General features: G+C 43.6%; 4 protein-coding genes across 5 annotated transcripts; 1 reads left to right on the forward strand and 3 right to left on the reverse strand.

Moving 5' to 3' along the window:
• Window positions 1-11,463: 11,463 nt before the first annotated feature.
• GDF6 (growth differentiation factor 6) lies at window positions 11,464-20,925 on the reverse strand. The gene is made up of 2 exons (XM_090137822.1): window positions 20,530-20,925; window positions 11,464-13,915 (listed from the first exon to the last, which is right to left on the reverse strand). The coding sequence occupies exons 1-2, from the start codon at window positions 20,855-20,857 to the stop codon at window positions 13,047-13,049; spliced, it is 1,197 nt and encodes a 398-aa protein (XP_089993948.1). The 5' UTR covers window positions 20,858-20,925; the 3' UTR covers window positions 11,464-13,046.
• Window positions 20,926-49,726: 28,801 nt separating this feature from the next.
• UQCRB (ubiquinol-cytochrome c reductase binding protein) lies at window positions 49,727-53,890 on the reverse strand. The gene is made up of 4 exons (XM_031591032.2): window positions 53,754-53,890; window positions 52,952-53,023; window positions 51,167-51,333; window positions 49,727-49,962 (listed from the first exon to the last, which is right to left on the reverse strand). The coding sequence occupies exons 1-4, from the start codon at window positions 53,875-53,877 to the stop codon at window positions 49,885-49,887; spliced, it is 441 nt and encodes a 146-aa protein (XP_031446892.2). The 5' UTR covers window positions 53,878-53,890; the 3' UTR covers window positions 49,727-49,884.
• Window positions 53,891-55,567: 1,677 nt separating this feature from the next.
• MTERF3 (mitochondrial transcription termination factor 3) lies at window positions 55,568-71,303 on the reverse strand. Its single transcript, XM_031591036.2, has 7 exons — window positions 70,849-71,303; window positions 68,082-68,234; window positions 66,870-67,059; window positions 61,230-61,377; window positions 59,923-59,994; window positions 56,946-57,107; window positions 55,568-55,817 (listed from the first exon to the last, which is right to left on the reverse strand). Exons 1-7 carry the CDS (start codon window positions 71,147-71,149, stop codon window positions 55,623-55,625), a joined length of 1,221 nt encoding a protein of 406 aa, XP_031446896.1. The 5' UTR covers window positions 71,150-71,303; the 3' UTR covers window positions 55,568-55,622.
• Window positions 71,304-71,400: 97 nt separating this feature from the next.
• Window positions 71,401-101,412, forward strand: PTDSS1 (phosphatidylserine synthase 1). 2 transcript variants are annotated; one of them, XM_031591034.2, is made up of 13 exons: window positions 71,401-71,727; window positions 76,869-76,960; window positions 78,428-78,472; window positions 80,797-80,921; window positions 83,374-83,532; window positions 87,034-87,185; window positions 88,654-88,795; window positions 89,653-89,765; window positions 91,249-91,314; window positions 95,050-95,149; window positions 96,237-96,305; window positions 96,825-96,894; window positions 98,149-101,412. In XM_031591034.2, the coding sequence occupies exons 1-13, from the start codon at window positions 71,549-71,551 to the stop codon at window positions 98,259-98,261; spliced, it is 1,425 nt and encodes a 474-aa protein (XP_031446894.1). In that variant the 5' UTR covers window positions 71,401-71,548; the 3' UTR covers window positions 98,262-101,412. The 2 variants fall into 2 exon arrangements, with proteins under 2 accessions (XP_031446894.1, XP_031446895.1); XM_031591035.2 differs by having other exon boundaries at window positions 98,152-101,412.
• The last annotated feature ends 42,125 nt before the right edge of the window (window positions 101,413-143,537 follow it).

The following is a 143,537-nucleotide window of genomic DNA, read 5'->3' on the forward strand; positions in this document are numbered from 1 at the left end:
AGGAAACTTTGTTTTGCTGATAAAATACTATTTAGTACCAGGAGGAGCAGGCAAGATGTATTTTATGGTGCTGGACAGAGCATGATGAATGAAGCTCATTGCCTTTGGGGGATCAAGTCACGGACTGCAGCACAGAAGGGAGAGGGAGGCAGAGGGCTCCATTCTGCAGGATGATACTCTGAAATTGTGGATTTTTGTATGTTTTTCTGCCTGTGCAAGCAGAATTTAGAAAGAATGAAAGCGTCCTTGGAGGTATTCAAGAACTGTGGAGATGCAGCACTGAGGGACTGGTGGGCATGGTGAGGGTGGATCAGTGGTTAGACTAGATGATCTTAGTGATCTCATCCAACCTTTATGATTCTATGATCTCCATTTAGGGACAGAAATTACTATCCTTCAAGCCAGCTGTCCCATCTAGACCCCAAAGAGGTCCACGCCCAAGCCAGAGCATTGTGACTGCACACTTATGTAGGGTTTTCCAGTGAAAGAGATCTGAATGCTGGAATTAAGGACATTTACTTTCCTATAATCCAAAAGGAGGCAGCTTACCCACACATAGTTGAGCACAGAAGGAATCCATCTCTCAGGATTCAGGAGGAAAAAAGAATGGACAATTAGACGGCTACATCCTACACCTGTTATCAGTGAAAGAACTGTGGTGTATGGCAGATAGGACACATGAGGGATATTAATAAGACTAAGGAAACTTAAGTGGATGTGTACCATTGTCAGGCTGTGTGCAAAAGTCACCTGTGGGACACTGCTATCCAGCCTCCAGGGCAGGACATGGGCTTGGAGCAGCAGGTCTGGGGACATGGAGACAGAAGGAAGGGAATCCCTGGGGAATGCTTGCTGCTACCAGGAGCTGCTGCTTGGACAGAGGATGAGTGGTGGCTTGGAGGGTCTGTGGGGCTATTTGCAAGGGGCAGGAGGGAAAAGACTCTGGGAGTGCAGTGCAGAGCCTGGAAGAAGCCCAGTGGCTATTGAGCTGAGGCCTTCCTGACCTACTGAGTGTGGATCGCTTTTGTGCTATGGGCCAGAGTCAGGGGTTAGCAGAATGCTTACATCCATGTTTTAAATCTCACTGCCATTTGCTGTCCGTTGGCTTTTAGAGGACGCCTATCTGCACAGACACATACCAAGCAGTTTGACCATGGCTTACGCGGGAAGAAAACTGCTTGGAAACAGATCCTCAGCTGCAGTAAGTCAAGCAGCCATGGATTCCAGCCAACAGAGACCATGCATGAGACCTCCCAGTTTCTCCTCTCAAATTGTTACACTAAGCTAAACATTAGCTTCAGTAGCTCCCTTGTTTTTGCACTTGCGATATTTTGCCTGAATCCATGTGCTGGGGTAAATACAAGGAGCACGGTCACACCGGAACTGCACACAAATTGGCAGTGACTCACTACCCAGATGACCATCTCTGTAAGGAAAAATGAGCTTAGTTTTCATTTCTCACTGGTTTAGGAAAGTAGAAGTGTAACCCATGTGCTCTTTCTTGCAAAGACACCCTACCTGGAAGAAGATCTTTGTAATTCTAGAGAACAAAAGAAGGTAGGCTGTTACCATCCACACAGAGATACTTGCTGTGTGCAGCCCAACAGACAAACAGATGAGCAGTGGCATCTGAAGGTAACCAGCAGCCTGCTGCTCCATGGCATAGGGGGAGCACATCTGGGCCAAGCTGTTACATTTGTGTGATCCCTTATAATCGGTGGAACTTTTTGTGAAATACACAGGCAGCCAAATATTTAGGTCTGCCGAGTTTCTGTGGGTCATTAAGTATTATTTACTTCTCACAAACACATGGCTCAAGAGACAAAGAGCTGTCCAAAGTTTGAACTGTGTGCCAGCTTTCACATTAAAGTACTTTCTCTATTGTTAAAGATGAATGCTGTTTTTCAAAGAATCATAGAATGGTTTGGGTTGAAAGGGACCTAACAATCCAGTCCCAACCCCCTGCCATGTTCAGAGCTGCCACCCACTAGCTCAGACTACCCAAGGCCTCATCCAACCTGGCTTTGAGTGCCTCCAGGGATGGGATATCCATCGTTTCTCTGGGCAAGCCTTTTCACCAAGAGCATAATCAGAGTCAATTTTTGGTGGGAATGCATATCCCAGTCAGTCATCTGGAGGCGTTGGTCAAGGCTTCCCTGTGTTCAGGATCCTCCTGTGACAGGAGGACCTACATGCCCTAACTCTAGGTACTCCTTCACCTACAGAAGCAGATCTGTTCCTTGTCAACACTACTGCACACTATTCTGCTGCAAGGATTGAGTAAGTCGAAGCATGTGTTTCTTCACAAGTTTAATAACAGTGTTTACTTTCCCAACTAGAGCAGGGGACATGAACCCTGCAACTGTCATCAGCTGAGCCTTGTATAAACCAACATACAAGACTTGTGTTGGCCCTCACCACAACCCTGTATTTCACCTCCTCCAGGTGAGAGGTTTCATACTTTGTGCTGAAAGGTTAAAACGGCTGAAGATATCATCAGCCCCAGTGATTAAATCCAATGACAGTTGTTACTGATTGGTTTGAGGAGCTCTAATTTGAGAGGCTTTGAGGGAGAATATTCGCAGCATCAAAGCTGCTAAGAATCCAGAACATGTGAAAAATAGTTTCAAGCTAGGGACACAGAAGCTGAAGTTCCTAAAACCACAGGTATTCCCAGACTTAGCTGCTCGAGCCTGTGCAGAGCTGCCAGCATAAGTTCACCCTTGGCTGTGCAGGAACCCATGGGCATCTCCATTTTATTCCCAGGGTCGCATCACAGGCACACAGGGGAAGATGCATGCAGCATGCTTTCCAGCAGGCATCATTCTTCCTCTTTAGCTTCTTTCATCTAAGTTGGAAAAGACCTTCAAGATCACCAAGTCCAACCATCAACCCAACCTAATGAGTTGCATCAATAAATCTTGTCCATGCCCACACTCTTCTTAAGTATTCCAGGGATGGGGAAACCAACATTCCTTGAGCAGTCCATCCCAATGCTTCACCATCCTCTCCATGCAGAAATTCAGTCTAATGTTCTGTCTAAGCCTCTCAGGCAGACACTGTTTTCAGAGCTCAACAATGAAGCTGTGCCACTGAGCTACAACTGGACCCAGACATGACACAGTATTGTCTCTCCTCCTAGCACAGTTTAAAGCAAATTCAAAGCCTGAGAATTCTGCAATTTATTTCTACTTTTATATACCTATATATTTAAATTTACATTTAGTTTTGTTAAGAATAAAAATAGCATTTTAAAATCTAATAGTCTTTTTTGCCTGTGGAACACCAACTTTTCAATACCTGATCTGGGTAGTGCTTGTGTTACAGTTTTCAGCCCTTACTGCAGCATGAAAACCTTTAGGAAATATTCAGCACAATTATAGTGTTTGCTACATTGAGACACGATGCAGGCTATCTGTATCAGCAAAATACCAAGCCCTGTGGTCACATACATACTTCTCCCCTTTCTGCTGCCTTCCAGGAGGAATCCCTTTGAATTCATGAGGACAAGGGATGAGCTGCTCTGTGCAAGTTGGGTCAGGTTGGGTCAAGGAGGAGCCAGCAGGGTGCTCAGGAAAGGCATCATGGCCATCCTCCATGGTAGTGGCATAAAGCAGGCTCTGTCCCTGCTTTGTTGCTGGGCAGGATAGCCTCAGGTTTTGCAAAAATAAATAAAATAAAAACAGACTGAGGTGTAGGGAGATCCGTAAGCAGTTTGGGTGTTGATGACACAACATTCACCTTCTTTATTAAAAAAAAAAATGTAAAGCATCAAGCTTTAGGACTTTATCTTCTCTTATTTTGCTTGGTATTAAAATGATGGAGAAGGAAGAGATGGAGTCACAGAAGGTGGGATTCCACCACCATCCTTGCACAAGCTTATTAATATCAATAGTGGACATTTCTCGGTGATGTTTTTCCCAAATCAAAATCCCTCTTTTAATTCTTATAAATCTCTCTCTGCCAGTGGAAGATTTTCATCAACAAATGGCCCTTTTTATGTAAAAATTAGAAAGCAGAAAAAGCACTGGGGAAACAGGTCTTTATGCACCAGAGCCACTCCATCTTTGCTTCTGTCCTTTTCCCATTTTATTGCTTGGATTGATCTGAGCTATTGGAACTTCAAGAACCCTGTGCTACCGAACAAAATACTCTTCTGCTGCTATGAGTGCGATGAGAGCACTGGGAGGTGGAGCAGTGGGACTGACATGGAAAAAGCCCCTGCAGGATTAGGAGAGGCAGGAAAATGAGCAGATGGCATTACCCCAGGGGAATAAGGGATTGTTTCTTAAGAAACACTAATGAAGAGGCTGGGTAGGAGCTGTGCAAGGGCTGGAGACAAGCGCAGAAGGAATGCAGCCTGCTAAAGACATAGCAGAGGAAAAGGTGTGAAGGGAAGGTTAAAGGATGGGATGGTTGTTTCCTGGCTGTGATGCAGCAGAGCAGTGTTAGAGCCTGGCCAGGTGCAAAGGAGTGGAGCAGAGCAGTGAGCAGGGAACGGCGGTGCTGAAAGGGATGGATCACTGTGGGGCAGTGGTTTACACTTACTTCATTATTTCAAAGTAGGCTGCGGCAGGTAATTACTCATGAGCCTGACCACGAGGTATTTAGCAGCTGAACCACAGGAGGAACTGCACGCACGGCCTGGCAGGAGGCAGGAGCTGATGATTAATACTGCTGAAGCCACTTCACAGCTCACCTCTCAGTAAGCTGTGTTCCTTCAGGAGTGGGTCTGCTGTGCACAGACCAGATCCCGTCAGCCCAGGGATGCTGTGAAGACTGCTGGTACCTCACAGTGTCACAGGGAGCCAGGCAGAGCTGCAGGCTTAGCAGCTGGGGACAACAGGGACAAGGCATGGCAATGCCAGCCCCACATCCCAGCCTTGATAGGCAGCCCAACCTCATGTGTGTTCATGTGTGTTGACTTCTGAACCTGTACTTGAGGCATGGAGCTCAACAACAGCTCTGTTCCATTTTACTTTGCCCATTGTGACAACAGGAGGCTTCTTTCTGAAATGCGCTATGGAGCAGTGAGATAGATGTAGGTGCTGGCTGACTCCCCATCCCAGGGCTGACCTGTCTTATGCGTCCTCTCACTGCTCTGGTAGGAGCCTACCAGAATGCAGGACACATGTTTTCCAACTCAATAGCAGCTATCCAGCTGGAAAAATGTGTTTCTCTGAATTATGGCCATATGCTGTGTATCCCACTTCAACATATCGTATCATGTTCCATTGACACAGAATTTGACACTGCATAAAACAATCTGCTTTGAGTTTGAATGCGTATGCTTCCTCACACAACACAAAACCCTCCCATTGGAATGGCTGCAAGTCCAAATGCCACTGAGCTCCTGGTGGGAGCTGTGCCACAGGCAGAAAGGATCAGAATCGAGAAGGTGTGGAGGAGAAGGCACATTCCTACTGGCCCCAGGGTGATCCCATCTGACTCCATCCAGAATTCAGTCTCCTAAAGAGACCTATTCCTCACTAGGAAGAAAGTCAGAAATATTTGAGAAGTCATTAAATGGAATGCTTCTTTATCTCTTCTTTCTTTCTCACTCCCTTCAGCCAAACTTAGTGAATCTGCTTCATGTTTAATGGCTCTGTCACCTGTTTTGTCAGTGGTGAATTCGTTTCCCTTGTCTCCTAGAAGAGCAGCCTTTGGCAGAGATACATCCTGGGCTGAACAGTCTTGTAGGACCCTCAAAGAACTAAAAGAAACAGAAACTGAACAACAGTCAAAGGGTTGGCACAACCTCAACACAAATAATGAAAAGGCTTGGTGCTAAGTATTGGTGATAAGGTACAGGAATATGTTTTACAGCATTCTAGTTCCAGTAGGTATTTATTTCACACCAACAGAACAAAGCAAAGAAGACTGGGAAGCTGGTGGCATCCTGGATGCTGATCTTCAGTGGTGGAAGGTAGATGTGAGCAGGTGGATCAGCAGGCAATTACATCCAGCTTGTGTCTGTGCCAAGGGCAGGCAGACACTTCCCAGAGCTCTGCAGCATTTCTGGTTCAAGATGGATCAGAGATTTCTGCATGCTTTTATCTGGCCAGTTCAGAGATCTTCATCTGAATGAACATGAACAGTAAATGAGAAGAGGAACAGGGATGCCAAAAGACACAAATCCAGCCTCTGAAAAGTCCTTGGCAGTCAACTGCAGCGCATGGCAGTGTTGGATTAAGCATGTCAACTGGGAGGTTGAGATGAAATTAATGACAGTATTGACATCATCAGATCTTGTCTGACAAATTCATGAAAGCCTATCAAAACTGCACACTGTTGTCATGCTTTAATGCTACTTAAAGCTTAAAGGCACTCTGCCCAAGGACAGGACTCAATTGCAGTAGGAGTGAACAAAGAGTCTCACCCTGAAGCTAGCTGTTTTAAACAGAATACCTTACATTTGTTCCACTCTGCTCAGTGCTAATGGCATCCTGTCCAGTTGAGGTGTCCCAATGGGCATCACATTAAATCCCCCTTCCACCCACTGCAAGTTGCCTGTATTGCCCAGGGGAGTAAGTTGCTGATGAGTGCATAACAGAAGTTTTGGGAGTACCATGGCTTCCATTCTCCTTGATCGCAGTTAGATAATGATGAAGAGACCTTAAAAACCATGACACTGAGTGCACTGAGCTCCCAGAGGCCATGCTGCTGCTTCTCCTGATGCCCAGGGACCAAGCAGGGCCCATCCTGGTGGTCCTTTCTGAAAATAGAGAGAATGAAGCCAAGGAACACCTGGTCTGTGGGCCAGGAGCTGCCTGCTCTCGTGTACTTGTCTGACATGCCCAGAAAGCATCACTAGGCCCTGATGTTCAGTACAAGGCCAGTAGACCATCAATGGTCCAGAAGACACCAGAAAATGATCTGCAAGATCCATAAAACTAAACACAGAATATTACCTGAGCCCTAATCTGTCCAAAGCACTATTAAGTATTTCCCAAATGTATTACTTTAGTTATCTTATCCTGGAATATCCAGGTCAACAAGATCAGTTATTATTCCACGTTCAGATCTCATTCCACTAAAAAGCCCACATTCTTTCCTGCAGGATTGTTAACCGGCAGATTTTGCTTGAGATTATTTTGCACCTAAATGTCCTACATTTCACTGTTCTTATGTCAAACCACAGCTTGAATGTAGCATGATCATTTGGAAACCCATTTTCTTAAATCCTTGAGTTTCATTTCATTCTTATCAGTGAAAAAAATTAGATTAGCTGGGTATGATTTGTTTTGGTTACATTCATGTCAGATGTTTCTATCACGTTTTCATTCTGCAGTTACGAAGTACTTGATGTTTTTCACAGTATTTTTCAGGCATTTGAAAAAGCTGAGACAGGTTGGCTGATCTGTAATACTTGGTAGCTCATAACTCTTCTGTAATCCTAAATGTAATTCTTAGCATTACAAAAATAACTGTGGTTGGTTCTTTAATTATACCAAAGGAACTGTCATCAGGGCTTCCTGAATCATGTGCACTTTATTCAGATGTTCTTTCATATTTTTTTTTCCAAGGCCAGTGTTTGCATTCCCTTGCTAGTTCTAAGTGTGCTTGGTCTCTTGTATCAGGTAAGCTCTATCTGCAAAGGTGCTTCACACTTCAGCCTCCTCTGCCACCTGTCCTTTGTTAACCATTCCCATGAAGTGATCATCCTTTTCCTTCTTTTCCTTTTACTTATTTTCTCTTCTCTTTTATATTTTTTAAACTTAAGCCTGTCCCTTCTACTAATCCTAGAGCAGTGCTTTTTTTTTCCATTTTGATCAAGTAACCAAACAAGTCCTAATATGGGCCCTTTGGTTTCATCCAGTGCCACCCTTGCCATCAGGACAGCTTGCTGCAGGGCCATCTGTATAGGGACTTTTTCCAAATGACTGTTCCCTGAAGCTTCTTTCCCCTTTCTGCTCCTCTGCGCAGGACCTTCCCTATCAGACCCCTGAACATGTGAAAATCTGACTTACAGGATCCATATGGTCTTGCTCTCCTCCTCCCAGTCCTCCACTGATGCTTGAGATCCGATTACCTCTGAGCAAGTTCCTCTTTATTACTTATATCTATCACAACCTCATTTGTCCCTGTCTCCTGCAGCTGCCTCTGCTCTTTGAAACAGAAACTCTGAGGAACAGTCTGTGTTCTACTGGGCTTTTTGGTCTATTTTCTTGCAATAGCTATCTGCTTAGATAAAGTCTTCCACTGCTGCTACCTCATCTCCTTGATACAATCCCAGAAGCTGCTCAGAAGATTGACATCGACCTCCTCCTCCTCATTAAGTGATCGTTAGTAGAGCTCTACAGTTCCTATTTTATCTCCAACAGCTCTGTCCCTCCCTGCTTTCTCCATGTGCATTCCTGACACACCAGATAATGCTCTTCCTTTTCCTCCTGCCTGTCCTTCCTACACAAGTTACACACTGCTAATATTAAAGTGCCATGATAAATTCTGCAGAGCCATTGTGATGCCAATTAAACTGCAGCCTTCGTTGCGTCCCAAGACTTCTCGTTCTTCCTGTTTATTTTCCACACTCTTAGCATTAATGTAAAGACATCTCAGATGTTTGGCAGCTTGCCCTCATGTTATCCCTTTCAGCCTTCTGTGGTCTCCTGCGATTTCCCACTTCCACTCTAGAAATGAGTTGTTAACCAGACTTCTGATTTTTTTATTCACCTGAGGTCTTTCCTGCACACCTTGATGAAAGCCAGTGTCCTTGGGTACTTCTCACTTGTTCTTCCCTAGCGATAAATTTTGGACATTCTGACAATAGTGATATTTTTGTTCATTAAGCTCTGCAGGATGGAAATTCTAAGTGTCTTCCTAAAGAATGGGGCAGAAAGTTGTTAGTGGAAAAGTGATTTTAGGAAATAAAATCTCCAGCCTGATTTCAGCCTTCTCAGCTCCAGAGAGGTCTAACAGAGAACATAATTAAAAGAAACACCATTTTTGGGGCAGACTGCAGTGGCCAAAATGCTTATCTTAGGGTCTTATCTTAGGGTCTAGGCGCAGTATCTGGATGAAAGCAGCCCCAGTGGAAACCCTGGGAGAACCCTTCCCAATTCCCAGCTGTACAGTGCACTAAATCATAGTGTATATTCACTGGGATTGGCACTTTTCAGGGCTGCAGCCATCAAGAAATTAGCGGTGATGAGCATAGAGGGAGTAAGATGCTGACTCATCCCTCACAATCACCAACAGCTGGGACATCCACAGTTTACAACCATCCTGATACTGCAAAGCAACAAGAACAAATATTTGGAAATCTGATGGCCTAGTATAGCTGGATGCAGGCAGAACCTTACTGCAGAGGAGTTTGCAGCACGTTGCTGCTGTGAAAGAGAGCAAAGAGCACACTGCTGCCGTCTGCCTCCCAGGGACTGGCAGGCACAAACCTTGGTCCTTTCCTGAGGTTTCAGGTGTGCTTCTGAAGCATCGTGAATAGAAGTTAAAGGAAGATGTTTCATCCAATGTCATCAGCTCTGTCTTTCTGCTAACATTTGGAAAACCAAATGACGCTAACGTTACATATTTCAGCAAACAGACGGGGTTATCATCTGCATGGAAGTAGTAAAGAGAGAGCTGGACTTGCTGTTCATGGAGGGTGCAGCATTTTCCCAAAATAACATTTGTAAACCTACAGCCCCACCCCCGTAATTCAATGTAAGCTTGGAGTCTAAAAAGGAGGAGCAGCCTTAGAAAGGGCTGAAGCCCAAAGCCCATTCTTTATTCATTCTAACATCCATTATTTAACCGTTTGTTGCATATCTGTATCTCAGAGAAGTATTGGTCATTCACACGTGACAGAGCAGTGCAGGCAGAGGTGGATGAGCTGCCCAATGCCTGCTCGTGTCCGTTCCCATCACCCAGCAGACCCTGCTCCCTCTTCTGGACAGCAATGTAATGAAAGGAATCATTTCCCCTCCACATGTGTGATTTTGAGCACAGGGAATCGAGAAATGGAAACGGGAATTCATATTGCTTTGGCAGGACACTGAGATCTGAGCTACACATCCACTGAATTGCCATATTTGGAGTTCTCTGTAACAAAGGACTTCGGTATTTGTGGTCAAAGCTGAAAAAATAGTGAGTGGTTTTATTTTGTTCAGCTCTTGGGGGAGGGCGGGAGAGGGGCAGAGAGGAACGACCCTCTTCAGCCTTGCTGTACCCTTTTGCTTCTCAGTTTTGTACAAAAGAATACTGCAGAACTAAAAAAGGGCATGGAAAGAGATCCCATCCTTAGCAAGAGCTCAAATGGGCTCCGATAGCATTATATTGGTTACAGCATCCAAAAGATATGCCCAGCAAGGCCAGCGTCTCCTCTCCTTCTCTAAGTCCAAATGGTTTTGCTCCAAAGGAGATGTTGTGACTCTTTGGTGATTTTGGGGTATTCTCCTGAAGGTTAGCAAGCACAGGCATTTGGGAAAAGGACTTCCCCACCATTTCTGGCAATGAAAAATGTTGACCAAAAAAAAAAAAAAAAAAGCAATTAATGATGTTGGAGAAAGGTACAAAGTACTCTACAGTGCGCATCCAGCACAGCAAAATCTTCACTGCTGCTTCCTAAGGGCTTCCTCGTCCTGCTGGGCCTTGGTCAACTCACCAAAGCCAAACCTGGGGCTGAGCAGGGTGCAGAGCCTGGTGACAGCACAGCCTGCCACGTGCGGGCTGCAATAGCAGCAGTATTAGGCATTATACTGAAAGGAAATTGCGTTCAAAGCCACAGGGTATTGTTGTAGCCAAAGGATCCGGTCGGTGAAATGAAGGGATGCTCCGTTCAGCCCTCACACGCTGCTATGGGTGAATTTTGTACAATCTCCAAGTTTTACATTGCGTCCCTTTCCAGAGAGCACACTGAAGACTGTCTGGATGTGGATCTTCTGAGTCATTTTTCATTGCTTTCCTCTGCAATGAGAGCAGGAACGTGGCACATCACTATGGCTGCTCAAGAGTGTAGCAGGTAGAACCTGGAACCTCACTTCAATGCCGCAATGCTTCTTACAGCCGCTCCTTCCAAATCTACCATCAGTCGTAAACTTGAAACACCAACACACGCCAAACAGAAATACTCCTCTGGAAGTTGTAAAACGACCAGGAATGGGGCAGGGCTCTTCCGCAGGACTCTGAGCTGCTGCAACGCAATCAGCATAACCCAATTCCACAGCCTTTGTTCAACACCCGTACGGTGAGAGCACTTTGCCAAGGGTGTGAGAGCAGATTGCGACCCGGTAACAATCCCAACATCAGATGAACCGTTTCCTGGCACTTGAGATGAAGTTTTTCTGTGTGTTTTTGCTGTACTTTTTATGGAGTTTCTTTTTGCAACAGAGACTCAGCCCCCAGGCTGCCTGCACCCTTCCTCTGCCCAACGTGACGGGGGGGTTCCCTGCCCGAAACCACCGCCCAGAGAACAGCTCCTCATTAGCTGAGACACAACCGGGAAAGGTTTAATAAATACATTACCCATCGCAACAAAAATAAATATCATTTATAAAACATCCGTTATCTTTCACTCGTCAGCATAATACAGTGCATGTACACGTGCCCAGTACAGATGAGATTTACAATCGGCCGCCCGCATCGCCCCACCCCACGCATTCCCCCACTGACAGCACCACGAATCACCACGTTGAATGGAATCAAAGCGCGGCTCCTTTGCGTTTCTCAGCCATTTGTCACAAAGCAAAGGTGAAAGCGAGAGTACAAAAAGTCCTCGCATGGGGAGAACGGCTTCAGTGCTCCGGATCTGGGGGGGAGGGAGGGGTCGGTCTGACAGCGGCTCTTCAGCTCAGCTCTGCAGCGTTCAGCCCACGTTGGGAGCTCAGAGCTGCTGAACCGAAGAACGGAACATATAAAAGCAAGCTGATTTTTTGCCACAAAAAAAAAGTTTAATAATACAGTAATAGTTGGAGTACCGTCCGGTAAAGGTGTATGGTAAAAAAAAAAAAAAAAAAAAAAAAGTTCTGAGTATGAATTCACCTCGGGTAATTTGAGCGTCGTAAATACTTGCATTATAGTGAGGTAGACAGTAAAAAAATTTCCTTTCTCCGTTATTAGCACAGAATTTAAATCTTGCAATAATATTTTAAGGAGGCGATAATGTTAGGTAAGGAGGAAATATCTGATTAATGCTTAATTCTGTACAACTCAAATATAAACTTTTCCAAATATTAGACATTATAACATTTCGAGTGCATATAATGTTTTGTACAATAACAACAAGAAATGCACGCTGTTCATCTCCACTTTGCACTTTCCAGTCCGATTAAATAAACAAATATTTACAACTTTTATATGAACAACGGTGCATCCCGAGCAAAATGTGCATTTTAAATTATTGCTCCTGGTCGAGTCTTTTTAAGTTGCATTTTTATCACTTTATATTATTATTATTCTCTTCTCTCTTTTTTTGTTAGTTTTTTTGTTTGTTTGTTTGATTGATTGATTCCCCTTCCTTCCACCCCCCTTCCCCCCACCGGTTCGCAGCTCTGCGGCCCCACAGCCGCCCACAGCGATGCCCGAAGGCACCGAGCCCGCGGTGGCAGCGCAGGGATCGGCGCGTTCCTTTGCCGGAGCCGCCACATCCGACGGCTTTTCGTCTCTTTCCCCGCTCACCCCGTCGCGCTGTCCGTCACGCCTCGCTCTTATCACAGCTTTTCGTCGCTGCCTTAAAATGTCACCCATCCGGTAATCACAATCTCGGCCATTCTCTCTCTCTGTCTCTCTCTCTCTCTTTTTTTTTTTTTTCCTTTTGATGGAGTGGGACGGGCTGTTCCAGGCCCGTCACCCCGCAGGAATGCGAAAGAGAGCGGGCAGGAACGGAGCAGCCCTTCGCTCTGCCCCTCTCCCTCCCCGCCCGTTTCTGGCCCTATCTCCCCCCGTCGGAAGGGCGGCCGGAACGCTGAGAGCCCCGGGGCGGGGTTGCGGCTCGACGGACGCCCGCCGGCCCTTCCCCGCCCGCCGCTCTCCGCCCCGGGCCGCTCCCGGTCTCCCTCCGCCGCCGGAGCGGCTCCGCCAACGCGCAGCCCCCGCCGAGGGGCGGCCGCCCGCTACCTGCAGCCGCACGACTCCACCACCATGTCCTCGTACTGCTTGTACACCACGTTGTTGCCCGCGTCGATGTAGAGGATGCTGATGGGGGTCAGCTTGGTGGGCACGCAGCAGCTGGGCGGCGTGGAGCCGGGGTCCATGGAGTTCATGAGGGTCTGGATGATGGCGTGGTTGGTGGGCTCCAGGTGGGAGCGCAGCGGGAAGTCGCACACGCCCTCGCAGTGGTAGGCTTCGTACTCCAGCGGGGCGATGATCCAGTCGTCCCAGCCCAGCTCCTTGAAGTTGACGTGCAGCGGCTTCCTGCTGCAGCGCAGCCTCGCCTTCTTGCCGTGCCTCTTGCCGTGCCGGCTGGCGAAGGCGGTGCGGCGCTGGCGCCGGGCGGGCGGGCGGCGGGCGGCGGGCGGGGGCGCGCCCAGCTCGGCCCGCAGCTCCCCGAGCAGGCTGCGCCGCCGCGCCCGTGTGAACACCACCAGCAGCGCCCGCTCCTGCGGGGCCCGCGGCCGCCGCCCGAAGCCCAGGCCCCGCAGGTCCAGCCAACGGCGGGGCGGCGGCCCGCGGGCGGCCGAGGCGCGCAGCTCCAGGCACAGCCGCTTCCAAGGCCGGCCCGCCCGCAGGCCTTGCCGCACGTCGAACACCTCCCAGCCGGCCGCCGCCGCCGCCCGCGGGTCCACGCTGCGGGAGTGCAGCGGGCGCGGGGAGAGGCACGGGAAGAGCTGCAGCAGAGGGGCGGCGGCGGCGGGCGGCGGGCGGCCGGCGGGGGGGCGGCGGAAGAGCCGCAGCTCGGCCCCCACCAGCTCCTCCTTGTCCGAGAGCGTGGAGACGTCAAAGAAGTACTTCTGCCGCCTGAGCGGAGCGGGAGAGAGATCGTCTGCGGGAGAAAGGAGAGGGGAGGTCAGTTATGCGGGAAGGGGAAAGGGGAAAGGAAGAGGAGAGGAGAGGAGAGGAGAGGAGAGGAGAGGAGAGGAGAGGAGAGGAGAGGAGAGGAGAGGAGAGGAGAGGAGAGGAGAGGAGAGGAGAGGAGAGGAGAGGGAGAGGAGAGGGAGAGGAGAGGGAGAGGAGAGGGAGGGGAGAGGGAGAGGAGAGGGAGGGGAGAGGAGAGGGAGGGGAGAGGAGAGGAGAGGAGAGGAGAGGAGAGGAGAGGAGAGGAGAGGAGAGGAGAGGAGAGGAGAGGAGAGGAGAGGAGAGGAGAGGAGAGGAGAGGAGAGGAGAGGAGAGGGAGAGGAGAGGGAGAGGAGAGGGAGAGGGAGAGAAACTGAAAAGACCCACATCATACGGGATGCTCCACACCAGAGGAAGGACATGGCAACCCAGCTCCATGCACTTCCTTGGCCCACCGGCCCTGCAAGCACTGCAGTGCATGACCAGCAATGGCTTTGTGTTTGTATGCAAACACAAATACGCATATATATACACATACACATATATATACATATATGTTCAGCTCCAAGAGAATGACCTAGACTTCTTTTTTGACACATGGGCATACAAAACACAGCTCACAAAGCCAACGACATTCTCCTGAGTTGCTTTCCAATAAAATGTTTACAGCCCAGCAAACACAGAAATTCCCCAAGCCCTCGCTCTCCCCAGAAGCCAGTAAAGCCCCTGTATATTTCAACAGTAAAAGTGTCACTGTAGCCTCTGTTGGGCCGCCCCTCTCCGGTTGTCCGTGCTCGTGTATGCTCCTGAGACAGAAGGAGACCGAAGAAATACACAGCCCACGGTATTTATTGACAGCAGAGGTCAGCGCTCCTCCTCATCAGCGTATTTCACAGCCTCAGCTCCACCTGACAGCTCCGGGGGAGCCTCCTGGGGGGGAAGGTGGGAGGAACAGCGGCACGACTGATGCACACCGAGACCTTCAGACGTGACACGGCGCTGTAGAACCTTACGCGGCGCAGCGCGCAGTGACTCAGCGCGGATTAACGCTGAGCGTTCCCAGAGCCCCCAGCGAGGACACGGGGCGAGGGGGCAGAGAGTTGTTGGGGCAGAAACCCGCCTGCATTTCCCCAGCGAGCCTCGAGGGAACCGCATCAGCCCCTAACGTGGGCACAGCCCCATCCCTACCGGGGATGGCTCCAAAGGGCGATGCTCGCCCCGCTCGGTACAGCCCTTTGGGATGCGGTGGAGGCGGGGGGCTGCTCGCCGCCCCGTGTCCCACGTTGCAAAGGCTTCAGTGTGCCGTGTCGAGACGGGGACACGGTGATAGGAGAGGTGCAGAACTCGCCCCGATCCATCAGTTCCCGGCTCCTTTCTCGGGAAGGGGCAGCGATCGCGGCTGTATCAAAGCAGCAGCCTCGAATCCCATCAGATAAACACGATTTATTCCCTCTCGTAAGCGAATAATTCCAGATGAATACATACTCCTGGCCCGCTCCCAGCGGGGCCGAGAGGGTGGGAAAAGAGCGGAGGGAGGGGACACAGTGCGGCATCACCGCCGCCCTCGATGTGGGGCGGGGGGGGGGGCGGCCCCGGGGTGGGGGTGAGCTGCGTCCCAGCGCCGCGTTCCCACCGCACGGAGCGGTGCGGAAACACCGCGGCCGCCCCTCCGCCTTTGTGCGAGCACCGCGCGCTGCTCGGGACCTTTCCTCTGCGCTCCCTTCTGAGCGAGGGGGCTGAGAGACGCGGTTTGAAAAGAGCCGCCCGCCTGGGGCTGCCCGACCCTCGCACGGCGTTTCCTTTTTGTCGTTACTCCAACGAAGGGGCCGGGCAGCTGCCGGTATCCCCCAGCTCGGAGCACCCCCGGCCACACAGCCCCTCCCCGCAGGCACCGCGGCTCCGAGGCGCGCCGGGGGTTAACGAGGGCTACGCGGAGTTTCCCTTTTCATGGCAGATCAGGTACCGGGCTCTGGGCCAACCCATCGGGGCTGCGATCTTAACTTTACATCACTGCAAATTATACCCAAACCGCATTCGAGAAGAATTTTCCCATTCCTAATTCTCTTTCAAGCCGTATTTGAATTCGCAAACCAAAAGCACGTTGGAAGTTTAAGAACCCTTCGCAGACGATAAGGTGAAAACGGGCGCATCCGTCCCGCTGGGGCTGCGGGCATTCCTCGGGCGCTGCCAATCCCTGCGGGCCGGTCGCTGTGCTCCCCAGGGGGGACTTTCCCGGCTCTCGGCCCCCCCCTCCGAACGGGCGGCATCGCCGCCGTTTTCTCTTACGGCGCCCGACGAGATTTCAATATTTCGTTCCCTTCGCTATCGAGTAACCGGGAGAGACCGCATCTTCCTCGGATCTAACGTTGCCAAAGCCCCGAGAAACGAACAGAGGGCTGCTTCTATTCTCCTTCCGCCAGCAACGTACCTCTGTTCCCCTGCTTTCCCGGCCCCTCTCCGGAACGGCCGCCTCCGTTGTGCCGCGGCCCCCCGGCCCCGCTGCCCTCCCGCCGGACTCCGGGGATGCGCCGGGGCGGAGAGCGGCTGCACGGAGGCTGCTGAGTGCCGTGGGGGGCCGTGAGAGCTGTGCCCTTCCCGTCCGCTGTTTTGCTATGAGAAATCGACGAGAAATCACTGTGCCCCCCCCCCCCCCAAATAAAAATAATAATAACTAATTGTATAGATATAGATATCTAGATATTCGAAATTCGGAATCCCTGAGCTCGGAGCTAAGAGAAGGAGCACGGGGACGATTTGAAGGAGATTTCTGAGCGGTGTACGGGAAAGCTCCGGCAAAACAAAACACACAGAGCTGCCCTCAACCAACGAGGGCTGGGACGGCCCCTTTCGCCCAGAAGCACTCAGGGGCTCTCTTCACTTGCAGCGCTGGGATCGCAGGGAAACGAGCATTTCGCCGGCAACGGCTCCTTCTTTTTTTTTTTTTTCTTTTTTTTTCTTTTTTTTCTTTTTTTTCTTTTTTTTTTTTTTTTTTTTTTTTTTTCAGTAGGGCTAAAGAGGGAGGAGGCAAATGAGAGCAGCGAGGCGCTCCGTGCCCGAGCCCGCAGCCGGGTTTGAGCTCCTCGGGCTCCGTGCAGCTGGTGGAACTGAGAAGTCCTGGAGCGAAAAGCTCTCTTTTCTCTCTCTAAAGAAAAAAACATTAACTAAAACTAAAAATAAAACCACAGCCTCCTGTCAGCCTCACCGGGGGGAATCCTGGATTTAAAATAATAATGATTTAAAAAAAAAAAAAAAAAAAAAGGAGAGAGAAATTATGAACCGAGCAAACGATCGGTGGTAGGCACGGATCGAAAGGGGACACGGGGCGGCTTTGGAACCCCTCCCCTCCCTCCCAGTCCCTTCGGGGCGAGGATCCCCGCGGAGGATTCGCAGAAGGGAACAAACGGAGGGAAAAAAAAAAAAAAAAAAGGGGGAGGAGGTAGGGGGGGGGAGAGGCGGGGGGGAAGGGGGGGAAACGGGAAAAAAAATGAGAAAGAAACCTCTTCCGAAATCAGTGTTTTTCACAAAGTTTGCTCTCGCAGCGGCTTTGGAGACGGTCTGCCGCCTCCCCAGCCCCGAGCAGTCCCTGCTCCCTTTGCTCCGATTCGGTAGAGCGGTAGCAGCACGGCCGAGCCGAGCCGAGCCGAGCCGAGCAGGACCGGGCCGGGCCGAGCCGAGCCGAGCCAAGCCGCTCTCTCCTTCCCCGGGCGCTCTGCTGTGTTTGGAAGCGGCTGCCGCAGCGCTCTCCGGCCGTCTGGTCTGCATTAGTGTTTTTATAAGGGGCTCAAACAAATCGAATACAAGGTCACCAAATAATTAACAGTTGTGAATTCCCTCCTTCCCCATTAAAATGCTTCCCCGCTTATATTTCATTTTCCTCTTGCCAACGACAACACCGCCTGGGCAAAGGCTCTGCGCAGATTGCGGTGCGCTGCAGCTCTCGGTCCACCCAGAAAGCCGCTGTTTTGCATAAACGCTCGGCACGGGGAACTGCGAGCGGGATTTGCTCTCTCCTTTCTGCCGCCGATCGCAGCTCCTGCGCGGGGCTCTCCGCTTCCTCCCGCCCCCCGACAACAGCGGTAAAACACCGCGTATCGGACCACCCCCCTCCTCCCTCCCGTCCCCATCGGCTGCACACGAAGGCGTACAAAGGAACTGGGGAGAACGAGATTTCGACCTATTCCCGTTTTCCGTTTTCCCGGCTGCGGGAGCCTTTAGGACACAGAAGGGCACGAAGGCACGAAGCCCCGCAGCCCGCCCTATGGCACCCGCTCCCCTCGGGGCACCCCCAGAACCGCGCTCCTTCGCCCGGGTTCTGTTCTCGGTTCACCCCGCGTCTTAGGGGTTCGCTGTTCGCAGCCACCGCTTCCCTTTATTTCTGCCCTGCCCGGTGCAGCCCCGCAGCCCCTAATTGTAGAGCGGAGTGGCAGTGCTGGGGGTCCCGGGGCCAGCGAGAGCACCATCTGCGTTTTAATGAGTTACTTCATGTGCCAACAGCAATTTTCCTACATTCAGAGAGGTCCTGTCTGATCTTGCGACCGTAACAAAGGGGGGTGGGGGGGCGGGGGGTGCGAGAGGGAACGGGGAAGGGGGGCAATCGCAGAGCTTTTCCCCTCTTTCTGTGCTCTTTACACTGAAAATCTCCATATAGACATACATATGTAATGCAGCGGCGCGGCTTTCCTTCCTCCCGACACAGCCTGAAAGCGATCCTGTGAGCTTCGGGAGGAAGGAAAGAAAGAAGAGGTGCGGAGGGCTCCCTCGGTGCCCCCCAGCAGCGGGGCCGACACTGCGGTGTCCCGCGGTGCCCCACTCCCGTGCAGCCCCAGCGGCTCCGTCCCCGCGCAGCGCTGCGCGGCCGCTCCGTCGGTGAAGCGCAGCCCGTCCGACTAATTGGGTCAATTTGGGCGGCTCTGCCGTCTGCAAATGAATGGAGAGAACCTTCCCCCCGCTTCCCCCGAGCAAAGGCCGTTCATCAGCAGCAGCGCTCCAATTAAGCGGGCTGGGAGCGCACGGGGAGGTGGGCAGGAACGCGGCTCCCACTTCAGAGGAACGGAAGCTCTCTTGAAGTTTTTGGTGATGTGCCATTGGCTGGTCCGCTTCATTATGGGAGACCAGACAATATTCGCTATGTTATGACATGAACACTCAATTAGATCACTGAGTTGAAATACTCCAATCAGTGGCTTGATGCTAAGCAACCCTCGGAAGGTCCAGCAGAAGGTCACAGCCCGTGACACATCAAATCAAAATCAATGAGGAAAAGTGAGGCTTTTCCTTCATCAGAGCAGGACTTCTGGTAGCGAATCGCCTCTACCGGAGCAGATTCTCCCATGCAGCGCAACGAGCTGCGGTTGTTACATTGTCTTTCTTCTGGTGAGGACGATCCCGAGCGTGGCTGAATCCCCATCAGCCCCCCGATTTCCTTCGGGAAAAGCGGCTGAGGTCGTTTTTAGGGCTGAACTTCGAGAACCTCACGCCTGGCGAGCCTCCCCCCGCGCGCACCTTTCCCACAACGACGCAAAAAAAACGCCCCCGTCGGGGGAAGGCGGAAAGCAAAACTTCTCGTCCTCCTCCGTCCATCGGAAGCACCGCGGCACTGCAGCCCCCGACGGCGCCCCGAGCACTGGGTGTGACGGTGGGACGGGGGGAGGAGGAGGGAAAGCGTGCCCTTCCTTAGGAGCCACCGAGTTAGTTCGTCATTAACCAGGATAATGTAATAATAATAATTATAAAACCTTAATAAATAAGGAGAGGCGTTTTGAGGGAAGGGAGTTTCTCTTTTCCTCCAGATCCGCACGCCATCTCCGCCCTCGAGCTATAAAGCAACGAGAGAAAAGCAAAGCGGGAAACCCGGAGGTGGCAGAGAGGTCCCGGGAATCCTGCGGCAACACTGCTGCCTGCGGGAAGCTGGGATACCGGCCCGGCCCCGCCGCCCGCCCCGTCCTACCTGCGTCCCTCCTGGCCCCGGAATGGATGGAGGCGGCCCCCGCATCCGGAAAGTGCAAAGGGCGCGGGTGCGGCCCCGAGCCACGCTCCGTCAGGGCACGTCGGGGCGCGGCAATACCCGAGCCCCGGGGCTCCGGAGCGGCTGTGTGCCTGCCCCGTGTACCCATCGGGCCGGACCTTTCCAGGTGACCCCGACGGCGCAGCCCTACGCGCAGCGAGTTCGAGCTTTCTATTTGCCTTCCAGCCGAAGCGATAAGAGAGATCCTTTCTCTCAGGCGGAAATAAAGCAGAAGAACGATGTTTCCGACGCTGCACTTCCACCCGAGCTGCTCCCGCAGAGCGGGGGTTGCATTTCCCCGCCTGGTGAGGGCTCGGGACGGCCACGCGTGTTTTCCGCACCACCATCTACGGCCACCGCAGAGCGGCTTTGCTATGAAACAACACAACGCGATGCGCCGTTTACTGACAGATCCGCCTTTCTGCGCCCCGAAGGGAGATAAGAAAGAAAAAGAATAGAAAAAAAAGAAAAGGAAAAAGAAAAGAAAAGGAAAAAGGAAACGTTGTGAGTGGAGCGGCGCCGGCTCCGCGGATCGACAGCGCTGCGGACGGGACTCCAGCCCCGGGGTGCGACGGGGCGGGCGGGGGCACAGCACCTACCTTGTCCTCTGTCTACGAAACTCGTGATGGTGTTGGCCGACTTGGAGGACTGGAAGAAGCTGGCGTTGATGCCCAGTTTCTCGGCGACGGAGTAGGTCCTGAAGAGGGACAGCATGTACTCGTGGGGCTCCGCCCGCGGAGGCGTCCGGCCCCCGGGCTGTGCCCCCTGCCGCGGCCGGCTCTCCCGGGGGGATCGCGGAGCCCTGCGGCCCCGCCCGCCCTTGGCCAGCTCTGCGGCGGCGGGGAGGGAGGCCGGGCGGCAGCAAGGTAAATCCCAGAGGAGGCCGGCGAGCAAGGCGGCGGAGAGCAGGGCCCGGCGCGCATTCATAGCGATCGCGGCGGGGCGGCGGCGGCCCGACGTGAGGCTCCGGCGGCGGCCCGACGTGCGGCGGGGACTGCGCGGCGGAGCGGCGCGGAACGGGGACTGCACCCGGGCGGGCCCGGCCCGGAGCAGCCCGCCCCGCCCCGCCGCCGCCCGGACCGCCCCGCCGCGGACCGCCCCGCGGGGCGGGCTGGGTGCCCGAGACGGCCGGGGGCGGCGGGGGCTCGGCCGGGCCGAGGAGAGCGGCTGTGCCCTTCGCTCCGCATGGATGGGAACAGCGAGTCGGGGGCTGGGGTTTCGGGTGTGGGTGTGCTCAGACAGCAGGCGTGGGCTTGGTCCTGTTGCCGTGGCTATGTTCTCAGAAGCAGAATTTGTCACAAGTGGGGTCTCTCGAGGAGATGTGCCCTGCAAGTAGGCAGCTCCAAGGCAGGGCCCGAGCTCTGGGAGCAGAGGGAAAGTGCATGGGTGAAGAGCTGCACGCTGTTGTCTTTGCCTTAGAATTGCCCCCAAAGGCAACCACCCCGAGAAGAGCATGGTTCTGGCCTGTGGGCTGGGAAAGGCGTTGACAGATTGGCAGCACCTGGGGAGATCAACAGAGCAAGCAGGGTGGAGGCCCCTGTGCCATCAGAAGGACTCACCCATCCCTTTGCATTGGGCTTTTCAGAGAGATGCATCCCACAGCAAAAGACTTAACTTCCAAATGGTTGCATCCAGCTGCAGAGCTCAGAGCTATAGACAAAGTGAACAAATTGGCATTTTCCCACCCATCCTGCTCACTCCTTACTGCTTCTCGACCTTCTTCTTGTCATCCTTTCCAAACCACTGCACTCTTGCTTCCTGCAGCCCCGTCCTTCCTCCTGCGCTCCACCACATTGTTGCCCTCTGTCCCATGCTGAGCTTTCTGCTCTCCCCAACTTCTCCTGCTGTCTTCCATTCCTCACTTCTTCCCACCTCTGCTATCTGTCCCCCCCCCCATCAGTTCTGTCACTGATGGATTTTCCTCTCCTTTCAGTGGGAGATGCTGCAGCTCCAGGGACACGTGCAGGGACATGCAACAAATGCTCTGTCTATAGCAAATAAAGGGAATGTGTCATAATAAATAAAAGGAACTTGACATCCCTGACAGTGCTCCTTCATCATCAGCAGTTCCTTGTGGGCCATGCCATCGTACCTCAGACATTCTTTTCTTTTTCTCACTGCTTCTCATGTTCCACCCAGGGAGGGCAGCTCGTGCCTGGGCTCTGGCACTGCTCCCAGAGCAGGACGTGCACATAGGGTGAGGTGAGGAACAGGGTGCAGGCACCTGTCCTTGTAGGCCCTGGTTTGCCATGGAGACCTCAGTGCCACCAATGGACAGATCCTGGGAAGGGTGCCAATGGAGATGGGGACAGCAAGGGGACCTCCAAAGCCAATGAGAGGCTCAGTTTTCAAGTTCTTGAGACAGCTCCACCAAGGATCAAACTGATGCCAGGGGCAGGGGCTCACCTGAGCTAGAGAGGGCCAGTCCTTGGCTTGTCTGCTTTATGGTAGGATAGGTACTGAGAGATGTTGGGAGATGAGTTATGAAGAAATTGGGCTACAAAAGAGTATCAGTGACAGTGCACAAATGAGGCAACGTTTCTGTAGAATCAGTTCCTGCACTGCTTCATCCTGTTTTTTCACCCCCTTTTATTTATTGTGCTTTCGCTTCTCGTGCCTTTTCCCTGTCTTCCCATCCTCCCTCTAACTATTCCCCTTCTTTTCATCCACTGTTCCTTGCTCTGGGACCCCCACACCTCCCCTCCCATCAGCTCCACTTCTCTGCTGCCTCACTTTTGTTTCCTCTGCTCCTCTCTGCTGTTCCCATCCTTTCCGCCCCTCACTTTGCATTTTGGCTGTTTTTTCTGGCCATGACCCAGTTCCTTCCGGAGCCTTATCGCTCCTCTTTTTGTTTCCTTCTGCCCCCTTGGTGCCCTCTCCGCTCTTTCCACGCTCCTGGCTGCTATCTCCCATCAGCTGCCCAGCTCCAGTTTCTTCTCTGCCAACCAACTTCTGCCCAACCCGAGCCCCCCAGGCTCTTTCTTTTCTGTAACGCTGCATTTCATTGTCCTATTTTTCCTTTTCTGATATTGTTCCATTCCCACATCCCCTCCTTGTGGTCCCCGTGTGCCGCACAGCTCCCACCCCGCTGAGTCTCAGGGTCCCCTACAGCTCCCTGGGTGTCCGGCCCTTCCTCCCTTTGTCTCTCGGTCTGTCTCTCCATTCCCCCTTTGTTCTCTGCATTTTCCCCCACCGGTCTCCTCTCCTCCCAGGGGAAGGTGGTTTCATACTAACGCAAAGCTGCAAGGGTCGAGTGGTCCCGAGAGCCGCCTCCATCGCTCTGACTTCAGTCCTACCTGTGCTACAACCGCTTGTGCTGCTCTTTGCTTTATGGCAGCGTCAGGCCCCGCTGCTCAGGGTGTCCTACTGACATCACAGAAGACAATGCCATTGTTCAGGAGCATGCAGTTAATTGTCCTGACAGTGAGCTAAGTGCGTGGTGGACTGAGAGCACGCAGTGGGAGCGGGGCCCTCGGCACTGCTGAGGACCGGCAATGTGGCCGCTGCCCGACGTCTGGATGTGGGATGGTGTGGGGTAGATGGGGGCATGAGTTCTGGGAAGCAGTGCCAGTGGCACGCAGTGGCCCTGGGGCTCAGTGCACTGCACAGTGGCAGCAGCGGCACAATGAGAAGCCGGAGAAGAATAATGGCATTTTTTAAACTGATTTCCTTTCCGGTTTTCTCAACAATAAAAGTTGGCCACTTTTCAGTTTATAATTGCATTATAGATATTGTGTAACCATTCTCTATTAGATACACTTTTAAACAGAAGCGATTGGGCGAAGCCCTCTAAGCTGTAGTTTTATGAAGAGCTTCCCCAGTTCCTTTGCACTGTAACACACCACTTTCACACATTCCAAGTTTTTTGCTTTCTGTCAGTTTGCTCATCCTGGAAAAAAAAAAAAATAACGAAATACCAGAAGCAACATTTGAAAACTAGGAGACGGTTACAAGCAAAGGTAAATTTCTTTTGCCCTTGGAAAGTCAATCGAGATTTCTCTTGTTATAGTCACAAAGTGAGCAGCAATGCTCAGGACCTGTGCTAGAGGCTGAAATCCAGCCCTACAGATGTGGTGCCCTAAGCAGCACTCATTGCATCTCTGCTTTGTGGGCTTTTGTGAGATTTGCTGAGATGTGCGAATGGCATTTGCATAGAGATGTGTGAATGGCATTTGTGTAGAGCCGATCCATTTGGATCCAGCCTTACTCCCTCTGAATCTTTTTTTTTTTTTAATTATTTTTTTGACTGAGAGACTGTGGTTTATTTTAACATGAACAATCCATGAATGGTCCACCACTTATTTTCATTTCTGTGCAATAAAATCTTCCTCTACCAGGATGACCAGTGAATCTACCCAGGCAAAGTATGTGCTCCTTGCCCCTCTACCACAAAGAGCTGTGCTGGAATCACACAGTGAGGATGCACGGATTCCTATGGGCACAGACTGTGCGCAACGTTCCCATGTGTTGCCTTCTAGGAATGCACTGGTCCCGGCCAGCCCCAACATGCAAATGGGACTCCTTTTCCAGAGACCCAGAGCTGAGGCGTTGGACCCCCATTGCTTTCAGCTAAAAAATACTGAACACCTCTGCTTCTTCGTGGCAGTGCTGCTGCACAATGCCCTGCACCGGCAGGGATATTTGCACTGCGCGGGGGATCGCGGTGTGGTGGGAGCTTGCTGGGGACCTCATGGTGCAGGATTGCCATAGGGCTGCTCCTTTCACTTCTGCCTCTGTGCTGGTATTTCACAAGAAAAGCTGAGGAAGGAACAGGGTAACCCATCGTGACGCTGCTGCTTTTTACGGCTCTTTATTTTGCCACGAAGCAGTGGCAGCGGCGTTTCTCTGCAAACTCTCTGCGTTTCTACACTAGATTGGAACCACATTGTCTCTCGCTTCCAATTAACAGTGTAATATATGGACATGAGGAGGGGAGCAGCTCCTGCCTTCTTGGAGCATCCAAACAGATCCCGGAGTCGGGAATCAAACTGCAGCATGAGAAAGTGAGGGTGTTTGTAGCATCAGAGCGGTCCTCACTGTGCTCGATCTGGGGCAGAAAATGAAAATTCTATAGGAAATTGTCTTTCCTGTTTAGGATCAGATTTGTTTTCGAGAAATTACTGCTAACTTTGTAAACATTAAAATAGAAGCAATAAGGATGTGAAATTTCACACAGGGGATCTACAATGTTTGTATAATTATAAGCATATGGTTTCTTTACATGAGGTCTCTGTTAGAGTTTTATTTACTGCTGCTTTGGGAAAACAGAGGTTCTCAAATTCACTGTTTATTTACATGTATAGGGAATGTCACAATCCCCATTAACCTGTCATAATCCGTAGTTCTGTTTCGGAGCTCCAGCTCTATAAACTCAACCACCGCTTTTATGATGGTTTCTGATTTCTCGGCTGTGCCATTAGCTCAGAGCATCCCTGTTCCATTCCTTGTGCCACCGCTGCAGGATGTGGCCGATGCCATTGTGGTGCCCAGGCAGGCAGAGCCAGCTGCCACTGCCAGGGGCGTAAAGGAAAAGCTTTGGTGCAGCCCTGTCTCGCTGAGGAGCTTGGTGGCATTCGCAGTCATTGTTTGCTTTCACTCTGACTTTCTGCTAAGCCACCAACACAGCCCGGAGGAGATCAGCACTTTGCTTCGGTGCTGTGTGCCCACAGCTCCGGATTCTGCGGGACACAAAAGGAGCTCAGCCTTCATTTGTGGGCTGAATTATGCTATTTGTTGTCTTTAATGCTCAGTGGCCATATGTCCGGAACTGCTCTTTGTCTCAGTGCAATGTGTGCAGTAACATACAAGCAGCAGCTTCTGATTTTAGAAAAAAAAAAGGGGCATAGTTGACAGAGATGTATTGTACTTTTTCATTCTACATGACGACATTTACAGATTTGTGAAATTGGATTTAACTCTGCATGTGTGTGTTATTTCATTATTTTTTGTTGGTGAACACCCAGCCGAGGCTCCCAGCATTGGCTGCAGAGTGATGCTTGCTGCCATGCACGATCTCATCCACAATTCTGCCTGCAGATTAATGTGGACATATTGAAAAGTCCTGTAGAAAAGTCCTGTCTTAAAAACAGAGGAGGGACTCTTTGCAAAGAAATGCACCACTACAGTTTGACTGGACAATACAAAAGGGTTTCTTTGCATCCTTTTGTTTTACAATCCCTTCTCCACTCCTCTGATTTCCCCTGCTCCACTTTCATCACTTCAGCCATGTGCAGACACACTGAGGAGTGCAGCAGCTGGGTTCTCTTGCAGGCCCTGCCCATAGTGGGGGCTTAGAGCTGCACAGTTATCACTTTGTTACCAGGACAGGTTCCTTTGCCCTGTGGATGCTGGGATGCAAGCGAGTCGCTGAAGATGGGAAGATGGGTACCAACTCCATCCATGATCACACAACAACCATAATTTCCCTGCATCTCTCCTTGTTGCTGTTTCTGCCCTATCACTTGTTGAAAATGAACAGCCCCATCCAAGGTGTGGGAGGGAGCCTTTGGGGAGCATGTCCTCGCAAAGCAGAATCCCCATCAAGTCAGTGGCAGGAGCAGTGAGTGCTGAGCTGGGGGACATGGGGAGACATAGACAAAACAAGTCCTATGCTACTGTCAGCTCTTGTGGGAATTCCACTTCTTTCTCTATTTCTTTTTTTTTTTGTTGTTGGACCCTATCTCACCAAATATCCTCATATGCTGAAAAGGTTCTCCTTCCCTTCCCTTCCCTTCCCTTCCCTTCCCTTCCCTTCCCTTCCCTTCCCTTCCCTTCCCTTCCCTTCCCTTCCCTTCCCTTCCCTTCCCTTCCCTTCCCTTCCCTTCCCTTCCCTTCCCTTCCCTTCCCTTCCCTTCCCTTCCCTTCCCTTCCCTTCCCTTCCCTTCCCTTCCCTTCCCTTCCCTTCCCTTCCCTTCCCTTCCCTTCCCTTCCCTTCCCTTCCCTTCCCTTCCCTTGGATCCATTCTGCCCATTGAGGCTGTCCCATCCCAGGCCAGCCCTGGCATTCTTGTTCCTCATCCTTCCCAAATTAACTGTTATTTTGCAGAGTAAAAGAGGATTAAACAAGTAGTAAGATGTTATCATTAGAAGCTTCCTATTAAACTATTTCTATAAATACTGGCACAGGGAGGACACAGCTTCCTCAAGCTCCACACATTAACAGCTGATGTTTCCTTAAACACTGTCCGCAAAGCATGTTGGCTGACCCCAATGTTTATCGGTGCTCCCTCACAAACCCAGACCCATTTATTTTAAGTTACTCCCATATTTAGTGCAGTAGTGCATTACCTTCTACATAAAACTGCCCCATTAATTGAGTTCCCCAAATGATTTTCATCCCCACAAAGGCAAAAGGATGAAACCAAAGACTGCTGAGGCTCAGTAGGAAGCTCTCACACAGCAGCACTCAGCAAGCCCCTCTGGCCCATCGTGTGTCCTGGTGCCTTTTGCAGTTTAATTATCATTTTGAAATGCTGAGCTGCTCTGCTCCTTCATGTCTCCTTCGCACAGAGATGACACAAACATGGGAATCCCATCTGCAGGAGCTCCCTGTGTGCCGTGCAGCCCACAGTTAGTGGCCACGTGTGTGCCTGGGGATCAGCTCCAGGCTCCACGTTGTAGAGAAGGAGCAGGCACGCTGTGACTGCTAAGAACAGGCTGTCCAAAAGGTGTTTTATTAACTGAAGCTGGGGGAGAAAATGAAACTGAAAAGAATACGACCGCATATTAAACTACACAAAGTGGTCGTGACAACTGGGGATCTCTGTATCGTAAAACTTTAACAGCTGGATGCAATCAATGGGGATTTTCCTTTCTTTTTTTTTCTTCTCTTTTCTTTCTTTCTTTTTGGTTAAGCTTAAGAAAGAAAAAGGGAAAACAAGAGAGCAAAGCTTTGTCGTAGCCGAGCAAGCTGGTGGTGCAGCTCAGCATTCTGTGCTCACCAGCAGCAGCTGTCATTGCTGCCCTGCAAACCCCATCCCTCCCACACCCGCCCCACGCCGTCCCATCGTGGGGCAGCAATCTCACAGCAGGAGGTGCGCAATATCCAGTGAGCAGCGCTGCGAGAATGGAAACCAGAGGGACGTGCAGTACAACTAAGATTCTCCAGTGGGAACACCATTTTCAGATCATACCGAGTAATTAATTAACATCGTATACGTATTTTGTTTTGCCTCAGAGTTCACTGAATATAATTTGAGCCTGAACTCCCATTGTAAATCTCATAGTACTTCTTCAGCAACAGGATTCAGCTCGGAGGCAATGGAAATGCATGGCTGCTTGGCCAGGCATCTTCTGCTTTGTTACCTGTAACCACAGCACAGACCCAATTGCACCTCTTTTGCTTCAGCACCACTTTCCTTGTGTTGATGTCAACACTTTCTTTGAGGTAACTTAAGACATATTTTTGCAGTCTGAGATTTATCAGACTATAGAAAAGAAGTAATGGGATTTTGACCAAAAAAAATAATGTGTATGTTTAGAAAACAAGGCCAGGATTGTATATAGCTTACTGGAATCGTATCCCTTGATAGCTCCATTGAGGTCTCCCTTATTCATTCAGAGAGTAATGGGATATTATTCAGCACAAGGAAGTTTGATGGCTCTCAGTCTGACTTGTACGGAGCTGCTCGGGCAGCTTTACAAGCCTCTGCTTCCTCTGTTTGTCATTTTTTCTGTGTCTGCTACAATGCAAACCAAACTGGGACTTCTGACTCAACACTCTGAAGGTTGCATTTCAGTGTTTATCAAAATAACTTCACTTCTCATTTACTGATTCCTTGTGAAACCTGAATATATGAATATATCAGAGGAAAATCTTCTGCTCGCTTTGTCTTCTGCCCATCCAAATCCAACTTGTTGCTGAAGGCAGATTCCAGAACAGAGCTTTGCTTCTGAGCACACTCCAAAAACCCATTCAGGAGGAGCATGGAGCTCTGTGATCCTGTATTGGGGTTGGGATGATGCTGGAGGGAGCACCAGATGTTGGCTTAGCAAAAGGAGATAAGAATCCCAGAAGCTTTCCCATTTGGCCTCTCTATTCCTTTCTGAGGTTATTCCCAATCTTGTGTTCTGTACTTCTCCCCCAAAAGTCATTTGGAAATGCCTGTGGAAAGACCAGAACTGGCAGCTGGAGGTTGGGAAGGGTCGCAGGCTGCCCTTCACTCATGTACCTGGGGAGAGAGAAGGCAGCTCTGTAGCAGTGCTCTGGAGAAGTGTTCTTCTTTAGTGAGGCACTACAACAGGCTGCCCAGAGAGGTGATGGATGTCCTGTCTTTGGAGACACCCAAGGTCAGACTGCATGAGGCTCTGAGCAACCTGCTCTAGCTGTAGGTGTCCTTGCTCACTGCAGGGGAGTTGAATCAGATGGTCTTTAAGGGTCCCTTCCAACTCAGATGATTCTCTGATGATTGTATGAAAACGCCTGGCAGGAGGAGAAGTGCTGGGATGGGGATCTGCTCTTTGTATCTGGGAAAACACGTCTGCACTTGTTTCAGTATCAAATGTCCCTCAGCTAGAAGGTAGTTGCTGCTGCAACACAGTGACAGTGCTGCTGAGTGGCGCAGTGACAATGCCGCAGACGATGCCATGGGCAGAGTGAAGAGCTGTGAGCCTCCAGCACAACAGAGAGCCTCGATAACACAGGTTATCGAGGGGAAAGCCCAGTGACGAGTGCAGCTAAGCGTCCAGCACAAAGCCCTAGGCGGAGAGGAGGCTTTTCCTTCCACTCCAGGACAAATCACAGCCCTCGAAGCTCCCGGGGAAAACCACTGCGCACCACTTGGATTTGACTAACAGACCCCGAGGGGATGGCTTCCCACAAGGGAATGCCTTCGGCTGAAAACAAGAACGATGTTCTCACGTGGTGCAAATGCCGGGAGCCCCACGGTCACTGGCGGGATGCGGCCGGGCACAGCGCAGGAGATCCCGGCCGATTCTCGCTCGGAGGCCGCGCCCGGCCCTCGCCAGGGCTGTATTCGGGCCGGCAGCGACACCTCGCGGCTACGCCTTTTTATTTTTATTTATTTTCATTTACTTTCATTTGTATCTATTGAATTTTAAAGCTTACTTCTATTTATTTGTGTTTTTGCTTTCACTGTTTACTTTTTAAAATTTATTATTTTTTAAAATATATGTTTCTAGTGATGGAGATGTATGAGCAAATTACTGACGTGTGGAGTTGACAAAAATGTCTGACCTGACCCTGCTCATTTCTGTGCTTAGAGCAGCACACTCAGCTTTTCGCTCTGCAAGAATAAACCAGCAACAACACCAGGGATGTGAAACAGCTGCAAAGCACACTAGGGGTGAAGAAACGTGAAGGCAATTGGAGAAGCAGTGGGCATCTGGCCTGGAAATCCCAAAAGCCACCTCATGGCGTGGAGAATGATGAAATAAAGACTTTTCCCAAATAGCAGAGAGGGGAAAAATAGGGCTTTGTAAAACTGAAAGTTATTTTTGTATGCTTAGCATGAGGCATAGATTCAGGAACAGTTTTGTTACAAGCAGCTCAGAATTAAGCAGCCTTATGAGGAATGGCAAAGGGAATGGGAGTTGTTCAGTGTGGAGAAGAGAAGCCTCAAGGGAGACCTTATCACTATCTACAACTGCTTGAAAGGAGGCTGTAATGGTGTGGGGGTTGGCTTCTTCACCCAGGTTAAAGCAATAGGATGAGGGAGAATAATCTTAAGTTACACCAAGGGAGGTTCATGTTGAATATTAGAAAAATTCCTTCTCAAAGTTAGTGATGAGGTATTGCAATAGACTGTCCAGGGAGGTGGTGGTGTCATCACCCTTAAGGGTGTTTAAGAAAGGTGTGGATGTGGCACTGAAGGACGTGGTTATTGAGCATGGTGGGTGGAAATGGGTCAATGGTTGGACTAGATGATCTCAGTGGACATTTCCAACCTTAACGATTCTCTGATAGTATGAATGTACCAGCCCATGGGTGCAGTCACCCTGCCCAAGGCTGCTGACCCCAAGTGGATCTGTAACACACTCAGAGCTGGCACCCATGTCCACACTGTTGCAGCTCTGTGGGCACAGGATCCCGTTGACCAGGAGGTGACACAGATTGTATTGTGCCTCTGCCTGTCCAACAGGGACATGGGCACCTGAGGGATATGTCTCTGAGCCCTACGGTTCTGTGTTTTCTGCTCTTTGGAAGGATTTCTTCTTGATGCAGAAGGGCCTTTCCATTATTTTCCTTCTCTAGCATTCACATTCATTTTGTCCTTTCAACTTGCTGATAAATGTAGCAGTCTGCTTTCCATTTTCACAGTGTGTTTTGCCCACAAACTTAATCTTCTCGTCAGATGTTGAGAGCTGCAGACGCACTTGGAGAGCTCTCAGCCCACATGCGCTGCCCCAGACCACACCTTTTCCTTGAGGAATTCCCAGGCTTTCAACTCGAGACTGTGATCTCGGTAAGCCCTTGTCTGTGTTATCTGAATATTTGCAATGCTTCTCATTGTTCAGGGTTTAGCGACGGCCAAGTGCACGGGGCAACTTGCCATCCTCCAGCAGAACAGCTCCAGGACCCCTCCAGCGGCACTCCTTCATCTCTGGGTCCTCGCTGTCCCCCCATCCCGTGACCCACGTCCCCAGGAGGATGTTGATGGTGAGCGTCCCCATGAGCCCCAGGGAGCCGTGCTGCTGCCCCCTCTGGAGCAATCTGCAGAAAGGTGTTTGCCTTCAACATGCTCACTCTGCACTTGAGACAGTCCTGAAATGGTGCCTGGAGCCCTCACTCAGCTTTGGTGAGAGGCAAGGCAGGGCCTGGGAGTTCCAATCAAGGAAAAAAGCTCACGGTACATAAATAAGATTTAAGACTAATGGAGCTGTAAGAACAATAATTGCAGAGCTACATGCTGGTAAATTTTTATCGCACAATAATACATATGGCACCAGCAAAGAGAGTCTCTGATTTCTTTGCTTAAGCATATAAAGTACCACACATTTATAAAAGCACCATTCCTATTCTGTTATGCTGTTCGGAATGTGTTTGAAAAGCACATTAAAGTGTGGGGAAGTGTCCAAAAAAGTTGGATTGGTCTGTTTTATGACTGACAGGAAAGGCCAAGCAATTATCTGAACTCCTGATGGGACAATTTTGTTCAGATGTAGTTTGGGGTCAGGAGGCAAGGATTTCATCAGAGAGAGTTCTCCAGATTATGAAATGTACAATGTGTCCAAAACAAGGTCTGAAGTTGATTAGACCTAAGTATTCAAAAGGAAATGATTTACATGACAGCACCAAATGTATTGTCCGCTCCATGAGATCGGACCCAGCAGCGCTGAGATAACTCATTTGTGAAACAGGACTTGTGGACCAGGCTAGGAGACTCTTTTTAGTTTATTTTTTCATGGTAGTGCTTTGTACGGAATTAGAGCATGAATCTTCATCATGGAGCAGATGAAAATATGGCTGAATAAGGTAAAAAGTCAGCAGGATCCCACCAACCAGACTGGTGTGCATCAGAGAAGTGGGGTTCCAGACAGGTTCCATGGTTTCCAGACAGGTTAAGTGGTGGAATTCCTGTGCTATTTATTTCCTAGTGCTTGGAATGAGGCATTTTTGGACTACATTTTGAAGTAACTTCCGTGGACAAATAATGGGCTCATGGATTTCCTTTCTCTCTAAGATGGCAAAACAAGTGTGACTGTTGTTGGCACAGGCTGCCTGCTGTGGCCATGAGGGGCACATAGGGATCACCCACACTTTGCTCCAGTGACCAGCCAGAGGATGGAGTGGGATCTCTCTGCTCCTCCAGGCTGCCTCTTCTTCATCACCTGGAGTCTGAAGTCTGTCTTCTTAGGGAAAGATTGCATCAAACCCAGGGAGTTGCCCCCAATGAGGTGGTTGAGTCACCATCCCTGGATTTGTTTAAAAACCGTTTGGATGTGGTGCTCAGGGACATGATTTAGCAGAGGGTTGTTAGAGTTAGGGTAGTATGGTCAGGTTGTGGTTGGATTCAATGATCTTTAAGGTCTTTTCCAACCTGAATGATTCAATGATTCTATGATTCTATGAAACATATTAATACATTAATACATTTACATATAATATATGTGGTGTATATGTAGTTTTCCAGCATTTTTTCCTCTTCCTTCATTTTCCTATAACTTTTTATTTAGCATTCTTGTGACCAAAGAGGTCTATTTGTGTTTTATCCTCAGCGTGGTGGAATGCTGTTGTTTATTTCTTTGGCTTTCTCATTTTTCACTTCACCTTCTGGTACGCACGGTATATTTATCTGTGAAATACTGAGAATGGATATTTTATAATTGAAACAGGTTCATTTTTGTGAGCTTTCTCCTTCCAGGTGAGATCCCTTTCTCACACCTTCTTAAAGGGCTTTGCAAAGGTCCCTCATGCTTTTAGTGAGACAGGCTTGATTTCTTTGCAGGATTTATGATGAGTCACAACTTAATCAAGGAAGGAGAAAGATTCATTTTTCATGCAGCTTGTACAGCATCATCACCTGGGAGATTCGGCACTAGTAAATCTTGCTGGCATACTGTGAAGGGTGATCCCAGATTTTCAGAGGCTCCCCAAATGCAAACTGAGGGGATACACTGCTTTGTGTCTCCTTCCAAGCCCGAAAGAAATATGTTTGTGAAATAAGCCTGTTATATGGTGATTTAATCTGTGGCAGATGTGCCCAGCAGTGCTGACATCATCCCGAAGCAGGTCCTTCTTCCTCCCCCATGCTCCCACCCAGCTTTACAGGAAAGATGCAGAACGTAAAGGGATTTATCAGGTGTCTCACCATAAATGTGCTTTATATCCCAAAGTGCCTCGGTGAGTTGGTCCTCCTAGGTAAAAACAGCTGTTAGCTCAAAGTTGGGACAGATAAACAGAAAGAAAGGCTGTATGGGAAAGAAAGAATTTCCAGTAATCATGTATGTTATGGGGAGGTGGAATAAAATCCAATATGTATCTCATTTGTCTCTAAGCATGTGTTTTCTTTTGCTGTCAGAGCCGTAGGTGAGTTCAGATGAAAGTGGATGAATGCTGAGCTGGATTTACCAGCGAGCAGCAAAGAGACCTTCTCTGCCTGATCCACGGAGCCCCATCCATTCAGTCATCGCCGCTCTGCTGAGACAGCCAGCACAGCAGGAATGCGTGTCACCTCCTGCAGTGGTTTTGGTTCTCTCCTCTTCTGTTGCATGTAGAAAACAGCCACACTGTACTGCACTCATAGGAGAGAAGCTAGAACGTTTATTGACACAATATGGATGCAATACAGTGATTTAACAAAGTTTAATTGTAAATAAAGCAGTGACTTAACAAGATTTGTGATGGCTAGTTTATTTACCACATAGAGGGTGGGGTTAAACACACACACACAGGAGACTCTTCTGTTGAGTCACAAGGTTCACAGCAGATCCTCTTGCTTCCTAAACACCTTGAACCACAGAGGTAAGGAGGCTGGGTGCAGCTGGATCAACTCATATTCCCAGACCTGATCAATGTCAGTGTCTATGGGATTGTATGTGCGCAGTCAATGTAAGATTGTTAGCGAAGATAACAACAACATAAGATTTGTTAGCAAAGCTGGTGAGCGACCATAGTGAGTCTAAGAAAGCCTAAAACAATTAGTCATTTACTGAGGATCTGTATCAGCAAGACGTCTTGATGTCAAGGTGCAAGGAATCATTGCACAGGTATAATTTCCACCTGCTGCTAAATTCATAGTGTTCGTTAACATTTGTTACCATGCCCAAAGCAGGCATTGGTTTCAGAGTTTCTTCCCACTGCCTCTTGTCCTGGCACTGAGCACCACTGAACAGAGCCTGGCTCTGTCTGCTTTCTTCTATCCCTTCATTACGGACATTGATGAGATTCCCCAGAGCCCCCTCTTCTCCATGCTGAGCAGGTCCTTCTCTCTCTTCTTCTCCATCCAGGAGAGGGGTTCCCAGCCCTGCAGAATCCTGGTGGCCTTCTGTTGGGCTCTCACCTGTATGTCCAAATCTTTCTTGTTATTGGGAAGCATGCTGGAAATTTTGCGGTCTTTTATATTGTGGTCCTATAGACAAAAATTCAGGGATCCCATCCCATACATGATCCCATCCATACAATGGAAAACATCTGGGCTTTCACCATCCAAACCCCACAGCTGTGTGAAAACATTCCTCCTGCAGTGCTTGCTCTTTTTGTTCTTGAAGCCTTCAGCCAGCAGTGGGCACAGCGTGTGCCAGAGACAGGAGATGAGTGAGCAAGGACAGTGCAGAAGGACCAGCTCTGTTGGTGGGTACCAAACCCAACCTCTTTGGGATGGCTTGGCTTTGGGAGAGTGGAAAGCTCTGCTGACCAGGCTGAGGGCAGAGTTTATCCAGATGTGACAGAAAAATGTGTATTTTCAGAAGGAAAAAAAAAAAAAAAAAAGGAAAGAAAAGAAAAAAGAAAAAAAAAGGATAAAATTAATTGTTACTGTAGCCTTTTAGGACTTGGCTTTGTGCGAACTGTTTCAAGCCACTGCCATTTCTAGGCAGGTTGGTGGGCCAAATCCGATGATAAATACAAACCTTAGAGATCATTATTTCCCTCTTTGGGCTGTAACTGATGAAAAGCTCTGTTCTGTTTGGCTGGGCTGCACTCCAAAGCCTGGTGACCACCCCGCTGCAGCAAAATGCTGAATTAGATTATTCTTGAAAACCAAAAACGTTGCTGGAGCTTTTACTGATAGGAAACAGATAATGTCCGCTGTGTGTCTTTCTCTGGTCTTTTGCGTCCTATTTTCCTCCAGGCCTGAAAACCTTCTGGCATCATGGCCCTGTGGCACAATAGGATTTCATCCTGGCACTAGTTAGGACGCATCTCTCTGCTTTTTGAAAGCATCTGCCAAAACCTGGGTTGAGAGCAGAGTCTTCATGGGTGTTAGTAGCAAGGGCTGGACTTTGGTTAAACTTATGTTTTACTTCCACAGGTTTTAATTTGGGGCATGGGCTGAGTGTAATTTCAGAGCCAACATTAACAATGAGCCAACATTAACTTGTAGGCTTAATGTTCAGCTCCACCTCGCTTCTGTTTTTACGTGGGAATGAGTATTTCAGGACAAAAAGAAACCCAAGTCCCTCCAACATATCCACCTCCACTGTAGTAGGTGAAACTTGCTTTCCACAAGAATTCCCAAGCACAATATGGCAAATTTCCCCAAACCTGCTGCAGCTGTGCTGGCGGCTGGCCAGTGAGCTGAAGGCAGCATGGAATTGAATATCAAGGTGCAATATACATAGCCCAGAGCTACCAGCACGAATGGCTCTGCCCCAGGTCTGGCGGCAGCTGTGGTCATGGCAGCAGAGAACATGGGGACACGGTGAGGCATCCCTGGCAGAAACAGTGACACTGCTGAAGTGGGCAGCGTGTTCAGGACATCGCAGCCAGGGCCTGGCTGCATTTGGACTTTAGCACCCTCAAGTGTTAGGAATTGCTTAGGGCAATCAGACAAGCAAAAACTGCTTGTCTCTTACCCTGTGAAGAATGACAAAACATTGACCTGGAACAAATTCTTCAGGCTTGTGTTTGGGGAGTGCAGGCAGCCATCTCTCGTGCCTTTGCTTCTTTTCTGTGATACCTAGCACCAGGACAAGAGGCCATGGGTGCAAACTGGGGCACAGGAGTTCCCTCTGAGCACCAGGCAGCACTGCTGTGCTTTGCGGTGCTGGAGCACAGGTTGCCCAGAAGCTGTTGAGTCTCCTGCTTGGAGAGAAGGCATCTGGCCATGGGTCTGGGCCCCTGCTTTGGGTGTTCCTGCTGAAGCAGGGTGGCCATAAGGCTCTAGAGGGCCCTATCAACCTCAATCTGGATTCTGGAGTGCTTCTGTGAGCTTTGCTTCCTTGTAACAGCAACTCCTCTTGGCCTCAGCATAACAGTGTCCCTCAATTTTCCTTCTTCTCTGCAAGGACTGCATGGAAATATTAATCCTTTCTTGAACTGAGAATGATTTTTACCTTGACAGAGCAACAGTTTTGCATTCCTCTTCTTTTCCAGGGCTTTAGGTGCTGATGCTCCTGCTGGCAGCTGACAGAAGTGTTGGTGTTCAGTTTGGAAGGGACTGTCGATGAGCCCAGGTGTCCACGAGTGAAGAAGAAACACCAACAAGAAACACTATAATTAATGCATTTTTAAGAGTTTCCAGATAGCAGTCACCAGGAATCTCAATACCCAAACTTATGCCTTGAACACACTGGGCAGCACTTCCCATAGCAGAGCCAAAGTAGATTGGGTTGGGGAGGACAAAGCAGGCAGTGGTACACACCTTGCCTTAGCAGGGCATTGAATCTGTCCCCTGTCACGTTTCTGTAAGGACAGCTAAGGAAATGCAGGCCAGATGAAGTCATTAGTCAGTGGGTGCACAAGTGATCAAAAAACATGCTGAACTTATCACAGTTCACCATCGAACTGAAAATTCTTTTTTAATGGGGTCACCCAGGGTCTGTCCAGGGCCTGTTTCTATTTGATATTTTCATTGGTAACTCGGATAATGGAATAAAGTATGCTTATAAAATCTGCCCATCACACTAAGCCAGGAGGATTGTGAGCGTATTGGGGCCCAGGATTAAAATTCAAAATAGCTATGAAAAATCAGAGAGGTTTTCCAGAATCAACAAATGGAACTAAATAGAGACACGTGCAAAGAGCAAAGGGGTCAAAAGGACTCCTGTTGAAATGGAGGTGACTGACTGGATGGCAGAGGAACCTGGGAGATGCTGTGGAGCCAGCACAGATCAGAGACGACATGGCACCCCTGGGTGCACTCATGGGGATGGGAAAGGTGAGAGCTGGGGGTTTTGTCATGGAGGGGATTTTGCAGCTTGATCTCTGTGTCGAGCAAAGTGCATCAGCTTTAAGGAGTGATATAAACAATAAAGATAGTCCCAAGAGACCAATAGAGACGTTAAGGAGTTTATAAAATCTGACCTGTGACAAGAGATTGAAAGAACTTGGGGTTGTTTGTCTAGAGAAGATGGAGGGGGCAGAAGGGAGCAGGATAATGGTCTTCAGAAATAACCATAAAGAGGAAGAAGACGAGTTGCCTTGAGTTCCCTGAGAGTGGAAAAAGGAATAATAGGTTTAACTGGAAGCAAGGGAGATATAGGTTAGATATGAGGACAAACTTATCAGCTGTAATCAAAGATAAGCTCAGAAGCAGGCAGCCAATGTGGGCTGGGGGAGCACAGCCATTACACCTTTATAAGAACAGATGAGGCAAAGATCAGTTGGAAATGGTCTGTGACAGCCCATCTCACATCAGGGATCAAGCTACCTCATCCTACTTTGCTGGGATTGCTTTGTTTTCCCCACAGCCATTTCCTGGAGTTTTGCAGGAGAGAGCAGGGGATGCAGGGAAATGTGGCAGGAGGAGAACACAAACACCTCTCTGGGGCATGAGCAGTCTGAGCACGTGGTGCTGGTACTGCATGCACCTTATCCACAGCTGAATGCCTTTTCTTGCAGAGCAGGCACTCATTTAACTTTCATCTGCCCTTTGGTTTCCTTGCTCAATGGCGTGCTTAAAATATTTCCTGGGGTACTTGAGGGCTGAGATGAAGTTCTGCTCTGATGCCTCACTCCTGAAGAGTACAAGCAGGTTTAGCGCTTGGAGGAGGCTTTCTGGAGCCAGCCTACTCTGTGGTAGAATTATTGAATCACATAATTGTTTGTGTTGGAATGGGCCATTAAAGGTCATCTGATCCAATTCCCCTGCAATGGACGGGGACACCTACAGCTAGGTCAGGTTGCTTAGGGACCCATCCAGCCCGACCTCAAATGTCTCCAGGGGTGGGGCATACCTCTCTGGTCAACCTGTTCCAGTGCTTCACCACACATTTGTAAAAAAAATTTCCTTATATCCAACCCGTAGCTCCCCTCTTTTAGTTTGATGCCATTTCCTCATGTTCTATCACCAAGATACTGCTGAAGAGTCCGTCCTTTCCCTTCCCCTTTAGATACTGAAAGGCTGCTATCAGGTCACCTTGCAGATTTCTCTTCCCAGGCTGAGCAGCTCCAGCTCTCTCAGCCTGTCCTGGTAGGAGGGGTGTTCCATCCCTTGGATCATTTTTGTGGCCGTCCTCTGGACACACTCCAACAGCTCTATGTCTCTCCTGTACTGAGGACTCCACACCTGGATGCAGTACTCCAGGTGAGGTCTCACCAGCACAGAGCAGAGGGGCAGGATCACTTCCCTCACCCTGCTGGCCACGCTTCTTTTGATGCAGCCCAGGATACGGTTGACTTTCTGGGCTGTGAGAGCACATTGCTGGCTCATGTCCATCTTGCCATCCATCAGTACCCTCAAGTCCTTTTCAGCAGGGCTGTATTCCATCCTTACATCCCCCAGCTTGCATTGATAATGGGTTGCCCCAGCTCAGGCACCAGACACTGTACTTTGATTTGTTGAACCTCATGAGGTTACTTGGGCCCACTGCTCAGGCCTGTCTGGGACTGTCTGGATGGCATCCCATCCCTCTGGTGTGTCAGCAGCACAACACAGCTTGATGTCATTCATAGACTTGCTGAAGGTGCACCTGATCTTACTATTGATGTAGTTGATGAGGATTTTAAAGAGCATCGATCTTGATACTGACCACTGGGGAACACCGCTCTTCACTGATCTTCATCCAGACATTTGAGGCATTGACCACCTGTGGCATGAGTCAGCCTTCACAATACTGTTCCTACATAATGTGCCAAAAATACCAAAGCTTCAAATGGCAAAGGTAACCATACGACTTTGTACATCAGTACAACAGAACAACTCGTTGTCTTTCTACTTCTCTATTGTGAGACAGCCTGTGATAGAATGTGATTTGAAAAGCACATAGTTAAATAATAAGTCCAATCTGCTTGCTATTACAGATCCTTCCCTAACCATGAATCAGTGTCTTTGCTCTACGACAGTCCTGGATTATTCAAGCATATAGGACTGTGTTCTAGGAAACAGTAAAAATTGTCTCCTCCATGATAAATTTTAGAAGCACTTGTTATCACCTCCTCATATCGAGTATTTTTAGTACTAGCAAAGTATCTTCTTTTCAGCTCCCTGGAGACATCTGCTCTCCATATGGCTGCCTTGCTGCCGCTCCCACAGCCTGTTTCTGAGAAGGAGACTCCCGATATGACAGATTGGAATTATTTCCAGCTCCTTGAACCCTTCGCTGGTTCCTGGCTCATGTAATTGAGCTTAACAAATTCTACATGACTCTGTATTTTCTAATCCCTCTCAACGAGGAACTTTGTGTCACATTGCTTCTGTTGTCAACAAGCTGCCCTTGGAGCAGAGAGGCATAGAGCTGATGTGGTGCTGAGCCCACCTAGCATGTGTCGTCCCTTTGAGCCCCTCTGATCCCCTGCAGAAGCCCATGGGATGTGACAAGGGGCCACCATCTCACTGGTGTGGCTGCTGGCCCAGCACAGCCCCTATTAAAGGCCCCATTTCTCTGACCCATGTCAGAAAATCAAGGCCATCCCATGGCCATTCAGTGGTTTCCAAACCTTATTCCTTATTTGTAGAACAAAGTTTTGTTCTGCGATCACAGAGTGGGAACATCTTTTTTTTTTTTTTTTTTTTTTTTTCCCTTTTGTTGGCTTGGCAGTGGATGTTGGAGTACGGATCAAGAGCTAAAAGATAATCACTTGTGTTTGTGTGTTGTGCACATATCTATAGTTACCTCTTATTCCCCGCTGCACCCTGACACGTGTGCGCATTGTCTGATCTCACACTATAAAACACATGCTCTGTTCAAATACGTTTCCTCATGCCTTACTGCAGGAGCTGTCAGTGTGAATCTTTATGGAAGATGTTACAGTAAAAAGAGACACAAAGCTCTGTCGAGTGATGCACTCAGCTCAACAGAATGACACTGCAAATACCAAACACAGTATGATATTTATGATAAATACCCCACAGATGATATTTTAAGGGCAAGACCTTTATAAAAACATAGTGGTCGGTGAACATTAATATTTTTCACTCTTGATCTCTGCATAGTGCAGTAACAGTCCAAATACGCACTCTCCTTCCAAGTTATCAGGAATTAGAGAGCTGCCTGTGACCCAAACCCAAAAGCCATGTTTGGGAGATGCCCTGCCAAAGCCCCGTGGGGCCATAGATCTGGGCAGCACTCGTGTCAGAGCAGCATGGTGTGCTGAGAACCATGGCTGCTCCTGTGCTGAGGCAGCACTCATTTTGTCCTGAAAATCTGTCACTTTGAGCTTTATGCACAGTATCATTTCTGTGCTCTGCAGCTAAAACACAAAGGATACAAGATGCGGCTGTGAGAAATTCACCCAGCCCTACTTTCTTTTTGATAGCACAAATTCAGTTCTTTGGGCAAGTTCAAGAGCTTTGTTCTTAATTAGAAATAAGAGAAGTCAATTATTTTGGCACATATGTGCCACATACGAAATTCCTGGAGAAAAGCACTCTGGGTCCCACTGACAATACTGGGGACAAAGTAAAAAAAATAAACCAGGGGGAAAAACACCATTTTTCTGCTATATTTTTGGTTGGAGAGAAACTCACCTGTCTTTTTATCCACTAAGAGATACGGAATACAGATTGATTCTTGCAAATTAAAATAACATGTGGGCTTGCTCCTTTGATTTGGTTCAGAGGTTTGTGCTTCATGGCTATGCAAATTAAATCCCACATATGAAGCAGCATATAGGGCACATTCAGTAAGCACAATATTGCTCAGCTTCTGCTTATGAGACGATTTCTGCAGCTAAACAATATTAAACGCATTAGTAATTCATTGCATCATTAAGGACCTAAAGGGCAGAGATCTGTCAAGTTCGGTATGCTGCTTTGTCTCAACATTTCCTACATCCCGGGTTAGAGCAGGACATTCAGCGGCATGTTCTCCAGCACTGAGCCACTGCCAACATTTTCTTAATGGGATTAAGTTGTGCCTTGTTACTGTAGAAAGATGTGTTTTAAGTGTGCTTGGCCATTTATTTCAAGTAGGATTCTCTTTAGGTCAACTATTACCCTGGATTTGTGAATAGTAAAGTTTTTATTTCATTACTCACCAAAATCCTTCACCTTGAATTTATCCAATTAGTGATAGAGGTATTAATAGAAGAAGAAGCAAGATGGATCATTTAGATCCACTAGAACTGTTAGATGCTTTTCCCTTCCATTATTATCTTTATCAGTAACCGAATAAACACGTAAATTCAGCCTTTTGACGTATGTACAGTTCCAAAGAAAAAATACCAAAGAAAAAACAGCATGGAAGAACTCTCCAGAGATGACGCCTGACCCTGTGGAATCAGGAGACTCAGACTGCAGCATTACCAAGCACAGCTAACCCAAGTCTTGGAGAGAGTGCTCAGGACATGGAATAGGACTGGGGATGGAGGGGACTGCTGCCAAGCTCGGGCTTGGCATTGACTGCCTAAGCAGCAGCAGGGACCAAATCATGCTTGGGCCGTGATACAGGTGGCAGTCACTGCTACAACAGTCCAAACATGCTGAAAATACTTCTGTTTGTTTCATCTTCAGCTAAAACCAGTACCTGGGCAGAAGTGCCTGGCAAAAGAATCATCAAAGATTTCAGCTGGGCTGAGCGGGGCAGTTCACAGCCATGCACTGCAGACCCCTGTTTGCCCAGGCATTTGGCACGCTGGAGCTCTACAGTAGCTGCAGTCATTACAAGCTGTGGATAGAAGGGCAGTACCTGTTCAAGTGGTAATGATCTCAGGCTGTGCCGGGGACCTTCAGGTTGGATACTAGGAAAAATTTCTTTTTTGGACATGGTGGGGATAGGTTGGCAGTTGGACTAGATGATCTTAGAGGTCTTTTCCAATCTTAATGATTCTGTGATTCTACCATGGACACAAAGTCTTCCTGAAGGCTTGTAAGCCATCACAAATTGATCCCTATAATATTTTTTTGAGAACTAAGCACTCTCTAAGAATGCATAAAAAATGAGAATCTACACGTTTTTGTTCTTGCAATTGTTCAGTAGTGGAAGTCCCTCACTCGCTTAAACATGGATTTATTAAAGACTTCATTATGATCTTATTTCACAGCTATAAAATTCCGCTGCTATGAAGTTATCCCAAAGGACTTTTAAACACAACAAATGAATGAGAAAAAAATTAGGAGGATTGCCAGAATGTGCCTGGGGAGAGCATTTGTGTGTTTGATTTTGATGTAGAAGGTGGAACACACCTTATTCTCCTCTCTTGAAGGGTGGTTTCTAAACAAGGAGTAAGTCACAGCTGCACTGGTGAAAAGGAGAGAAAATTAAGACGAAGTCTTATCTCAAAGATGGATGTTTTCGATCTTTATAGTTTTATTCAAAAAAATTTTTCCAGTTCTGTGGACCAAGCACTAGCATTATTAACCAACTGTAGTCTGTAATCAAGGAAGGTCACCCTGATACTGCTCACAGTGGGCCCAGGACAATACTAACAAGCACTGCATCCCTGACAATGGCTGCATCACTTCCAGTGCAAAGGCCACTATTGGTAGAATTAGAACAAATTTATGGCAAAAATTAAAACATTTATATTTTAACATCTCCAGATTTTATTAGGTGTTCTTTATACAGTCATCTGGTATGTTTAAAGAGTGAGCAATCATATAAAAGGAAATATGGTCATAACTGATTGAAGTAATAAAACCCTGAAACTAAATAACATCTCATAACTCATTACACAGCATATATTAGATTTCATTACATCAGTATATGACTTAGTAGTAAATTCTCCTGTTGGTCATAAACCTCTAAAGTGTTGTCATCCTGAAAAATGAAATTAAAAAAGGGAAGAAGACAATGCCAGGATGCTTTGGTGGTGCTTGTACTGTTGTGGAACAGCCCCACCTGCTGTTGGGGTGAAGAAGCCTTCATGAGCTGTGGGCAAGGACCTCAGAGAACCCAGTCACTAAATGTGTTACCCACAGAAACAGTACTGCTAAGGCCTCTATCTCCCTCCTTTTCACTGAGGGGAACTTACCAACACTTGGCCTACTGAGTCCCAAGGGCTGCCCAGACCACTAGTATCTTGTGCTGTCCTTCTACGGCCTGAGCACAGTCCATAAGTCTGGTGCCTTGCCGCAAGGCCTTCTGTGCCCATTTTCCTCCTCCATTTAATAGCTCATAATTACACGGAGCAACTGGTCAGCAATCGTGCTGCCTGCAACATCTGGGAGATCTTAAGGCCGATCCCAGTCCAAGCAGCACTGATGTAATTGTTTTGCTGGGTGAAGGATGATAACTCTCCCCACGTGTGTTTATACTCCTTCAAAATAATCCAATGGTTTTTTTGAAGATCACTTATGTCAACACGTGTTTTATTGTGTCTTATGTGTTGTTAAAGTGCTGGGTGGAAGCAGCTGAGAGAGAAGTCCCCTTTCAAAGCATACCTTCTCTTGTTCTTCTCGAAACAGTTTGTTGGATCACTGTAAAGCAGAGAGGCTTTAATGACTGTTTTGGAGGTGTCCAGGCACACAGCAGATCCGCAGGGTTATATACATGGATTAAAAGCTAAGCATAAAAATGAATCAAAGAAATCCCCCAAAGCTCTAGGAGTGGAGAGGGCTACTCCCCTCCTTTCCACAAAGTTTGCAACCAGTTAAGAATGAGGCTATGCAAAGCCAGGTGCTCCATACCCCAAACCTGCACTGAATCCAGCCCTAGGGAGCAGCTGCAGACTTTCAGGCTCTTCAGCAGGAGCTGCTGCTCCAGCAGAAGCTGCCCTCAGGGCATGGACAGCAGACGGGGCAGGTAATGGTGCTCTCTGGAGCAAGCCAGGTGAATCTGGGCTGCTATGTACAGGCTTTAAACTACAGATAGGAAACATGTGTCATAACTGCATGACCAGTCCTATAATGGGAGTAGCAGTCTCTCCTTAAGGCAGCTGTACTTCTGAATGCAATATGCTTTGTTAGATTTTCCCCAGAATTTTTTATTTTGTATTTTGCAGGAAAAAAAAAAAAAGAAAACTAAAAAAAAAAAAACCCACCTATCACTGCTCTCAGTGCAGACTCAGGTTCTGATTTTGCCCTTCTACAGACAAAGTAGCCTTAAGCAGGGACGAGTGCCATAATAAAGCTCTAAAATACTGATCTCACTCTCTGGTAACTCAGGTTCTGCAATGCACAGAGCAGGGCTGAGCCAAACCTCACCTGGCAGCAGAATACATTTTGCTTTTTATCGAAGCCACTTTCACACTCCCACAACAGTCTCATTAGCACTAATAGGCAAGCTGGGCTCCGAACATCAGCACAGCCCTGCCCTTGCACTGATGGAAAATTAAAGGAGTTTCCTTCCATGTTCTTCAGTGTGAGAGTGCAGCTGAGAATCTTTCAGGATTTGGAGAATTTTTAGCTAATTGAGGTAAACCAAACATACCTAGCTGCTTTTATGACTCTTTCAGAACGGTATCTTTTTAAGCTAATACTCCACTGGGGAGCACAACTCGCTGACAAAAGCCCTCTGAAGTGCCTTGAAGAGATCTGAGCTCTGGGCTCTGAACTTTGCTGCTTATAAACAATTGCTTCAATCTGCCAGGCCACAGCGGGAGTATGAGGCTTCATAAGAGGGCTTAGGTGTTGTAACACTGAACGCAGCAGCATTTCACTGGGTGTCTCACTATCCAGCCTCCCCACACAATCCAGAAGACTTAAGACACAAAGAACCAGATCTGCACAAGCCAGCAGGGAACCACTTTAGGAAACGCTGAAGAGAACATAGCCCAGCTGTGCTGAGGTACCTCTTTCTGATCAGATTTCAAACTCCAGTTCCCTTCCCAGAGTAGGAACTGAAGCAGCACACGCTCATAAAACAGCAACGGCAATTATAACACTTGCTTAGGCCTTGAAGAGAAAGATCCAGGTCTCCTCTTACAATGTAGAAATGCGAATATCTACTCCCAGCCCCAGGCTGACTATTGGGATGTCCTCTTAAAACCCTTCTGCTTTTCATGGGAAGAAGCAGATGAGATTGGGCCAGGGGAAGTGGATCCTTTGGAGCACTCTGGCAACAGGACAAAGACAGCTTGGGCCCTCTCTCAACTCAGTTCAGTGAAAGATACTCATGTATTTTCAGAGACTGAAACCTCAGTGAGCACCATGAACTGGGAGGGGGCAAAAGTAAGACACACAGGTGCACCTTCTCTAGCAGCACGCAAAGGTTTTCATGAAGAAAAGGAATTGAGCCCACTGCCTGCCAGCATAAATTAGCTTCGAATTGCTAGTGAATAGAAGGTATTGATGTGGTTCTGAGAACACCAACACTGAGGTAAACAAAAGAGTATTTGATCCCTGGCATCCCATGCTGTTCAATCAGCTTCTCACCTGGTCCAGCACTGAGGTCTTGGGCAAGCCAAGAACTGTTTGACACTGAAGCATGTACAAAACTGCACTGGAGGAAATCTGCACCTCTGCCATGACTTGAAGTAGAATTTGGGAAACTGAGCTTTGGGATCAGGCCTAGTTCTCCAAGGGCACATAGCTACTAACCCAAACTGTTTGTTTACCAGAGAGACAGTCGCCTAAGTACTTTCCAGATCTGTCCTTTGGGGCTTAGACTGGCTGGAAAAAAAGAGGCTAAGAAGTGAAGTCACTCAGGGCACTTAAGTCAGCTGCATACTCAGAGGGCCTCCAAGTTCCATCTCTGGCCTCCCCCCAGAGCAGCAGAGGTGCAGGTTGCATTTGCCTTCTGTGGATTGCACAGGCAGCCCTTCCCACAGCTGGAGCTCCGGTCCATGAAATCCAACTACAAAGGTGCAACAGCATTGTGGTGAAATCTTAAAGATAATCTTTGACTTCTGCTGTCTAGAGAGAGAAAACGCTTCATGTAGGAATGCGTTTACCATATTAATCCTAAAACAGTTCCATTATAATGACAAGCGTGATGTTTCATCAAAATTCTTATGAGATTTATATCTGCTGTAGCTCTCCTTTGGATGGAAGTTGGATGTAAAACAAGCATATGTTTCTTGTTACAGAGCTGCAAAAAACATCCATTGTTTCTTGGTTGACTGATTGAAAATTTAAAGAAATCAGTCTGCCATAACAAACGTGATCTCCACAAATCCAAATGTATTCTTATATTTCACTGTGTATTTAATAAAGGAACTTGAAGGTTCACTGAAAAACAATTAAAAGAACTTAAGCTACAACCATCCTTTGGCTGCAAGATTAACAATATTAATTCAGATTCTCTTAATTTGATATTTAGATATGCCTAAAAATGTGAATTAAACTAAGAAAAATATCTTCATTTACAGAATCTGTATACTTTATATCTAGAAAACTACATTAATGAAGATCAAGGTTTCAAAATCAAGTTTGGATGCTGCCAATCAAGGTGCTGCTGCCTATTATATTAAGATATGACTTAAAGTTACAGGTTCCTTTTTTTTTTTCCCCCTTCTCTCTCCCCCATGGGAATACATCTCATTTAGGAATTCTTTTCAGGTTTCTTCAGAGCACTGCTCCATCCTGCTTACTGCACACTGTGCAGGACACAGAAGTATCAGCTTCTGTGCAAATATTTCTATGCTTTACATCATAGGAATAAGGACTGTGAGGTCTTTTTCAAATCTAACAAACCTTTGCAAGATTTGCCCCTGGCACCAACGCCACCAGTACCATCTGTTGTGTGACCAGATGAATAGCAAAGCTTCATCTAATATTCTTCAGAACAGATCTACTGAAATGATACAGCTACAAGCACTTTGCATTTCTGCAGATAGGAATCAGAACACTGAAGAACAAAGTGCCTTGTACAGTGTTACAGAAGAACTTCATGACAGTACAAGAAAGAAAACCTAGTTCTCCAAAATTTAACACTGTTTCCTTCACCATCAGACTATTTTTTATCCTTGTCTATCTATCTCACTTTACTGCAGCCCATAGCTGCACAATCCTAGATCATTCACAGAACAGCACACAGCTTACACCAGAGATGTGCAGGATTCCATAGAAAGATGCTGAGACAGGTAGGAAGTGTTACAAGGAGGTTATAGATATTATAATCATGTCTCTAAATTTTACAAGTTCATTCTTCCGCACCCTTCTTTTAATGAAGGATTCAAAAATAGAAATCACACTGACCCTCCAGCCTGTCACTAATAAGATAATAAGAATAAGGTACTTCAATATGATGCTGCTTTTATTTGACTCTGACTCTCCAAATGTTAAATATGAATGTTAAGAAGTTAGTGATTTTACCTGTTATGCCAATTGGCACATGGATGCTTTGCACTCTGTTCAAAGATCAGTCTATTTTCAAATGCTTCATGTCATCAAAACCCTTTTTTCCACCCTATTTTTTTAAAAAGCTTTTGAATCACATTAACCTTAGTTCAAAACTAGGATCAAACAGATACTAACTTTATTAATAAGTTCTCAAAAATGCATCGTCAAGTGATGTATGTTTCAATAATAAGGTTTTAAGATAGGAGATGAAAGAAACCTCACGTTCTTAATGTAATCCATTTGCAAAATTTTTAAGGAATATTGGCGACAGATATTTTCACACAATTTTGTTTTTACCATGTCAGGTGTGAAGTATTGGGATAAATATTTCAGCTGTATTCATTTAGGAGATCGTGCTGTGGAGTCTCCTTCTCTGGAGATATCTGAGACCCATCTGGACACCTACCTTGTGTGATCTGCTGTAGGGAATCTGCTATTGCAGGGGGGTTGGACTCAATCATACCTAGAGGTGCCTTCCAACCTCCACAATTCTGTGATTCTGTAATTTTAGAGATGCAAGCAATGAAAGCATAAAGATAAAGATCAGTTAGTGTCATGAGCAAAGCTAGAAGCCAGAATCCGGATTAGAAGTTCAAATGGAATCTAGTGATCATACTAACCCAAAGTTACAGTCATGGTCTGCTCCATATCTGTGTACTTTTTTTTTTTTTTTTTAAATTGCTCTATAGCTTTTGGTCTAGGGATTCTTTCATTTATCAGACAAGCACACACAGCAAAAGAGATATCTTGTTTCTATCACACAATCACACAAAATTGTGTACTTCATACCAAAGGGTACAACAGATCTCAAATTTTGCAATTTGTGCGTAATAACACAAAACAGGCACCAAATTAACACTACCATTAAACTCAAGGCCTTCAGCCAGCAAGGGCTAGTATTTCCAGATACACCTGAATCAATTCTGTGTTTACATACAGCCTGAATTATACACATCTCTAATGTTAAGCCTGTTAGCACAACAGTTTCAAATATTTGATGCCACTTACTGTAAACAATATCCTCTAGGCCAAGAAAAAAAAATAAATGGAAAGTTAATTATACTGCAAAAAGCACATCAGCATAGCACTTTATCCTTTACAAAAATATCATAAGCTGAAATGAGACAGACATTAAGATTTATATGAAAATTATCTTTTTACGCTTGAACAACACATATAGTATAAAAAGCTAGAGAAACATTCCCTGATTTTATGGTTAAGGAACCACTTCCATTTGTCAATACTGTAATATGTACATGCTTACATCCACAGACTGTTACTTCTGCTGTCTCATGACACCAACACAACATGAAGCACTAGCCCTGTATTCTCACCTCCAGAGAAAAGAGATGAAGGAAGTAGCACCTCCTTTTTAAGTTAACAACTTAACCAGCAATTCTGGGTGTTTCCTACCTAACCCTCCAACTACCGGAAACAGCTGTACTATATGAAAGAAGTAAGAATCAAGAAGCTGGAATGAAGACTACATACTGTTAAGCTAATGTGTAATGTATATGCTCATAGGAAAGATCTGAACATTAGCTTGCTAACATTTATAAAGAAGTCTTCCCAAGAGATTTTGTACTTTGACATATTTATTTTAGTTGGACGAACAGACTCAATGAACAAGCTGAAACAAGTATTGCTTCAGCCTTACATGTGCTTCCCTGAAGACTTGAACCAAACTTTAGAAATATCAGAAAGATGTGGCTATTTGCATGAAGTAGTTCAATAGTTATTTCTTGTTCCATGCTTCTCTTTCAAGTCGTTCACGAATTACTTCTTTTAGGTACGGTTCAAGATAAGGCTTATCCTGAAGAAAAGAAAAGAATATATTTAAACATGCTTATATTTAAAAGGGAGGTGCAGAAACGACTCAAACCATTCCTGCAGATCACCTCTCTCTCATTCTTTCTCAGACTTGACTACAAAGCAATCTATGGAGTGGAAGAGGGGGGTTAAAAAAGAGAAAAAAAAAAGAATCACATTACTCATTCTGAAAAGATAGACTTGGTATCTGCCAAGTCTTGCCAAGTCTGCAAAGACAAATTCCCTAATGTAACCACTTCTAATTCCTAATGCCTCACCGGCATTATCAAATGAAATGATGCTTTCAGCTTCACCTTCATAAATAACATTGGGTTATTTTTGTTTTTTCTTGTTCTACTTTTTTGACAGGTATTCAAATGAGCAAGATCTACTTTAATTACATCAGGTTCACGTAAAATACTATTTGCATGAAATAAACTTATTTTCAACTTCTAAACAGCACTGCAAACACATTCAGCAGAACACCTAACTGTGTTCAGTTGCTAATCAAACTGCTGCTCAGTCAACATATGCAAACAGATAGTCAATGCAGCATTTACCAAAATATGACCAATAACACAAGGAATAGCTTCTGCTTCTAGAGGGAAATTAAAGCTCTTGTGTTATCTTCCAGTACAAAATTTAGTGTCAAGATTCCTCTTTGCCTTATCTTTGAAGAAAGATGAAATGGACAGAAATACAAATCTGTGAGTTACTCCACTGCAAAGAAACATTACAACTAAAAAGGCAGATTTTGTTTGATTTGGCTCTCATATTACAGAAAGACGCTTATTCTAATACACAGTTTTCCTTTAAATTATTCTTCCTTCACATTTTCATTAATTTTATACAAAATCTTGAGCCAAACCTTTTATTAAGAAACTCATCAAAAGAATTTCCATAGTCACTAGAGAGTATTTCCTTATCTGACAGCTTAGAATATTTCATCTGAAGACAAGAGTTCTATAGTTTTGAGCTGTAGTTTAAGCTTTTGTCATCCTGAACAACACACCTGAATTTCCATTGTTAAAATCCAGACTTTTAAGCAGAATTCCAAAACAATGTTATTCAAAGGTATTTTCTAAGATATACACTGATTTATTCATTTTAAATAACACGTAACATGCACCTCTTCATAGAGATTCAAAGTCTCAAAGACTGATTACAGTCCTGTCATTAAGAGCACCTTGAGAACACTGCACACTTACCTCTTCATATTTTACCCACTGTTCTTTTGGAAGGATCCGATGTTTCAAGCTTAAATCAAGTGCTCTCTTTATGCGAAACATTCTTTCATTGTAAAGATCCTCTGGAAGTCTCTTCAGTGCTTCTTTTACATCATCATCTTCATACAATGTATCATCTCGCATTAATCCTGTGCCAAAAATATTTTTACAATTTCACTGAATAGATGCTCCAAAATAAAACTCAAGACCTAATAGATATGTTTCTAAACTTGAGCATAACACTTAAAATGCAAAGTTAGAAAAGAAAAAAGACACATCTAGGAGAAGAAAAACACTACTTCCTCAAAGAGTTTAAAACTGTGAATATTGACTTTCACATACTTTCGTTCCTTTTCTTAAGAAAGAGTATGGAAAATGGATTTTTGATTCAGTGTGTTTCATGAGATATTCAAATCTGATTGTTGATTTCTGCTCTATTTTATATCCTTGTATTTCAGATGGCAGTCTACGTAAGAGGTTTAAGAGCTGATTCTATCACAGTCAGTTGATCACAGATGTGACTGCTTGAGTATTTAAGAATAAATCTCTTAAACTCCACTGCTAAAAAAGCCTTGATGTCCACTGACTATAACAAGCAATGGAAACACAAAACCACTCAAGTTGTTTGTGCCTGAGTTTCTACTTCTTCCCTCCAACTGGGATTTAATTCAAGTAGGACCATTTAGTCCTGTGAAAGCCAAAACCACCACATTTTTTTTGAATGAAGCATTCCTGAAATTCAACCAACTCTGCTTAAAACTTCAGTGTTAACAACAAAGAACAAAATGTTACTTCAGTATCATTCCAAGATCGATGCAGATTATATAAGTACAGCTACTGACTTGAGGTCTAAGGTTTTGATCTCACATGACTTGAATTGGTAGTAGCATCCCAATAAAACAGAATTTCTTTTAAGCAACATATCTTGAACTCAGTTTTGCAGTTTCTTGCTAAAGGCACAAGAAGCACTGCAGCTCCTTTAATCACTACATTTCAAAAAAAGCAGCAAAAAGCATTAAAATCTTCAATAATTTCAGGAAGCAGACAACACTGCACCTCTATTAGCAAGACAGTGGCAGAGGGATGAACGTTCGTCATTCAAATTTTTTTTTCCTCATATTCCTAGGGAAAGCATATGAACTGCCTTTAAACGATTCACTCAAACTGCAATCAGTAGTAGCAGTCTCCATGTTCAGATTCTCTTGTCTTTCAAAAATAGTTCTGCAATCTGTACTGCTGAAACAAGCTCTGTAATAACAATGGACAAATTAAGTAGAATACCATCAAGGTAATCTCCTTTACTTAAAGAAACACCACTTTTACAGTTACTTGACCACTAAATAGGCTGGAGAATAAATCCTTTTTTGGAAATTGAACACTTTGCACAAATGTCCCAGATAGACTAACTGCCATCAGCATCAATCTCCATTTTCAGGGATAGCATTTGGGAAGGTAATAAGGTTAACAAATAGCTATGGGTACAATTGACTTGGTGGGAAAAAAAGAAAGAATCAAGCTTTCAGGACTGGTTTCCAGAAGTGTCTTCAACAGCTCCAGCGTGACTTTAAATGTTAAAAGGTATTTCACAGAAAAGGAGATGAAATACAGAAAAGAAGTTGCTTTTTTCTAACTTTTTTCCACAAATAAATGTAACAGCTAATATCGATAAAACAACATTTCAAAATGCCTACACTGACCAGTTACCAATCATAACCAGATTAAGGACTGTTACACATAAAAAGTTTTAAGGCCCAATGACATACTTACCATATTTGTTGAACCCAGCTGCATTATAGTACCACTTTCGAATTCTGTCCATCAGGCGCCCACCGCCTGAAACTAAAACCGACTGTCATCAGTTGGAGAGCAGCATAAAATTCAACGTTCCACAGCACTATGACAGCATGCAAATACCTGCCAATCTCCTTCACAGCAGCAGTGTGACACCACTTGAACTTATAGAGCTAGGCCTCTCTGCTTTACAGTATTGAAAAAGGGACACTGATCATATGGAATGAGTGCTTGTTCCATACAATATTTTGACCTGTTCCACACAATTTAAATATCAGACTACTTTAAGACACTACTTTAAGACACTACTCACCATTCACTACCAAAGACTGCAGCAATAGTTTCAAGCTCCACAACTCTTACTTGAGCTAAAAGCAGTATTCTACCACCACACTTTTCTAATCTCGTGTTCTTAAGCTTTAGGACCTAGAAGAAACATCACTAAGGGACAGAGCAATGCCAGCATTCGAGCAGGTCACCGGAGCCTGAGGCCTCCCAGAAAGGCGGCGGCGGCTCCCCCGCTCCTTCCTATCTCTTCCGAGCCCTTCAGCCCCAGCGATCGAAGCCCTACAGAGGCCCGAGCTGAAGGACAAGGCTGGGACAGAGGTCACCGAGAGGCGACACGGGCCAAGGACACACAGCGCCCAACGCGTCTCCAACTCCCCGCCCCGTCCCGCAGCCCCCCAGAGCCGCGGGAAGGACGGCAGGACGAAGACAAGTTCGACGGGACGAGCCCGGCGCCGAAGCCGCCCCGATCGCGATCCCTCCTCCTTCTCACCCGTTGCCCTCGCCGCCATCTTGACCTCGGCGCGGCGCACTGCCTGCTGGGAGCGGCCTGCTGGGGACGCCGCGCCGCCGCGGGGCGGGGAGAGGTGGCCAATGGCGGCGCAGCGCGGGCGCATGCGCGGAAGGCCCGGCGTGGGCGGGGCCGGTGACGGGGGCCGGCCGCGGCCTATCGGATGCGCAGCGCTGAGGTTTTAAAGAGTGGAAAATAAATAAATTAAAAAAAAAAAAACCAACCTCAAAGCGTAATTACTCCAATTATACCGCTACAGCGCTCCCAGCCGAGCAGCAGGCCGGAGGACGGCCGGTGGCTGCAGGCCAGACGTTTCTTCTGCAGGCTTTTCCATCCTCAAGCCGAAAAGCACTTGGCGCCAGGCGGCTCTGCTGTCCTCTCTCCGCCCTTCTTTCAGCATTTGCACAAAGTCGGTGGTTGTCTTTCTTCCAGGTGCTTCTGGGATGTATCTTTGGCACAAGCATTCAGCATTTCAAAGGAGCTGTGTTAGCTCTGGCAGCAGTGTTTTTTTGTTGTTGTTGTTGTTTTTTTTAATACATTCAGAAAGATTGAAGTCCAAATTTGAAGCTGTCCAAAATGTGGTACGTGCTCTATGGTACCGTGGTTTGTCACAAACCAGGTAGGTGCTGAGCACAGCACAGTACATTCACAAAAAAAAAATATTTTGCATATCTGCATACAAAGCCTTTTTCAGCCTTACTTCTGCAACACAAAGGGGCACTTAACATTCCAACACCAAGCTTTTAACAAATGGAGACGTTTTCATTAAATAAACATAAATCCAAATGAAAACATCTGGATTTTAATTTCCTGACCTACTTTAACTGGAAGAATAGAAGCTTCTAAACAATAAAGTATTAGCTTGCATTTGGACAATCAGCTTGCATTTCGTAATTCTGTATTAACATTGTTCATTCACTGATAGTATAAAATACCTTTACTATTCCCCACAGTTCTCATTTTACTTCAATTATAATTGAGCAAGATAACTCTATTAACTACATACTATAACCTCTTTTTGTGTGGTTATTTCTATACTAAAGACAAACAAATCACATCAGGGTGAAGTCAAACTGCTTCTCCTGTCAACAAGGCAAAGACAAAAGTGACTTAAAACAAAATTAGACACAACCCTAAAATTTAGGAGCTTTTTTTTTTTCCTCATTGTGATTTGCCTAGATTCAATTTGCTGTGGGTTTTGTTCTTTTTTTTTTCAAGCCAAGTTTCACAGTACAGCTTTTAGGATATGAACTTCAGAAGCCAGCTTGAAAAAGAAAAACCTTTGTAACCTGTTAAAAAACACCCTTTTGTATGAGGAACTTTACATACATAATAGTGTATTCTTCTCTGACATATAAAAGAGCAAATAAAATTACTAGCTTTTAAGATGAGAACAGGTAATTGTGCCACTTCTCTGCTACTACATTAGCTTGCTAATTACATTAACTTGCTGGTTTGTTAGTAAGGTGAGGGGAGAAGACAGAAGGGGAGACTGGGAAGAAGTCACTAACCAGTCTTTCTATCTCCTGAAACTCCAAAATTACTGAAAGTAAAACAAAACAAAAAAATCCACTTTAATTTACTTTTCTGTTAGTGTGCTCCATCATTCATGCTGAATTAAAAGATAGCAATTAGTTTCAAGGATTACATTAACATCAGTCAACATATACTCACCTAACTCTTTTTAAATATACTTTTAAATCACCGTAAACATTGCTGTAAGGCTCTACTTATGAAACACTTGTAGGATGTAATTAATTCTTAAACAATAAGGAAGTTGAGACCTTGAAAGGAAGCAGTTTTAAAAAATGTTTATTTCATAACTTGATTCCTTTCTACATGTGTTAATAATTAAATCGTTTTTAAGAATTTTTCAAAGTCCTGAATAGAGGCTTTGGCAATCTCTGTACAAAACACCTCATCGGGTAAGGACACAAGCTGGTCCAGAGAGATGTAACTGGGTTGAGTTGGGTCATACTGGGCTCTTCCCAAGAATATAAGAAACATATGTCTCTCTTTGATTCGTAATAGCTTTGAGTTGAAAACCTAAGAAAGGAGAAAGAAAGAATCCTAAAATCATGAAAGAGAATCTTTTAGGTAGTCTAAATTTCAGACTCTGATGAATCTAAAATAAAACATTCTTCAGACAAACTGGAGCAAGAAAACAGATAATTTACATCTTTCCTCCTCATTTTTGTCAACCATCGAGTAGTTTGTATTTATATATAAAATTATTTAAATTCTAGACGAATGTTTCAATATATCATACTGAGACACATACAATAGGAAAATCAGGGAGCAGTACAACTCTCTTGAGCATGATACTTAGTACATTTATATAAGATAACTACATGCTGTAATTCGTGTAATCACAGCCAAAGAAGTGAACAAGACATTTGGAAACAGAGAAAAAGAATACCAAAACACTTTCCCTCTATTACTGGGAACGCTTAGTTTTACAATGAGATTTAGATTAGCATTGTTATGGGGAAGAAATGAAGAGCTAATAACCACAGAACAGAGGCAGCAGAAAACGTGAATGGCTGCACCTTCTTTTATAACACAATCAAAAGGCACAGTGCAGTGGTTCAGAAAACCCATTTGTTTTCTCCTGCACGTCTACCTTTGAAGATATTTGTCACAAAAAGAACTGTAGGCTATCAGAGGGTGAGAATAATGGTGAAATGAATTAGAGGAACACATTTGAAAGAAGAGAAGTGGGGAAAATGGCAGGATGCAGATGTATCATGACTGGACAATGTGGGAGTCAAAGGGACAAGGTGAAGCACCACAAAGCCACAACAACATAACTGAGAAGGTAGTGAACAACACTTGTGATCACTTACAAGTCAAGTAAAACAGAAGTGAGATACAAAATAGGATATAGCAACCATCAGTGTCAGGTAATGGTAGATGTAGTACATACAAGATAAGTAATAAAAATCCAGAAGAGAAGTCACATATGAATAGAAGACTTGTATGTCCTGCATACAGTGAGCATCCACTTTCACTACACCAGTAGTTCAGAAAACCTACTTGTCTTCTCTTGCACAGCAACATCTGCCTTTGAAAGTATTTGTCACAAAAAGAATTGTGGACTATCAAAAGGTGCAAATGATGATGAAATGAACTAGACTGTGCAAATAGCACCTACAATTTAGATTAACAGCTCACCTGAGGAAAGCGAGTAAGCATGTTGTGGGGAATGCCCATTATGTTGTGCAGGTAGTCAAATGTCTGTCTGAGTCTCTTTTTACTCGCAGTTAAAATCTTGGGGGTTTTAAACGCAATCTGCTGAACTTCATTACGTTGAAAACCAAATTCAACCTGACAAACCTGAAAAAGAGAACAATATTCAAAAGTCCGGCACAACAAAGTTAGCTTGTTCTAACATGCCAGTGAAATAAACTAATGTAAGATTATTCTATCTTTTATTACACAGTAATATGAATGCATTCTGTAATAATCTAGTCCTTTGAAATCAGGGAGCATGAACTGTTTATCACCCCTGGATTAAAGTATAATTTGTTTATAGAACATTCCTGAAATTTAGATTACTTGTGTGAATGCTACCTATTTTACAGTTTGTCTGAGATATGAACCAAAAAAACCCTCATATCTTCATATGCACGGCAGTTACACGCATAAAAATTCTCCCCTGAGAGTTTTCATCACTTCCAATATCAGACTTCCAATAGAGACTGACATTTTAGTTGTGGAGCTGTTGAACCCAGTAAAACACAGTAATCAAAGTGACTACTTTTGTTTATGTGTTATTTCTTTTGCTAATGTATTCAAGTCATATTTTCTATACTAGAGACTATAATTTCAATCCTAGATTGAAGTCTCCTGAAAGAGCTGTGCAAAACATGCACTTCTTCAGTTCATTTTACAGTTGGTTCACGTCTAAAGTAAGTTGTCTTTTTCAAAGCCTGCCTTGACTTTAATTATCATTCCTCAAAAGGAAAATAAAACACATTTTTTCAATAAAATCGTGAGAACTCCTCCCAACATGCAGGCAGCAAGCAGTTAAGAGTTGTTGATAAAGAAATTTAGCATCCAAGAGCATCTCATAATTCAGCCACTTCTTCTATCTGAATGTGACATTTACAAGGAGCTTGCTTTCAGTCATGTAGTGGGTATGCTTGCCAGTCAACATAAAGCAGACTTTGAAATCCAACTCAGGTACGTCTTCACAGCTGGCAAAAAAGATGACGCTTTTTGTTTGTCCAGTTTGATGTGACAACACTAAAGCTCTTTTCCAGGACTTCCTGGCAAATGCAAAGCAAAGGGTCTGGAATCTAGGTTTTGAAGACACCTTTTAAGATACCTTTGGCAAGTGCTTTCAAATATGACTGTAATCAGGTCTTCCAACTCCTGATTCTTTTTTATCTGCTTTATAAATATTTGCCTATCATGGAAATACTAACCAAGACAGCAGTCACGTATGAAGAGATGTGTCTGCACTCCAGAGGTGCTTTCCACAGATCTGAGTTGGCAGGGGTAGCTCATTGCATTAAGAATTACAACTGAAAAGTATGACCTGGTCTTAAATCAATGGAGATATATGGCTGGCTCCACTGCAGAGTTAGTTCTGGTAAGTCTCTTCTCCTTGTCTTTTCTACTCTGTGAAACTGAGCAACAGTTTTCTGGACATAAATAGGGAGCTCAATTGTAAATTGTTTTAAGGGTTCAGTTAATACACTTAATAGTCAGTAATTCTCTACTCCACATGTTAATTTCCTTACTGTGCAAGTCCTAGCTGTTACCAGCATACTCTGCATGATTCCCCCAACACATCCTGGTAATGCAGACTTTCATGTTTAATTCTCTCAATGAATCTCAAATTGTGCTTGATGAAACCTTTAGAGGATGGAATAATCTACCCCTGAGATCACTTAGTCCATGTTAGTATGTTCTGACAACCAATGTCAATTGCAGTGCTTGTTTCTAAGCAGCAGTGAGGGATAGCACTGGATCACTTTCAAATGCTGTTAAATGGTTACACTTTGTAAATGCTGTTTACCCACCCTCAGGTAAGGATACACAGGTCAGAATTCAGATTCTGAGTTGGATTCATCCAACTTCCTGAAAAGATGGTGCTTCTAAGTATCAGTAGATTCCAACATCAAGGACCTAGAATTCCTCCTCTTCTCTCCATGTGTTAAAAGTAGGAATGCTACATTTTACACTTCCTTGTAGGTAGACAAAAGATAGTTACCAAGAACTGAAAGTCTCAAAAATGCATTCATTGTAATATACTGACTCCCTAGCCTTGGAAACAATGTTCGTTAAAAAGAAAGCACTATTAATTGGAACAGTCTGCTACTTTCCAGTCTCCTCCCTTACCACACACACACATTTCAGATTGCAAGACTCCCAGTGCTTAATGGCTTCAGAGTGGTGAGTCCATCTGAAAAATTACATATTTTAATTCATAGTTATGCATTATAGGATAATGGGATTTCTCAAATTGTTAGACTACATCATGCTGTTTGGCCTAGTGGCTTTACAGCACAATAATTAAACCAATGCACAATCACATTTTCAAAGGGGAAAGAAGTCCCTGTGGGTTTAAAGTTATTTACCCAACAGTTGTTAATAATGACCATCTGCTATCAGACAATAGGTGTCAAATGGACATTTTGGCACACTAGCTACCTGCCAGGAGGAAAATAATGAAAAACACATTTCTTGTTCCTAAATCTTCATAAACAATCTAAGTTAGCAAAACCCAATAGCAATTAAGAAGAAAAAAAGAAAAAAAACACAACTGAAGACCAAAAAAGCCCAAGGAACAAGCTCTATTTTTCACTCATTGTAAAGGAACGGGTAACAATTTGTGTCATCGGATAGCAACTTTTGGCAGGAAGGGAGTTAGATGAAGTTTCTAACCTACATCAGAACAGAAAACAGAACAAGTCATTGTTCCAAGTATGCTGTATGCTTGCAAACCATTGAGGAAAAGAAGCTGTTTGACAAAACGCTCAATTATTTTCTGTCTTCCCCATCTGTCTTCCCCAAAATTATTTCATGACTTTTTTTTTTTTCTTTTTTTAAACAGGATTCTTCTCCAGGGAATTTTATTTTCAATCAACTCTTAAACTATGTGGATAGGGAATATACTTTCAACATCTACTAATAAGCTTACCTGAAGATTCTCTTTCACAGGCTCTAATTTGCCAGTCAGCAGCCTAGGAAAACGAATTACCAGATCCTTTGTCTGCAATTAGGGAAAACCCACAGACAAAAGAAAGATTATTATTGACAGCATGCCTACAAACTTATCTATGAAGGGAAAAACTTTATTTTGCAATTAGAAAAGGAATGAACTTTCACTTGCATTTGCATCTTGATAAATTAGATCTTCATGCAAAATCTTTTTTTTTTTTTTTTTTTTTGTTATCCAAATGAACATGACCAAGCCACTACAAAACAGACTGGAAGACAAGAGTAAAAGCATTCCCCATAAGAAGAAAGCATACGGAAGAGCCCTTTTTCTTTCTCAGTGCTTGAGTTGTTTCTCTTCATCTCTTCAAAAAGAATTAAGCAAAACAATACCTGATAGAGGCTATAAAAGAATTTTTCAATTGCAGCACTTTATCTGTCCCCTTCAAGATCTGCTAACACCATAATATTATGGAAATACTAGAAATTACTCCCCGTCTCCTGACTCACAGAACAACCTGTAATCCATCCCAAGTACAAGGCAGGGACTAAACTCTTTTCCATAGACATCTCTTACCTGAAGCCTGGAAAGACCGAGAACAGGCACTGTGACAGCTAGGACTGTTTAGCTAAAGAAGCCAACAGAATAACACAAGATTCTGCTTGAAAGCTGACATTTATTGCAATCACCAGCTGCTGCAGGAAACAACTAATGCTGCCCACTCATTCTAGGAAGCTTGAAATACTAGTTCTTGTCAAAATCTCAAAGCATGATGCTAAACCTTCTAAGCACCTAACATGGTAGTGCTCTGAGAAACAGCCTCAGATTATTCTCAGTGAACTGAGCACATGACAGCGTTTAGTTTGATTTGTATTTGGAGAATAGACTATTTTTTGCTGATGAGTTAAGTATGTTACAGTATCTTGAAGAAACGAAAACAGAGAATCTGCTCAAAGTTATGCATGCAGTTATGCATGCAGTTTTCAGCAATGCATTCAGTCCCATGAATCATCAGGAATAATAGAACTGGGTACACACATGCTTGTTTGAAAATATCCTACAGCAGATCATCTTCGAGCACTGTATGATTCAAGCCTTCAGGATTTTTGGAATATTAGATGCCCTATTACATTTTTAGAAGGCTAAAATCACGTTGTTAGTCCTGTAATTCTCTGCATTACATGGGCAGTGTCACTAAGGTTTGTGATGACAAACATAAGTATTCATATTGTAAGGCAGTAGAGATGTCGCTGACAAGGTACTTAAAGACTTCAAAGTACAGTTTTTACCTTTTTTACGCTGAGGCCAAGTTCATTTTTTAAGAAACCCAGTCTGTTATCCAGTCTTTCCACTGAAAACAACAGCAAATATGGAGCTCTTGAGACCATCTGAGTAATTTCTGCATTACCAAATTTTTTTGATTTTAGGTAAGCCACTCTAGAAACAGAACAAAAACAAAATAAAATCCAGTGATGAAAATTTTATTGCCTCCATTTATTCAGTACTTGTTTAAATTCCTCAGTGATATCTTATAAACGGACAGATGTTCTATCATTAACATGCAACTCTGCCAAAAATAATTAGAAGGAAATCTGCAGTTATCATAAAAGCAAAATACCATCCCTCCCAATTAATTAGAAGTTAAATAAACCTCAGAGCAGAATGTCAATACTGAAGACAGATTTTAATTCCTTCCAGCTATGTTAACTATGTTAACCTACATTTAACTACCAGCCTGTCTCCTGATTACAAACACATTAATAGATCATCATAGGGTACGGACAAGAAGATATACACAGCCTGTTGCTATTTTAATGAGTTCCATTTCTACTGCTGAAAGAACAGAGTAATATACCTCATACATCTCCATTTTGCCAATAACACTGGAGAAGAAATCTCACACAACAATGCCACCTGTAAAGACATTGTCCAAAGACATTCCTAAATCAGCTGTTCTGTTACAAGAGGTCCTACTTTCAGTCACTGGTCCAAGGATTTTAGTTACAAAACATCTGCTTGTCAAAAAGGTGAAGGGGCTGACTAAAGTTTTTTTATTTAACAAAACTTTCTTTCCAACTCAGATTTTTTTTTTCCCCTAACTTCATTGAGTTTGATGGGCAGAGTAAGCTTGGAGGCCTGAAACTAGCTATGATTCCCAGGGGTCAGTATTGGGTCTGGTCTTGTTCAACATCTTCATCAATGACCTGGATGAAGGGATAGAGTCCACTCACAGCAAGTCTGCTGATGATACAAAGCTGGGAGGAGTGGCTGACACACCAGATGGCTGTGCTGCCATTCAACAAGACCAGGACAGACTAGTGAGCTGTGCAGGGAGGAGCATGATAAGGTTTAAGAAGAGCAAAAGTAGAGTCTTGTACGTGGGGAGGAATAACCGCATCTACCAGTACAGGTTATGGGCTGACCTGCTGGAGAGGAGCTCTGCAGAGAATGACCTGGACGTTCTGGTGAACAACAGGTTGGCCAGGAGCCAGCAGTGTGCCCTTGTGGCCAAGGCCAATGGTATCCTGGAATGCATTAAAAAGAGCATGGCCAGCAGATCAAGGGAGGTGATCCTCCCCCTCTGTTCTGCCCTGATGAGGTTACATTTAGAATACTGTGTCCAGTTCTGGGCTTCTCAGTTGAAAAAATACAGGGATCTCCTAGAAGGAGTTCAGCAGAGGGACACAAAGATGATAAAGGGCCTGGAGCATCTCCTGTAAGAAGAAAGGCTGAGTAACCTGGGTTTATTCAGTCTAGGGAAAAGAAGACTGAGAAGGGATCTGATTAATGTTTGTAAATATCTGAAGGGAGGTGAGAGGCAAACAGATGAGGCCAGGCTCTTCTCGGTGGTGTGTAGCAATAGGACAAGGAGTAATGATCTAAAACTTGAAGATAGAATTTCCATAAAAACATGTGTAAGAACTTTATGGTAAGGGTGACAGAGCACTGGAACACATTGCCCAGAGAGGGTGTAGAGTGTTCTTCTACAGAGAGATTCAAGACTACCTGTGCAATCTACTGTAGGGTACCTGCTTTAGCAGGGGGAGTTAGACTCAATGATCTTTTGAGGTCCCTTCCAACCCCTGAAATTTTGTGATTCTGTGAATTCAGTGAAAGTGAAGTTCTGTTTCAAGCACTACTGCAATATTACTGAGGGGTCTGGAGCAAAAGTCTTATGAAGAGCAGCCAAGGGAACTGGCATTGTTCACAGTCTGGAGAAAAGAAGGCTCAGGGAAGACCTTATTTCTCTCTACAACTGCCTGAAAGGAGGTTATAGTGAGGTGGGGGTCAACCTCTTCTCCTGTGTAACTAGCAATAATACTAGAAGGCATGGCCTCAAGTTGTGCCAGAGAAGATTCAAGTTGGATGTTAGGAAAAATTTCTTCTCTGAAAGAGTAGTCAGCCACTGGAATGGGATGCCCAGGGAGATGGTACAGTCACCATCCCTGGTGGTGTTCAAGAAACTCTGAGATGGAGAGACATGATTAACCTATGTGCCACCTGTATAGGAAATGTTAGATTACAGCCTGAACCAGTGATTGAGCACCGGGTGAAGGGGCATAGCCAGCCCTGGCAGCACAGGTGGAAGCAATTCACCTGTTCGACCAGAAGGGGGGACCCTGGGCCAACCCCATAATAACCACATTTAAGGGATGGCAACTGCGAAGGAAACACCTCTACTAGGAGATTGCCACCTTTGGAGAGTTGTGTGAGCCCTAATCCTTTAAGAGGGATAAATGATTTCTTCTTTATTGCTAGATTGTGACCTCTACCTTTCTTGGGTAATCCAAAACTGGTTTAAAGCAGCTATATCTGCTATTGCCTATCCTTACATTACCATTTACAAAGAACTGTCCTACCATTTGAAAAGGTTTGCTTTGAATACAGACATTCAGAAATGTAAGCACTTGTTGTTAGATAAAAATTGGTCATATAAGAACTCATTTGACAGCAACTGAGATACTGTTTAGACTGCAGAATGTTCTGCAGAAGCAGATATTCGGCAAATGATGCTTAGTCCTAGAGTAGGAAAAAAAGAGGCTGTATTAAATTGTATCTTTTTGAGTGAAAAAGTAAAAATACCTTCTAGTCACTATATCCCTTTCTACAAAGTCTCAGAAATTAGATCACCATGTGCCAAAAATCTCTACAGAACAGACTTAAGAATAATCTCCAGAGGACCAATTCTTAACTAAGAAGGCATCTCAACTCAAAGGGTAGCAGCCTAGTCTTCAGGCAATGCTGACACTGCTGGCTACAGTAGCTTCAGAGACAAAGAGAGATGACAAGGGAGAGAAATACAAGACTCAAAAATAGAGAATTATTCCTTCATAGTTTATCACATTTTTTTTGCATGCTGCAGGTTGGCTGTGCTGTACTTCTTCTGTTCTGTTTTTCAAGGCTTTAGCTGTCAAGCATCTCAAGAACACAGCTAAATGAGCAGTCAAAGAAACCAAAAACTTTTGGTTGTTTTGACTCTCTTCCTTTTGTTTTCTGTTAACAAGTCATTAAGAATCACACTTGAAGCACTTCTGGGCAACCTGGAAAGGCAAGAATTTTAAAAGGGGGATAGCAAGATTGTAATCGGCTGACTCTAGAAGATAGTACGTTAAAGAATAGTCATTCAATCTGACCAAGGCTAGAGATAACTTTGTGAGTATTGGCACTAAGGTTAGCCCTCATTCTTACTGCAGGGGTCAGCAGTTCTATGTAGCATGTTAAGAGTTTTAAGTCATCATTAACAATACCGTAAAAACAAAGCATCTGGTGCAGCTGCAGTACAGACACTGATTTGCAACTGTCAAATTATTATGAATTATGGAATGTTTTGACTTTTACAGTGTTTATCCGAAGTCAAATGCCAAATCTATGAAAATTTGTGTTTTGTTTCCTGGCAATGTGGAATCCATAGCAATAAAACATTCCAGAGTGATGTAACCGATACCATGTCCATCTGTGATGGAGTGTTTATATAAAGGTGATACTCAGCTTTCAAAAGACAGTTATTTGAGACACGTTCAGCCTCTGCGGAATGCTTACCTTGAAGTTAGTGGAAAGGCATTCATCAATGCCAATCTGAGATAAACTTACTGAAAAAAAATCAAGCTGTAGAATACCAATAAGAAATCAGATTGTCCTGTTCAGCCCCAATCTCACAGACTGGCACAGAACAGTCACTGAAAAACAGATCTAACTTCACAGGTGAGTTACTGTAGCAAAACCTACTCTCTTCTGGAAAATATAAGTAACTCAGACAATCTCAACTCAAAGACTGCTGAAAAACAGGCTAGGTTAGTTTTGCCCACCATTTCTAAAAGGCCACTTACTGAATAAACAGATGGAAGAACAGAAGAAAAATGAGAAAAAAAGTCAAGTCTATGTTAGACCTGAGCATGCTTAGATAGTATATGTGCTTCCATAAAGATGTACTTTCACAGTTCAGCCTTGGAAAGTTATTACATACATAACCCAAGCAGACAGAGGGTTTTGTTTTTTTTTTAATTTCTAACTACTAGGATATTTTGAGTTCTTTACAAAGCATGTGTGCACGTACGTGAGTTGTTCTGAAAACAAAAAATAAAGTGTTCAATTAATGCAAGCCTCCTTGACATACTTTTGACTTTGTGTCCATCTCCTGCTATTTTTCTGGTTTATTATCAACACATCTAATGAAAGTATAGATCAGAAGAATTAAATCACTCCATTTCAGAATCTAACCCCTACTAAGGACAGGCAACAAGCAAATACAGCTGAATAAAGAAAGCTAGAGTCTCTATGGCTACAAGATAAATCAGTATAGTTTGGTGCTGGTACCTTGAATATTTCATAACTTAATGGTATCCCCCCTGTAAAAATTTGGAAGGAAGCAGTAAAACACAAGAATGAAGAGAAACTGTTTCTATCCATAAACCAACAAGGAGAAAACTGGAACACAGTTACAAGTCATCACATCAGCACTGCAGTAAGGAACATTTACACAAAAATACATGCTCCAAACCTACATTCAATTACTTTGGCTAAATGAAGAACTAAGAGCTCTTTTTTGAGAAAAAAGATATACTGCTATGTTTTATCTTAAATATCTTTAGTATTTTTAATTTGGGATATTTAAATTTAGTAAGGATTTTGTTTAAAAGTGAAGGGTTTTCTGTCACAGATACAAATTTCATCTTTAAAGTTCTAGAAATAGTACTCCAAAGTTAACAATCAAAAAATACTCAGGACATACTTCTGTGAATCTATATTCACAGTTACCACCATTATGTCATTATATCTCTAGAAATGACCAGACAAAGAATTGTTAATGAAATAATTACTGTTAAAGAGGATGTTCCATTGTTGGCAGAGAACAGGCAATACTATTAAATGGCTTGATTCAGACAATGCTAAAACCAACAAAATTGGTAGTCACACTGACAACTTTCAACACAAATCCCATCACTTTACAAACCATGCTGCTGGAGAAACAGGAGTATATACGTACATTTTTCTTATTTCTTCAGTGCTTACTTTCAGTCAAGTAGCTATTATATTCAGAACAAAGTGTCTTCTGAAGCATATGTAATCAAGGGGCAGTCTCCTTGTTAAGTCAATTCCAAGTTGCTACTAAAAGAGACACACTTTTCTGTTTATTCTCCTTTCTGAAGTATGTGTCCCATCTTTTTACGGAGGTATGGCTTTGCATCTCATTAAGTCTTACTGCTTAAGTTTTCAGTCTAATTTGATACGATGGTCAGTTTTCAAATGGATCACGGTGTTGACTTGATTTATGACACTACCACAATGTGCTAATGCTGACTGATGGGAAAAGGAACGTGGAGCCAGGAGCTGAGTATATGTGGCAGCAACACACATTCAGACAAGCTTAAGCAAATTGGGAAACTTCAACCCTAGGGCCTTAGCACCATGTTGATACTTTACAGGCATACCTGGTTTCTAGAGCTTCCAGATCTTCACCAAGGATGTATGGATTTTTGGTCAGGAACGGTCCCAGCTGACTGTCTTCTATACCCACATCCTTCAGAAATAGAAGTATTTTAGTTATATCTTTTTCAAAGTCCAAGGTCAGTAAGAGTTGACCTGCCTTTTGACGTTTCTCCACTTGAGATAAGTCAACTCCTAGAAACAAATAAAATGAGAGATTGTTTTAATTAAACACAGACCTGATTTCCTATAAATGTTTCAGAAAGTCATGCTGAAGTTTCTAAGCAGTAGTGTGTGTGTATATATATATACATATATATATAAAATTTTCCTCTTATTTAACATACCTTGCTCAACACACTAAGGTTGTATATTATGGAAATGTTCCAGACAAAACAAACAGTCTGTCTTCAGACTCTTTTGCTAAATTTGTTTTCTGAAGGGAGATATCTTCAGTGAATCCCATATGTGAGAAATTGAGCACGCTATTATGTACCACATGCAGAGACCTGTCTTGTTGCACAGAAATATGTACAAGGAACTCCTAACTCCATTACACAAGGGAAGGGGACAATTTCACAGTGAAGTACCCTTGGTGTGTGACTCACACATAGCAAATTCTTATCGCACAGGGCCAGATTTCTCCCTCTCAAATACATTTTTACCAACCTTCTTCTAGGATTCCTTATACTTTTGGGAAACAAGGAAGGCACCAGAACCTGTAAAGTCAGCTATTCTTATTGCATGGTCCAAATGCTTTTCAATCAAAGTAAGGTGCTCTCCCACTCCTTCCTCCTTTCCCTTTCGGTCTACTGCGTCCCACTTCTACGGTTCTGCATAGCAACCATTCTTTTTCCTTCCTAGGATGGAGAGCTTCAGTACTTTTTCCAGCAAATTAAAATAACCTTACTCAGGCAAAAATAAAAGACCAATGAAGTTAGACAAGTTACACAAAGAGCTCCCTATTTCCAGAAGCTCTGGGAGACACATTAAGGAACAGCCCTATTTGCAACTAATATAGCATCGCTGTAAGTCATGCAAGTGACTACCTGTTTTTTTCCATTCATGCATAATACTCTGCTGCCCTTCTTATTGGTCATCGTTTCTGCAGCCTGAAATTTTCAAGTTTACAAAACCACCAGCAAGATCAAAACACAAACTGCAGAACTTCCAAAGCTCAAGGAATACAGAAAACACGTAAACAAAATCACACACACCTAGGTGGACAAGCTTGGTCAGGGTTTCTGAGTGATCAACATAATCTCGAAGTGTGGAAGACTGAGGGGGAAGAAGTGGATCTGCAATGATCTTCACAGCTTCTTCCTCGGAAATCTCCTCCAAAGCAGATGAAGGTGGAACATCATCCCAGTCTAAGAAATAAATACAGAAGATTAAGGTGCATTTTGTGAATGACAAAGCTGCTCCCCTCAAATGCTATGGAGATTTCCTCAAATCCATTTCAAAAAGCAAGAACATTTTGCAAGAAATGAATAGCTAATCTATTGTTATTCAAAAGGACATGCAGAAAGATTCTGCTCCCAGTTTTTGCCTCTGTGACATTTCCTTGTCACTGTCCATCAACTCTTGCTCATAATGCTAAATCTGAGCCAAATGCCCAACAAGCCTGCATTCAGACTCCAGCTTCATCACCGTAGACAAAAGATCGCACCACTTTATTGAAAAATACTTCTTTCTTGTTTTCCCAGATGCATTTTTGCCTGATCACATCCAGACCAAAAGTTACTGGAAAGATTATTTTTAATTACCTGGTAGGTCCACTGTCTTGCACCTCTTCTAAATATAGTGCTTGAACTGCAGTTGTTTTTAACTTTCAAGGTATTTCACAGCCAACTTCAATTCTGCTATTATGTCTTAACCACTGCAGAACGGCTGCTGACTGCCATCACCTCTGACAGCTAAAAAATTTGAGCTCCATTTCTACTTATTAACATTTCCAAATAAGCACCATTATGTTTGCTCCCACTCACTGTTCAGTCACAGAATTTGCTGTCTCTTTGGAAAATATTTCAACTCATCTATTTCTTAAGTGACAGGAACGTGCAGCTGGTAAATCAAAATTGCTATTTTGAAGGCTGCCCATCAACCTCAATTGTTCAACTGAGTACTGATCAGCAGCACTAATTATAAACTCCCCTGGATGGGGAGTTTTTGTGTCCTGTACCTTACTTAGCACAATGACTTCCTAGACACTTGGGTGAGACTCTTAAGTGGCAAAAAACACAAATCTGAACTATGAAGACAGGTTCCAAAATAAGCAGGAAGATTCTGTTATTCTAGGAAGAGTTGCATAGACTAGTTCAATTGTTGCAGCTCTTGCCGCTTCAAAGCCTTGGCAAAAAAAGCCCAATAAAACATTTTTAGCAACACTTACATATTAAACAATAATAACAGCTCTCCAGGAGTCTATATGAATATGATGCATTTCCTTTCAGGAACAAATCAGTATAGACTACGATTCATTCTCATATCAAAGATGCACTTTTTTTTCCCCACTCAAAGTTCTTTAAACTTCCTATCGTCAAATAGATGTCAAATTAATAAATAAATCATAATTTAAAAAAAAATAAGTTATGCCTCTCCCATTACGTACTGCCAACTGGGCAAATTGCTCCACATACTTGCACAACAGTAAATGTGCCTGCAGATCAAACAGATCAAATGTGGCACGTAAACAAACTGTGCTGCAGGTGCAGAGACATATAAGCTGGCTGACCTGTCAGATCTGGTGCTGCACTGTTTCCAGAACCAGCTGCACAAACACACAGGTCTCAGTTGCAGCTCTGAGCCACCCCAAAAATAAGCTCTGTAGGATCCAAGCTGTCTGGGCTCAAAGCTGAATCTGAATATATGACTGCCTTATAACTGCAGATCACGTTTCCTCAGCATGCTGACGTTATTTTCAGATAACAGTATTTTTTATTTTTATATCCTCACTCAGGCATGAATATAAAAAAAGTCCATTCTGAAAATATTTAGTAGAGAAAAGTGAGGCAGACAACACCAAGGAGATCTATCTCTCTCAGGAGACAATTTGACAAGCACTTCTCATTATGGCAGTGCTTCACACTTTGTTGTCTCCTGTTGCCTACTCTGGACCAGCTCTCAGCGTTGTGTGAATTGCTTCGAACTGGTTTACCCCAGCCCTGCTCAGCTGAGCAGATAGTTATGAAAACAAAATGCCTTCAAGGATCTGCTCCAGCCCAGCACATTACAACTTTATTTTAGATTAGCTCAATTTCTGGATTTTGGATTTACATGCTACAGAGCTGCAGCAGGAATTCTACGTTAACTATGGGAGTAATACCAAATGAAAGTCAGGGAAGTCAGATAAATGTGAGAGCTGCTCTGAAAGTAATGCCTCCTATTTTATTCTGTTGGCCCGCAATGTCAGAGGTGGATATTGGTGGTACAGCAGGAGATGTTGCACCTTCCCACTGATCTTTTGGTACATTTTGTTGCTTTGTGACAGATGGCAGCAGAGAGGCAGTCTGACAGAATGGCATCAGTGAAAGTGTGATGAAGCAAAGGTGTGTCATTGAATTCCTCCACGAGAAGAGGATGTCATCCACTGACATTCATTGATTCCTGCTGAATGTTGATGGGAGACCAGACAGTGGATGCGAGCACAGTGAGGCAGTGGGTGCTGCATTTCAGAGGTGGCAATAGCAGGTCAACTCCATTTGTGTAGATGTTTACAAGCGCTGCATGTAGGCTCTTCTTCATCACTGGCAAAAACATATAGCTAACAGTGGCGACTATGTTGAAAAACAGTGTTTTGTAGATGAGAATTTGCTCTATCAAATAGTTACTGTGCTCTTCGTACCTACTGTAGTTTAAAATAGGAGAAATAAATAGGAGATGTTACTTTCAGAACAACTTATGAACTTCAGTTAAACAGGTCAGAAAAGAAAAAAAAGAGTGCCAACAGCCACATTGAACGTAGGTCTCCCTGAGGCCTCTTACCTTCATACAGTTTGGCTGCGCTCAGGTCAGAGACCGTCTCAGGTGCCGCCTGCTCCTGCTTTACTGCTACAGGCAGGCTGCTTCTGGGAGCGCAGGCCTCGCCCTTGGCACGGGATGGCTGGGCACAGTCTGCTACAGATACACGCAGCCTCCACGGAGGAAGCCTGTGCGCAGATCGCAGCGCAGGCAGCGGGGCCGCCCCACAGCACGCCCGCGCGGCGCCGCCGCGGCTCCTCAGGCCCAGCAAGCCGGCGGCCCTCAGCCAGCCGCACGGGGCGGCCAGCCGCGCCCACACGGCCATCCGCCGCCTCCGCGCGGCGCTCCGCGGAGCAGAAGAGGCGGAGGGAGCGAGGCGGACGCGGAGCCGAGCTCACCTCACCCGCGGGGCAGCATCACGGCCGCGCTCACAACCCCCGCCGGCCTCCCCAGCCCAGCAGCGCCCGCGCGGAGCGGGGAAGAGGAGGAGCGCAGGCGCTCGGACGAGACCACTCGGGAGCGGGGAGGGGGGCGGCAGGGGGGGAAAGCGCCGTCCCACCGCTTCCACCGGGAGGCGGCTCCGCCCCGCCCACCCCCCGCCTTCTCCCATCGCGTGGGTGAGCGGCAGCGCGGGGTCCGCCCCTCGGCGCGGCGGGCGCGGCGGTTCTGCCCTCGGCGGCGTCGCCGGGCTCGGGCGGGTCGGGCCGAGGGGTAAGGGGTCGAGATGGCGGCGTGCGTGGGGAGCCGGACCCTGAGCAAGGACGACGTGAACTACCGCCTGCACTTCCGCATGATCAACGAGCAGCAGGTGGAGGACATCACGCTGGAGTTTTTCTACCGGCCGCACACCATCACCCTCCTCAGCTTCACCATCCTCAGCCTCATGGCCTTCGCCTTCACCAGGTGCGGGTGCCCCCTCCCCGCTCCGTCCCCGTGCCGCGCCCCGGGGTGAGGGGGAAGGAGAGGTGGGACCCCGCGGGGCGAGGGCGGGCGGGCGGGTGCCGCCGGGCGCTGTGCGGTACCGGGCCCGTGTGCGCCGTGCTCTGAGGGAGCCGTGCGGGAAGAGCCTCCTCTGGGGGGCCGTACCCCGCCGCTGCCCCTCCTCGGGCTGGTCCGCCGTTTTGTGGCTTCCTTTACGAAGAAAAAATGAGCGTGTGCTTTGAGCGGTAGCCAAAAATGGCTCTCCTCAGGCTATCAAGGAGGTCGGCAATGACATCACCCGAGTAGATAATTTACCGAGCGTGCAGCGGGCAGAAGCGGCTGCTTTGTGCTGTCGTTCTCACGTTACTTACTTTATCTGAGGATAATCACACGTTGACTTAGGCCCCTGTTCTGATAAGCCCGGCCCCGTGCTTTCCGCACCGCAGGAAAAGCTCTGTGGGCTTCACTGCTGTGCTCGCTGATGGTAATAAAGCTGAGGGTGGGCACAGGTAACTCCAGGAGCCCCATTTGTAAACAAAGGGTGCAGCAGTGCCCTCCGTGGGGTACGCTGCACTGCTTTTCCAGGTTGTCCATACGTTTTATTCCTTCTATTGAGTGGGTCTGGGGACGTGATGGCATTATGATCCTCCTCAAAGTGATGTCCTGCAGCCTCTGACAGAATTATAGAATCATTAAGGTTTGGAAAGGCCGCTAAGATCATCTTGTCCAGCCATCAACCCGTTTCCGCCATGCCCACTAAAACCACATTGTTCAATGTCATAGAATTATTGAGGCTGGAAAAGATTAAACAGTGATTCCTGTGAGGTTCTAACTAAACTAATGCATTGAGTTCTGGACTCATTGATACTTTAGTGCTGTAGTATGTATTTAATCTCAAATTGCAGTAGCCTTGTTGATTATACTCTGCCTTTGACAGTGGAACGTTGTTATTTATCCCTAGGGTTGTGATACAATTTGGTGTGTCATCTGTATTACTCTAAAGATTCAAATGGGTAGGTTGTATCAGCCGCAGAAGTAATGATCATGCCTGGGCTGAGCTGAGAAAATAGCACGAGGAAGTGTAAAAGAGTGCAGCAGCACATGGCCCTGCGTGTGTGTTTTCTTGTTGCTTTCTATATGTGGCCCCAGTGAAGGTATTCTTGATAAACACACTCCTTTTTCTATTCAGGTGGCAAGATCTTAGCTGAGGGTAACTGTCTGAGAGATCTCTCTTTAATTCTTAAATTAGAGATATGCTTCTATGCTTTGGTATGATATTGAATTAGGAATCTTTCCTATGAGGGCCCTATCTCTCCATCTGGTAACTCGTCCTGTTGTAGGGCTGATTTAGGTCATGATCTAATTTAAGTCAAATTTATGAGTTATTAGGGAATTCTCATCCAAATTTCATTCTGAAGGATTAATGGAATTGATCACTCACCTTTGGAAGAAGAAAGGACTTTTACCTTTAATTCTTCCAAGTAGAGGATGAGTCAGCCAGCAAGCTCAGAAGTACAGTCTTCATGGTCCTGGGAATATTGCTTTAATATTGTGGTGGTTACTTGTTCCCCAAGAGGATTGCTAGCTTTTATTTTCATTTGTCTTGGTAGCTTTCTAACTGACTTCGGTTTCATTCTCTTCTCCCTGTCTGCCTTTCTTCTCTGCCTCACTTCCTGTGTTTAAGTACTATCAACTTCTCTTTAACTCTTCTCTTTTTCTTTTCTCAAGTTGTGAGAGTTATTCTTTTTTCTTTGTTTGCTTTCTTTTGTGTTATTTTTTTTCCTTCTTTTTTGCTATCTCCAACTGTCCCAGGAGTTTTCTGAATGGAGGTGATACCCAAGTGCTGCCTCTGTTGCCTTATTTGGAACACTACCCAAACCATATGTTCTCTTTGAGAAACTGAGATGGAGAGTGAATAGTACCCAACATGCTATCAGTATGTGCTCCCAGCTCTTGTCTTCCTACTCCCACCAGCTTACTGTGTGAATCTGCAGTGGCTACATTTGGATTTCTACCTCAAGGGTTCTAAGCACTGTGCAATATTAAGATGTGACAGATTCTTCTTTGCTTCCTCTGTGCTGTCAGTTGTTCCGTAGTGCCCCTGATCAATTATATTAAGCAAGGGATTTTCCACAATACATTCATCTTCAGTAAATTATTTTTGTTTTCAGGAACTGCATGCAGGCAGAGAAGATTCTGCTTCCTTTGAAGTCTCTCTTGCCTCTTCTGTAATTGTTCAGTGCCAGGAATACAAGAGGGTTCAGATCAAATTAGAAAATACTTTTCCCTTGGATACAGCAAGCCGTAGTGTGGAGTCTCCCTTGGGATCAATGAGAGTAAGATGATACTGTCTTTCAGCTAACAATTGATGGTGAAACTGCTTCAGATAGCAGTAACGTTCTCATGTCAGCAATCATAATCCAGAGAAAAACGTGTTTTTACCTTCTCCATTTTAAAGTGTGGAGTAGTGGGTTATCTCCTTTTAACGCACATCCTTCTAATGCCTCTGACAATGGCTGCAGCTGCCTTGCTTGTTTCCTGCTGAATGAGCCAGACAGTGGCTCCTCTGCTTCCAGGCTGCACCCCAGAGCAGAGGAGCGGAGTGGCTCTAGTTCTCCTTGTTCTTTTCCTCCCTTGAGAAGGGAAATGGTGGCCCTGCAGGAGGGCAGATTGCTGCTGGAGGAAGGACTGAGGGAGGTGGCAGACTGGCAGCTTCTAGCATGAAGTGCATGGCTTTATAGGAACAGGAACAAGACCTGTGAAAGTATTGAACTGTAGCTTTTCACATCCCTTTGTTCAAAATGGATTATCATGCATTTATAGATGCATTTTTGGAAGACTCTCTTTTTTCCTCCCACATGCTCTAAATTTAGTGCTCTGACTATTTTTATCTCAATTCGGTGTCCTCATTTTTTTTTTCTTTTGCGATGTGATAACTTTTTATGTTTTTGTAACGTGTTAGTTTATTACAGTGCTCTGGAATGGGGAGAAGATCAAGAGAGAGGAAAAGGTCGTGCAGATATGATACACTTTGTTTTTTTTATTATTTCTGCAGAAAGCACCAGACTTGAAAAATGCATTTGTGAAGTGGGTTTAAGCTGTAAGAATTTTCTTCTGTCCTCCCACACAAGCTTCATTTGTGCTGTGTGAATGCCTATATTTCAAAGTCAGCATCAAAGTTCCTAAGGCGAAGTGAAGAGATGATTTAGCACATTTTCCTGATTGCAGCTTGTCGTGATTGCCTCTTTCCTCTGACAGTTATTTTGTTTCTCTGTTTCTTTTGGTGTTCCCCAAAATAACTCTTCCAGGAAAGTACTATAATTCTTATCCTAACAAGCACACAGCAGTGAGTCTCCTGCTGCTGCCTGCTTTTACCTGCTTCTGGTAAAGGAAGATGGGGTATCTATCCCTTCTCAAAGGTAACTCCAACCAAAATGAAATGCTTCTACCACTCACTTGGAATGAGAAGCGGTTTAATGCTTCATGCAATATCTCTCTAGAACTCTTTTCCCCCTAAACCAATAAGATTAGAACAGCTTTCCTGAAACTGAGTGATACCCTGAATGCTGATAAGCAGAGGTGAGGGCCTTGGAGTGCGAATCAATTGATTCGATCGCAGTGTCCTTCAGTTCTTATCTGGCTGCACTGTACTGTGTGCTGATATGACTTCAGTAACTTCTTATCTCTTCAGAAAATGATAAGGAATCCCCATACTTGATGACACCAGTGACAGCATGTGAGTGTGTGTTATTTGTGTATGTTAAAGCAGGAATATGGCTTCGTCTGAGCTGTTGGAATCTGGGACTCCATCTGGAATTGTTGTGGTTGACACAAGGCTTTTGGGGTTGCCAAGGAAGTCACAGTTAAGGCCAGGAGCTCAGGATTCAGCCTGTGCAGCATGGCTGCAGGGAAATGACTGGTGTATCTGGAGTCAGCTGGTTTGAGAGAAATGCTGTACGGAATCCCAAAGGCCTGCAGAGGAACCATTCATGTTTAATGTACTTTTCCTTCCATATAGATGAACTAACGTGGTGCTTAAGTGCCTTGTGATGATGAGGGTCTGCTATGGAACTGTTAAGGTGCAATTTTGAGGGAAAGGAAAATAATTTGGCAAAGTAAGAAATATTTTATGACTGTAGCATATATCTAAGGTGGAACACATGTATGCTGTCACAGATTCTTTGCTGAACCATCCAGCAATGTGTCAAATGCTCTACCAGGAAGAGCTGTAGTCCCTCTAACATTGATTGGGATTTTTTTAATTTTTATCACAGACTGAGAATAAATAAAGGAATTATTTAAATAGATAAACTGACCACAAGTACATAAAAGTACCAAGATAGTAAAATTTGGAGTAGTAGTTGCTGATGCATTGTTAAATATTACTTTGTATATTACTAATAGTGTGCTTATTATTATAGTTGAGAGTTTTTCCATGCCTATTACTGAAGTCTGCTAGAAACTGACTGCTGATGAGACTTGGATGTTTTTTGGTCATCTCGCTGCTCTATGTCTTTATTTTCTAACAGCTTGAAAAGAAAGAGGAGCTCAGTCAAGCGTGCCTTGTTATTCCAAACTGAATTCTTAGATCTCTCTTCTGGCCGTAATACGACAATAGCACAAATGTTATCTTGTATTTCATTCAGATCTATGGCTTAATAGATCACAAAGCAGGTTAATATTTTCCTCTGGTTCTTTTAAGTTCAGTTGTGTCACTGTTATATGCAGTACCTTGCCTCACGCAGGCTAGAAACTATTCTGTGGGCTTGTCCCAGCAGAGGGACTCTCTGGGCTGCGAATAGGGTACAGGAACCTGGGGCATTAGAATATTAAATGCTGATTATAATAATTAATTGCCCTGTCCTGGCACTTGCACCGGGTATTTGTCATTGGGAACAGGCCATGGGAACAAAGGGGACTGCAGGACCACAAAAACAGGGATAGCCAGAAGTGCATTGAAAGTCACTCAGTGCAATTCCTGTCTTGACTTGGTACATAACCAGCATGCTTATTTCTTGTACTTTTTTCTATGTAATCTTCATTTAAATAATGATATACTCAGTGTCTTTCAATTTCAACCTTAAAATGGCACTTTAACACTTTGATGCTCTCTGTCTCTTCAGGGATGATTCTGTCCCAGAGGAAAATATTTGGAGGGGTATCCTCTCTGTGATTTTCTTCTTTCTAATCATCAGTGTTCTAGCTTTTCCCAATGGTGAGTAAGGTTCATACATCATTTTTTGCAACACATAAATTTCTCTTGATTGCCACTGTATTTATTTTGATTGAAGTACGTCTTTGAAATGTTTTTTTTTTTTTTAACTTCTGAATTCCTTTGTATTACAGAACAGTCTAAAAATGGGTTGCAGTCACTCTGAGGGGAGATAAGTTATTTATAGCTTATCTTTATCTAATGAGGAAGTCAGGTTTTCAGAATCAGTGTCCATATTTGCGGGAGCACAGTCACAGCTCACAGTTGCTGATAATGCTGCCAGATCCTTAAGAAATGCATTAAGTGAATTTACCTTTACTTTTAATAGTGTCATTCTACAAATTCTTAGAGATGTAGCACAGTACCTAAATCACCTAGTGATAGTTAAAAGCCTTGTAAATCATATTACAATGTAAAATCACAGTTGTTAGGTAGGAATTAAAGTCAGATGTAAGTTCTGGTAATTATGTGGGCAGCAGTAAGTGCAAAAGGGACAAATTATTTGGGTGACAATCCAAGGGAGGAAATGACATCTTTCCTGATTTGATTTATTTATTATTTTTGCTTATTGCTATCTGCAAGGGAATAATTATTGCATCAACTTCAAAGAATCTCAGGAGTGGCAACATCCAGAAATAAGTGAAGTGATTGTGTTCACACCTGCTTTGTAGTTTGGGGTTGGAATGTATTTTTCTTGTGTTTGAACCTCATTAATTGATGGCTTTCAAAAAGTAATCTCTGAAAAACTGAATGTCAGAGAAAAATGAATTTCATGCTTATAACTGTGAAAAAGTGATCCTCAGCGTGCACTGAAAATTCAGCCACTTCTTGTGACCTAAATGCGTAATTCATGTCCAAGTGGAAATATCTAAACCAGACTTACTCTTCTGCTTTTTGGGCTCAGAGGTTTTTGATCTAATAATGTCAGTGTAATCACTGGTTCTAAAGTATATAATAGTGACAATGGTAAAGAACACAGGTGTCTTAAATCCTATTAGATGTCTAGTAATTAGTCTGCAAGTTTTTTTGTATGCCTGTTTGTTAACATTTTGTACTCATTAGAAGCTAAGCATCATTTTTCTTTGCTAATGCACAAAAAATTGTATTTGATGACTTCGATGATAACAAGCCATGTGTTAGCTGTGGTCTGGAATCCAGGTCAGGGGATTTTTTAGCTGAGATAAAGTATCTGCTAAGCAAATAGTATATTACTGTTTTGGAAGCAGCTCCCATTAAAATAATTAAACACTTTGTCCTACTAATAGGCAATGTCTTGTCCCTCTCAGTTCTGCTGCTGCCATTTTTTTTTTTTTTAAATATACTTGCTGTATATTAAAGGATCCCCAAACTTTATGGTATGTTACACACCTTGATGGAGAATTTCTCAATGTTTGTTCCAAATGTTCATATGAGAACTCAGAAACAGATTGTGTGGCACTTATTGACTATCTTCTTGTTTACTATCCACAGGACCTTTTACACGCCCCCACCCTGCAATATGGCGAATGGTTTTTGGTAAGTTTGTCTTCCTAATTCATGTGGTGCTTCTATGGGACTGGTATTCCCCACCCTTCCCCTCAGATGAGATGAATAAATTTGTCATGAAATATAATTGTGCATTATACTTCTGTGAATAACTCTTCCTTCCCACTTCTGAGCAATTACTGATAATCTGTTCTTAATTATGTTGGGAAATGTCAGTGGAGTTACTGTGTCAAGATGGTGTAAATTAAATTGTCAGAGAAGGAGCATTCCTTCTAATTAGGACAAAGTGGATTATAACAAAGAATTCTGCTCCCTCTCTAGCACCATTTTTTCCCACTCAAAAAAGTTTTTGTAACTATTGTATGAGCTAGTTGACTTCTGACTAAATCCGGTTCAGCAGAGCACTTCTTCTATTATCTATAAAATGTGCTATTGCTTTATTTCTTACAAGGCAGAGTTGTGCAGCTCAACATACATTTGTATCCCTAATGCATTTTGGGTTTTTTTTTTTTACTTTTTAACTTTTCCTTTCATAAAATTAATGTAAATATTAATTGCATTTATAGTTGGAGAAAGATATTTCCATTAATTACAGAAATTAGAGTGAAATCATAATCCTTAAACATCTGAATTACATGGCAAAAGCATAAGAAATTGTATTTGTACATAATTCAGAGTTCACAGAGCATAGCCTAGCCATTAAGCTTGCTTACAGAGAATTAAGTACATTTGCTTTAAAAGCTGATCCCTCTTTTTTTTTTTTTTTTTTTTTTAAGGGATTATGAATACTTCTCTCTCAGGCCACCTTATGTAGCTAAAAATAAGTAGCTTCCAAAACAGGTTGATTACTCATCTGTTGACATTGAGGGGTACTGCTGTTTAGATAGTACTCCTTAATGAATCCTGATTCTGTTGGGGGAAACACAGGTCCTACTGCTCCCTTCTGAGCAAATATAAAGTAAAAGAACATTCTCAGAGCCTCTGTACTTCTGGTGGAAAATCTGCAAACATTCAGGAGCAACATTTTCCCCTCTGTAATTCTGCTTCTTCTGGCCTGAGGTCTCACACCTGTGCAGTGTGTGAAAGGCAGGAGTAGCATGTCCTTGGTGTTTCGGGATTCATCCCACCTGCAGGCTGTGCTCATTCCAGGAGTTGGGCATCTGTGTACCTGTTGTGTTTTCAGGATGCACTGCAGAGGGCAGTATATGCTTCCTGTACATGCATGTGCGCTTGAATGGAACTTCTCTTGCATACTCTGGCAGTTAATAACTTCATCTCTAGTTATAATTTTTTTTTTTCCTGAAGAATTGCTATAATTTATTTTAGATGGAAGATATTAAGTTTACTCATGTTAATTTTTCTGCCTTCCGTGACATTACCACCATGACATTGCAGGACACAAGTAAGTTTGAGTATTAGACTATAGAACTAGTGTTAGTTTTTATGTGGTCTTAGATGTCTGTGAACTTGTGAACAACGTAAAGATGTGTTGCCATAAGCAGCTTTGTCTACCCACAGGTCTATGCAGGACTCTTTAACTTCTTACAAGTTTTCATTCTTTTAATAAAGCTGTATTTCGGCACTGGGAAGAAAGAGGAGGTGGTCCCAAATGCGGTAGTGTTTTATAGTGTATAATGGTGTAAAAACATGTCATTATCTTTATATTTAAGTTTGAAACAGTAAATTTTCCAACTCACAGAACTGACTAATCATGCCAGTATGCTGGTTTATATTTGTAGCTACTCTGTGTTGTAAGCACAGCTCAGAATTGCCAGGTGGGGTTAATAAGTTGGTCTTTGTGTTTGAAAAAAAAAAAAATCCTGTGGTGAGGTACTGGAACAGGCTGCCCAGAGAGGTTGTGGATGCCCCGTCCCTGGAAGTGTTCAAGGCCAGATTGGATGGGGCCGTGGGCAGCCTGGTCTAGCATTAAATGAGGAGGTTGGTGGCCCTGCGTGTGGCAGGGGGGTTGGAGATTCATGATCCTTGAGGTCCCTTCCAACCCTGGCCATTTTGTGATTCTGTGATCCTAATCTACCATTTACTGCAGAGCTATCTGATCACAGGCTTGTGCTACTCGTGCTGAAACGATCTAGACTGATTCTTTTTTGGCTGGCTTTATGCAGTTGAGTGTATATTATATAATGTGAAACAGGAGGTGATACGATTGAAGGGCTGAGTGCTCAAAGATTACTACCTGACTTGTCCATTAGGTTTTTGGATGTGTAACTGCTGTGTGTAGAAAACTCATTTGTGTAAACCAGGCACATATTGAGTATCAGTTATAAGGCAGCTTTTTGGACTCTGTGGCCCAAGGAGTTTTATGTGTGTGATTCTAAAGCAAAGTCTTTTTGCAGGTCTCAGCGTGCTGTATTTTCTGTTCCTGGTGTTCGTGCTCTTCCTTAACTTTGAGCAGGTAAAAGCAGTCATGTACTGGCTGGATCCTAATCTTCGATATGCCACAAGGGAAGCAGATATTATGGTATGTATCCTTGGCATTTTATTGGACATTTTGGCTTCTTAAGTGTGTTTTACCTGAGTGGAAAAGAATGCATCTTAATTTGCTGACATGACAGGCACAAACTTGTATTGCAAAAGAAGGTGTGAACGATGGAGTACCAGAAGAGAGTTATTTTAGGGAGAGGCAAGAGTTATTGGTTTACCCTTTACTATTACATCGAGTTACTCCACGTGAGCAGCATCTCTTTGCTCTCTGTTTTGTGTTTTTCTGCACCATGGTCATCTGCTGTCATCTGTTCTTGCCCCAAGAGTAAGCAAGTAAACTGTTTGTCTTATGTAGTAAGTTTCTATTTGCCAATGGCAATTATCACACAGTACCTGCTTAGTAGCTGCTGCAGAACTCTGCCCTGTAGCATGTAAGAAAGAATGGAAACCTTTACAGTGCACTTACCTTAAGTTAGTTGATTGATAGTGAGGGCTGCACATAAGCTCCTTCTGTGGAAAACTGAATGCTTCAGATGTTGCACCTCAGCTAATCTGCAGTATACTGTGCAGCTGTAAGAGCCTGACTTTGACTTTGGTTTGCAGGATATGTGGTGGTGGTGAGGCATGGACAGCTTGCTGCTAGGGTGCTGGGAGGGCACATTCCTAAATGCAGTATGAGCATGGGGGTTTGTGACGTTGCTGAGCAACAAAAGGGAGCTGACATGTAGAGTCTGTTCATAAGACAGGCTCACCTGGCACTCCTGTCACTTGAGCTAGAAATAGATTCAGGTCAGAGGAGGACTGGTATTACTGTTATTAGTACTGTTACCAAATTACCATACAGCAGGTTTTCTGACTGTAGTGGCAAAAACTTGACTCTGTACTATTGATCCTGATATGATCATTTAAAGAAAGTTGGAGTAAATTTGCAACAATAATGAAGCCTGCAGCTTGGTCTCTTCTGCTGTACTGGCAGAATAAAAGGAGGAACACATGCTGTACTTGAGAATAAAAGGAAGTTAAACACGTGTAACTGTATGACTGGCAGGGTGCAGTTGAAAAGATAAGGTATAGCATAAAAAATAAAAGCAGAAAAGCTTTTCTTTTTGTAATCTGTATACCAGGGCAAGAGGCTTGAAGAATAAGGTTTTTTTTCTAAAATTACGTTTATGGTAACCTTATTGTATCCAGTCATCACAGAATGTCAGATATCATGATGTAACTAGGAGCCTGTAGCTTCCATTTTAGGTACATTCTGTGCTTCTCATGCTTTTGTTCAGGAAATGAAATACAGTGACTTTAAGTGTTGTGTGTATATGTAGACCAAGATACACAAGTGTCTTCAATTCAAGGTTTCCTGGGATTTGAACCTGGATATTTTTCTCTATATGTGTATGAGAGAAAAGAAAAAGAAATGTAGATAGCAGCTCTGATATGTGTGGATTTGTCCAACTCTATGCCAAGGTGTTCCCAGTTGTACTCGGAATGCAGCAAATAATCAAGTTTCAAATCTCTGGGTATCTGTGATAAAGCTATGGCTTTGCCATCCTTCGGACATGTGACGCATCTTTCTCTGAATGATAAACAGCACTGGCATCTGCAAGAAGCAGTGTCATTCTTTAACATCAGGGAGCACCACCAGTAAGGAATATTTATGGTTTCATAGTGGGACCTAGCTGCCTCTTGACAGGGAGCGTAAGAGATGGGCAATGTATTTGTGTGAAATTTGTTCTTGTCCTCATGGAGACCAGGATTTAATTATTTATCTATCAATTCTTTTTCGACTTGATCATGGTTTGGGCCTGAAGTTGAATCCTTTAATTCAGCAGCACTGAGCAGTGCTTGATTTGTCACCTGCAGATGGCAATGTGTATTTTAGGAGGGTTGGAAAGCAGAGGTTTTTTTTGTGTGAGCTCTTCTGTGACAGGACAGTTGTAAGTTCACTTTGATTGCTGTTTTTTTCCCTTCAGCCCTATGACTGAACCCTCTCAATATGAATATGTTCTCGCAAATTGAGAAAGGAAAGTAAGACAAAAAGATATCCAAGTGAATATTGACATTAATATCTGAGCGTCTCAAACTGGTGAGAATTAGCCACCAGTGAATATCTCTGACTACCTGACAGTATAACAATGGGGAAAGGTGGTTATTGCAAATCAGAACTCCCAAAGAAAAGCAAAGAATCTGTTTTTTCAAGTACTGCTGCTTTTATTATTGATTTTATTGTTCCTGCTGTTCCTTTGTTACATAAGAAATATATACTCCTCCAAGCATGGTCTGTTCTTTCTCTTCAAATTGGAACTGCGTGGTAACACTGAGTCTTAACACTGCAAGCTTTCCCCCAGAGTTTAGGAGAAAAGAGGGGAATAGTATCTTTACAATTTCAGGCTTGTTGCACTGGATAGAAAGTAGTTACTTCATTCTAATATTTCTACATTTGTCTATTCATTGAAGGCTTTTTGTTTGTTTTTATATTCTGTCTTTAACAGGAGTATGCTGTGAACTGCCATGTTATCACTTGGGAGAGAATCCTCAGCCACTTTGATATATTTGCTTTTGGGCATTTCTGGGGCTGGGCAATGAAGGCTTTACTGATCCGCAGCTATGGCCTGTGCTGGACTATTAGCATCACCTGGGAGCTCACTGAGGTAGGTCACTCATTTATCTCAAGTATAAGAAAATGTGTGGGAGTTCAATTGTTCTGGGGAAAAACATGACTGTTAGACTAGAAGGATGATATACTAGTTCTCAGTATAAATTTATATTTTAAGCCTTATCAACTAGATGCCAAGCAATTGGTGCAGTTGCATCTGGGCTTTAGGTAAGTTGGGCAGATGATGACTCTCTGTTACCTAAAAGGAGGCTTACTATTATCTGAATGGGGGGAAATCTCAGCCAGCATATTGGTGCCATCTACTCTTTCTGCTGCTATAGAAGCCAACGCTCCTGTGAATTCAAGTGCTGGTTTGTATAGTCTGATTTAGAACATATATTACCCTTTTCACCTTGCAATATCTACTGTCTTGATCCCCTAGCTCGAAATATAACAATATTTGAACATTTTGTACAGATGTGAATACTGTGCAGCAGAAAGGAGTTGCAGGGACTCCCAGGTAAAGTGAGAGACCCATGAGGAGAAGTCTGTATGGAATGGCAGGATGTAATGCAGTAGATATTTTCTATCATGTGACTTGAGGGTGTAGCCACTTGTTTTCTTTCATCATACTCCAAAGCCTTGATTATTCATATTCACTGACATAAAAATGTAGTTATTCTAGACCAGGATCTAAACTAGTTCACACCTATTAATAGAACCATGTACCATGGTTTGAGGTACCACATACTATTTTGTTTGTTTGTTATCCAGCTTTTCAGCAGTTCTCCCAAGCACGTGCTTAAGTTGGTTGGCTTTTGACACTTTAAAATCCTATTTTGGTGTAAAAGCATTCTGATACTTGAGTCAATCATTAGACTGTTGCTTGGATTGTTGAATTTGTTTTGAGAATTCAAATTGATTGTTTCTTGTTTCTTCAAGTATTATCTAATTTGCATGTAACCTACAGGTTGATTGGTAGAACACATCATCTAAAATATAGGGATGTGTTCCTATCAAAAGTGAGTTTTATTTTGTTATGTTCTTTGACTGGATGATTCAGAGCAAAAATCGAAAAGCCTAGGTTTAATCAGCTTAGGAGACAATGTAGTTTAAAATGTCACAGGTTAAAGCACTAAATATAGATGTATGTAATACCTGAATTTAATCTTTAAAATCTGTTTTCTATAGAGGGCATTTATAATTCAGAGATGTAGATAAGAATCTGATTGACTAACATTAAACTTTAGGTTTGGAAATGTTGATATCTTGAGTTCGTTTTCAAAGAAATGTTTTTCAAGTCATTCTGAAGCTGTTTAAGATCAGAATTTCACAAGTACCCCGCCACAAAGAATAGCTTTGCTAGTTATTTTCCTTATTTTTTCCTCTGGAAAAGAAGTTTAAATTTGGGTTTGTTTCACACGCTCTTATTGTTCAGCCACACAACCATTGTCTTCAATTTGACACCACATGGGTTGTCTAGTATTCCCTGTTGTTGAAAGGCAGATCATTGTATCAGACAATATGCTGGGTAAGGTTCAACATATAGAAGGGTTATCACCACCAAATGGATTTTTAATGAATTAGTTAATTCAGACAAGTCACTAGAAACCTGTAGAAGTTATCAGGGCAGTTACATGGGGATTTAGCCGTGCATCTCCTATTAGCTTTAATGGTTTTCAGCTGGCTCCCCATCCTGAAATGGGACACTTGGCTCATGCTACTGTCTATCAGATTAAAGTTGGGATTCAGGCAGTCCTTGATCTCTTGTTCTGGGAAAACAGCAAGCACTTCAGAAACTGGCTGGCTAACACCTGTGGTCTGTTTTTCACTGCCTCACTATCTATAACTTCTGGTGTCTTTGGATGGTTTATTGCACATGGAGATTCATGGCCTAGTGCCCCTTTCGTGTTAAATCTACTTGAAACATGAAAGGGAAGCTGTTGTAGCAAGATAACGAGCAATCTTGTATAGCTTGGTTCCTGCAGGAAAACTCCAAATTTCTTTTCTACATGTTGAAATTCGTGTAGCTTTTACAAGGAAAACCAAGCTACTTTGATACACTTCACAAGGATTTTCAAAGGAAGGGTCACTCAACACTGATCACTGTAATTTTTATAAATTGACCTCTATTCATTCTTGCTGTATACAGAAAACATTCTTCATGTTCTTTTTCACGCATCTGATTTTTGGGAGGGGAAATCTTATTTCTACATTTATCAACCAAAGATACTCTACTACAAAATTATACCAGTAATCTTTCACAGATGCATAAATCGTGCATATTTGTTAACTCTCCCATAAATGTGGCACAAGTTTTGTCAGTTAACAAGTTACTTAGCTTATGTGCTTTGTTAAGCATTTCTGTGTGTATACCAAGGGGACTGCTTGACATACGGATGTCTTGATTTTCAGTCCACAACTAGATATTTTCAGTCTCTAATTTTTGGGTTGCTATTATTTTTTTATTTTTCCCCTCATGGACTAAATAATTCAATTACTTTCTTTCAAATGAGAATGGGTAGAGGTGAATCCATTGCTAGCTCACAGTACGTTATGCTTATCTTGCCTTAACTGGCTGTCTAGACAGTTGTCCTCCTTCACATTACCAAAAGCTTAAAGTTACCAAATGTATCTGCAAATACCTTTAATTGCCTTACTGGTGCCTCATTGTGGTCTTCAGTTAAGCTGTAGATTAAATTCAGAGGGAAGCCAATTGCTAAAGAAGTAAATCATTCATATGCTTTCCAGGGGAAGCCTAAGTATGTTTTGATATATCCCAATCCCAGCAGCTTTTTTATATGATGTTGACTTGTTTCTGCCCTATTTTCCAGTATCTTAATAGTATCTTCACAGTTAGTGCTTATCAGAGACTAACTAGGAAGAGGGACCTAAATATCCTCTCAATTGGCTTGAGCTGTTCTGGATCAAGTATTACAGCAAAGCTTGTAGCGTCTGAGTTATTGGCAAACTCTAAATCTTCTTATGGTCATTAAATTTCCTAAAAATAATAAGTGAAAGAAAGAATTTTGAAAAGTTTACATTAGAACAAGTTTTAAGTCTTAAATTCCAAAGTGCCCTACTGTTGACAGTTATTTAAAAACAGATCCATTCCACTTACTGCAACTTACTGCTTGTTTAGAAGCATACTACTTCAAATAGCAGAAAAGAAAAACGTTCTTTTCTTTTTTAAGCAGGAAGCACCCTCTTTATTCCAGAAAACAACACCAAATAGTCATTTTGCTTGCTTCATTTCATTTCTGTGAATATTCTGTGTATCCTCTTTGAGGCTGAAAGCTGAACACTATCCTTATATCTGACACAGTCTTGTATACAGCATAGCCCCAACAGGGAACGGGGAGAAGGAACTCTGTGGTCTAGACTTACTCATGGCCCTCTAAAGTTAATGAAAGGACTCCCATCAATATTCAGTGATTGTGGCTTGTAGGTATGACAAATATGAAAAAGCTGATCTTTTTTTAATGTGTTCTTCAAAATGAATTTATATGACTTCTGTGCTGTTCCTCACCCAAAATCTTTTTGCTGTATTCTGTAGCTCTTCTTCATGCATCTTCTGCCTAACTTTGCTGAATGCTGGTGGGATCAAGTCATTTTGGACATCCTGCTTTGTAACGGGGGTGGCATCTGGTTGGGAATGGTAGTTTGTCGTTTCTTGGAGATGAGGACCTATCACTGGGCCAGCTTCAAGTAGGTCTAAACTAAAGCTTGATTAAACATTGTTAATTATTAAATTCAGTTCTTTGGAAAGCAAACTGTCTTTACGTATGCATGTAGTATAGAAATAACATGCAATCCGCATGTGCTAACAGTGCTGTAAATTTAAGCATTAAAAATCTATCTAATTAATGTTGCTATAGAGCATATATTCTTAAAATATGATTACATATATATAATTTTCCTTTGCAATCTAAGTTACATTAAGCCTGAGTTTAAAAAAGAAATAGTTATTTACATATTCAGTTTATTGTTTATACCAATAAAACTTTGAAGGAGACAGTGAACAAAGCTGGTTGAAATTGTTTTCTCCTTATACAGTGTTTATAATAAACAGTACACTGGTGCTCATCTTGATGAGACATTGGTCTGGCAGCATTAGTTATCTGTGCAGAAGAGAGATCAGGCTGATTGTACTTACGCTGTGAATTGCCTTACCCTGCTATTGACCTTCTAAAATAAATCAGATTGCAAAATTAAGACATGTTTGCATGTGGCAGCTCATGGCCAGGTAAGTTTCAATTCTTATCTCTCCCAGGTTTGCTTTCTTCCATAGTTTTTGCCCTTCCTTCACCTTCCCTGGCAGTAAGTGGCAAGCATGGTTATCTGTACATTACCAATAGCATAGATGAAACTAGTTTAAATGAAATGGTTTGCCAAAGGTCAGTGCCTTGAGTTGATATTGGAGAAGGAAAAGGAGCTCGAGCCCTGACTTCCAATTTCTTTCCCTGTAAGGACTTCTGTCCTGCTTTCTTCCCTCACAAATATGTACATTGTTCTGAGAGCCATCCAGCCTTTAGTTTCAATTCAGTTTTCCCACATTTGGAAAGAATAATGAGTTTAGAGTCCACTGAGAATTAAAACAGTAGAATATCTTTGGCAGAACTATTTTTTCCTTAAGATTTCCTGTTTTGGTGCTGTTACTCAAGTGAATTCATGTTAACAAAACCAAAAACCATAACATCTGTTAGATGAACCTCCATTTACATCCCCTTTCAAAAAGGAATCTAAAAATCTGCTAGCTTGTAACAGTGCTATTGCACTTCTTTCCAGAAGATTCTCATGCTTCAAATATGAGACCAGGAAGGGCTGTGTGTGCTGTAAGTGCACTGTGTCCAAACCTGTGGAGCCAGCCTCTTATGTGCATAATGAATAACAAATCTGATCTCTTTGAAGGATAGATATCTGTGAGCTCTGGAAAAAAAAGAGGTATTGGATGGGGGAGTACACTATAAGGATAAATATCCTCTAGATTTTCCAGGGCATTTTCAGAACCATCATGATTGTTTCTCTTTCCCTCGTGGAGAGAATGACGGATGAATTTTGCTTTTAGACACAAGATTAAGAAGGGCAGCTTTTCATAGTAGAGTGGCTATTGCTTTTTTTTGTTTCTCTTCCTTGCATCTTCCTTGTTTTAACTCCAGCCATTCTCTTTTTCTAGGGATATTCACACGACCACAGGGAAAATCAAAAGGGCTGTATTACAGTTCACCCCAGCCAGCTGGACTTATGTCCGCTGGTTTGACCCAAAGTCTTCATTTCAAAGAGTGGCTGGAATCTATCTTTTCATGATCATTTGGCAGGTAAGAAATAAGTTCTGTGAAATCAAAGCTGCCATCAGCTCAGTTACTTACTGGCTGTGTTTGGCTAGAAGATATTCTAATGCAATGTACGTCCATCATTGAAACGCACAATTAAATGAATTGATCATACAGAACGGATCAGGGCATTGTTCACAAGAGTTACATGATAGTTCAGGAGTGTAATTACAGAATCTCTAGGAAAAAAAAAGTTATAGGTTGTTGTACTGGGTATCAGATTTCTCTCTGCAACTGATACAGTTTTTAAAACTGCCATTTTTGTGGGCTTTTTTATTTTTTTTTCTTCTGCATTGACTATTAGATGGCTCTGTGGCACCCAGAATTCTGGCTGTGATCCAGCAAGACTCTTTAACATGACCCAGGTGCTTGAGCATGTAGTCACGCAAATGCTGACAGATCTCACTAAAACCACTTTTTTAATCTTTCACATTTAGTTTTTAAAATGCGATAAGAAGTGTTTAGTGTATTTTAAAAATATATATATATAGCTATGATATCTTCTGTCTCTCTTACAAATTCTTATCTGATTTAGAATATGAAAGGTTCCAGAAGACATCTGCAGTGCACCTTAGTGTCTGATCCCTTAACAAGTTTTAGGAAAGAGACCAGATACTTTCTTAGAGGTGTCTAGAGGAGAATTCTGTGTTTTATTTGCACATTCCTTATTTGTCCTAGGTTCTGTAAATTCTCAGCCTAACAAGCGTGCTTACAGTGAAGCATAAACAGTTTTTCTTCTCTGTTTTAGTTAACATATTAATCTATGCAGTTTTTTTTTGTGGTAAATCATTAGAAGTTATGCAAATTGAAAACTGTTGACTGACTTTTTGTTTTTGTTTTAGCTGACTGAGTTGAACACATTCTTTTTGAAACATATCTTTGTGTTCCAAGCGAGTCACCCTTTAAGCTGGGGGAGAATTCTCTTCATAGGAATCATTACAGCACCCACTGTAAGGTAATTCTGTTGCCATGGTATTTCTTCTTACCTTAAGAGTAGTCTAATTTATAGGTGCCTAAGAACTGTGTGTAATTTGTGAATAACAGCAGTACATTTCAAAAAAGTACGTGCTTTTGCTACCATGAAAAGTAAAGTGGTCATCATTTTTCAATGAAATGTCTTTTCTGCCCAGTAAGCTATTGAGTTTCCATAAGGATGCAGAATCTCTGTTACATCTTTTGTTTGTACAGAATCTGCGTATGCTATCCTTGAGGACCCTGTGTAAAAGTAGCTGAACTGTTGAGGCAAATGCTCGTAAAAGCACAGATGAGGGAAAATAGAGCTGTTGATTTTTCTAACTGAGCTCCTTGTTTTGCTTATCTACAGGAAACGTTAGCATGTTAGAGAAAAAGGTAGAAAGTTACCTTATTCTGAATGACATAACAGCATATATGCACTGTTAACAAGTGTAGAAACATTAATCTCCTTTTAGTCATGCATTCACTTTGTCCTCATAATTTTTTTCCTATGACATAGCTGAAGATAAAATTCACGCAGTTTTGAAGATAGGGTAAAACATTTTTATATTCATGAGTAAAGTGTTGTTACCTTTTGACAATTACATAACAGACATGCATTGTTTTATTTATTCATAAAATACAGTGGTTTTTATAGCTGGTAATCTCAGAAGTTATATGCAGCGATTTTGCACTGCTGATTAAATCACGTCAGACATCCTATAAGCTCCTGCAGAAGTGATTTTTTTGAGTTATTTTACTATGCTTCACAGTCTGTAGAAGTCTGTTTTTCTTAAACAACCCTAAGATTGTTGGATTAATAATGCTTGGCTTCCCTATCTGTCAGTGAAAATCAGAGACTGAGGAAAGGAACTTTGTTCTTATTTTGGGGGGGATTCGCCACTGAATTCTTTTTAAAATTTAGGAGCTTAAAGAAAGCAGAGCAGAATGGTCTGCAGACTATTTTCAAAAATAGTGAGAAATTCTAATCTGTTCTTGAGAGGAAAACATGCTTAGAGAACTTGCCCAGGATGTGGCATAGCCACGTTCAGTTACTTACAAGACTCAAACACACAACTGTCAAGGAAATGCAATTGTTAGCAAATGAAAAAGAAACTGTGAAAAAAGTAAGGGATTTTCTAATTCTTCTGAGGCTATTTATTGTATGTTGCCCAAAGGAGCTGGAGATTCAGTGGAGAAGCAGGAGGTAGATTTGTAGCTTACTCACCTAGTTCAGGTAATTTCCCAGTCCTTGCTCTCAGAATTGTTTTCTGTGTTGTTTCAAGCCATTTGATCTGTATGATAATCTCTGCTGCAGGAATTGAAGCCATCTGGTAGATATCCAGGTTGATTGCATGTGAATTCAAGTATCAGCACTTCATTTTCTGTACAAATCCACTTGTAACATAAACTACTCTTCTAAATGTAAATGTTCTGGGAACTTTTAACATCGCTGAAGAATTTTCTTATGTTTTTCTTGTCAGGCAATACTATGCGTACCTCACAGATACACAGTGCAAGAGGGTGGGAACTCAGTGCTGGGTGTTTGGGTAAGTGTTCTTGCTGCAATCTAACCTTAAAATTGGACAGGTGTTAAGCATGATTCCAGCACAGAAACAGGTTTTTGGTAAAGCCAGTGTCTGTCCTCTGTTCTTTGTAGTATAAAGAAGAGTACAGAGAGATTTTCTTCATGCTAGTTCAGAGGAAAAGAAAATTCTGGATTTAGAGATATTGAAATGGGAAGTGATGGAAAGCGTAAGGAGAAAAACAGAAGGAAAAACTGGAAAGTGCTGGATATAGCTAGCCTCTTTCAGAGTAGCATTGATCTTGCTGTTCACGTTCTCAGATAGATGAGAAGGATAAAGCTTTTGTACCTACTGCCTTCCTGTCATTAGAGTAACACTTACCTGGCTGTCAAGGTGGACGTTGCCTCAGTTTGAGTAATTGCGATAAGGGATGGTCAAAGAAGCCACAGTTGTCAAAATGCCCGTGCTGTTCTCAAAGAAGGGAAAGAAGAATACGCTGAACAATGGTTACCCTGTCTGTGATTTCTTTTGCTGTCTCTTGGAGACCTTTAAATGAAGAGTTGGCAAGATTGCTTCTGGTGAGAGTTTCCTTCTCTAGATGGCTTGACCAGAGCCAACCGTTCTTGAAACCAGAAACGTATGCTGTTGTTGCACTGTAACAGCTTCTTGTAAATAAGCAACATAGTAGAGTCTGGTTTGGTCTATGATTTGAAAACCTACAGGTTGGCAAGCATAAGAAATCCTAAACCAAGTCTTGTGAAAAATAAAATAAAAAAATATTTTAAGAAACTAGTCAAGAAACTCTTTCCTGATTGCAATGATTGGAAATTAAAACAGCTGTTTTATTATTGTTATCAAGATTGCTGTGTCTTCAGTTCTCTGAACCGTTTTTGTGCTTAATAGAAGAAGCTGTTGCTGTTTTAAATTAGAATAGCACTTCAGTGATCCATAAAATGTTCAAATCTTATTTAGAGACAGTGCTTTGGCAAACTTTCTCACCTTTGCTGTTAGACTCAGTGTTCCAGAAATTGTTGAGTCAGCAGCTTGGTTTTCAGATGTACCACCTTAAGCAATACCCCTTTTGCAGTAGTTAATTGAGATGAGAGCAGAAGATGCTGAAATTCAATTAAAGGGATTTCTAATCTTGTTCTAAATGTACAATGGAGAATGTGACATGTGTCTCCTTGAGTTTGGATGAACCTAAATTCTGATTTCTTATCATCTTCCTCAAAGGATCTATTACTGTGTTCAGCTCATGGTCATAACTTCCACTGGATTTTCAAAAGGTGGTAATGTTCTGTTCTTGTTTAGCTTTATTGCTGCTCTATAGGAGTTTGTAATATTTCTGTATGCCTCTACTTGCCTGCAGAGGATCCTCCTCCTTGGAAGATGCGTTATGATTGATAAAGAGAGATTGTAACATACATAATCCCCAGTAGCATTTTTTTTGTGGCAATCAGTGTAATCTGTCCTGGTTCTTGTATGGGTGGTGCTTTAGGACTGAAGATAACTCATCAATCATACAGTTAGTATGGCTACTTAATTTACAATTAGAACCAAATAAACTTGCTCTGTTTGTACATAAGCATCTTAGTAGTTAAAGAGCAGCTGAACTGGCATTCAGATATTTGAATTTAAACGCAGACATTTTACTGAAATATGGAACAAATCATTTCAGTACGTACAGACATGTCAGTTCTCAACTACAGGTTTAAACTACTTAATGATTTGGAAAGAAGAGTTTAAAAGTTCTGTGCTATTAAGAAAGAAATATGAATGGATGTGAAGTTAATCCTTTGTAAGATAAAGGGAAACAAGATTCTGAATGTTTACTTTCTCTCTCTGGAAAATCATTAAGGAGTATTAAGGAGTAAGAGTATCAGCCGTGGCTTAAAGCTCTCCCTGAGCAAATTAGTGCAATATGTCAGAAAACAAAGTCAAATATTGCATCATAGGAACTGTTATTAAATATTTGTTGACAGTCTGATCTAATTGTGTGAAGTGTGCACAGAGCAAGTACTCTTCATACTGCTTGTTGCTGTAGTCTGCTAGCAAAAAGAGCAACATCAAGATGCTTGCAGGGAAAACAGCACTCATCTAGTAATTTAACTACACTGAATATCATTTTTGAAATGATTAAAAGCACACGCACAGAATATTTGTACCTGTGATAGTCAAGAGATGGTTCCAAAGTCACAGATTGAATTTTCACATGCCTAAGTATGGAATTAATTAAAAGCAGTGCTTTGCATTCACGTTAAACAGTGCTCTGTAGCTTAACAATACTGTACAGCATCACTTGGTGGAGATGGACAGTAAGTAATATAAGGCATGAGCAATTCCAGTGCAATGTGTCTACTGGAAATGGCACCATTTTTATTAAGGTAAATCCTGTAAAAATACAGTATATTTTTGGATGTTAAAAGATTGTTTCTATTGAATACAAACTAAGATATTCAGTTCTTCAGCCCAGGAATCAGTGATGTGAGTATTGTCATCACCCTTTAAAGGAGTACTACGCCTTCCTCTGTTAGCATTCTTTGTGTTCTAATCTCCTATTTCTTGTATTGATATTATATATATAATTGACCAATTGTATAATGCATTTAGGCCAAGTGTTCTTAGTAAGAATCAAGGAAATAATATATAAATACAGCAGAAACAGCTGTATCATTTTTCGAGTCCTTGAACATAGCCTCCTGTTTTGTTTATGCCTTCAAGTATGTCATACCCTTCTGTGTTTGTGTCTTGGTGGTGCTCTCTTTCTTTTTCCACTACTGTGGCTGTATCAGTAAGAGCAGTATAAAGCTAAGAAAGAAGAAGAAGAAGAAAAAAAAAAAAAAAAAAAAAAAAAAAAAAAAAAAAGCTGGTGACCAAACAAAGTAACAAAGTAACACAATTCTCTAGTTTTTACCAATATGCACCTCAGCAACTTGCAGCTTTTGTTGGCTGGGTGTTATTTTCCTCCTCTTTCATGGAGGACCTGGGGTCTACTGGCTGTTCTTGGCATCTGCTCAGCCTGGATCCATAGCCCCCTCGTTCCATGCCACATGGTAGATAGGACTCCATATCTCTGAGCCTCAAAAATGTGAATGTCTGGTGATGGAAGAGACCTGGAGACACTTGTTTTGATTCTTATAATGCCAGATAGGAAAGTAAATATTGCAGTTTTCTTCATAAATCCTCTGGTATTGTAGTGTGGACCTGGCTTTACACTAAAACCAGAATAAATATGCAGGTTCTCAGAGAACATCTAATACTCACCAATGTTATTTTTCTCATTAAAATCCATTTGAAGTGAGCAAAGTAGTCTAATTAGAACTTAGCAAATTTGTGTCCTGTCAAGAAATATTTGAAACAGTTTTACTTCACAAAACAGAATCTATTGGTTGTTCAGTATGGGAAAGACTCTTTTATCTGGTGAGAGCTGAGGCATAATGGTTGGTATAAATAGAAACTCTCTGCTATTGGCATACACTCCTGCTTGCTCCTTCTACAAGCAGAGAGTTGTGGAATTCTGTGCTGCTAGAGGATCACTTTTTGTAGGCTGCTTATGCCGAAGAAAAGTAAAGAATAAAAAACAGATTTCCCAGAGTCTTCCATTTAATACTGTCATAGGGGAGCTGTGTGCTAACCAGAATGTGGCTGTTTTAGAGCAGGCAGTCCTGAGTCTGGGTTGTGAACGAGTGAAATATTTTTATTATTATTATTACTATTTTTTTTTAATAATTTCCCCCTCTCTCTTTCCTTTACCCACAGGGTTATTGCTTTCCTTGAAGCTATTGTGTGCATAAAATTTGGACAGGATCTTTTCTCCAAAACACAAATACTGTATGTCGTGTTTTGGCTTCTCTGTGTGGTAAGTGAGACTTCTTTTGTGAAATGTAAGGCATGGTGAAAGCATCAAAAGTACCTAAATTGGCAGCAGGGGATCACTGTGGGGAAATGCTAGTAAAGAACTTTATGCACATCCTAGGAAAAGCAAATTCAAAGTCATTTAGAACACGTTTTGGAGGGGCTAGAGTAACTTTTTTCTCAGTTCTCAAAAGAACACAACGTAGCCACTGTACTGGTACTTAACAATGAGACCAACTCTAGTTTAAGAGCTTATCTTCATGAGAGAAAATGGCAGTTCAATTGAAGATAATTTTGGAGATGCTTCCAATGGTGCCCTTTGGAGAGGAGCAGGAGTTAATGACTAACACTGATGAGTAATACGTGTTTCACGCTGAAGTCTTACAACTGCATAAACCCTGCCTTATCAGGCAAACTCCTTTTCATTGTGATTAGTGCAAATGCAGCATGAGATGCCCATTATAAAATGTATGCTAGTTGTTCCATACTTGTAAATCTTATGTCAAACATTAACTGCCACTGAAAAATAACCAATAAACACTTCTTTCTTCTAAATGGGAATGCGGCTTTGAACGGGTGGTAGGGAGCTGGAATTGATTTTCTGTTATTTAGCATGATTTTATTCCAAAGACTTCAGAGGAGAAGCCCATATCAGAACACCGCAGAACCAAATGTGAAAGGCAGCATGAAGTATGGAGTAAAGGAAAAGGAGAATTCTTTTCTCCTAGGCTCATTGCTCCTGGTACATACCTACGAGTGTCTGTCAACTGCCTGATTATGGTGTCTGTACCAGGTCATGTATGTGAGTTATCTCTATGTATGCATTTTTATGGTCTCATGGTCATGAAAGTCTCCAGCTGTGGAATGTCCAGGAGCTCAAAGATCATAGAATTGCTCAGGCTGGAAAAGACCTTAAAGATCATCAAATCCAACCACAACCTTACCATACTACCCTAACTCTAACAACGCTCTGCTAAATCATGTCCCTGAGTATCACATCCAAACAGTTTTTAAACGCACTTTAATATCTTGAACTAGCAAAGAATTTGGAAAAACAAATTTTTTTTTATTTTTCTCTTTCCTTGTTTTAGGCCTTTACAACTTTCCTGTGTTTATATGGCATGGTTTGGTACGCAGAATACTATGGCCACCGAGAAAAGGTACTTTTACTGGACAACCTGTATTTGTTTTATACCTAATTAGATGTTAGAATTCTTTACCAGAGCTGGCATACAAGGGGGAGAGGCAGATGGTCTAGAGTCTAACTGAAGTCAATAGAAAGAACTCTGAATTCAGTGAGCCTTCAGTAGATCCCAGATTTTACTGTGGCTTCTTAAGAATGATGTCCTCTTAGGCTCTCAAAATTAAGCTGTGATTTTGTCAAAGAATTCAGGGATAAGCAGAGTAGTTCATTAACATTCCCACTGTATGTGGTAGATAGTATGCTAGGAGAATATCAAGAACACTTGATTTCACAACAGATTACCTGGCAAGTAGTGAGTTATTACTGTATCATCTACATTGTGCCTCTTAACTGGGAAGGGAAATGTCTTAAGTACAGGCTGTATCAGGATTTGTCAGGATGTCTGCCATGGTATAAATTTGTGACTGTGAACTGGGGAAGCACTGATTTCAAGAATCAGCATCCTAATGACGCGTTTACCTCTTGTTTTTCACAGACCTTATCAGAAAGTGAAGACAGCCCATATAGTCCAGATGCTTCCTGGCTTCATTCTAAATTCAGTAAAGGTATTGGCACTTTTGCACATATATTCTCAAAATGGTAGCATTAATGCTTAGCATTAGGAAGTGAAACTTGAGAAACTTGGAGACAACTGGACTTCCTTAATGAGCCTGCAGGAGCTATACAGATAAATCATCTGCAAAGCTATTTGGCTTTACTGCCTTTTTTCTTCCAACTCTTGCAAATGTATTTATTTTTTCATGAAGTAGTTACATTTTTGGGCTGCTATTATACATCATTCTTGTAGTTTTAGGACATTATGTATTTAATAACTGTTCTGAATGAGTTTTCTACTTGAACATTGCATGTTTGGTTTTAAACATGTGTATATGGATTATGCTGTTATTTCTGTCAGTCAAAAGCTTGGCCTGGAGCTTATGATCTTGTCATAAACAGGCTTCCTCTGTACTAAACAAAGACAACCCATTTCTCTGACATCTTTTTCTTACCATACAGCCCATTTAAGTTACTTACCTCCTTGTTTTACTTGTTATTGTGGGCTTGCATATTGAAAAAAAAAATCAAACTTCATATCTGGAAGTTACTTGTCAAAGCTTATGTTCCAGATGTACTCGTAACATTAAAATACCTATGCAACATACATATCATTAATTGAAAAGCACCCACATCAGAGATTCTTTTTATATGTGCTATTATGCAACTTTTCTAGATGCTGATATTAATTTATTCACAGTTTTGTGAATTTATGGATTTTTATATGGAGTTAAATTGCTTGCAGTCAAAAAGCCTCACTCACATTGCTGGACAAATGTAGCCAGGCAATTATATATTTTCTAACTTTATCCATTTCTTCATTAACTGCAAGCTTCAGCCTCTTTCATATTCCAGTCCCTCTTGTCTTCCTTTGCTCTTTCAGAGTCACACATGGGCTGTCATATGAAAGACTGGAAACAGGAAATGTTCTCTCAAAGAATCTGTGACTTTGTAGTTCACAGTTTCTGATAGTAATGCCTGCCAGCAATATCAGTGGAGATCTGTACTGCTGATGTCATTTAAAATAGATGATGTTGCCCTGCTATATTTTGTTATAGAAAAGTTCTAAAATTTCTTGTAGGATGAGGAATTTTACAGAAATCTTTAATTTTTTTTCATTAGGCCACTAGATGGAGTACAAGTACCAGCCAGTTTATATTAGCTTGAGTTATTCCATATTACTTCTCACCAGCTCTAGAAAGCTTTGTTGTCTTTTGGGCAATAACTTACTAATGTCAAATAGTCAAAAAGTGTGTATTTCTCAGCAGGTGCTGACAACAGCCCACCAAAACATCCAGTCAGTAGTGAAAGCCATTCATCTCGAAGGAGGAATCGACACTCCAGATCAAAAGTAACAAATGGAATTGGCAAGAAATAAGAATGATGTCTGAAGATATTCTACCATGAGATGACAAAGAAATTCAGATTTAGCTCTGAGTCTCCAAATGGAAGATTGATTTTAAATTTTAAAAAAGTTGTTGAAGATAAGGATGGTCATGACGGAGCCGCCAGTATTGTGCAAATGATTGCCTGTTGATACTTGCCATTCACTGATTTAAATCTAGTTTCTTCAGCATGTGGCAACAAAAGCTAATGACGAGTATGCTGGAAAGAATATAGTCTTGTCATAGCAGGTACATCCTGTTTTGTGTTCAGGTGTTGCAAGTTTTTAATATCTTAGTTGAGGACATAAACACAAAGGATAGTAAGCTGATAATCAGTTTGCATGGTCGATGGAATTGTTTTATTTCACTGTGTTTTTGTTGTTGTCTAAAAGAATATGCAATCCTTTGACTAAAAGCAACTGCCAGTCTTTCTCAGTCTCACAACTTTTCTATAAGGAAGTCCATAAATATTTTAAATTTCTGTACTCGTATCCAGCTGCTTGCTTTTATTTAAAGGCTCTCCATACTTGGTGAGAGTGTTTTACCAGCTAAGAAATGGGTCCAGATTTCTTGTAAAGGATGTGAAATTGACATTCAGATATGACTTTTTAGTTCTGTATTGTCCTTTTGCTTGACTGTTACATAATCTTATTTCTTCAAGCTCTGTTAAATGCATAAAAACCTACTGCAAAATAGAGAGGGAGGGCCATGCCTCTTACACTCAGTTATGTCATTTAGTTGTTTTTACTGCAGTACTTAATTTTGCATTTTCATGTCATTCTTTTAGCTGTGTCATTTTGTGTTCAGTGTTTCTTTCCACTCTCCTTTAATTTGCCTCTGCCTCAGCTGGAACCAAGAAATCCCAGCTTCTTCAGACTGATAGCAGAAACTGCTTTGGAGGCTCTGATGTACTACCAGGCCTGATGATAAGGCAGGTTTTCTGCTGAAGTTGAGTTGCTTACTGCTTCCATAGGCAGTTATTTGCAAAGACTCTGTAGTCTTTGGCATCTGAGAGGTAGCATGGTATTACTGTGATATACCAGATTGATTTGGTATTTTCTGTCATGCAGTCAGACACCCAACAGCAAAAGGACTCTTTCATGCAGGTGTTGGGTTTTTTTGTTTGTTTTTGTTTGTTTTGAAACATTAATTCTGATGTCTAGCAAAGTGGATAATGCACCATGTGTGAACAGACATTAAGTCAAGAGGTAAACAATCAAGAACAATCTGTTCCTGTATTAAATTATCAAAATGGTTTTGTGCCAATTAGATTTTGGGACTCTGTAGAAGTAGGTAGCTTAAGTAAGCTAATACCCACTAGTCAGCAATCTGCAAAAAAGACTGGGGTTTTCTTGTTCTGTGATTAAGTTACTGTGATTTGCCACAGAGTAAAAACTGAAGAAAACGCAGCAAAGACTTTATACAAGTGTATGATACTGTAAATAGGAAAAAAGTATCCTGTGTAAGCCATGAATTCCTATGTGCCACAAATCGACATTTTCAATGCACTTAACTGTGTTGCTGCTGAATTCCTCAGAGGCCCTTTGTTCCCCTCCCTTTTTCAATCAAAGCAAGTGGACAACTTCAGAGGTAACTTAGAAGCTGCTATTTAATCATTGATACGGTAACATTAAATGTTACATGAGAAAAATGATAGAAAGACTTTAAAGCTTTCCTGAAAGTACTTGGTTGTCATTCACTTCTGTGTATTGTCTTTATTTGTGGTGTGCTGCATATTGATGAATGTATTTGTAGATTTCTTTGGATCTTCAGACTTGTTACTTTTTTATTGTTTTGATTAATAAGTCAGTCTGTGTAAGACTGAAGAGTGGCATTGTAAATTTTCTGTCGATTCAATACCAAAGCAAGATGTTGGAAGTCTGATGGCTTGGACACGTTAATTACTGTGGTTTTGAAAGATGAGAGCCTGTTTTATACTTGCAACTGTGTGTACAAGGCCTTGCATGTGCACGCAGATGCTGAAGTACATTATCTAGTTGCCTGTGGGGATGAGCACACATTTTGCAAATGCAGACCTGGTGCTTGCACTGCTGAACTGCACCCTAAAAATTATTGAGAAGGCAAATACAAAGTGTTGTACTGGTGGAAGCTGATTCTGTATGCTGTTACAACAGCACTGGCCTAGAAGAAATGTTGTGTAACAACACCTTTTAAATATTTCCTGTGATTTTTCCGTTTGGTTGGCTGAGTTTTCTTTGCTCCTTAAAAAAGAGAGGGCTACGGTGAGCATAAACTTAAGTCAACTCTTCAAACTGCTTGGAAAATGACATTTCCTGTCCTCTGTCAACAGTTCTGGCTGGAATTCACGTGTTCTCACAAGTCCTCTGCTGACTGACAGCTGTATTTTCAGCCCCGTCATCTTTGGGCATGAGCTTTGTGCTAGCTCATGTTGGAAAGGTGCTTTTGATCACCATTGTAAACTTAAAGTGATTCCAGTTTTATCATTTAGTATGCTATTGCTGAATTTGGAGTGTGTGATACCTACAATGGCAAGTCACCGAGCTGTTTAGCAACAAGCATTCATGTATGAATTCTGCTGCTTGAAGAGTATTTTGAAATAGTCACAGATGCACTGCTCTGTTTTCAACTACTCGTTCTGTCTCACTTTCTCATTCTTACTTTCTTGCTTCTGATGTTTTTCTTTCTCTGTCCTCTGGTGATCTCCCCTGCTGCTAATGAGAGATCTGAATTGGCCTTCTGGAGGCTGTCCATTGGTGCTGTCAGCCATTGAAGGGAGGCTAATTTGGGGCAGCATGGCATAAGCAGAGGGTCTTGGCATGAACTTTATGTGGTGGACTAAATGAAAATGAAGAGTTTTAAGATGCAGGCATGAAGTGAGCCAGTGCTAGCCTGGAGTACTTGATTCAAGTGCTAAAGTTGCTGTATAGATTATATACAGCACCTAATTAACTTTCTGGAGTGTGATTTTGACCAGTGCTTCTGTTACTCTTCTGTGAAGATGATAATTTGATGTTCCAGCTGTTAAAACTTTTAATATTTTTTACCATGTTATCACAAGAGGACACAAGTGTTACCATGTATTTAATAGTTTTGAATAGAATTGCTCTGTATTGATTGCAAAGTATTGTATTTTGCAATAACTCAGTAAATCAACCCGTGTCACCCTGTGTGTGTGCTTGTCTGTACCTGCGAGGCATAGGAAAAAATTACATGCTACCTTTAGAAGTTACTACACTATTGTATGCATTTTCCTGCTGACAGCTGAAGCAGTTCCTCAGCAGCCTATTGCAGACACTAAGGTTTTACTGTGATTTATTATTTCCATGCAGCAGATCTGATAGTATGAATGGTTGAATGTCTTCTGAAACTTCTGTATTTTACAGGATGAGTCTTGTCTCAAGTTTAGTTACTCTTTAGGAATTTGTTTTACTGTTGGATGGGAGAACTGAGTTGCAAAATGGGCTCAAGAACCACAGAATCATAGGAGTTGGAAGGGACTCTCATAGTCTGGTCTCCCCTTCTAAAGCAAGTGCCCTACAGTAGGTTGCACAGGAAAGTGTCCAGGCAGGTTTTGAATATCTCCAGAGAGACTCCACAGTCCTTGTGGGCAGCCTGTTCTGGAGTTCTGTGACTCTCAAACCAGCTGATGTTCAGAAGTGTAAGCTGTGTTTGTGTGGAGGAAGATCTGAGAAGGAATCCCTACTGAGGACTAGGACTGTTACAACTGTTTACAAGGATGGGTAGTGATAGGACAAGGGGAATGGTTTTAAACTAAGGGGAGGTTTAGATTAGATATTAGGAGGGAGTTTTTCACACACAGGGTGGTGACACACTGGAACAGGCTGCCCAAGGAGGTTGTGGATGCCCCATCCCTGGAGGCATTCAAGGCCAGGCTGGATGTGGCTCTGGGCAGCCTGGTCTGGTGGTTGGTGACCCTGCACATAGCAGGGGGGTTGAAACTCAATGATCACTGTGGTCCTTTTCAACCCAGGTCATTGTATGTTTCTATGACTATCCTGGTACAGTGGCAGTAGGTAGAGTATACCTGCTGTGAGTCATCTGCACGGTTTCTAGGCAGAGTCAGGGTGGGACAGTAACCAGGTCAGGTTTTACTTGGCACCAGATCTGCCTGCTCCCAGTTCCTTTTGGAGTTACTGCTATGTCTTTCACATTTCTCAGCCCATCTGGGTCCAACAGGGCTTACTAATGGAAGCATGAAGATAATCAGCTTTCAGGTTTATTGTATGGTTAATTTGATACCAAACATCAAAATGTTTGGTATCAAATTTTATTTCCAGCTCCTTCCTACATCTTTCATTTGGGTGATATCTTCATTTGATTCTAGCATCTCTCAAGCTGGAATTGCTGTCTCATGTTTGGACTTTGCCTGTCTCACAAAGATGCAGTCCTGCTGCTCTCAGTGGTCTGATTTGTTTTATGGTAAGACCAAGTGAGCTTTTACTTCAGGGAAGAAAAAAAAGTCTGGGAAAGAATGTAAAATGTAAACATTGAATTCCTATAATCAGCAACGATGTAAGTGCCAGACTATACTAAGCATACACATGGGTTTAATTTTCATAGTTTTTGTGGCTCTCAGCTTACAGATGATCATGGAATAACTGGATAGTTTAATTTATTTTTTATTTATTTTTCGAGGAGGGGAATTTATAGCAGTAGCATTCCAATGGATGTGATCCAAAATACGTTCTGCAGTTATTGTACCCTCTAATTCAGTTCATTGGCGGTTCTTGCTTAAAAAAAAAAAAATGCATTAAATGCCTGTGAGTACGTAATATACGTAGAGTTCATCTGGTAGATAGATCCCACCAAAATAATCAGAGCCTGATGGATCCTGGCCTCTGTGGCACTGGGTTCTTACTGTGTATCTGCATACACGAGAGCATCTGAACCGTGTGCACGACGGGTGTTAATCTGCATCGCAGCCTCTAGGTGATGCTGTAACACAAATGCACAAATGTATCTGCGTTTTCAGATGTTGCTTCTAATTTTGGGCCACTAACTTTAGCCAGCCTGGCTCAGTTTTAAAGCCTTTGTAACTTCTGTTAACTTTAATTACGTGTGCCATACATGTGGGCCTGCAAAGTGCCCATGTTGTCAAACTTGCCTCTGGACAACCAAAGCAAAATCAAGTCAAATGAGTAGCTTTGAGGAGGCTTTTAATTAAAACATGAAATGATAGCTGTAGTCTTCAGAGAATAAGGAAGAGAAAGACTTCTATTTTGGTCGCTACCAAACGCACAGGGTACCAATTTGTGCCTTTCCTGTTTGAAGGCAGCGCTGCTCCTCCAGAAGGTCTCTGGGCTGAAGCTCTGGGCAGGGTTCCTCTGGCTCTCATCCTATACCCTCTGCCTTTTGTGCAGGGCTGTGGGTCAGGACAGGGTGACCGCTGTTCGGTCCTTGCTCCCAGGAGCAGTGCTGCTCCAAGTCCACAGGCTCTGATTCTGCAAGCTCACCTGCTCTTTAGCCCATTGCGATGCAGCCACAAGCTCATCTGCCTGATCAGATGAGCCTATCCCTCATCCGTGCGAGCACTTTGGGAAAGGGAAGCCACTACGTGCTGATTACAAGTGCTTTGTCTCTTTATGTGGCTCAGAGTTCAGAATGGTTCAGTAGGTGTTCAGAACTTCATACCATATGCAAAGAATTACCCTTCTTTCTATTAAAAGCCTGTTGTCAATAAGCATGTATTTATTTATTTCTTTATTTATTTTAGGCTTGGAAAAGCCTTTCAGTCCCAAATTGGTACAAGCAGGGCACCTGGCTTGTACCAGTTACCTTGACTGCTAACAGCACTGAGGTGTTGCCCACATTGTGAACGCAGTTGAAATATCAGGACTGAGAACGGGGAGGAGAAGCCAGATGCATTACGTAGGGCTGAATTGCAATTTCCTGGTGCCGTTCTCTAAACAGAATATCATTCAGATATCCCAGAATATCATTCAGACTGAAGAAGTTTCACTTGTTGGCTTCAGGTTTAGGCAGCACATGTCATTTATTCAGATCCATTGTGCTTTGCAGTGATGATCATTCCCACTGTCCGCTTTTCTTCTTGCACCACTTCAAAATCAAAGCATTTTCTTTCAAACAGTGCATAGAACGTGGCACTGTTGATGGGGTGGTCAGCAAGTTTGTGCTAAAGATTAGAAATGAGGACAAAGGGTAAGTGCCTTGTCTACATTTCCTCAGGAAGCTGAAGACAAAGAACTAGAGTAAAATTCCAGATCTTTGGTTCCCATGCTGTAACCACAAAATTATCATGGGATTTGCTTAAAAAAATGTGTTTCTGTAGTAAATCCAAGAATGTTATCCGCATTTCTTAATCCCTAAAAATGAAAACATACTGTGCTTTATAAAAAGGAAACAGAAGTGAGGTGACACTACTCCCACCCTTTTAATATATTCTGGTGTTTGGTTTGTTTTCCTGGGTTTCTTCAATTTACCCACCTTTCCCAATGAGATTTCATGACCAATGCCTTGACTGTTGATTTAAAACTCATGTTGACTGAAGATAGGTAAACATGTGTGGGGCAAAGTAGAGCTTCACACTGCAGTTTTTGTTAAGAGTACAGTCATAGCTCCCTGGCTGCTCTGTGATTTGTGCTTTGGCTGTGCAAAAGCATGTGGAGCACAGTACTTCCTACCAGCTTTGTGTTTTTCTGTCTGATTCTTGTCACGTATGTTTGGCTTTCCAAGCGATGAAGCAGGCAAGCAGTTTGTGTTCCTCATTGCTCACCGACACAGTGATGCTGGTTAGATCAGGGCAGAACAGGCATCACGCAGAGGCTTGGAGTGAGGTTCTCATGCTGGTTTTGAGTTGAAGCCTATTTCAGAGGGAAATATTTGCCTTCTGGAAGGCTTAAGCTTATGGTTTGCCCTCGCATGTGTAAAAAAAAGGCAGCTGGAACTGTCCTAAAATAAACAATGTACAAACAGCGTTGATCTCCTGGGCTCCTCTCTGCTTGTTAGGGCATATGTAGAGGTGTGCTACGTCTGCCCTGAGGTGTGAGATTGTTTCAGACCTTTTCCTTCTCTCAGGTGTGTCCATTTGTCCTGAGCCACGGTCACTTTTGTCTCACAGCTTACTTTCTGCAAAATTGTACCTGTTTTGGGCCTCCATAATGATCATCGCTTGCTTCTTGTGTGTCCAACTATCTACTTCCAACACATCTCCAGAAAAAATTTCCAAGGAAAGCTGCAGCAACTGGTTAATGGCACAATCCTGCAACTCAGCAGCACAGCTTTCAAGTGTTAGTGTTTGTCACTGGAGCATGACCTCAGTTATGGAGATGGCTGTGGATGCTCCTTGCATGCCTCTGCTTGTGTACGAGGGCTGAAACTCCATGCCAAATAACCAGAGTATTGCATACCTACTGCTGACTTAAAAATATACTGCTGTACTTCACCTGGAGCACCAGCACTGAACCATCAGTTCTCTCCCTGGAGGGATTTGATGTCTGCAAAGCCCAATGCCAGGGTAAGATAGCACTGGCCACTACATATACTTAAACTTCCATGTAATGAGCAACTCCACAGAGTTACGGAAAAATGTGTTTGCTGTGTGTTTGTGTGCCCAGGTGTGCGTTGCATGCTTACACCTGCATGAGGAGATTGCAATTTGTATCAGTTAATGGTTTGGCACAGTCCTGCCATGAATACCCAGAGTTTAAGGCCCTCAATTTTTTGGTTTTGCATTTCTTAAAATTGCTGAGTGGCTGATCACATTCCTGTCATGCTGTTTTCCTTGTTTGGTTAAAACAAGAGAAACTTGTTTGTTGAGAAGGTGCACTCAATCCTACTGCTGATATCATTGATGAAGGTATTAAAGAGTACCAGTCCCAGTACTGACTCTTAAGGGACACCACTTGTCACCAGTCTCCATCTGGACACTGAGCTGTTGACCACCACTCTCTGGGTAGATCTCACAACCAGTTCCTCATCCATCAAGCAGTTATCCTGTCAAATCCTTATATTTCCAATTTGGAGAGACAGATGTTGTGGGCAACCATGTCAAAGACCCTACTGAAGTCCAGATAGGTTACATTGGTGGCTCTTCCCTTGTCTGTGACACAGTTACATCATCATAAAAAGCAACAGGGTTGATCAGGTAGGACTTGCCCCTGGTGAAGCCATGCTCGTTATCCCACATCACCTCCCTGTTTTCCATGTACCCTAGCATAGCTTCCAGGAGGATCTACTCCATGATCTTCCCTGGTGCAGAGGTGAAGCTAACAGGTCAGCAGCTCCCTGGGTCATCCTTTCTACCCTTCTTAAAAATAGGTGCTAAATCACCTTTTCTCCAGGGGCTTCATCTGACCACCACAACTTTTCAAGTATCGCTGAGAGTGGCTTGGCAGCAACATCAACCAATTCCCTCAGGACTCTGGCATGCATCTCATTGGGACCCACAGACTTGTGGATGTTCAGGTTCCACAGGCAGTCACAAACCTGATCCTTGCTTACAGCAGGAGAAGCAGTGCTTCCCCAGATCCCACCTTCGGAACCATCCACCCGAGGCTCTGTGTAGAGGAGTCACTGGTGAAGACCAAGGCAGAAAAAAGCTGTTGAATACCTCAGTCTTCTCTTTGTCCTTTGTTACTAGCCTGTCTATGTTACCCACTAGGGAGGGCACACCTGCCTGACTTCCCTTTTCCAGTTGATGTACTTGGAGAAGGCTTCATCTTTCAGTGGGTGACAGAGGACAGTGGTATCCCCGTGTGGATCAGTTTCAGCCTCTCATCTCCTGTTCCATTCACAAAGGCCTTAAATTGTGCTAGAGGAGGTTCAGGTTGGATATTAAGACAAATCTTTTCTCAGAAAGAGCTGTGAGGCATTGGCAAAGGCTGCCCAGGGAAGTGGTGGAGTCACCATTCCTGCGGGTGTTCAAGAAAGTGTAGATGTGGTGCTAACAGTCATTGTGGTGTGCTGCTGTTTTCCAAATGCTCTGGAGGGCCCTTGGCATATGTTATCCTTCTTTCTTCTCTGAACTCTCCCCTAGGTGTAATTCATATTCCCTAAAGCTTCCAGCTTTAGGATCTCCCTACAGCTGTTAGAAGAGGGTTAAAAAGCCTCGCTAGGAAGCAGAGAACTTTATCATAGCTAAGTAGGATGAGCACACACGTAATCCCCTTACAAAGCCACTTGCCTTCCAACTCCGCTGCATAAAAATTAGAAAAGGATTGGATCAATGTTATTTTTCTCGTATCTAATTCGAGAACAATAGAGCATATTAAGTAATTAAAATGTTCACCTGTAAGGTGCTTAAAAGCAAAGCTGCCAGCAGATGTATAATTAGCTGCAGTTAGCTGCTTGCTTATTTACTTCAGTTAATTTATCTAGAGTGGGTCTTTCGGTTTGGAGCTTTATTTAGAAAATGTTGTTGCATAAGGTAATACAGAGGAATAGGTGGAGATTACAATTAAAAAGATACAAAATTGATAGTTTATTAGGCCAAAGTACATGCTAAGTTAGGGCATATCAAGTGCTCTTTGTAGTGCCATCTGCAGGTGTTGGCAATTAATTTTTTTTCAGAGCTATAGTCCTTATTAGGCTGCTTAAAATCACCCCAAATGGTACTATTTTTCTTGTGTTGTTGGTGGGGTTTTTTTAGTTGGATTTTTTTTTTTTTTTTTTTTTTTTTTTTTTGCATAGAAGCTGCAATTACCTCTCTCTCCATGTGCTACAGGCATCACCACTTGTGAGTAAGGCCCATTCATTTCACTTCTTTTTCATCAGGTATCTTCAAAATCCAACCACAATGGGAAAGTGGACCTTGGGGGAACTGTCTGCAGTTTATTTGTTGTTCTCATGCTGTCTGTGAATGAGGGACTCCTCTGAAGAGCTCACAAACAGTGTTTATGGTCTGGATATGGGAGACTGGGAGATAAAGACTGACATTAGGGCAGAGGGTATTAATTGTACTGGTATTTTCCAAGTGTTGTAGAGGAAGTGAGCCTTTGCAGTACGAAATGCCTCACCTCTGAAATGATAAGTAATGCCTACAGATGTCAGCTGCTGGGATCTGCTGCTCTTGCTGGGCTGCCTTTGAAGGTTTGGGGGCTGCTCTGCTCTGGGTGCCCCAGGGAACCTTCCCAACCTCTCCCATCTTGACAGCTGATCTCAGCTACCCCCCCAGGTCTGCAAATGTTTGTATTCCAACAGCGATAAAAAACAGTGTTTTTGCACAGCATAAATGATTGTACTTCCCTGTAGGTCTCCAGTTCAACAGCCACAGGAGACTGAGCCTGTCAGCAAATGAGCCCTGCCTGGCTTTTGCTTTCTTAGCCAGGTGTTGATTCCGTGGCTCCTGACAATGTAGAAATCATGTGTGTGAGGTGACATTTTTCCTGTCCTATGGAATATTTTTCTGTGCCCATATTCACAGTGTTTCTTTGGGTCTGAAGAGCAAACCCTGCCATAGCAGCTCCTCTGCTGAACCTGGGACTGCTCCATCCCTCCCAGAGTACCACACACTTCTAATGACCACTTGATGCTCCAGGGCCTTACCCAGACTGCAACAAATTGTGGGCAGCTGCTGGTCTGCAATAAGGTTTGCGAAGATGGTGGGGTTTTACCAAAGCTGAATCCTTCCAACAGGTGGGATCTGCCCCTCCCGCATTGCTGTCCCTGCTGGGCTGCTGCTGCTGCTTTTCCCAGCTGACAAACAGATACTCATCTGTACACGGCTCTGTACACGGAGCCTTCAAATTTGATTTGGCCAATGCTACAGGGGTGGAAAGTGGACAAATCCCAGGCATATGTTGTTCCCCTGCTTTTCTGTCCTCTAATCATTCCTGTTTGCTAGCGAGCCCGCATCAGTTATCAGCTCTCACAGGATGCTTTGAGTATCTCCAACCTCCATCTGGTCCTCACCAAATGATGAGGAAGCTGAGGAGCTTGCACTTCATCAGACAGACCTTATGCTTCCTTGTATCTTCTCTGAAGGTGACTTCCAGATGTTTCCAAGCCAACTGATGAGCCCTTGGGCACCCCTGCAAGGTTCTGCATAGAGCTGGGAGACTCCAAAAGACATCTGAGTTGTGCCCCAAGCCTCCCAAGGATTGCAGGAAAAAAAACAGGATCTTGTGTTTGCCAAGCACAGGGCCAGCTCCTCCCAGGTATGGACAGTGTTACTCTGAGTATTGGGTAAGCCCAGATCAGAGCACTCTAAGTCAGAAGCTCCAGAGAAATGCCTATGTGAAAGTTCAGTGCAAAACAGGAACTTTAAGCCACATGTCCTCATAAAAAAACTAGGAACCTTAAGAAACAGACTAGGAAACGAGACAAAAGGTAGCAATTGTGTTTATCACTCAAAGGATCTGCCTCGCCCTCTGACTTCACCCTTCCTATAGCAGCTGGGTCACCCTGACCTAGTTTTCAGATGACAGTTCTGGACTTTGTGGAACCATGATGAAGCTCCACTAAGGAAGAGCTTTTTCCAAGTCCTGCTGCTTTTCCTTACAATCCCCCATCACCAAAACCAGCCGCTATGGGTTGTGTGGGCACCACAGCTGGAGAAAGCTAATTCTCCTCGCAGGCAGGGATAAAGGTTAACTCAGCTGTGCAAACTAATTTAAATTCAGCTGCACATGGCCACAGATCACACCTTTTGTTCCTGACAAATATGAACACAATGTTTGCTCTGAAATCTCTCCGTTTCTCATGCATGATCTTTCCCCTTGCTGTTCATCTCGGAGACGTGGAGTTTTGCTTGGCAGGAGGACAGCGCAGGAGGGTGGTCGGGGTGGGTGGGAAGCAGCACCACCTGGGATGTGGGATTTCCTCTTTTCTTCTAATATCTTGGTGAGATGCAAACGGCCAAAAAAATCTTCTACCAAGAGCAAAGGGAAGAAGACATGCTCTGGTGTGAGCAGGAACAGGACTGTGGTGGATAAAGCTGGTGACAGGGGGCTTGTTGGAACCCTTTTCCAGCTTGGAGATTGGATTCAAATAAGGGGGTGTCAGGGCTCCCAGCCCAGGTACAGTGTTAGTTTTTTAGCTGCCCTCCCTGCCTCACATCATCTTCGCTCTGGATGTAAAGGCACACAGTTTCATAGAATAGAATCATAGGATGACCTGTGTTGGAGGGGGCCTCAAACATCGTCAAGTTCCAACCCCTATCAGACACGCAGGTGCATCTCTTCTCATGTACTCAGCTGGCTTTACCTCTGCCTAACAGAGCAGGTAGAAATTGCTCCGAAAGAAGTCATGAGTATTCGTGAAGGATTTAAAAGAAAAATTACTATTTTTTAAATTATCAACTACATTCTGTGGAAACTAGGAAATGACTGCATAATGTGGTCAGACAGAGTGTTATGAGAAATTTCTGCTTGAGCTTGGGAAATAATGGGAACTCTCTCCAGGTGAATGTTTTATGTTGCAGTGTCAGAAAATGCACGTATTTATAGTGTAGCGAATGTTTGTAGGTCATTTCTCTAGCTCTGTGAGCCGAGAAAATCACAAAGAAAATGAATTAGATAATACGATGCTGGTGACCACAGAGCAGTTTCAAGGCTATTCTCCAGCCTGTTTCCCTCTGCACAGAAGGGTGACTTCACATTCTGCCTGTTCCAAAACTCATCACATTCAACACAGGACAAAACCACATGCACAGAGCTGAGGAGCACAGGAGAGATGGAACAGCTTTTCCAGAATTTGGCAGTTGACAGCAGGATCCTGAAAAATGATTTGCTTGTATTCAATGATACTTCTACTTCAGTCCAGACAGGGCTTTTCTAGGAGACTGTTCACTGTGGTTGAATCAGCTGAAATTCCAGTCAGATAAAAGAATTAGAAACGGCTTTCAACAAGTTCTGCTTTCCTGAGTACTGCTGTGTCCTCACGCAGGCTGGGTGAGGCTGCCCATTATAACATTGTCAATGGTTTACGGGCTGGTTCCCAGTTCCATGACTAGCAGGGCGGAGGGATTTTGCGAATCCGTGCCTCCGGAAAAAGGAAACAGGGGACCCCAAAATAATTAAAAGCAGCGGCAACGATCTGATGAGAAACAAACTAATTTACTAAATATGTTATCAGAATGCAAGATAACACACTATAATACAATATAATTAGAATGCAAGATAACACACTATAATACAATATAATTAGAATTAAAGCTAATAAATGAGAGAGAGAATGTCCGGAAGGCGGATAGGCCTCACCATAACACTGAGGTGAGATGCGCAGTCCGGTTGAGCAGCAGGGAGGAGAGCCGATGAAGAAGAGCACATCAGATGACCTTGCCAGGGGTTATATTTCCTTTCTAACTGCAAAGCCCCCTGGGGTATGTAGTTCTTCTCTTCCTGACAGGTGCCCAGGACAGGAGCATTAACACTTTAGCTCCCAGTGCACTACATGATGCTATGATGTGGAATACCGATAACCAAAAAGCATAAAACCATGACAAACATCAATCTACTCATGCCCTAAACAGGTGCCTCATGGCCCTCTGCTGTGCCTGCTTTTATTTGTTCCTCCAAATGTCATCGTTCCTTAGCAGGGGAATCTTACAGTGACACCAGTGGAATTGTACCTCCTAGCTGGATGAGTCCTGCTTGAAATGAGATGGTCAAGAAGTGTTGTGCATCCTGTATCAGTATTTAAGACTTTGGCAGTCCAGTCCCTGTGGTTAATTGCAGCAGAGCACATTCAGGACAAGCGTCAGGCACAAATCTCAGAAGCACCACAGAAGTGTGGGCCACCGGTGGAAAGCCAGAGGAGATGTCTAGCCTGAGAGTGGCTCTCTGGGGGTAATTTATCGAGCCAGAGAACCTCTCCTGATATTGGTACAGCTCTGCTGGAAAAACTTTGGTGGTATACTAATAGGTTTCCCAGTTCAGCTACACAAGGGAAAAGTTTCTGATGTTCCTTACTTTACCCACTGGATTTCTGCCAGCATAACACTATTGATCTTACACTACTGGGGCTGTCAGCAGACCCAACTGATGGTTATGGCTGGCTGATGTCTTTGACCAGGAAGCCAAGGGACCAGTAGTCAGGGGCACCTACTCAAGGCTTTGATTTGAGGATAGGCAGCAAATTGCCTGGGTGAGGAAGCAGCAGTGCATCCTCATCAGAAAGTGGTTTCTAATGAGTTCTTAGCTCATTCTGGAGCTAGCTGGTTACAAAACTTATTCATAGCATCACAGAATGATTTGAATTGTAAAAACCTTAAGACCACCTATTCCAACCTCTCTGCCATGAGCAGCCACTAGACCAGGGTGCTCAAAACCCCATCAGACCCACCTTTGAATAGATCCAACGATGGGACATCCATACCAACCCCGTTCCAGAGGCTTACCACCCCCAGGTTAAACACAGACCCAGCTCAGGCTGGCACTGATGTTCTGGACCTGGTGCAAGGCTGGCATGCTTGGGGTCCTCATGCTGCAGAGGCACTTGCATGTGCTGCAAACTCTTCTGTGATGATTAGATAATAGGAATTGCCCATTTACTTTCATTTCAATTGTGCGTGACTGGATCAAAGGGTGCATGCTCTCTCTGCTTCAATTACGTATTTTGGTTTAATGTAGTCCAGATGGCTATTTCATCTCAGCTTTTATATTTATTCATGGCCTTTCTATTTAACTTCCCTAAAACAAATACTCACTCGTAGGCGTATATTAATTCAAGGACAAGAACTGCCTCAATCAATATGTTGAGGTTAAGTTCCTATACCACAATAGGTCCTATGTACATAATTTCTGTTTTTATTACCCCATTGCAAGCCTCAAATATATGACTAACATCTTTAAAGAGTTTACTTTGATTTTTTCTTAAATTTAAATAAATTACATCTATCTTGATCATTAGATTTACAATATGCATATATTCTTTCTTTGACATTTTGGTTAAACCCTTCTGCAAACTTTGGTTGAATGGTACTAAAACAAGTACCCAAAATGTTTGCCAGTGATACAGTACACTGACTCTGACTGCTGCTCAGGCATCCAGCAGAGGGTATGATTTGTTGCTGATTTTTTTGTGCAATTCTGCAACCAGTGTGTGAGCAAGAAGAGGAAGAAATCTTGAGGGGCCAACAAATTAAATACTGAGACTTTTCAGCTTTCAACCACATCGTTGTCAAAGCTGATGTTTCCAGACGTGTGCAGTGTGTCGGTGTGGATGTTTCTGTGGGGACCTGAAGGCAGCACTGAGAACAGCAGAGCGTGGGACCTGGAGGGAATTGGGGTTCAAGCTGTGGGATGGCAGAGGGGGAGCGGGATGTGGAGGGCAGGAAGGAGCAGTTTGATCTTTCTGGTATTTGATTTGGGCTTTTAGTTCTTGTTTGGATAACAGGATTGCAATTCCTCTTGGTACACTTATACTAAGAACATCTGAAACTCAGCCGCAGCCAGACAACAGACTTTCATTTCGTGTAATCTGATTTTAGCTCCAGTGATTAGCTGCTCTGTTGTCAGCAGCAAAATCTAATTGTCATTGTAGTTTCTCTTTTGGAGCCAATACGCGCAAGCATCTTACGAGCAGGGTTTCATCTCACTCCTTTTCTTCTCATGTAATATCTCCCTAGACATTAGCAAACAGGAATGTGCAGGGCAGAGGTAATTTCAGACTGAGGTATGAGCAAACTGGTAACAATCACTTGCCAGTTCTTCTGTTGCATTAAATAGGCACGGGAGCTTTCTTTTAATATTCTGAGCACTAATAATGGCCTGAAAAACTGATATCTGTATACATCTCTTAGCATCCCTAATATAAAAGTACCCTTCATGATGCACATTGCATTAGGAATCCCAGAACAAAATTCTAAATCAGATTTTAGACCTGAGTGAGAGTGACTCCTCCAAAAATCAGCCAGAAACTGACTGAAATTTTGTTGCAAGTTACCTTTTGTTTGCGAAATTATTTCCTCCAAACATTGTTTTAAAAAAGGATAAGGGTTTTCAACGGATCTTTCCCTTTCCATTAAATCACAGATCCAGATGGTTATCTTAAACACAAATCCTAAACCTGGGAGGAAAAGCAGGTGGCAGAGTGGTGTGAGGAGAAGCATTCCTGGGTCTTGGGATAGCGCTGCTAATGCCACACGTGTGTGACAGCATTTATGCAACAGCCTTTGGAACCTCTTTCCATGGAGTTCCCTTTGGGATTCCTTGCACTTTTCCAGTTTAGTTAAAAGTCTCCCCCAGTTCATGCTTCAAAGAAAACCCTCCAAAAAACCCACATGTGAGAAAACATGCACTTTCCGGTGAAATGACCTTAGACTAACTGGAAAAGCAGGAACAGTACACAGTCATCCTCAATGCAATGGCATAAGAGTTTGCCTGCACAAATGAAAGTCCACCTGTTTGTCAATACTTCTGCAGTTGTGCCCTTGGTATTTCTAGGGCACACATGTGTTTGTTTATCCCAAGCCCCAGGCCATGCCAGCCACCTCAGACAAGCACATGCTGCTTGATGCTGCCGTAAATGAGGAGGGCTATACTCACTGTGCTGGACGCTATCCCCATGAGCCTGATGGAATGTCTAGATGACTAAACCACTCTTACCCTAGTGATAACATGCCTGAATGAGGCATCGTCTTTGCTCATGATCTCGTGAGTAAGCCTGGAGCCTTGGGCACTTGGACTTGACCCAAGTTGGAACCCGCATTGCTGGCCTATCCAATGTTTTCCTCATCAGCTGGTTGAAAAGTTCTCATGTGGGTGAGAGTCCATGCATGGCCCATAGCCAAAGGGAGGACAGGAGATTGTTTCACTCAAAAATCTACATTGGTGAAGGACTGAGCAAAGTCTCAGTTGTAACTGCAAGTTATAACTTGGCTTCAGAGTTATGGTGCATACACTCTGGGCAGTACAAATACTGCTGTGGTTATAAGAAAAACTGTTAATTTGTCAATCTTCTGGGTAAACAATAAATACACATGTTAAAATAAAAACCGACCACAAAATTGCCGGTCAGAATTTCTGTCCCTTAAATATAACATCTTTGTGAGCATGTTTTCCAGCTCCCTTCCCAGGCTTACCCAGTGCCAGCCACCCGATGCCTTAGAGGGTGTAGGTTCTCCTGGACTAAGCTGCACAGCCAGCATTTTTGGTTACCCTCATGAGGTCCTGCGTTAACAGCTGGAACCTTCTGCAATTATTTGGATTATATCTATCTGACTGAAAAGGGGAGCCAGATTTCTTGCTGCTTGCTCTTACGTGTGCTATCCTGGATTCACTTTCCTTTATTGCTATGATTTTCCTTCCTCTGTTTTACCTCAGCCCCATTCGCTATCTTTAGTCAGATTACTGACAACTGATTTAATCAGTCTTATGGGGATGTACTTTGAGAGGCTCTCATGGAATAACATGAGATACTTGGTGCTGGCAACCATTCGTAACATGCCTCACTTCATTTTCCTCTTCTATTAATTTTTGTAGTGTTGAGGGATGGTGCTCATCTTCTAAGTGGATTGTTTTTGGACAGAAACAGGATGCTGCACAGTTGTGAGAGTGATTTTGCTATTGCTTTTAATAAACGTCACTGTGCTGCTAGATGGGAATTTAATTCATGGTGTGTGGTGCTGGAAATCAAGAAGTTATCCGTCCTACACCTGGCTTGGCTGATCAGGCTGTGACTCAATTCTTTTGGGTAGGTTGTTTGAAACACAGGGTACTGGGGAATGGACCCATGGTGGGCAGATTTGCCTGGGGTAGGAATGGCTCCTTTGGCAAGCTGCTGGCTGGGGAGAGCTATTTGTGTGGGCTGGTGCACAGTTAGTGGTGTCACCAGCACTTCTGACACGAGATCAGTATCTTGGAAGCAATAATTTTAGCAAAAGAGAGTGACCTTGTTGAAGGAGAAGTAGATGGAGAGATCTGAGTAAAAGACACGTGACTGCCAAGGAGCACAATTACTTCTAAATTGTGAATTAAATGAAAGTGGTTTGTATATTTTTTTCTTTGGTAGTACTTATAGACAGTGGTTATAGAGCAGCACTTGAGTTTGCTCTCTGGAAATACGTTGTAGACCACAGGAAATAGCTAAGTCTAAATAAACAGGCTTATTAACTAAATAGGGTATCTATCAAGACCAGACTCTTTGTGATCACATTACCCATTACATTCCAATAACTATTTGAGAGTTGGGCAAAAATCCCAAAAATCCAAGTAGATGGAACTAAATGAGTTGTCCCTGACTTCAGCACGGCTGCATAAGCACACAAGGTGGATCCTGCAGAGGGTCTGTAGCATTGACTCATGCAGTATCACTGGTAGATATCTCCCACAAGTTTCACAGCATAGGATCTTGCTGTTTCACTAAATTTTGAATTGCAGCTCTCCTACTTTCTTGCCATTTTCTCACTCCCCTTACCTTGTTACCAACCTCAAATTCACACTATGGAGCTAATTGCTCCCCACGCACTGGGATGTGGCACTCTCAGTGTGCCAGAAACTGCTGTAGCCAAGCATGCTCGCTTCTGAGAGCCCACTGAAATGATTTGACTCACCTTGGAAACACTGCAGGTAATGGCAGAATTGTGTTAATACTGTCGTGAGAGGAAAACAAATCCCACAGAAACAGGCACAAGAGGCTGATAATAGCAACTGCTGCTCACAAGACATTAGCAAAATCTCACGCTGAAAAATTATTGTTTTAAAGCCATTTGATTCCTTGGTTTCTTCCTTGGCAATGTAAAAGAAGTTGAGAAAAATATGCTAGGAATAGGACAGAACTAAAAAATACTCAAGTTTGGGAATAAGAATAAATCTTTCGCTGCAGTAGTGTGAGTAAGGATTGACTAAATGCCATCATGAAATGTTGGGAGTGGTACTGCATTTCTGTAGCTCTGCAGAGCGCTCCAAGAACTGACTGGTCGATGCTGCCCGTGGTTCTCTGGGAACACAACTGGTTCTGCACCAATAAGAAAACATGGAGCCAACAGCTTGAGAAGCCTGGGGCTCCCAGGTCACTGAGAAGTAGTCCAACAACTCATATAAGTCCTTCACTTAAACGCATCCAACTCCAGCTCAAGACTCTTCAGCTCCTTTTGTCCCCACTGCCATAATTAGCAGCTGCTTCAGCGCCGCAGTGTCCTTGGGGGCCAGAAAGGGGCTGCCAGGCATTGCACAGGCCCTGCTCTTGTAGGCCTCCATCAGGTCGTGTCGTGCACTGAGACCTGCAATGGCATTCTTTACACCTGTGCACACTAGGTGTGATCTACTGCTCTTGCCCTGTGCTTTTTCCAGCCTTAGTTCATCCTTTCTGGCTGCTGGCAACTAGAACAGAACACATACCACTGGATTATTAGTGTCTTGAAAATAGGATCAACAATTCCCATTTCCACTGGAAATGTTTCAATGTGTTGGTGGTGATTTACAGTCAGCCAATAACTGAGACACCTGCAATTTTTCTATTTGCTATTACTTTTAATTCCAGGTTTATTGTAGGAATAGTCATTTCTGATCCCTAAGTGCCTGAATTCCCATTTGTTACCTGTGCCTTCATAATCACCCTATTTCCCCCATCAAATATCCCAGTCCAATCTGACAGTGTTCTGAAACTGCTCTAAGCCACTTCTGTGTTTTGTGTCAACACCATTTCTCAATATACAAAAAACCCCAGCACCTCAGTATGACCTTTCTACCTGAATTACCCTCTAATCTCTTAATTCCCAATTAATACTTCCTCATTATCTGTTTCTTCTTCATTGCCTTTCTCACTGAGATCCCCTCTTTCCCATTTCAACAAATAATTTCCATTTTGTTCTCCCATCAATTTGTTCATTGAAGTCTAGATAGATGAGATCTGTGATCTGTAAAAATTCAATTGTCCACACGATCAGCTCCTTATTAAAGAAAAATCTACAATTTTATCCCATTTTCCCATTAACTCCATGGTCATGATTACTTTTCCCTGCAAAATATGTTTTAAATTGTGTAGAGCCTTCTGGAACCTGACTTCATAGGAGTTACAGAAATAGTCTGGGAATTGCCTAGATCGATTTTCTCTCTGGTCCCTTGTAAGATATTAGGCTTTCATTCTCTTTGTTCTTAAGCCATACAGTACTATTCCTGTGTTGAGAGATTTACTACAACCTGTCATTATCAAACCTTCACTTTCACAGAGGAGATCTTGGAAGAAAACTTGAGCAGACAGAGCTCTCCATGCATTGCTTCTCCCCTTGACAGGGCAGGATTTGATGATAATGCAGGTGGCCAAATGATGAAAAAGGTGGATTGAATGGGACTGGGACTTGGAGGGGACGTCTATGCCCTGCAGGGATAGAGCAAGGCATAAGAGCCTCAATAAAAAGGAAATGTCATGACTCTGTCAGGTGGCACAGGGTCAGCTGAAGGCTCCGGACTGCTCTTGCTTGCCTTTTTGGGCTAAGCCATGTGGAAGATCAATGCACTCAGCTCTGCACCATCTTTATTCAGCACCAGGCCACAAAAGGCAGAACTGAACCTTGTGCCATGAGCAGTAGACATCCCTGAGCAGCCAAACGAGAGCAAGGCTGGCTCTGCCAGGAGGAAATGAGTTTAGGCTTTCAAGGCAGCACTGTCAGGTCGCTCATCCTCTGCGAAAAGGAGTTGTGATGTGTAGCTCTCTCCTAGTCCGACTAAGAAGCAACGTTAATGAGTGCAGTCTTGCCCACAGGCTGTTGACCATGGCCTGAGTGGCTGCACAGCCCAGAAGCACAGTTCTAGGATGAACCAGGAGAACTTGATCAGTGTCCATGTTCAACCCTGTGAACATCTCCAGAGTCAGTATCTTCAGCAGTATCTTCTTTTAAAGAGCCAGTTTTTGACACTGATTTCAAAGGAACTGTGAATCGCTTGTGATTTGGTATTACAGCCACGTTACGCTTGAAGCCAGAAGTGTCCACAAGGGTTGTTCAAAAGCTATTTTTACTTCTGCAAACAAAGAAGCCCTTGATACCAAACGAGTGACTATATCCCCTAAGTATGCTGGCCTGTCTAAATATGGAGATATTAGTAAGCATTTATTTTCATTGTCCGAAAAAGGAGGAATTACTGTTTCCTTCTTTTTTTTTTTTTCTTCTTTAATGTTAATGGAGAGTTTTTAGCCCTTTGGACAAGGGCACTTTTTTATTTTTCCCAAGAAATAATACTCTTCTCTCTGTGCACAATATTGGCCTTGCTTCCACAACAAAAATATTCTTTCAGGATATTTTGATTATGTCCCCTGGGAGGACATCATCATCAGCTGTTTTCCAGATGTTTTCATCTTTCTTAATCATACTTTCTCACTGGCTGTGAGATCTGATTCAAAACCAAAGAATGTCATCCCATCCGGCATAGCTCTTCTGAGTCCCCAGGAAGTGTTTATTTTTGCAGCTTACATACATGAATTTAATTAAAAGACAAAGTGAAATAAATCTATTTAGAGCATATTTATAAACGTGACACTTCACTGGCAGCTTAGGTCTTCCAGCATTACCAGTAGGAGGTAAATGATGAGGAGAGTTTATCATGTGTTCTCCTCAGCAGGTTGAACTTTACAGGTCTACCCTGGGGAATGCCAAGTACCCTTTTTGAAATCTTTGGGGTCACAGCACTTTGCAGAATCATAAGAACAGCATGGTGTAACCATCTCCATCAGCACTCTGGAGAAAATGAAGAGTGGGACAGGCGCACATGGTACTAACCTTCAGTTCTCTCTCAGCTGCTTTCAGACAGAAGCCTCTTGAACCAGAAGAAGAAATTCTTCCAGGATTTACTCCTCACTACCATTCTCAGTTCCCCTGAGTCCTTCCAGCAACTATATGCTTTTCATCCAGGAGGTCCTCAGACACCTCTGCCTCTTTCTGGTCTTAGGCATGGCACTGAGGGACATGGTCAGCGGGCACGGTGGTGATGGGCTGATGGTTGGATTAGAAGATCTTAGTAATCTTTTCCAGCCTTAATGATTTTATGATTCCATGATTCATCATGATCACCACATTGTAAAAAATATCTGCTAAACCTCCCCAGTGCATGCATCTCCTTTCTACACAGGAAATTGCCCACTTGTTCCCTTGCTCTGTGCTTGACTACTGTGCCTCATGTGCCATCACTTTTATTTGACTCTACACCAATGCTCCTCTTGGTCATGAGGGGAAAGGGCTGCACCAAGACACAGCATTTGGGCAAACTGTGGAGTTCCGCAGTATTACTTTCTATTTTGTTCCCAATTCCCTAAAAGAGTTCAAATTTACTTTTTGCACACTAGCAAAAACTGAGTGGAAATTTTCAGAGAACTATTTGTCATCACCACAGAACAGATAGTTCCTCAGCAGGAGTAGCTCAGAACCCATCTTTTTTTGTGAAGTTAAGACTTTTCTTCCTTCTTTCATTGCTGTACATTGAATTCTACCCACCATTTTATTGACATAGTCATCCAGTCTATTCAGGCCCTTCTGCCATCCTTTGCTGGTTGCCCTTGCTACCTTGGGTGCTAACTGTCATCAGAAAATGTTTTCACCTTGCTGCATACCTTCTTGTCCAGGTTGTTTACAGTATGTCGATCAGCATATCCTAGCACAAATTGCAGTCTGCTTATGAACTTTCTCCTTGGCAATTCAAGGCTGTGGCTGGCAGGGCACTCTGAGATATCTGTCCCACCTCTGCTCCAGCAGGGACACCCAGAGCAGCGGGCCCAGGCCCATGGCCAGGCGGCTTCTGAACATCCCCAGGGAGGGGACCCCACAGCCTCTGGGCAACCTGTGCCAGTGCTCCAGCATCACACAGCACAGCAGTGCTGCCTGGTGCTCAGAGGGAGCCCCTGTGCCCCAGTTTGTGCTCATGGCCTCTTGTCCTGGCCCTGGGCATAACTGAAAGTCATATTCTGCTTCCTCTCTTATGACCAAGTCTTTAGTTTCCCTAAGATCCTGCTGAGGAGTTTTGTTAGAAGCATTTGGTCAAGGAGCCCTGGCAAGGCAGTCTTCTGCAGATTCTTTGTATCTGTTGAGAGGTTATTCCACTAGATCCATGATGCAAGAATGTGCCTTTACTCCAGGCACTTGATTTTATGTTTTTAGGCTGAAATTCTCCATCAAAATGTCTGATTTCCCTGCTGACCCATACTCCAAATTGTTATATATTTCTGCATGTAATAGAGGTCATCTGCTCCTTAATCAAAATGGTACCTTCTCCTTCCATTTCATAATGTGTAATAATAGCTTGTGTATTCCTGCTTTTAAAACTTAGTTGGCTGTGCATATCTCGGTGGGTTTATGCAGGACCTTGTTAGATGAAAATGAGTTCCAAAATCGCACTGAAAGCCAGACAGCAGCCATCCTGAGCAAACCAGACCTTGCCTGGAGCACACTTGAAGCATCATGGGATGTATGATCTGACCAGCAAAACAAAACAAATGAGAATTTTTGAGAAAATAAAGTTCTATTTCTAAACAAATCACGTCAAGCATTTTTTTTTTCTTAAAATATAGATTTTCCAGTAATTTCTATAATAACCTAAATAATTTCTTTTCATTGTCTATACAGTAATCCTTCAGGAATCTTTGTCCTAAGACCTATTGAGGTCGATGAGTTTCTCTTGTTTTCTTTCATAAAGGCCCAAATGCTACAAATACCTGAGCACAGCAGAGTTTTACAGGCAGAGGGCACATATAATTTTGCAAGCACTCTGTGTGAGGTTCTTGGATACACACATGAATTTTTATTTTTCTCTGTAAAGGAGACAGGGTACACATGATCCTGTTTATGTAGATGTTGAAAATAAATATGTATTTTTAATGGATGTCAAACTTTAGGCTAGCAACCTTGAGACACTCCTACAAACGCAGATGAAGGGAATGCTCTGTAAGAAGTTTCTACATATTTTACTCTGGATTTTCCTAGTTATCAGCCCCCTTGGGATTTGCAGTTTTGGGAAGAAGGATGTGGTGTGGCCCTGTGGCTTCAGAGAGCCTGAGACTGTATTAGGTGTTCTCCAGCCAGACTGAAGATAGAACCCATCAACTCCTCTCTGCTCCCCCAGACTTGCTGGTGGGCAGAGCAGTCACAAGTCAGGCTGGGGTCACAGTGCTGCAGGCATCTTGGGATGAGCTAAGGAAAGTGATGCTCCTGGGCTGTGGAACTGGCTGTGAAACTCAGTCCTGCTGGGCTGTTCAAAGCGTATATGTTTGCTCAGGTTTCTCTTCTTCCTTCTTTTCCTTAGCCACATTAGACACAAGTGAATATCTTCCCGAGGATCATTACTAGTCTTTTCAGAACACACATTTTCAACATTTCACCCTCCCCGGCCATCCTGAAATACGGGCTGCCAGCCAGCTGGGACACTGGGCCTTGTTTATGTGTAACCTCAGCATTTACACAGAATCACAGAAGCAGGGAATCATCTAGGTTGGAAAACAACTTCAAGGTCACCAAATCCAACTATCAACCTGATCTACTGAGCCCTTTTATTAAACAATGTCCCTTAGTGCCACATCCACATATCTCATAAATACCCCATCATTTCCTTGAACAGCCCATTCCATTGTTTTCAGAAAACCATGAAGAAATTTTTCCTAATTTGTCCAATGTAAATCTTCCTTAGTACAACTTGAGACAGTTTCCTCAATACTTCTTTGCTTCCACATAAAACCCAGGTCTGATCCTACCCATTCATTCTGTACCTTAACCAGCACAGAACCAGAATGGAGAAAAGAGCATCAACATCAAAATTCTCAAGAAAACTAGGCAGAATGTTTGTTTTCCTTGTAAGATTTGTCATGTCCACCATTTATTTTTGACATTAATCTACTGCCATTGTGGGAGGAGAAGCCCAGGAGTGTAGATGGTATAAGAGAGAGAGGCCTTAGACTGTGCAAACAGAACAACAGTTGTGACATGGATCCACCTCCAGTGGCTGTGGGGTCCTGCAGGGTCAGAGCTGGAAGTCTTTCTGATACCCTGAAGCCATCTGGGCACCTGTCACCTTACTGCTTACTTCCACAGGCCTCAGTTGTAGGAAGATAAAACCACAAATCACAGGAAGAAAACGCACAAACTGGAGAGCAATAATTGTCCATTTTTTGGCTTTTGCAAAGGAAGTGGATGCAGGTGAGCGCAGACTGGAATGCAGTTTCTGATTTGTTGACATTTGGTTAGTCAAGTGCAGAAGAGGTAAGGCAAAAACCTTGCTGTACAGTTTAATACCGTTATCCATTAGAAAGTACAGATTGTTTATTTCAGTGCTACCTCTTTCTGATTTATAACTCCCGTGTAAACTCTATGCAGACTTTACAGAATAGAGCAGTGCCAGGTTCAAGGATTAAGATCTTTACCATACATTTCCATTAATAAAACCTTCATACTTGCCAGAAGCAGCCGCTAGTTTGTTTTCATAAAAAGGAAGCACTGTGAACTTCTCCACGGAATTTTCACTTCCAATCTTCCTCATTTTATTTCTCCTTAATCTTAAAATAGACTGCTTCAGCTGAAAGCTGATGGTTCCACTTTGTACAGGGAAAGCAGAGCAGAACAGTGTGAGATGAAATGTGGGAGCTGGTCCAGAATGATGCAATGATGAAAGTGTCTTCAGCTGCAAACGTGGATGTAGCCAAGATGAGCAAGCCATCTTTCTCCTTCAAGCTGGAATGAAAATGGAACTGAAAACATCGTTTCTGAGATGCATGAGCAATAGTCTCAGGACCCGCTGTAAAAAAGGAAGTTGTTTAAATATACAAAGTTTGCAATAGGAGCTGCTGGAAGGCAGACGAGCAGAAATTACTTGCTGATCATGTCATGCATTTTTAGAGGTTCTCCTCATTTATCCCTGTTACATATGTGCTCATTGATTCTTTCACTAGGAAGAGCTGCTTAGCCCATAGAGACTTCACCATGCATGCATTGTAAAACCGCTATAGGAAGAGTGTTTAGTGAAGAGTTAATGGCTTCCTTAGAAGGACAATACAGTTAACAGTGGAGAGGATGTACAGCTAAATATGGCCCTTATAAAACTTAGCAGATTCCATTAAAAAACAGACGTGCAGGAAGTGTCTAGTTCCTATTAGAACTGATTGTACACAGTTGCATGGGAAGAAATAAATTTAGTGTACAGAATTTTACATCATATCCTTTGAAAGCAGTGAAATTCTCTGGGGTCCACAACTCTGTGCATCTGGTCCACATGCACATAACATACACACACAAACAATTAACTGGTGTGCAAGGACTTTAAAGGAAAATACACATCTAAATTCAGCATCTACATATGCTGAAGTGAATGGCAATGTTGTGACTGGCTGCAACGGTCCCAGACTGGGCTACACCCAAATCCATGAGAGAGATCCTCCTCCTCCTAATACTGCACTCTCCTGGGGGAGCTCCATGTGTATATGAAGGAGGGAAAAACCCATTCATGCAATTTGTGTGCTAGAAAAGCCATGCCATTCTTTTCTTTGGCCTAACCCTTATTTTAGAAATAAGACAAGAGCTAGTTAAAGAATTTCCATTGTTCAGTAGATTAATTATTATGAGCAGAAAATTGGATTTGCTCTTACTCAAGTTAACTGATTGTATGGGATTCTACATGTTTTTTGGGGAGGATATTTTCAGGAAAAATATCTGGAGCCAGAATCATCTAGCATTAAATGATGGCTGTTCACAGGAGCCTGAAAAACCTTTCTCAAATGTGTTTGAAATGACTTTTATTCATTTGCGAGGACATCAAAGAATCAATTTGCCTCTAGCCTCAGTCCTGCCGCCGGCAGGTATTGCCAAGGAAATGACCCAGACAGCATCAAGACAAATCTATGCTGAAGTGCAAGGTAAAAATGCCTACCAGCATAAAGAGCTGGACTCCGAGTATGTTTCTGGACTCAAACCCAAGGCTTTTGTTCCCAGAAGACTCACTTCCCATCAGTATGTGGTGAAGCTTCAAGCCTGTACAGTGAGGATGTCCCAGATGGGCTCAAGGCCTGAGGAAGAGGAAGGCTCCAGGCCTCTTTCAGATGGGAGATTGGGCTGTTCTGCAGTCCCCAGTGCAGACAAGAGTCATGCCTGGCTCCTCACAATGCCCTGTGGCCTCCGAGAACTGAGACAGCAAAAAAATAATGTTAAAAACCAAGTATTGTTGAAAGCTGTTGGATTGTAGCACTGCAGAAGGATCCCCATCCTTTGGTGCCCAGTCCATAATAAGGAAAAAGGCTAAAAATGCAGACTGACAGATCAAAGCACCAGCCACCATGCCATGGACAAGTCCCTTGACAGATGGCTAACAAGGTATCTCCTGTAGTGACATATTACTATATGCTAGGAAGCAAATTAAACCAGGGTGCCCGGTCCACCTGCATTCACAGCACCATTAAGAAGGAGCAAAGTGAAGAGAATCACTATGGCAAAGAAGAGGGTATGGAAGATGAAGAGGACTGTTCCAACACAGAGTCTGGGGTTTATGTTGTGTTTTTCTTGCTACAGATGGCTTTGTGTGGAATATGGTGGCCGTCCTGCTGTGTTGGAAGAATTACATTCAATTTAAATGTCTGGATTTCCAGTCTACGGGTTTTGTAGGAAATAAGTAAGCAGTTTAATGCAAGATATAAGCAGAAAACTCTTCTCTGTGCGCAGTATTTACAAATCATTTTTTGGTCATTTGATATTTAATTGAATTTTTATTCTTGCATCAAGAATATTGAGACCAAAAGTGAAATTAAATGAATGATGCTGGCCAGTATGTGCTGCTAGGGCACTTTTTTTTTTTTTTTCTCTGATGAAAGGTATCTATTTCACCTACTTTGGCAGCTCCAAAGTTCATCTGCCAGCATGCAGGGTTGTTTCCATTGGCATCTTCTGGCTCTGGATAAGGCTTGCACAGCAAATCCCCCATCCTCAGCAGGGCACGGGCAGGCAGGCCTTTACAATGAGGTTACTTCTCAACTCCAGGAGCTTGCTATGTAATGAGAATTCAAAGCAGCAGCAGAGCATTATTGAACAGCACGCCTAACACACTGCTATTACCTACCATCTGGTAAAAATTAAATTTCATTAATAAATATTATTATTTACTGTGGATTGCAGAAGCCTATGAAAACCACAGGAAAATCTACCCAAGCAGCAGCAAGTACTCTGATGTTCTTCATAATGGCTTCTTTACAAAGTCTAAATAATTTTCCTGTTTAGTACCATCCAAGCAACAAAAATGCTCAGAATGGGAATATATATTTCATTTTGTACAGTGTTTCTTAGAGAATTCGTCAGCTGAATTTATCTGGTGAGCACAGAACATCACCATATTAAAAGGATGATCCCCTCCACTATACCATCTAACCCATGCTTCTTTGTGTGACATCAGTAGATTAGAAATGTTACTTTTATCCACTAACAGCAGCATCAAGCTTCTAATGGGCAGGTTTGTTGTCACAAGCAGCACTGGTAATTCCTTTCTTCAAAGCCCCAAAAAAAGGAGTGGAGTCCCCAGCATGTCTTGTCACATCCTTTTTCCAACTGTCCCAAAGTGCTTGGGTTAACAGCCATCTACTTGTGACTCTAGCATAGTTTATCCTGAGCTGGAGGGATACATTTATTTCTGTACATATATATGAATATAGGCATGTTGTAAAGGTGTTGCTTGGAAACTATTCACAGCAATAGGATGGGCCTGGATCTGCTTCTGTTGAGTTTGACTTGTAAGTACACAATGGAGTAACGCCAGCTGCTGCTCAAGAGGGCAACAAGTGCCTGTGTGGTTCCTGTAGGGGTGTCACCATCCAGCCTTCCTTCCCGAACCAGAAAACCACTAGCACTGCTGCTAGCAAAGAAAAGTATGATCACATACAAAAAAAAAAAAAAAACAAACCACCTTGTCATTCACCCTATTTGCCCAAGATGCCAGTGAGGGCTCAGGATTCTCACTTCTGGTGAGAATCAGTCTCCTGGTCCAGTGGCAGGGAGCAGCTGCCCAAGTACTTGGCAGTACTGCTGCCCTCTGCAGTCCCTGATTAGAGCTTGAACCTTGGAGGATTCCCTGTTGTCATCAGGGAGATTGATCATCAGCTCACATTGCATCAGGTTTTTAAACACAATGAGACCAGTGGTCACAGCTGTCTCTGAAGTCTTCTGAAGAAGAGTGATTGTCCCAGCAATTTCTTCTCCCTCTCAGGGTCTGAAGAAGTTTAGACATAGGATCATAAGGGTTGGAAAAGAGCACTAAAATCACTAAGTCCAACCATCAACCCATCCTCAATATGCCCACTTACCATGTCCCTCAGTGCCACGTCTCCACATTTCTTGAATGCCTCCAAGGATGGTGACTCCATCACTCCCCTGGGCAGTTTATTCCAATGTCTCACCACACTTCTGCAGAATACATGTTTCTTAATATCCAACCTAAACCTCCTCTGGCACAACTTAAGGCCACTATCTCTCACCCTATTGCTGTTATGTGGGAGAAGGGGCTGACCCCACCTCACCACAGCCTCCTTTCAGCAGTTGTAGAGAGCGAAAAGATCTCCTCTGAGCCTTCTCTTCCCCAGACTGAACAATCCCAGTTCCCTCAGCCCCTCCCCATAAGATCTGTGCTCCAGACCCTTTACAGTTTCATTGCACTTCTCTGGATATGCTCCGAGGCCTTTATGTCTTCCTTGTACTGAGATGTGTTCACCCAGGCTGACATCCTCGTACAGTAAAATGAATTCCTTGGTCATCCTGAGCAGGGTATCCTTTGCAAAAGGTCTTTCTTGTCACAGGTTAAACCTGGTATACTATCTTCAAGACTCAAGATGCCTAAATAAAGATGATGAGGATCAGAAAAAACAGAGGTAGATTTTTGTATTTATACTAAACTTCGAATAAAGAAATTAAAATTTTCAGAGCTGAAAATATGTTTTCTTGCAGTCAGTTTTATGTACTAGAAGTGTGAGGTGTTGAGACTCTGCACACACACCACCACACTGCTGAAATACCACCACTCAAGAGCCGCTATCCCGCATCCCTGTTGGCAGCAGTGGTGGATCAGGGGGAATCTTCCAGGAGGTCCCCATGTTACTTGCAGTGAGGCAGCCTGGCAACTCACATCATCCCTAAGAGTAAACCCTACAGCTGCTTGTCTGAATGACCCCAAGGCAAGTTTAGCATGACCCCAGTGATGCACTCCTCAGAGTACATCTCCAAGAGAAGAGTTCTCTCTCAAGAAGGTTTTCCTTTGGCCATTCATCTAGACCCGAGGCCACTACCCTCTTTCTTTAGAGTACAGTCACTTATCAGGCCTCTACACATCTATCTGCAGAGATGGGCTATACTTATTATTGAGTTGGCAAAGCTGTGGGACCCCAAAATAGCTGTTAGAGGGATGTTTTGCTAAGAACAATCTCATTAAAGCCAGGCCTTGGCTATGCCTTGGACACCCACACTTGGCCAGAAGGTTCTAGGTGGTGTACTGCCCTGAAAGATTACAGGGAGGGCTCATAAACTGTGCCCATGACCACCTAAGGAACCAGCCATGGGGGAGAGGAAAGATATTGATCAGAGCAGTTGTTACTGAGGCAGTATAAAGCAAACTGCCCACCTGAGCACACCTGAGAAATGCGCTGAGGAGGAGAAGAAGGTCCTGCACCCATCACAACACATCAGGAGGAAGATAGTGGGGAAAAGATGTGGAGGGTACAGCCGAGGCTAATTGCTGGTGGCATCCACCCTTAATGTGAGTCAACCCTAGCCCTGATTTTCTCATAACAGGCTTAATAATGATTAACTTTAAGCTGGATGAAGAGAAAATAAATGTTAACTAACAACCTTGATTTCCTAGTGCACACAACACCAGCTTTTTTATGTTGGCTCCTCTTGCCTTTTTCCTGGGAAACACCAGTCTCATGCACTGCCCCCTTTCTTTGGCTTTATACTGAGGGAATGATGGAAAATCAGGAGTGATGAATCAGTGATGCAAAGCAAAGCCTACAAACCGCAAGCATCTGTGGGTATGCAACCAAACTGATGGAGCTGCAGATTCTTTTCTTCCTCTTACCTTATGAATTAATTTGCCATCATGTCAGTCCAATTGTAACTAAACTGGCTTCTTTTCTTCCGTTTTTTATGATGCACTCTGCAGTGCTACGCTTAGCCTGAAGGTTTCAAATGGCATGTAAATGGATATTGCGCTGCAAGCTGCATTCTGCCACACAATCACAACCGTCTCCTAAGTCTTAAAAGCCAGAGCATGATGTGAATTACAGGCTTTTCTTCTCCATGTGGGGCTCACAGCTTATAGTCCTAAATTACATTTTGTCAGCCTGTTAACAAAGCAAGATAGAAGACCATTAAAAATAAGCTGCCATTATGTAAGTGTTCACGAGTGTCTAAATATTAATGTCAGGACTCCGCATTATGGAAGTGCTCTAAATAATCCTTTTTAGCCTTTGTAGTTTAATCTTTATTCATATTTCATCCATTAGTTACCTTTAAATAGCATGGTTCTTTTGATAACTAAGAGGCTGTGCATAACACTCACTGAAATTACAATATCCCTGTCTTTCAGTGCTGCAGTCAAAAATGACTGTATTGCTGGAGCCGTGTTGTCTTTGGTATTTCAATTGCAAATGAACTGTGCAACCTGCAGCAGTTTAAACAAAAAAAAAACCCAAACATACTGGTGCCCACCTCCTTTCTCCATCCACCATCTGCAGCAGTACCAAAATCTCAGCCCACTGCCATTGTCAGGGCTTAACTCAAGCCATATAAACCCCAAGTTTTTTACTGGTTTCCAAAACTTGCCACCAAAATGCTACCTTGATGACATCAAGGTGATGAGAAAAAATGATAAAAAGCAGGAATTATAAGCTTCCACGCTGTGCCTCACTAGCTGCTGCTGTCCACAACCTATCTATTGTGTCAGAGAATTGCAGGGGTTGGCTGGAGGCCACAGCAATGTGCTCTGTGTTTGCTGTGATATCCAGCAGCAGGAGAGGAGACATTCATTTATTTTATTTACTCTCAGTATGGCGCGATTGCTGCCATACCAGGACTTTCATCTAGAAAGCACACAAGCAATAGCAGAATGCAAAGAGCATAATATTTGCACATGAAGAAATAAATGACCTCACGTGATCATCAGTCATGTCATGGCGGAAGGCAGAAGGATCTTGTGCACAAGTGGGTACAACATTTGCTGGAACCCAGAAGTTCCCTATTGGTCACCATGCTGGTTATCATGTGACAGCAACTCCACCACGACTGGTGGCACCTGCATGCTAAGTGTGTGTTCACTGCAGAGGGTTCCCCCCTCCATCAGGATAGACTACTCAAGATTTGGGTGAGGCAAGAATGAATTCCACAAATATCCAATTCTTCTGTGCATCAGCAAATGCAGTGAGAAGACAATTGCGTCAATATTTTGTAGACGAATGCCTGTATCAGCTGGTCACAAAGGTATGAAATCTGTCTCCAAAATGCTCCAAGGTTGGCTCTTTAGTTGAGATTGCTCTTACTTAAATAAAAGGAGCCAAGCAAGAGGGATTGGAACACTGTGAGAAGGGGGACTGTTCCAGTTTATTTCACTCCATCAGGTTGCCCAGAGAGCTGTGGGTGCCCCATCTCTGGAGGCGTTCAAGGCCAGGTTGGATGGGGCCCTGGGCAGCCTGAGCTGGCGGGTGGCAACCAGCTCACAGCAGGGGGTTGGTACCAGGTGATCTTTAAGGTACGCTCCAAACCAAAGCATTCTATGATTCTGTGATTCTATGATCGTCACTGTTTGGAGCCATGGTCACTGTCTTGTCTCCCAGTATCATGGGAATACAACACAGACAGAGGAGGAATCGCCTCATGAAGGAATTTCTCATCATTAGATTTATGGACAGGAGTATTTTCTATGACAAGATCCAGTCTTGGGATCCCATGGTGAAAGCTGTGCTGTTACAACTGGGTTTCTGAGGAAGTAGGGATAACATTATGTGCTGATGAGAAAGTCTTCCGCACTGGTGCTGAATGATTCACAGGGTCACGCTGGAGCGCACTGTAGAAATAGCTGCTGGTAAGGAAGAGAATCCCAAACTGTGGCCTACAAAGCAAATCCTACTGCGTGAATCATGTGGGAGTCATTCTCTCCCACTGCTTCCAGCTGCTGAATTGCTCAAAATGTTACTAAAAATAGGACTGTTGCTTAATATAATCCTTATATGTAGCATTTCTGCAACATAATCTTGCAAGTTGTATGGGGAAATCCTCCCACTCAAGCAACAAAAATATGTGATTACTCTTCAGTATCTGGATTTTTCAGGGGATGCATACATTTTTCCTACTTTAAAGAAATTCTTCATCAGTTAGTCAAATGAATGTGGTTCTTAGATGACCAGAGAAACGGAAGGAGCCCGAGACGGGCACTGCCAGCATTACAGGGGAGGGGTCGCTGCCCCCAGCTAAAACACCTCACATCGACATCCCCATTTTGAGAAACACACACGTGGATGGATGCTTTTATTTTTCTTTCAGGGCTTCAGTTGATGGTAATAACTTTAAATGAGAACATAAATTTTCACTCCTATTATTCAAGCTCTCTGGAGCACCGCATCATCTTGAATTATAGCAGAAATAAGTAATTAGGTTCCATCAGTGTCTAAATGTTATTTGATTTTGAACACTAACTTCCAGGAAATCAATGACAAATAAAAATTTACTTCTCTGAATTGTTATGCCTGGGATTACTAGTTATAAACAGAGGTACCAAGGATACCAAGGGAGCATCCAGAGATTTTGCACCATAGCAAGCAGCACTAAACATTTATTTAAACTTGCAGAGGAAAGGCACAGAAACTGTCAGTGTATGCAATATTTGCACAAGGGTTGTATTTTCTTTTACATTTGTGCACCCCCACACACACCCATGCAAACATGCACACACACAGAAGGCTGAATAAATGTAAAAGAAACCTCAGGTTTGATATTTTTAAAGCCCTGTGTTTCATTCACTCTAAATGGCAGGATGATATTACTGACATTTTGACAGCAGTTGGACAACTGTTGATGCCTACAAAAATACAGTCAAAGTTTGATGAAATGTAGAGCAAATGTGTCCTCACTGCAGAAATGCATTGTTTTCTGCACACCGTTCTCTCCTCTTCTCTTTAAAATACTTCAGCCATCTAATCCAGGATCAGGAATGACACCGTGTCACTTAAATTGCCAATCACATAGAACACGTAATGAGCAGTGAGTAGCTGAAACAAAACAGTTGGAGCACAACCGGTAGTCTGAAAATCATCTGTCCAAGTAAGTCAGTGCCTACTTACGAATAACAAATGCATTTTAAGAAATTGGTGCAGGCTCATGAATTGATTTGCTAACCACAAACAGGGACAGAGTATTCACAGCCCTGAGCAACAGCCATCATTATGGCAGAAGGACAAGCTGTGGCATCTTGGAGATGCTTCTGGGGGGATGTCTTCTGCATTCCCTCTGCGCTGTTAGGTCTCTCAGATCGTGCAGTGTTTGCGGTCCTTTCCTGTGATGCTCTGATACCTTCCTAGCCGTAAGAGCACCTGTCTTGGGGAACAGGGCTGTGGGGAAGACAGTGAACATGGGTTTCCACACAGCTGAAAGCAGAGACAAATGATGCTTCCTCTGTGTTTTGGGATGTTTCCAGCTCTGAGGTGGAAGTTTGCTGGCAAATGATGACAAAAGGTGCCTGTGACTTTTGCAGGAGGCACAGGGAGGGATGGAGGTATGCAGGGAGGGTTCTGAGGTGCATTTGTGCAAGGCAGAATTATCACCCTAGTGAGGTCTGTGGTGCTGTAACAGCAAAACTTCTCCCTTTCTTATTATCATTTCATATACTCATCCTGCAAGAAGCATACATAAAGAAGCATGGAGTAGTCATGTTTTCCATCAGTGCCGTGTGCCATCCATCAGTTGGACTCAACGATCCTTACAGGTCTCTTCCAACGTGGGATATTCTCTGATTCTGGGATTCTGTGATTCCATGCCAGAAATAGGCTTTAGTTCTTTGTTGGCTTCCAGTCCATGTTAACAAAACACAGCAAAAGCAATTGCTGAGCAAAGATGGAGAAAGCTGTGGAGAGAGGAGAGATTGTGAAAAATGAATGGCACCTCTGAGCTGCTGCACAGCCTGAGCATGGGCTGCGTGGCACATCTGGGACCCTACAAAGCAACACCACTGACCAGGCAGCACATATTTTCCACCTTCCTAACTGAAAGAAAAAAAAAAGCTATTTTCTCTTTGAAATCCTTGGAAGCTCTGCTAGAATAAACTCTCTAATCCTGTTTGAACAAATGTGATTTTATATTCTCAGTGTTTGCTTTGAGTTGCGTTACAAACCCCCATAGCCACTCACTTGGAAAAATGCTTGTGGCTCAAATACAGTGAACAGCAAAAAAACAAACACTATTTACTTTCCTGATTGAATTAAAAGCATTTTATTTAAAGTGTTTACAAAATTTTCTGCACATAACAACAATTCACTGCAACATTGGAGCAGCACTTGTAGGGCTTTTTGAAATCGCTGCCCAGTAATCATCATAATTTGATTACGTTACAAAGACTGTTTAAAAAATCAGGAAATTGGGTTTCTCTTTGGTAAAATGAAAACAGGTTGTAGGGAAGGGATATTTGGGCGCTGAGTGCTACAAGAGCAGCTTCTGCAAATAGCCAGATGTTCCCATGAGGTGCACTTCAGCGGAGCGAAGGGTTTCATTGTAGGATGGCAGCGTGCTGTGCAGCCATAAACTGTCCTTGGGCAAAGGGATGGAACTCCGGTGCCCTTTCAGAAGGCGCAGGGCAGTGAGTGCCATCCTCTCTGAGCTCAGTGCGTGGAAGCAGCTCACGCCAATGGCTCAGTGAGCGCGTTTGCAGTTTGTCACTTCAGGATTCATCACTCTGTGCATGCGCCTGGCAATATGCAACCCGCTCGGGAAAAAGGTTCTCCTTGAAAGTTTGGAGTGACTGAATGCACCGCCCTGTGCCTCGAGTGCATCCTCTGTCTTGCCCTGTCTGAATGCAGCATCCATCTGAAATCAGAACTGCTGTGGAGTAATTCCCAGGAAGTTTGGCTTCGTATTGTGTTTTTCACACTTGGGTTATGCAAAACTGCAGTATAAATTCTTAAGCATGCAACCATCTCAGATAGGTAGTTGGTTGCAGCAGCCACGATGGCTTTGGATGCGCATTGCAGCTCATCGAATGGTCAGAAGGAATTTGGCAACGTTGTCCGGGTTACACATTCACTCCTCTCTTTTCAGGAATGCTGTGGGATTGATCTTTGACCCAGAGGGCGGCAGAGAGGCGGCCTTTGCCTCTGACCCCTCTTCCTCTGAGCTGCCCTGTGATGTCTGTATGACAGCCTCCTAGTCTGACAGGATGGGAGTGGGGATTCATAAAATCATAGAATCATTAAGGTTGGAAATGACCACTAAGATCATCTAGTCCAACCGTGAACCCATCCCCACCATGCCCGCATCCCTCAGGGCCACATCTCCACGTCTCTTGAACACCTCCAGGGACAGTGACTCCATCACCCCCCTGGGCAGCCTCTTCCAAAACTCACCACTCTTTCTGAGAAGAAATTCTTCCTAACATCCAACCTGGTGCTCTCCAGAAGGCATTCAGGGCCGAGTGTCATTAACAGAGAGGGCAGGAGAAGTTTCCCTGAGTAGGAGCACCACTGAAATCCGGACAGAAATAGCCATCCTCCCCTGGGATAGCTGTGGCCAGGGACTGCGACTGCCTGGCCACTCCCCTGAACCTTTCTTGCTAGTGCCCACTCCCATGGGAAGATGAACACTTCCCATGTCCAGGTGGGAACATCTGAAGGAAACCTTTAAGTTTCCTGGCCATTTCTGTCTCCCAGCAATGTTCACCACTTTCATAGTCTCAGTTCCTACCTGTTTGTCATTCACTTTCAGAAGAATTACTGTGAAGCCCGTACAGATGGGAACCTCTACCTACAAAGCTGTAACTCTGATGGAAATCCTCTAAGCTATTTCTACGTCCCAAGGGTATTTTTTTTTGAGTACTCTTATGTTGTCAGCAGCACATACTGGACTAATCTCAGATTTCCACTAAAAAGGCATACACCTTATCTAGTACATTGTCATTATTCAGTACACCCTTTTAAAATTCTTCAAAGAGTAGTTCCAGATTTGAAATGTAATTTTTGAAGTACAGAGGGCAGATATATCCTTTCAGAGTTTCACCGGAAAGTTGCACCACAGTCAGGTTATTTTTCTTTATTCCTTTTTGATGCTGTTGTGACCATAAACACAAGTAAATTGCTGTGGGAGGTAGAAAGGCAGTGAGGGAAGAAGGGCTAGACCTGAGCCTCTGCTGCTGGTTCTGTATTTTGCTGGACTATGGCTCCAAAATGCCCCAGGTGTCTCACCTGGCGTGTCACTACACCATCACAGAGAGATGAAGGTGTGTGGGGCTGCCCTTAGATCTCGCTGTGGAGGAGTAAAGCACCATCATGTGGTGCTCACAGGATCATAGATTCCCAGGATGGCTGAAGTTGGAGGGGCCTCTAGAGCCACTTATACCAACCCCTTCAGCAGAAACACCCAGACACCCAGGCCCACAGACAGGCAGCTTCTGAAGGTCTCCAAAGAGGAGACCCCAAAACCTCTGGTCAGCCTGTGACAGTACTCTGGCATCCACACAGTAAACAGGGCTCCTGGAGTTCATCCATCCTTCTGCCAATGACAGGTAGAAATTCAGGATTTTGGGGTCTATTTGCACAAAAATGACCCATACTAATCTGCATGGAGACAGACACCCCACAGGCACTTGCCTGGCCCAAAGTGGTCATTGCACTGCAAGTCAGATTCTTGAACACATGACAATGCCCATAGAGCTTCTTATTGATGTGGTGCTGTAACACCAAGGCAGCAAATTGAACTTAGTCTCTTAATAAAGCTTATTTAGATTTGCTTTAGTCATAGACCTGAAAGTCTAGGAGACCATAATCCTTTTATACTCTTGAGCTCCTGAAAAGAGAGAGGTGAATCCCCAACTATCATGGGAAAGAAATGGGTGATTTGGGACTGTGCCCTGCTCACAAGGAATGCTGGAGATTGTGTTCCGTTTGAGGAAGAGAGCAGGGATCTCAGAGGTACCATCTCTCCCAGCCTTTGAGAACTCCTGGGCTAAAGAATGGGGACCGTGAAGATGTGGAATTAACTGTTGAAAATGAAACTGTCTTTTTATATATCTATAACAAGCTCTCTTTTCCAAAAAATTTTATGAGAAGCAAAGGATATTCTTCAAAATCCACGACGTGACTATCGAGGCTTGAAGACACATTGCTCTAAGCTGCTGAAAAAGGATCAAAGCCCTCAGCAATGGATTTATCAAAATGCTTGAATGAACTCTTCTGAATGTGAAGCAGAATTGGTATCCTTGATAATAAGGGTTCTTACCATGTTAAATAATAATGTAGGATTTTTAAGCAAATAAACTCCTGAGGCCTGCTACTGTCACTGTACTTGTCATCTGAAGAAATTCTGGGGACTAAAACAGTTAAGGATTTATTTAATTGTGTACTTCCGAAGGAAAAACCATGTTAGAAAACAAGGACTGGAGCTGTGGCAGATGGTGCTATTCTGGAGAAGAAATTAGTGTTTAATAAAGATTGTAATAGCGTGAACCAGATGTTCATCTCACATTTTATCTTTGAAAAGATTTGGGAGAATGCCAGAGAGATACATATGTGCATTGCAGATCTTGAAAAAGTACACAACTGGATCCCCTGGGACTCGTTAAGGGAGGAGTCACTTTTTGGGAGCCATCAAACTCAACTGTAGAGAGCAATGAAGCTGTGACTAAACATCTCGGAACTCCCCTTCACTTTTCACATGGCCAGAGCACTGCTCCAGAAGAACAAGGATGGCAGTAACCCATATTTTCAGTGAAAATGGTGACCCTACTTGGATCACACCACGTAGGAATCTTCTGGAAAATAATAGATGACTCAGTACGGAAAGCTTGTAATGAGATGCTGCTCTCATCAGGCTTTGCCTAGCCGCACATGTGGTGCCATTCCTCAGCCCAGTGTGAGCCCTGCACACACTCATGAGGTGATGTTTTGGTATGGCTGCTTGCAGGGGTACAGCTGTGCCAGTACTGCTCAGGTACCAGTCTGGTCTCTGCTCTCCCAGGGCTGGCTGCTCTAAGAGCAACTTCACTGCATGATGGAAAGAGATCACATCACAGTGAACTTCAGCAGGCATAGGATGTGGTCTCTTAATTTTTAGGGGGAGGTTCATTTCCAAAAGATCGTGTGCAGTAAGTACTGATGCTGGCAGCAGTGTTACTGCAATCAGAGCAGGTACCTACTGCAGGATTTGTTACCATCTCCTGTGTTATGGTAGAAACCACATATCTATGTATCTATAGAACCTCTGAGCTCCTTATACCCTCCCTTAGTACCCAAAGGCACTCAGTACAAAGGATGCTCACCCTATGTGAAGCACATTAGAGGAGTGCATATCTTACTATAAGCCCGTGGTGGATGTAATTGCCAGGATCTTTCCCTGTGCACAGCATGTGTTCTTCAGAGTACTGCTAGGAGGCTCAGTGCCAGAGCCATTTCTGCTGTCAGAGCTCAAGGTGGGGTATCAGAGAAACCTGTTCTGTATAAACACAAAAATGGCATTAATTAATGGGATTTTAATAAAGAGGACCAGCTAGCTATGCAGACATAAACTGCTTTAGAACTGATTTACATCAATTTGCTTGCTATTAGTCAGTTGTAAATCAATTAAATGTGTCCACATGGAGGATCTGACTGGTACAAAAGGCAAGGCTGATTTGTAGACTGCCTGTACTCACACTCCAAGGTCTTCTCCTTGCAGTGGGGTGAGGCTCTTTCCTGTAAACAGCACTCTTACCTTTTCCACCATACTGTTTTCTTAAGTCTCAGATGCAAAATTGAACTACTACCATACAGCTGTGTAGTAGATGCTTTAGCTTTAAAAATCTCCCAACAGATTCATGTTGAACTGCCTTACCTTGCAATTACAGCAGGTGAGGAGTGCACAGAGATGATTATGAACATCTATGGAACTCAGCTGACGCAAAGTTAGATATTTAACTCCATTTTCTACTGGAGCCCTCGAAATAAAATAAAGGTTATTCTCACTGACAGCATCTTTTGTGTATGCAAAAGTGCAGGAGAACTCATTAAGGACTTTGTTCTCCTCTGAAATTCTTAGGAGTCACGAGAAAACCTCTGGGCTGCTATAAGTGTCCTTCAAGAGCTGGAAGTTAACGATTTTAAAATGTTCATTGCAGAAAAGAAGAAAGAAGGAAACATTGTAAATGTCATCCTATCACATTGGTGAAGAATTTGGAAGGGAATTAAAGATTTTCTTTTTCAACATGAAGACATTTGTGTGGTTTTCCAGCTTTCCTGTGCTATTGCAGAAGCACTGCATCTTGTACTGTCAAAATAATTGTAGTTCTGTAAAGAATTTCTGACCAATATGAGCGAAAGCAGCTGAGATTTCTGAAGTGAGGGCCACATCAGCCAGTACCAGCAGGCAGAGCCCTCCAGCACAGCAAACAAGTGTGGGCTCATTGCTGACCAAGGCACAGTCAGCTCTGTACCTGGAAGTCAGCAATGTCACCTACCTAAACACTGCATCTGTTCATGGGACAGCTAGGCAGAGAACTTGATGGGACAGAGACAACAATTTCCCTTGTGCCTTAAGAACTGTTGTAGTTTCTCAAGCAATGCCTGAGCAAATAATCGCAATAGCAGGGTGTTCACAATTTTCTTGGCCACACAAGACTGCTTCCATTTCCTTTGTCCTGGGTTCTGACCTGACGAGCTCCAACACTGTCCGGGGTCCATTGCACATTAAGATGCTGGCATGGCCAGATCTTGTAAGCATGCATGGGCAATCGCTCCAGAGCAATCCCAGCAGCACACACATGGAAATGCTTAAGGGAGTTCTGTTGCTCATATGGGTTATCACTTAAAAACAGGGCCTTTATAATAATGTTTATGACTGTGCTTACTGCCCCACATGAAAAAAGAGGGGAAGGAAGAAAGCACCCACCACCTTGGCCAAAGTGCAGGAGATGATCCTTACTGCAGTGCACGTTACTCTTTTTTCTCCCCACTGCTTGCACCCTTCTCCCTCCCTCCTATCCTCCCATTTCCTTCCGCCGCTACAAAGCCCTTCAAAGATCAAAGTCATCATTGACCATGAGTTTGCACAATGTTTCTGCTTTGACACTGGCTGGGAGCCAGCTGGCATGTGTTAAAAACCATCATCAGAATCTGTTTAATTACTGTTCCCAATGCAGTATTTTAACAAAACACTGGAACGGACACAGTTCCAGCAAGCTGATGCCCAGTGATCGGACACTGCAGAAGTGCAGATATGACTTTGATGTTGGCTGCTAATTCTTTTTTTTATTTCATATTGTTAATCCACTATTTGGCCTGCTTTGAAAAGATGCCTTTGCAGATGCAGTAAAAACATATCTCTGAGATCTTCCCCAATTTAGTATGAATATTTTAATATAAGAGACCCCATGGAGATTTGTACTGAAGGTACTCTACTCAAAAAGGATGCTCCCTCTGCTAGGGCTCCCTGCATCTGTGACCTGCTGCTGGAGATGGGCACTCTCCCAGCCAGCCCTGGAGAAGAGAGTTAGCAGGGTTGATGATATAAACCCATTGCTGCTGTTTCTAGGCCTTTCTAAATTTTGATATGTCATATAACTTCTTTTCTTGTCAAAATCTTTGGATGTCTCTCACCTCTGGATTATTCTCTAAACCATAACTATGTGTTCATGCTGCCTCTGGAGAGCACACTCAGCACAGACTAGGCCATGTACCCCAGGTATCCAGCAGCCCTCCTCATTGAAGACCTCATGCCCTGCAGCTCTCTGATGTTGGTACACACTTCCCGGCCATCCACAGTCTTAACTAGTCCTAACAGTTAACTCCACTACTGCAAGACAACAACCAAAGCTCCCTCTAATTGTGTGACAGGACACCTGTGGGTCATTCCACACTTTCTGTCTAAGACTTTGCACCTCCACTGACTGTCCACATGCATCTGTGGTCACATTCACTTGACTGGAAAAGGATAGATACAAAAAATCTATCTGGGTGTATCATCTATATTATTGCCCAGAATTATACCACGGAAGTGACAACCACAGATCTTCAACTAAGTGCATTCAAAATGTGAAAAGACAGAGACTACATGGAGCAGGAAAATTCTGAGGTGCCTCAGTGTGCAAGGGAAAGGCAACAGCCTTGCTGTGCCACTCAAGCCAGATGTGACGTCCATGAGGCCACAGCACCAGCCATTGAGAGACATAATCAGGGCACTCTTTGGCCAATGGATGAGTTGTCCTTGTTTTGAGGAGTGAGACTGTGTCATCATGACCACTTTGACCATGGCTATGTACCTTTAATTTTTGTGGCACTTAGGTTTGTGAAGTGCAGGTTTACTGGGTGGATGGGGATGACAATGCAAGTCCTGCAGTCCTGCCCATTACTGTCTTGGCAGATGTGTCCTCCTGCAAGTCAGGGATCCTATCCCATCATTCCACAGAGGATGGCCTCTGGTATCTTTAGTGACTGTGAATAATCCATTTGAGCTCCTGCCACCAGTTCCAAAGTGTGATCAGCACACAGTGATGCCAAAGGACATAGTCTGAACCTTCTCCCACTTTGAGTGGCTGGGTTTGTCACTGTCAAACCAGGTGCTCAAACAACAGTGACAGGAAAAAGGCAGGATGTAGGGGGCACTCACGAGGAGGTTCCCCTTCACACAGATCCTGGGACAGGAATGCAGTCTCCCACCAGATCACAGGACAGTGTTGCACACAGGCCATGTGTTAGAAATGTATTCTCCTGGTCAAGGGAAGGGGATATACAACACTGCTTAATCTCAGCTCATATGAAAAACATGTCCTCTTGTCCTGCTTCGCATGCCAGACCACACAGCCTGACATGTGCTTCAGTCCCATGATCCCCAAGTGTCTTGCCACAAGAGAAAGAAGGGGAGATGTTTTTCAAGGCCTCAGTGACACTGGGCTGACACTGCTCAGCATATAGTGTCCCCAGCAGGACGCAGGACATGCAGTGGCAAGGTCAAATGGTGCTGTGTCCTGCGACAAGGTTGTGTTTGCAATCCTTGCTTACAACTCTTCTACTGCTCTGTCTTGTGAGATTTCCAGCACTTCAATGGTGTTCTCAGATAGGAAGACCTCACATGATGCTGTTGCATTGGTGTTTAACTGTTCTGCTTGCAAGCCTGGTTTGACCTAAGACAAGAATTGGGAATGGAGGAGAGGAAAGGGAGACAGGCTGGGCAGGAAGCAGAGTCCAATGAACTTTCACAAACCTTAAACAACTGAGCTTGGCCAGGATTCAACGCATAAGATGGACCAAGGTTCAGGGTGATTTATTTTATCTGGAATCGTTTCACATCTCTGGATGTAATGTGTGGGGTTGGCTCCCTCCCCTACAGAAAGTAAGCCTTCTGACTCAGGCTTTCAAAGTGATCATTCATTTATCTATAGCGCAGCATTTGCCTTCTCTGCATTCACAAATTTGGAACTAATTCCCTGTACGACATAGCATTTAATGAGTTTGTCTCTTGAGTTCTGCAAAGCATTTAAAATCCTTTTGATGGCATTTTCTCTTTAGTAATTAATGTCTTATCAGTGAATTTCGCAGAGAACAATGGCCTGATTCTCCTCCGATGCCATTTTACATCTCCGTAGCTTCACTGACTGCAAATGAATTACTCCTACTTTGCATAGTGTGAGAAGAGAATTAAGACCTTAAGCTTACCACTATTTAATCACATGCTTTGAACTCATTTTCTCTCATTCAGAATTTGTCCTTTGCTTGCAGCACCACATAATTCCCGTTTTACTATCATTAGGAAGCTGGTCATTATCGAGAATGTCTGTGTACTATCCTTTGATTTCTGAAACCCCAACTGAGGAGTGCTTCAGCCTCCCATAGGAGCCAATCAGGGGAAGCCCTCAACCCATGGCCTGATGGTTGTAGGTGGTGGCTCCTTCCCTCACCTGGGTGCCTGACTACTCTATGAGCACTGAAGGACACTTGTGATTATTTCACTTCATCCCTATTAAGTAACCTCTTCTATATATTCGATGGTTTTCCAGTTATGTGCACACACAAAAAAAGAAAAACCAGAAACATGAAAAAGAATTTTCACTAACATAAAAAGTCCAGCTGCATTTTCTCTTAGAAACAGCCAGACTCTCCTTGTACTGCAGACTAATTTGTTTTGATGCTCACAGGATGTATATCCTGAGACTGGAATAATTATGCTGAAACAAGCATGAACTGGACACATCTTTATTTTGTTTTTTTGGCACTCGATCCTGTTTCATCAAGAGAAGGTAAAAACAACAGCAACAGACAGAGAAATGCAAAAAAAAAAAAACCAAAAAACAAAAAACAAAACACAAAACAATAAAACAGCTGTGATGAAGCTTGACATAGATGCCTGCTTCCAACTGAAAAATGTTTATGCTGTACATACAGTACATACATGCACATTTATTCATTTATATGTGAACAGTAAAGCAGGTAGCAGAAACTGTATTAAGATTCTTTCCTCAATTTCATACAAATCTGGGCTAGTGTTAACATGTTTGGTATATGATAAGAGAAAGTTGTGCAGTATCTGTTTACTCATGAAAGTTGGGAGGTAAAAAGTGGTGTTAGTTAATGCCAATGACTTTTACTTGTCTAGGTAAGGATTTAAGGGACAGACAATAGAAATCTGCTATACAAAGTATGACATGTCACATGTTATATTTTAAGAGAAACATTAAGAAAATCTTTGCTATAAGAACTACAAAGCAAAATGCTCAGAATTGAGAAACATCTGAATTAAGGTTGTCCTTGCAGCTAATGCCTTCTGATACCATCTGTAATTACAGTTTTCTTCGTCATAGCTTTCAACTTCTGCATCAAAAAACTGCATGGATCTTCCCAGCAGCATCACCTTTCACAGCACAGATCATTATTTATGTTGACCAGCCCATGCAGAGTGCTAGACATCTCCTTGTAGCTATTTGCAGACAGTAGAGGAACGTGGATCCTTACAATCAGTGGTGTCATTTTCAGGTCTGAATGAGAACTCATGACAGGCAGTTTCTACCTGGTCTTTTGTAAGGTCATCTCCATCCCCCTCTTCTCCTGGGTGTTCCTGGACACTCTGGACACCACCCACATGCTCTGCCACCTCTGCCTGGCACCATCCTCTTCCAATCCAGCCCCTTGGTGCAGGCACCCTCTTGTACTAACACCTTCCTCTGCTCTCAATCTCCTGTTTCCACCACGTTGCTCCCTTCCCTCCTCAATCTATC

The sequence above is a fragment of the Phasianus colchicus genome, chromosome 3 (genome assembly GCF_987193195.1).
Source record: "Phasianus colchicus chromosome 3, bPhaCol1.hap1.1, whole genome shotgun sequence".
Lineage (NCBI taxonomy): Eukaryota > Metazoa > Chordata > Aves > Galliformes > Phasianidae > Phasianus > Phasianus colchicus.

What these genes read in the sequence shown, in the direction of transcription:
- UQCRB (XM_031591032.2), bottom strand. Translation starts at nt 53,877, where the DNA reads ATGCGCCCGCGCTGCGCCGCCATTGGCCACCTCTCCCCGCCCCGCGGC. An exon ending in GATGGCGGCGAGGGCAACGG is followed by an intron (nt 53,024 to 53,753) that starts GTGAGAAGGAGG and finishes AGTCGGTTTTAG; the next exon opens with TTTCAGGCGGTGGGCGCCTG. An exon ending in AGCTGGGTTCAACAAATATG is followed by an intron (nt 51,334 to 52,951) that starts GTAAGTATGTCA and finishes TTTTTGGCACAG; the next exon opens with GATTAATGCGAGATGATACA.
- MTERF3 (XM_031591036.2), bottom strand. Translation starts at nt 71,149, where the DNA reads ATGGCCGTGTGGGCGCGGCTGGCCGCCCCGTGCGGCTGGCTGAGGGCC. An exon ending in CTGGAAGCTCTAGAAACCAG is followed by an intron (nt 61,378 to 66,869) that starts GTATGCCTGTAA and finishes TTCTGTTTCTAG; the next exon opens with AGTGGCTTACCTAAAATCAA. An exon ending in CTGTGAAAGAGAATCTTCAG is followed by an intron (nt 57,108 to 59,922) that starts GTAAGCTTATTA and finishes TCTCTTTTTCAG; the next exon opens with GTTTGTCAGGTTGAATTTGG.
- GDF6 (XM_090137822.1), bottom strand. Translation starts at nt 20,857, where the DNA reads ATGAATGCGCGCCGGGCCCTGCTCTCCGCCGCCTTGCTCGCCGGCCTC. An exon ending in TTTCGTAGACAGAGGACAAG is followed by an intron (nt 13,916 to 20,529) that starts GTAGGTGCTGTG and finishes TTTCTCCCGCAG; the next exon opens with ACGATCTCTCTCCCGCTCCG.
- PTDSS1 (XM_031591034.2), top strand. Translation starts at nt 71,549, where the DNA reads ATGGCGGCGTGCGTGGGGAGCCGGACCCTGAGCAAGGACGACGTGAAC. An exon ending in ATGGCCTTCGCCTTCACCAG is followed by an intron (nt 71,728 to 76,868) that starts GTGCGGGTGCCC and finishes CTGTCTCTTCAG; the next exon opens with GGATGATTCTGTCCCAGAGG. An exon ending in AATATGGCGAATGGTTTTTG is followed by an intron (nt 78,473 to 80,796) that starts GTAAGTTTGTCT and finishes GTCTTTTTGCAG; the next exon opens with GTCTCAGCGTGCTGTATTTT.